We start from the raw sequence: 105,679 nt of genomic DNA on the forward strand, positions 1-105,679 counted from the left end.
AGTCTGTGTCGTCTCGTACAGTCTGTGTCGTCTCGTCTCGTACAGTCTGTCGTCTCGTACAGTCTGTGTCGTCTCGTCTCGTACAGTCTGTGTCGTCTCGTCTCGTACAGTCTGTGTCGTCTCGTCTCGTACAGTCTGTGTCTTCTCGCCTCGTACAGTCTGTGTCGTCTCGTCCAGTCTGTGTCGTCTCGTACAGTCTGTGTCGTCTCGTCTCGTACAGTCTGTGTCGTCTCGTACAGTCTGTCGTCTCGTACAGTCTGTTTCGTCTCGTCTCATACAGTCTGTGTTGTCTTGTGCAGTCTGTGTTGTCTTGTATAGTATAGTGTTATTTATATCTGTACTTTTGAGAGTCACAAACCAAAATTCCACAATTTCCAAATAAACCTGATTCTGACATATACATACATACACATACACACACATACACACACTATATATATATATATATATATACATACATATATATATATATACACACACACACACACACACACACACACACACATACATATACATACATATATATAGACACATACATATATACTATACAGGGTTACTCTGATGTTTTTATTAACACACTTTGACTAACCACATTATCACTTGTATAAGATTGTTATAAACGAAGCTATAAACTTATCTTAGCACAGAGACCTAGCAGGTCACCGGATGTCTTTACCTTTGAAGTTTTTAATCACCAGTTTCTTCGAGGTGCCTGATTTAGAGGTCGGTGTTTTAGTGACTCCGTTGCTGTTTTCCACCAGAGCTGAGAAACTCGCGCTCTTGTTGTGTCGAGACTCTTCTGCCATCATTTACAACTTGTTTTTTAAACTCGCACCGTTGTGTTTTATCGCTGAAAACGACGCCTTCTTCGGTTCAAACACCTCGACGTGTGTATAACGTGAAACGCGTTTGCTGACAAAGTTGAACCCGAGAGGAACTACAGCTGAAGTTAGCCGGCTAGCCGAGTTAGCACGGCTGCTAATGCGTAAAAACAAACATGTAAACAGTGTAAATAACAAAAAACAGTCGCCCGACACATACGTTTACACCTTATGTAGCGTTTTGGCTTAATATCTGATAGAGAGACCACACAGTGTCTAGTAAACAGGGCACAATGTTCATCGTTAACTGGCTAATTTCCCCTCAAACACTACAACAAAATGGCCCTTATATCAGGGTTGCCAGGTCTGCACAAAAGATGTGTGTGTGTGTGTGTGTTCACAAATATTCTCTCCATCGTGCAACTTGTACTGTAATGTTTTAAGTTTCAAAGAAATAAAAAAAAAATTTGTCTGATTTCAATTATAATGTACATTTATGTACATTATGTACATAATGTACATATAAATGTACATTTATAATGTACATTACTGATTGTAGATCTTGTCTCTAAGGAAAAATTAAGATTATTTGTACTTTTTTTTTTTTTTACATATCTATCTATCTATCTATCTATCTATCTATCTATCTATCTATCTATCTATCTACGGTCAAGCCCGAAATTACCCCTGGCAAATTATGACTTAGTTACTTTTATTCAACCAGCAAGTTTTTTCTTGATTAGAAATGACACAGGCATCTCCCAGAAGATAATAAGACGATATACAAGAGGCATCATTGTGAAAAAAATTATTACTCATTTTTTATTTACATTTGAACAAAAAGTGGCATGTCCAAAATTATTCATACCCTTTGCAAACTGTCACAGTCTATGGGAAAATCCAAAGATCTATACCATTCCAAACAGTCCAAGCTGTTCTAAAGCATCCTAATTACCCTGATTCATTGGGAACAGCTGTTTTATTCAACTCAACAGGTGAAAAACAGAATCTCTCTGCTGTTGGTTGGTGGACAGTCATGGCTAAGACAGGAGCTCACTGAGGACCCACTAAGGTCTTATAGCCCTTATCTAAATGTTTTGAAGTTCCAGTGGCTACAGTGCAAAGTATTATTAAAAAATTCAAGACGTTCCGCACTGTGAAAAATCTCTGAGGACGTGGTCGGAAGCCAAAAGTGACACCTGTGCTGGCCATGAGGATAGTGAGAGAGGTAAAAAAGAATCCAAGGATCACCACCAAGGCCATCCTGATGAATCTGGGCTCTGCTGGTGGCAACATCTCAAGGCAGACAGTCCAACGGACACTGCACACCGCTGGGTTCAACGGACGCAGACCAAGGAGGACACCACTTCTCCTGATAAGGCACACAAAAGCCTGCTTGGCGTTTGCAAATGCTCATCTGGACAAAGAAGAAGACTTCTGGTCTTCTGTTTTATGGTCAGATGAAACAAAAATTTAATTGTTTGGCCACAATGATGTAGCTTTCATTTGGCATAAAAAAGGAGAAGCCTTTTTTAGAAGAAGAGAAAAATTAGGTTTCCACCACCATGTTTGAAACCTAATTTTTTTTGGTGTTTTTCAGCTGGTGGACCAGGGAACTTAATCATAGTAAACGGCACCATGAAAAAGGAGCAATACATCAAAATTCTCAAGAACATCAGGCAGTCTGCAGAGTAACTTGGCCTTGGGCACCAGTGGACATTTCAGCATGACCATGACCCAAAGCACACAGCAAAAGTGGTGAAGAAATGGTTAGCAGACAAAAACATTAACGTTTTTCAGTGGCCCAGCCAGAGTCCTGACTTAAATCCGATTGAGCTAAAGGGAGCTAAAGATCAGGGTGATGACAAGGAGACCCTCCAACCTGAAAGAGTTGGAGCTCATCGCTAAAGGATGAATAGGCAAAAATACCAGTAGAGACATGCAAAAAGCTGGTCAGCAATTATAGCAAGCGTTTGATTGCTGTAATAGCCAATAAAGGCTATTTATTCTATTGACTATTGAGAAGGGTATGAATAATTTTGGACATGCCACTTTTTGTTCAAATGTAAATAAAAGATGAGTAATAATTTGTTCCACAATGATGCTGTATGTTGTAATTATCGACCGTCTCTACAATAATAAAAAAAGACTTTTCTGTTCAATAAAATACTCCGTAGTATCTGGTGTCCTTTACCAATTACAATTAGTCATTAATTAATGACTTGACATTTTTAAGACTGTAGTTCATTTAATGTTGAACTTTTGAGAAACAAGTTAGTTTCTGTTCTCACTTACATTGTAGCTGAAATAAACAGAAAAAAATGTCTATGATACTTTACTGATTCGGTTATATATTTATTTCCCAATAACCCCGATTCCGATTCTGATTCTGATTCTGAAAAAGCAGCCTAATGCGGTAATAAAATGGAGCTGGCAACCTGCGCATTTTCTTCTGAGAGTGGTGCATGCTGGGAAATGTCCTCGATGTGCTTTGTTTACTGAGGGACACTGTTATTAACTGCAAAGAACATCAATATAATAAACAGTTATTTAGTAATGATACAACAGTTTAGTAAATCTGTTAATGTGACTAAAGTAACAACAACCATAATAATAATAATAATATTCATCATCATCATAATAATAATAAGAACAAAAATCATCATCATAATATTAATAATAAGAATAATCATCATCATCATCATCATCACCATCATAATAATATTAATAATAATAATCATCAACTATTTCTTTTTTATGCAGAATTTTGCAGTCGCACATACACAATACAGCCATATGTATAAAGGCTATTAGACTATTAATGTAAATACCACAACAGTACTTAAAATATTTTTATATTAACAGCGTTTTGTATGTTTATTAATGGCAATACCTTCAGATATATATATAAATACTGTATATATATATATATTGCTATATTACATATAATATATATGTTACATATATTACATATATATTACATATAATATATTCTATCACCATTATATATATATATATATATATATATATATATATATATATATATATATATATATATATATAATGGTGATAAAAAGGTTAAATTAACTTCTCGGTTTAATTAGAAATATATATATATAATTTTTTTAGTTGTTTATTTATTTGTCTGTTTGACTACCTATGTAATTTTTAATTAATTCTATTATTTATTGGAATATTTATGTATGTATTGTATTCTTTTCTTTATGTTTGTTTGTTTGTCTGTTTATTTGTATGTGTCTATCTGTTTGTTTGTCTGTCTGTTTGTATGTCTGTTTATTTGTCTGTCTGTTTGTCTGTCTGTTTATTTGTCTGTCTGTTTGTCTGTCTGTTTATTTGTCTGTCTGTTTGTCTGTTTGTCTGTTTATTTGTCTGTCTGTCTGTTTGTTTGTCTGTCTGTCTGTCTGTTTGTCTGTCTGTTTATTTGTCTGCCTGTCTGTCTGTCTGTTTATTTGTCTGTCTGTTTGTTTGTCTGTCTGTCTGTTTGTCTGTTTATTTGTCTGCCTGTCTGTCTGTTTGTCTGTCTGTTTATTTGTCTGCCTGTTTGTTTGTCTGTCTGTCTGTTTGTTTGTCTGTCTGTCTGTTTGTCTGTCTGTTTGTTTGTCTGTCTGTTTGTTTGTCTGTCTGTCTGTTTGTTTGTCTGTCTGTCTGTTTGTCTGTCTGTCTGTTTGTTTGTCTGTCTGTTTGTTTGTCTGTCTGTCTGTTTGTCTGTCTGTCTGTTTGTTTGTCTGTCTGTCTGTTTGTCTGTCTGTCTGTTTGTTTGTCTGTCTGTTTGTCTGTCTGTCTGTCTGTCTGTTTGTCTGTCTGTCTGTTTGTTTGTTGCGAATCTGCATTAGCAGAATTTTCAGATCGTTCGCGCGCGATGTGTAAACAGGAAGTGCTTCTGACAGTATCCGGTGTTTTGAACGCTCGCTCTTAGTTTAGGGGCAGATGTGACAGTGTGCAGGTGATTATTCTACAGTATCTGGGAATTAATAATAACAACAACAACAACAACAACAACAACATACACACAAACACAAACAATCCTAGTCCTTTTCATTATAGCGAGTTTGTGTGACGGCGTCAGAATTAGCCTGTTAGCCTGTAGGCTAAGTCTGCTAGCTAGCTGATCTCTTTAGCCTGGCCAGTGCTGTTAGCCTGTTAGCCTGTAGGCTAAGTCTGCTAGCTAGCTAGCTGATCTCTTTAGCCGGATCAGTGCTGAAGTTTATTTACACTGAGCTTCGAGTTAATGAAGTTTTAAAAAAAATCATTTCTCGTGCACATTTACAGATTGTGCTTCATCTGCTATGTGTAAACAGTCGGTTTTGCTCCATCACTGCTCTTTTACTGTTGTTTAGTGATTTGGTAGGAATAAAAAAATACAGTACACTTCTTTTCCTCTAAAGATTTTATTTTATTTCAGATTCCATCCCAACACCCGAATGGCTCATATCACGATCAATCAGTATCTCCAGCAGGTGGGTTTGGTTGTTGGTTTGTTCTGAGTAACAGTATTGAAATAAATCATTTAAAACTGAAAGACTGTATATATATTCTATAACATCCTTTAGGTCCTGGAGGCCATTGACAACAAGGAAGGGAGTTTCTGTGCAGAGCTTCTCTCTTTTAAACACCCACATGTAGCCAATCCTCGACTGCAGGTTAGAAATACGCTCTTGTCTGGTTTATTTTTTCCTTGTTATTCTAGTTAACGTGTGTGTGTGTGTGTGTGTGATCAACAATAAAAGTCAAGTTATATTATTCTGAATTGTTCTAAAGAATTGACTCGAAAATCACTTCTAATAGAAGTTAAATGGTAGTTAGAATTTTTTCAATAAGTGTGACAAGTTGTGTAATTTATAACACGTTTACTGAATAATTACCGTAAGCACTTAGAATGAGACAGACATGAGAGAAAGTTTGACCAAAGCAGTTTCACCTCTGATTGCATGAAATATATAAAGAATGACACACTGGAGCATGTAAGAGGGAAATAATCTAAGACGGGGTGTTGTGAGATGACCGCGCATGTACACGAGTGTGTTTGTTTGTGTCAGAAACACAAACCAAAGTGTTTAAGTAAGAAATAACACACTCCAGAATGGGTTGTTAGAGAAAATAATTAATTTGTGTTTCATTTAATTTTCATCTAACGGCACAGTCTGAACACAGTGTGTTATTCTTTACTGTTTGTACCACAGTAATGTACCATTATAACGTTTAATTTAGTAATGAATGACGTCACTCATTTTAACAGTTTATAATTAGGTTTAATGTTGTGGAACATCCGAGAGACAAGAACAGTTTTTGTCTGTTTCTAACGTTATGTGATTCTTTCGGTTTGTTGTGTGTTTTTCTGTTTTTAATGACCTAATGGAAAGACATTGGTCGACGGAAGTTGTAATTAATTGTGCTATATAAATAAATTGTCATTGTCATTCTGTCATTTTTGTTCGGTTAATACATAAAAAAAGTAACTTCTCATGTTAAACATGAGTTGGAAAAATTAAGGTTACATATCTGATTTTTACAAAGCGTTGATGCTGGAGATTTCAATCATAAACACTGAGTAAACATCCCATAAAACTTTGGCATATTTACAAAAAGACTTTCAAATCAGTTTATGTGGTGCTGTGCTGTATCCTGAAGATGTTTGGGTTTAATGAGAATGAGACCACATCAGAATTTATGGTTAATATCTTGTGGTTTGGTCTCTATATTTCTGCTCACAAAGTCTTTCCCAGAATATGTATAGTGGTACCTTCACCCTGCCCTGTGGAGGTTGTTGGAAACATTACTCACTGTTGTTTTGGTGTTTTTCTTCCCAGCAGTTTGATGCTGTTTGTTGTATTGGCTGTACCCAGTGCTGTACAATGTCTTTTCTCTGGTTCAAAATGACTAGCTTTTCGTCCATAGTCTTCTCGCTGGTCTTCATTTAGGTTTGTCTTTTTAAACGGCAAATGCAGTATTTTAAGGAGAAACTCAGAGCTCAAACCAAGAGTAAACATTCAGATCTGTTAACTGTTTAAATAACAATATGTAACGGTACAAACAAGAGCTACCAGAAACTTGTCAGTCACTTGTTCCCAAAGTATTGATCACCTACAAACAGTTGTCATGTTCTAAGTTGTTTAACACGTCTAGATGTAAACATCAGGGAATAAAAGCTGTAATCCTGTTAAAACCTAAATGTCCTCACTGTAGAGCAAAAGCAACAGAACTGGCCTTGCTGTTCCAGTACTTTCAGAGAGGACCGTTTATATAAACCTGTGATTTGCCTTTGTTTCTAGAAAATGAATCGCTGGCTTCTGACTAGCGCTGTGGTATAAACAGACATCAGAGTTTATTTTACCCGAAACACTGTGACTGAAGAATTTCTTTAAACAAATTGCGCAAAATTCTCAGATCTGTTTTAGAGAAAGTTTTAACAGCAGAAAGAGCCAAACCTTAGACTTGTATTCGAACAATTCTAGTTTAAAGTAAGCGTGAGCTTGTTCTACAGGGATTAACATTAACTTTGTGTGACTGAGCCTTGTTTTGTGTCGACAGCTGTCCAGTCCGGAGGACAAATGTCAGCAGGTGCTGGAACCTCCTTATGATGAGATGGTTGCTGCACATCTGAGGTACGCTCAGGCTTTTTACACTTGAAATTGTTCACCTTGGGTGACTGGAAACTTTGGGGCAAACAGAATCCTGGGTTTTTTTTATTTGATGTTTCACACTGCTCACACTTTACCCACGATTAACAGTTAATCCTGTTTATTTATAATCTGCCGTTTCACACTGTACATCCCCAAACGCTCTTATTTGCATATTTGCGACATCAATAACCACGATCCGATAAATACGTCATGTTGATCGCTTTGAATAACGGCTTGTCTCACGCTTTCACGTCAGTGAGGACAAAACAGTTCAGGTCTGCTGTTCTGTGTTCAGGCGTTTCTTATTATCCTTCAAAGCTTTCTAATATTTTTAGCTTTCTAAGACTTTTTTTGATATCTAACTTAAGCTAATTTTTCAGTCAGTTTATTAAATACTCTCAGTATTATTTCTGCCACCTATTTTTTACTGAATAGTTTTTTTGTTTTTTTTTTAAATCAGACAAAATAAAACCTTCACTTCGCTCCTATTGACACTTTTTTTTTTCTCACCATTTGACGTTATTTATTTATTGCTTTATTTATTTATTATTTAAAAAAAAAAAGGTTTTTGTGTCTGTACAAATCATGTGATATAGATTTGAGTTACATTCTGTTCTGTTTCTGATTTTCTGGGTTTCTGAGGCTAAGCATATAGTCATAACAATTTAACATCACATTATTATTTTACACTGTACACGTTTGTTGGCGCAGTGTTGGGCTAAAACTGCAAAAGCTGTATAAATTCCAGGTTTTATAACCTCGGATAAAAAACAGTGTTGAAGCAGTTTCTAAATTACAATCTATCTCTCTCTCTCTCTCTCTCTCTCTCTCTCTTTCTCTCTCTTTCTCTCTCTTCCCCTCAGATGTACATATGCTGTGGCAAACCATGACTTTGTGGAGGCGTACAAATGCCAGACAGTAGTGGTGCAATATCCTTTGCTGGAAGTAAATAAGCTCTTTTTTGTAGCAGATGTAAGTGGATGTGTGAAATGTTCAGAGGTCATATCTGTGTTTCTATAATCACAAGAACAGCTGTTAAACTTAACCTTTTCATACATCGTTTCTGAAAGCGTTTCAAGCTCACAAAGAAGAAAACTGGTAAGATTTCACTGGCATCCGTTCACGCGTGCGAAACATCATCAAACAGCGTTATCTAGGTATCGATCTAGTGTCTGGATGTGTGGTTTTGATTATAACGCTTATCTCTTGTTTTGTCTTTTAGGGCTTTATCTATGATGTTTGCTGTTACACTTGATCTACGAATATTTGCCAACAATGTAAGTGAATTAATCCACAAGAACTGAGACAGGGTTATTTGATTATTTATCGGAGGTTGTTACCAGGGTTACGGGCGTTCTAGGCTAGACGAGATGAGAGCTGATGCTGGTCCTGTCCCAAACCCTGAACTCATCATCCACATGAAGTGAAATTTATGAAGTGAAAATGTCTCTTTCACAAAGACCTAAAGCTGAATAAAGATCATTTGGGGCACAGTGTCATTTACCGGAATATACAGTTCACTACATCACCAACAGTTTCAATTTCTACTAATTTGTGAACACAGTGGCAGCCCATTGGTTAAGGCACCGGGTTACGTTTTCGGCTTTATCTAGAGCGACTAAGGGCCTTTTTACACCTGGTCACTTCATGTGTTTTCTCTGATCCCATAGCTATCTGATTTGTTAAAACTGTTCCATTTACATTAGGACACATAAACGCATCTCGGCGAATCGGAGATCAATCCGATCTTTCTACTCCCGCCCAAAATGCAAATATATTTGACCTCATTTCTGGGGTAATTGAAATGGAACACACTTTGGTGTATGCGGTTTTCAGAATGCAATCAAAAAGAATATGAAAAAACTTGCTACGACGGTGATGCTACAAAAAACAGCATTTACTGTTTGCTGAATTTTCGCTGGCAGCAGCAGTGCATTTTAAGACCCAATGAGACACCTGAGTGTAAGATCACCTGCGAGTGACGTACTTCCGTTTGGGAGGAGTATAGCCCTGATGTATGTGGCTTGAACAACCACATTCATTTACACATGTCCAGTTTCATCTGAAACGCGTCCCAGACCACCTCCTGAAGTGGTGTGAACCATCGGATTTATATCCGTCTCGAAAACGTTTCGGAGGGCATTTAGACCTGGTCTTTTTACCATCGGATAGCTATCTGATCACAGGAAACACATGAAGTGACCAGGTGTAAAAAGGCCCTTACATTTATCTCATGCAGTGGCAATTTGTGCTCTTGGGATTTGAATTCACAACCTTCCAATCAGTAGATCAACACCTTAACCACTGAGCTACCTCTTCCATGATCAGAGGGTTGGGGATTTACAGTAAAACAATACTTCAGAGACTATTGAAATCAACCACTGAATAAATCTTGGTATAAAAAGGTCAGGGTTTTGAGGTTCACAGGTCGGTGTGGTTTATGTGATATGGCTAAGAGTTGTTTCTTGCTTGTGTGCGAAGGCGGAGCAACAGCTACAGAAGAAGGGGAAGGGAAAAGTCGGAGACATGCTGGAGAAGGCAGCAGAGCAGCTCATGAGCTGCTTCCGAGTGTGTGCTAGCGACAAGTGAGTACACGCTTACACACACACACACACACACACACTACTCATACCTGCATACCGGTGTGTGTGCCATGTCATTGTGTCATTGTGTTCTCTGCCCTATCAGTCGTGCAGGTATCGAAGATTCCAAGAAGTGGGGGATGCTGTTTCTCGTCAATCAGCTGTTCAAGATTTATTTTAAGGTAAAAACATTGGGACGGTGTGTGAGTCTTATTTAAGCTCCCTAGTCCAGTAGTCAGGGCACTGATCAGAGAGTCAGCCATTCTAAGGGCTCTTCCTCTGCTGGGCCTTTGTGTAAGACCCTTAAACCTCAATTGCTCAGTTGTATAAATTGAAATAAAAAAGTTTAGGCACTCTGAATAAGGACGTCTGCTAAAAGGCAGAAATTGAAAGGATAAGCTGGGGGGGTTTGGGGGGGCATGGTGGCTTAGTGGTTAGCACGTTCGCCTCACACCTCCAGGGTGGGGGTTCGATTCCCGCCTCCGCCTTGTGTGTGTGGAGTTTGCATGTTCTCCCCGTGCCTCGGGGTTTCCTCCGGGTACTCCGGTTTCCTCCCCCGGTCCAAAGACATGCATGGTAGGTTGATTGGCATCTCTGGAAAAATGTCCGTAGTGTGTGAGTGCGTGAGTGAATGAGAGAGTGTGTGTGCCCTGTGATGGGTTGGCACTCCGTCCAGGGTGTATCCTTCCCTGATGCCCGATGACGCCTGAGATAGGCACAGGCTCCCCGTGACCTGAGGTAGTTCGGATAATTGGTAGAAGATGAGTGAGATGAGTGAGCTTAGTTGGGGAAAAAGTTTTAATTAAAACGCAGACACTGGAGAAGTTCACACCTTCCACCTTCTCTGAATCATCACAGTTTCTCTTTTGATCATCACTCATCACAATGTGCAGAAGGAAACACATAATCAGGTTGAGAGCAGATGGTGGGTGGAGGAGCTTCAGTGTGTTTTTTAAATTATAGAACACCGCTGTTTTGTTGCTGATCTGTTAACAGAAACGTAACTCTAATGAAATATAGTGTAATAAAAATCTGTTGTGAACCTGATGTTTGTATAAAGACGTATATCCTTCCTGATCGTCTGTCTTTACGTGTTGCTGTTGTGTGTCATCAGATCAATAAGTTGCACCTGTGCAAGCCCCTTATCCGAGCCATCGACAGCTCCAACCTCAAGGACGATTACAGCATGGCGCAGCGAGTTACCTACAAGTACTACGTGGGCCGCAAAGCGATGTTCGACAGCGACTTTAAACTGGGTTAGATCTCAGATATCGCTTTGTTTTTAACGAAGTCTAACAGATCACGTCTTCTGCATACGGATGGCGAATTTTGATCAACTGCATGTTGGTGTCTTGACAGCGGAAGAGTACCTGACATTCTCCTTCCAGCACAGCCATCGCTCCTGCCAGAGAAACAAGCGCCTCATTCTCATCTACCTGCTGCCCGTGAAGATGCTGCTCGTAAGTGTGGTCCGACTCCGGGGGCAGCTTTAGGACCGCTTTTATACCATCACTTACAGAAAAATATTCCGCCTGTGTCGTATTACGTTTCTCACATAAGCATAATTGCATCGTTGTTTAGAATTCACTATTGTTTACTGTAATCAGTGTAGATATTTGTGTCCTTTTCTGTTTTGCGTTCAGTTCTATCGCTAGAAACAGCGTTGATTTTCTCCTTCACGTCACTCAGATTGCTCTGTGTTGGAAACGAGTGGGTGTTTCGGGTCTGTCTTGGTGTTACTGCTCATTAGCATGGGTTTCCAATGCCACAAATGACGTTTTTGGTATACATACTGGTGTAAATCTGGGTTTGAAATGTTATTTTGAAAAATTATTTTCCTTCACAAAAGATCTGAAAGTCTAATCGAAAAATCAAAGCCATTATTTAACATATGATAAGGAAGTGTGATATGAAGTCATGTCCCCAAATCCAAACACAGACAATGCAGCATTTTTTTTTCTTTTTTTCAGAGGAAAGGGTGTAGGAGTGTGTAGCATAGGATACAACCTGTAGTGTAGTGTGTCTATATATGTACACAGATCAGCCATAACATATAAACCACCAGCCTAATATTGTGATGGTCCTCCTCATTCGGTGCATGGACTCCACAAGACCTCCGTAGGTGTGTTGTGGTATCTGGCTTTAAGATGTTAGCAGCAGATCTTTTAAGTTGTGAGGTTGGGTCTGTTCAGCACATCCCACAGATGCTCCATCAGAAACAGATTTGGAAACCAAGTCAACACCTTGGACCAAAGAGATCACTGCGAGTAAGGAATACTGTTTCCATGAAGGTGTGTAATTGGTCTGTAACAATGTTTATGTGCTATGTGGTAAAATAACATCCACATGAATGCCAGGGCCCAAGGTTTCCCAACTCATTACATCACCTCAGACAGCTGTCCTTCTTTCCATAGTGCGTCCGGGTGCCTTTTTTTTTTCCCAGGGAAGTGATATACACTTGTGGTACAGTATGTGTGGGATGTGGTAGCTCAGTGATTAAGGTGATCGACTACTGATCGGAAGCTCATTGGTTTGAATCCCAGGTCCACCAAGTTGCCACTGAGCAAGGCCCTTAACCCTCAATTGCTCAGGTGTATAAACTGAAATAAAAAAAAAAAGTAAGTCACTCTGGATAAGAGTGTCTGCTAAATGCTGTAAATGTAAATATTCACACACTCGGCCATCCAAATTAGATAAAAAGAAAATTGTTATTCAACAGAACCAGGCTGGCTGGTTGGATGGTTTTGGCAGTGGACAAGAGTCAAAATGGCAGCCAGTCTCTGACCAGTCTGCAGCAAGCTGTGATGCCTTGTGTGTTCTGACACCTTTTTTTTAAAATCATAAACAGCACTAACTTTTTCAGCAATGTGTGCTACAGTAGCCCTTCATGGTGATCCGATCAGACAGGGCTTTACTGAGCCTTGGGCATCCATGACCCTTTCACAGGTTTACTGGTTATTCGTGTCTGGACCTCGTTTGGCACGTACTGACCGCTGCACACTGGGAACACCACACATGACCTGCTGTTTTCACTTCAGTCAGTGGTTTTAATATTATGGCTGAACAGTGTTTCGAAAATTTATTTTCTTTTCCATCGCTATGCTGATGTTGAGGTACTGAGACAATAATTTTACTCCTTGTGCTACGCAGTAAATGTAACAAATAAAACATTTGCGTCTTGAAATCTTCTGTTGCTGCCGATACAAAACTCTATGCTGTTCTGTTCTCACAGGGCCACATGCCAACAAACCACCTGCTTAAGAAGTACGATCTCCTGCAGTTTGCCGATGTCACTAAGGCAGTGAGGTCTGCGTTCCTCTCTCTGTTGTTCTTAAGTGCTTTAAAAAGTTTTTAACTCACAAATGAAGTAATTCTATTATAGGTAATCGTGAGCTCTGCCTTTGTTTTTATTCTCTTCTAGTGAGGGCAACCTTTTGTTGTTGAACGAGGCTCTTGCCAAACACGAGACCTTCTTCATCCGCTGCGGGATCTTCCTCATCCTCGAAAAGCTGAAAATAATCACCTTCAGGAACCTTTTCAAGAAAGTGTAAGTTTACTCCGAAATCTTTGGCTGATAGAATCGTGTTTGCCTTCAGTCGGTATTAATAACGTGACTCAGTTAAAGTGGACTACTTTTACATTTCTAGACCTAATTCATTTAAAGATAAAATTCCAAACAATCTTGTATTAATGTCCCTCTTAGCACTTTAGAGGGTGCTTCAAGAGTCCTAAGTGCTTCACATAGCATAACGTCGCTGTCGGGCGGAAACCTCGTATGTCCAAATTTGGTCAATTTCATATTATTTCACATATCGATGCTATTGGTCAGTCCCCACGTGGGTCTGTTATTTTTACAAGTTATTAACCAATCTAAAGTCTTGAAAATAGCTTGAGTGCAAATCTCATAACTCCATTGGACGCTTCAACTGTCCACCTCTTCCTCACTCCGCGGGAGAGCTTCACGTCATATTTCTCCTCAAGAAGAGTCGCAACGAATCAACACGTCTTCTGAGGTAAATGTCTTCAAAACACTGGGCTCAAAGAAAAAAAAATCTTGACCCCCGCTAGTTCTGGTGCTCGTCTGAGGACAGGAATTTAGTGCAAGACAATCCACTGCAACGCGGACTAAACCCTGTGCACTGCAGATAAGGTACGGCGTTTTTTTAATTTCCTGAAAAATAACGGTTTTGGAGATACGAGGATTCCGCCCGACAGCGACGATAAACTCCTTGCAGAAGTAACAGTATTTTATTTGTGTAGTGCTTTTAGCAATCCATTTTGTCACAAAGCATATAACAATTCAGAATAAAAATGATATAGTTTCAAATTGAAATTGAAACTTATAACTAATGAGCAAGCCAGAGGTGATGGTGGTGAGGAAAACCCCCAGAGATGATATGAGAAAGAAACCTTGAGAGGAACCAGACTCAAACGGGAATCTCATCGTCATCTGGGGAACCAGAAAGTTTAGAAGATACAACACCCAAATGTTACAGTACGAATGTTTGTATGCTATATTTATTACACCAGTGCGGGACAGAAATGACCTGCAAGTCGTGCCTGATGTAATGAAACAGATAAGGCTAGAGGGGAGTCAAAAAAATGTCTAAGGGATTATATATTGGTGTGGTGGTTATGAGAACCTGACTCGCAACATGGCAAAAAAAAGAGTCTGATTTAGTTTAATGTAATTAGAAGTGACAAGACCAGGAATGACTCAGGAGCCAAGGTGCCGTCTATCTGTAAATAATGAGCCTCATAGACAGTTCTGCCAGATGTTCAGTCCAAAAAAACGTACACGGTTAATTGGAGCAGTTTCTTGGTTCTCGGTAATGAATATGAACGATCGTAATGTTGTTTGATCATTTGTACATCTAGGTAGCTAGGTAACAAAAATGAATATGTGTAATCTACATTCTCAGGATGGAACAGTTCATAATGCGAGCTTTATTGTAGACAGACTTGCCTTTTATGCCGTGAGAGTGTAATGCCGGAGGATAAGTGAAGAGTCAGTTCAACGTAAGGTATAAAAACGGTAGACTGAGTTTATTATAATATAAGGACAGAAACAGACAATGAGAGCATATACATATACATGAATAGTCTAATTTTCATCACCTCAGTCTAAATCAGAAGAGTGAGTATGTGCGTGCGCACGTGTGTGTGTGTGTTCACAAGGTCTGCCAACATGTTAATTGGATTTTATGTACAGAAGATCAATCTTATATAAGATATAAGCAGAAAATGATTTATTATTAATGATCCTCAAACATTATTGTTTTGAAAGTTTAACTTACCATTTCACAGCCCCACCCAGTGTGACACTGTAATATTCACATACAACCTGAGCGACTCATTCACGTTAGTGGTAAATGGGAAACCGGTCGACGACATGGAACACAAAAACGGTGAATCGCGGCCTTGTGAATGAAACTGGAGCTTGAGTCAGTCGGAGTCAGTCGGAGTCAGTCGGAGTCAGTCGGAGTCAGTCGGAGTCAGTCGGAGTCAGTCGGAGTCTTGAGGAGTCTTGAGGAGTCTTGAGGAGTCTTGAGGAGTCTTGAGGAGTCTTGAGGAGTCTTGAGGAGTCTAGAGAAGTCTTGAGGAGTCTAGAGAAGTCTTGACTATTCAAGTAATTCTGTGTAGAGTGACACCTCACATTTAGCAGACACTTTTACCTCGCCATTATTTCTTTTCTCAATACTGACCAGTTCAAGCACCAGTTTAAGAGCTTTTTAAATGAACAGAGGTCCTCTGTTTGATCACTCTGTGATGGAACTTTAATTTCCAGTTTTCTGGTTTCTGGTCACTTCTCAATATTCGTAAATAGGTGAGTTATTGAGTCTAAATTGCCCCTTTGTATGACTGAGTGTGCCCCAACTGGTGTGTAACCCTGCGTTGTTCCTGATATTCTTGGTGTAAATATATGAAGCAGTTACTGGAGCTGAATGAAATTTGTATTAATTAAAGAGTGTTTTGCTGCCACAGAAACTTCTCCTCAGTGTGATTTACCATAACACACCAGGGTTTCCCGCAGAAAATTTGTTAGTTAAGGCGGTAGGGTTGGGGGTGGGGGGTGGGGGGTGTTCTTTGTGAGATAGACCACAGACTCTGTACTACATTTAACAATTATTTATTTAACACTACATATACAATTTAAATAATATATAATAATAAATAAGAGTGCAAAACAACATTCAAAATTTGCCTTAACAACAACTATACAAGTGCAAAACAACATTGTCAAAATGTGCAAGGTGATCAGTCACTGCTTATGGCAGAGCTGACATATAGCATTGCTACAGCCTATCCTTCTTGGTTTTAAAAAAAGCGTGAAGATTGTAAAAACTGATTATTTCCCTCTATTAATTACATTATCTTAATGGAGTGTAACTACTGTAACATGTAAATAATGCACATCAATAACTTGAGCAAGAGCGCTCAACAATTATATCGAATTAACAGGCACGTGCAACCTAGCTAACAGGTGAAGAACACAAACAACAAAATCACCAGCTAACTTACCTTAAATTTGCAAGAACTATAGACTAATACAATAACAGGCTTAAATAAACCCAAAACATAAGTCCACTTACAGTTCTCACGGACACTTGTTTTATCGACTGGCTAGTTATCCTCCAGACAGTGACGGACCACGTCTTTCTCAAATTTCGCCCGTGTGGCGCTTGCGCCCGCTCGCGGTGTGAAGCGCGTCCACGCTATTCTCCGAGATGCACTTGACGGCCTTTTGTGCAGCGTATTTATTATTTTTTTTGGACGACCTAGTTAAGGCGGTAGGGTTTCCCAGCTTAGGTGGGCCGCCCGAACTGCAAAGTGCTGCGGGAAACCCTGCACACTGTGTGGGATGTGGTAGCTCAGTGGTTAAAGTGTTGGACCACTGACCGGAAGGTTGAGAGTTTGAGTCCCAGGGCCACCATGCTGACACCCCTGGGCTGCTGAACAAGGCTGTTAACCCTCAGTTGCTCAGCTGTATAAATTAGATAAATGTAGGTCGCTTTGGATAAGAGCGTCTGCTAAATGCCATAAATGAAAATGCTGATTTTTTAGACTATTGGCCCTGTTCCCATGGGTAGGCTATGAAGGTAATAGACTGATATTTCATAGAACAAACTTTGGAATAGAAGTCATTCCAATTTTCTCCCTCTTTCTAGGTATCATTTGTTAAAGACTCACCAACTTCCATTAGATGCTTTCCTGGTCGCACTGAAGATGATGCAGATGGAGGACATGGACATTGATGAAGTTCAGTGCATCCTGGCCAATCTCATATACATGGTAAGATAGTCATGCATAACACAGTAATGACTGGAGCCTTGGCTTTTATGAGAACTTTTACAAATTGAGTATTTTTAATGGTTCTAGAGCTCAATGTTTTATGTATTTGTTTAGGCAAATGGTTCTATTTCATCCTTTCCGTCGGTCGGGGGCAGTGTATAAAACCTCCGGATACCCTTGTGCATGTATAAAAGACTCTGTTCTGTCTGTAAACTCCAGTATACTGTGGTAGACGGATAAAAGAATTAACTCAGCCAGTTCCATAAATATTTAGACACTTGACAATGTGCTTACTGCTTTTGTTGCACTGGCCGTCTCACGGAAGCTGTATCTGACACTGATTTGATACCCTGTTCTGACCGAGTGGCTCATTTGGAAGATTTAAGCCCTGGCTCACCGCTGGAACTTATCCATTCTCCCTTGTATGATTAAACAACTTGGAAGCAGCATGGCTTAATAAGCTTATATAAACAATCCGTTGCAGCTGATGTATACAATACCTAATTTGGACCAGCTGAGAAAAGCCGTAGACAACAAAGTGTTGGTTTTGGAATCACGAAGGCTTTGCTTGAAAGGTTTGCTTAAGGAACTACCTTTCTACTAGCAATCCTAGCATATTAGCTTAAAAAGTGATGGACATGCTTAGTGGCCAGATGAGTCGGGAGTGAGCTTGAATCCAGTTTTTCCACCAAAGATAATAATAACTCATGTTTATGAAACAGTCTATCGAGCCTTTACTAAGGAAAAGTCTACAGTATGCTTCTTTCTCAACTCCTGAACAGCTGTGGGGTTAAGAGTAGCCCACTTTTTTCACCATTAACAGGATGGACAACCCAGCTACTATGTCTACTATGACATGGACTTTGAGTAGCATTGCTGCTAGCAGTATACCACCATGCACTCTATCCTGAGACGTATTGCGAGTGCATTGGGTATCACTGAGCACTTTTCATGGCCGCTCTGCTCATCATCCAAGTTTTATACACTGCCTCTAGTGGTTAGGAGGAGTGAAAGAAAATACATGTTGCTTATGTACTGTATGTATATGAAGAAATTTGTTGACTTTGTACATGATCATTAAAACATTGGGGCAGATTGTTATTTCTGTGCATTGTTAACAGGAATGCTCAGTGTCTTGTGTAATTGTGTCTCACACAGGGTCACATCAAAGGGTATATATCACACCAGCACCAGAAGTTGGTTGTCAGTAAGCAAAACCCTTTCCCACCCTTGTCCTCTGTATCTTAAACTACAGCTGCCCTAAAGGGTTTGGAACCCCTCGTCTAAGCTGAATCCTGTTGCATTCACACCAATTTGGGATTAGTTCTACAGAAGTTCCAGGTTGGAAAACATCTCCCAGAAGTGTAATTCTTGGCCGGTGACAAAGTAAATTGAATATTTGGAACGTTAAAACACCACATTTAAATGTGATTTTCAGTAGTTTATTTTGAACTTGATAGGAAACCTGTTTTTGATGAAACAGAAGTGCTGTGATTTCCTAATTAAACAGGAACTGCATTGAAATATACAAGTGAAATACCCAGCCTTCTCTGGCGCTCTAGGACTCTAGGATTTTTCATATTTTGTGTTATTTTTGCTGTTTTTTATTCTCTGTGTAAAATAAACTGTTTTGTACAATTTTCCATGATTACGGTGTATTTTACCATTTTACTATGCATGATCAGAGGAAGTCTTTAAAATGTGCATCTTAATACAGAATGAATCCACAGCTTTATTCTGAAAGTAGGTTCATTGCTGTAATCTTGTTAAAACATTTATATCCTGTAGACTAAACTTCTGCCAGAATGTGTCATGTGTGCACTGCCTCGGTGCTCACTAGAAGTCTGCGGATCCACGGCAGATATCTGGAAACTTTGGTGAACACGAGTCCCTGACTGCAGTCACTTTGGGACAGGAACAATCCAGTTAGGAAAGCTGTATTTCCTTCCACTGTAGCCACCGGAGACCCAGACGGAAGATCACACTCTTTCTTTTCTTGTTTCAATCGTCCCTGTACAGAACCTTCAGCCTTCCTCTCCTCCATACAGAACATCTTATTGGTCAAGGGAAAGCTCAGATTGAGTTTGGAATTGCAGACGTCTAGTGAAAGGTATAAAGGTTTGTTTTCTCCACCCATTACCACGCCCTCTTTATCACTTTTCATCAAGATGTTTTCACTGAAATCCTTTTCCGGGAGGCAGAGATGGATGGCGACCAAACCCAAAGTGATTGGCTCCTTAAGCTCCAAAAATGCCAAGTCATCGTCAGGTCTGCTAGTCAAGTACCTGTCATGAAGAGTCCTTTTGGTCACTTGAGAAGCATTTATTTTTTCAACTGAGTGGCCTACAGAAAAAACAACAACATATTTAAGTGTTATTAGCCTGTTAACCACAGCTAAGGCTTCAGAGGTAACAGGTTGTATAACAAATCGTTACATATCGAGGCTGACGCTCACCAATGACCAAGGAAAGCTCTTTGCCTGTTGTCATGCATGTAGCTGTTGTAAGTATAGACCTCTTTCCAAGGATCACACCCTGGCAGATTACATCACCACCAACATCCACAAATGTCACCTACCCAACAGCGAGGTGCATCTATTTATACCTGGTTCATGATCAGCAATACATACTCTTTTATACAGAAATTACTTTTACTGTGCTCAAGGAGATTCAACTCGTGGTATAATCTTGAAGACGTCGTTTCAGTCCTTCAACGGGTATCATGATAACATCTTCAAGATTATCTCTCAAGAATTCATTGATCAACAGGAATTACTCAAACCTCAATGTGCTTACCTGCCATGGACATTTTCCTTGTGGGCAGATGCGGTCATTTTGATTCGTATTCTTTTTGGTAGAGTCCTCAGATAAGACCCTGAGATACCCACATGTGTCCTGAGCTAAGAGAATTGTGAAAATTATATAATTGGGAAACAATGACATCTCTGTCTCTGACAAACACCACCATCTTTGATGTTAAGCTGTTCTTATTTGATGAATAAAAGACGCCTACAAATGATGTCAGCTTGTTGTGACCTGAAACCCAGAAGAGAATATGTGTCGCAAACCCTGAGGGGTGCAGCTCCTGCCATCGGTGTGAAGTTTGTAGCCTCTGGCGCAGAAGCATCGGTATGATTCATGTAAGGGTCTGCAGTAGTGTTCACAAACCAGAGGGCCTCCAGAAGGGCATTCAGAAACATCTGCATAAAGACGATGTTTCACTTACGCCAAAACACCAAACTAATCATAAACGCTGTGCTAAGAATAAACACGAGGGTTATGAACTTGGAAGGCACTACGCTGTAGTTAAACACATGTAGAATCATTAAACAAAATACTTTTACAAACTCCAGCAGAAACAAACGTTACCATTTTCACAGTTATGGCCTGTGTACATGTCGGTGCACTTGCAGATGTATCCTCCTCTCTTCTCTTTACAGATACCACCATGTTGACAAGGATTGCTTTTACACTGATCTTGAACTGCGTTAAAGCAAATAATGTCACTATGATGATAAAAAAAAAACAAAAAAACACCATTTATTAAATCCTACAGTCAGGATGAAGGAGAGATGCTCACCGTTGTATTTGGTCCAGAATTCTTCCTATGAAGGCAAAATTTACAGTACTGTACATTAGTGGACAAAATATGGTATTTTAAAAAAATATATATATTTTATATAAAAATGTATTTCAGTACATATTAATCATTTATTAAAATACTCTCAGATTTAGAGTTATTAAGAAACTCTGTTAGTTATTATAGTTTAAGTGGTTGTAAGTTCAGTTGACTTGAATAGTGATGCTGTTGGTGAAATGCGTAATAATGAACGTAACAAGAATCATCATTCTCTCTATATGCCAATTTCTGAAAAGGTGAGTCTCTAGTTTATTGGCTTACTGTTTTCTTATCGTCCTCAAAGACCTCTCTGGCTTCCTCCTTGTTGCATCTTTCCTCATAACACTCTCTTTCCAAATTGCCCTTTAGAATTTCCTCCACAAAGAAACTATTGGCACGTTTAGGTCGCATAAATATGGCCTTGGCTTGCGGAGAAGATTGGAAAACTTAGGAAAGATGTAAAGTAGAAAATAAGTGTTAGTTAGCAACGAGATGTCCCTATTACAGTAAATGTTGAAGATTAGTATACCACCATCATTAAAAATCGTTAAAAAAAATATTTTAACTTATTTTTACTTGTTGCTGAATACGTCACAATAGTATGAAATCAATACTACGTATTAATGTATAATCATTTTAATATCGAGTTTATTGTGCATCTGTGTATGTTACTTGTGAAATGTTTTCAAACTAATCTTGAAAACATTTGCTTATTCTCATAAAAAAAAAATATTTTTTTACCACTTTGGTCAGCGTTGGTTATCAGGTAGCAGCTGTGCAGTGTGAAATAGAAGAAACTCCATAACTGCAACTCCATTACAATTGGATAAATCCTCAACTGCTTTATTACTGAGAGATTTTCTCTTTTGCCTTGATCTCTGTTCTGTTGGCTATGTTTGCTCTAAATCTCGAACCCCCAAGCGTTCTTGGTATATTTTCCCGTTACAACAACACAAGGTTTACACAAGCATGTTCTTGTATGAACTGACACACGATTAAGGTTCAAGAGTCATTTCATGGTTGCTGTCAAGATGGTGGTTTAGTCGCAGAGATCAGTCGGAATTTCACAAGTTGTAGTAATATAAAGATGAATTTTTCAGACGTTGATCTCTAGAAATTTAAATCTGACCTTAATGAAATGAAGTAGTGAAGAAATGTGCTGTAAACAGGGTTAATTTTTCCTCATAGGAAGGTTTTAAAGGACAAACAGTAAAAGGACTCTAATCTGTAAACAACTGAGCAAACAGAATGTCCAAAAGTAGCCCAAAGGTTAGGTTTGGACCTTAAAACCTAAAGTTTTTCCTCTCTCGAGTGCTGTTCATGGCACGTTGTAGCATTTTCAAGCCCTAACACACCTACTTAAGCTCAGAAATGGCTGTTATTTTTATTTTTTATGTAATTCAGGGAAATATATTAACATCAACTTGAAAAGTTCTTTGACAGTGGAAAAAAAAAATGAAGAATAAGAAATTAGGACTTAAAAATGACAAATGACAAAGGCAACATGATGAGGTGACCTTTATTTAAATGTGGTTTAGTTCCAGTCGATTTTTGTTGCATTTTGCATCTATCTTATACATAATTTATCATAATTGATGTTCATTTACACCCGAATCACAGGCTGGTGCCCCGGTGCCCACCTCCTCTACCTGTTGGTTACACTCTCGGATGCGACCTGCTCCATGACGTTCTCGATCCACCTGAGGTACTTGGACACCTGTGTGTATATGCCATACTTGCCTTTGCGAGCACATCCCTCACCCCAGCTAACCACACCTGTCACAAACCACGTGTTTTTGTATCTGGTGACGTGCGGGCCACCGCTGTCACCCTGACACGCATCCTTTTCCTCCCTGCCGTATCCGGCACAGAACATGCGTGGGCTGATGTTGAACTTGGTGGACTCCTTGCAGATGGAGCGGTCTACGTAGGGCACAGAGAGCCTCTGCAGGGTGGTGGCCTGTATGCCGCCCTCTTGGAGACGACCAAATCCACTCACCAAGCCCTCGTTTTGTTGCATGAGCACACGCTCTGCGAAGTCGCGCTCAGGGATGCATGCAGGGATGATGTACTTGGAGAATTGAATTGGCTTGACGAGCTTGATGAGGGCAATGTCATTGTGGTAGGTATCGGGCTGATAGTTTGTATGCACAAGCACCTGATCAACTTCATGCACTGCTTCTCGCCCTTCCCAGAACCTCGTGTAAGTTTCACCTGTTGAAAGAAAACATTTCATTTATTAATAGAAGTCAAAATTTGTGAACACTTGGATAATAGAAGTCTTTAGTATGATTGCGTTCCATAAAATTTAGATTTTATACTAAAGCCAGAAACGACAGTAAAAATATTGTTTTGAAAAGTTTTTGCGCTGATGTTCGATTATGTTCGGACCATTTTGAGTTTAAAAGTTGCAGCATCATTTCAGCACCTTCTATACGATGGTATATCAACGTGTCGTGTCGGGTCAAACGGCAAGTTCATTTTTATTTTTACCTAGAATAACTGTGATGGAGCGAGACAGCTTCATGCAGTGAGCTGCAGACAGAATGAAGTATTCATTCAGAATGGTCCCTCCACAGAAGCCAATCTTGTCTTCGTTTACGAGCAGAGCCTAAAAACAGACGGCCACACAATCTTTGAGAACTTTTTTTAAAGACAATTAAATAGTTGTGCTGTACTACGAAAAACAACTAAGACCAGCTTGGAGCATCTGCACTTGAAGTGACTTTCTTGCTCACGCCGTTGCTTCAGAAGATAATCTCATCAGGATGCTGTACACTCGTACCTAAGAACTCTATATATACTGTAGAAGTGTACCAGTTTAGCAGTTAATCACTCCCTGCTGCCAACCAGAAGAGTTTGGCTTCCCTTTTGAGTCTGGTTTCTCTCATGGATTCCTGCTCATGCAAGATTTTCCTTGCCAGATGTCTATCGTTAAAACCGTTATACAAAACGTATTGAATTGAACTGAACAGATTAAGGAGAGCCAGAAGAGCTCTTAAAATGCAATCATGCATGTGTCTATATAATTAATTTAAGGCTGATTGATTGTAAAATGATGGGGGGCACGGTGGCTTAGTGGTTAGCATGTTCGCCTCACACCTCCAGGGTTGGGGGTTTGATTCCCGCCTCCGCCTTGTGTGTGTGGAGTTTGCATGTTCTCCCCGTGCCTCGGGGGTTTCCTCCGGGTACTCCGGTTTCCTCCCCCGGTCCAAAGACATGCATGCTAGGTTGATTGGCATCTCTGGAAAAATTGTCCGTAGTGTGTGATTGCATGAGTGAATGAGAGTGTGTGTGTGTGCCCTGCGATGGGTTGGCACTCCGTCCAGGGTGTATCCTGCCTTGATGCCCGATGACGCCTGAGACGCCACAGGCTCCCCGTGACCCGAGGTAGTTAAGGTGTGTAAAGGTGTGCTTTTTAAAAACAACACCTAGCATAACTAATTCATTAAAATGGACTACTAAAATATTTTAGATCCAAAATACCTTTGATGTATTTGTCTTTGTGAGTTAGTGTGTACCTGCCACGGACATTCTCCAGGAGGACAGTCTTCGCCGTTGACTATCCTAAATTCTCCATCAGACTCTGGTAGCTCGATGACAGTGGGACTGGGTTCTATCAGTCCAAACAGACTGTTGGATTTTGCTCGGCTCTGAGTGTAATTTGTGACGGTCATGTTTGCAGAGGTGGTCACTAGATTTCCTTTCTTCACATTGGTAAGGCGTGTGTCATTGGCAGTATTAGTGACATTTTGTATCGGCTCAAATGCTATAAGGCTTCGGGTTGCCTTAGGAAACACATAGCCACATTTGAAGGGCTCTGGAATTTAAAAAAAACAAAAAAAACAAGCATTGATTTTGATGTAAACAAGATATAGTGGATAAATTGTGTGTAAATTCAGTATAATTCTTGTCTTTCTCTTACTGTCAGATGTACATGCTTTCCTGTCTTCTGCCAGGTTGTAACCTTTGGCACAAGAGCAGACTGTCGTCCCTTTCTTCTGGTCCAGTTTGCAGAAGTGCTCACAACCACCGTTATTAACTTCACACAGCTGTTGTATGGCTGAATTTAAAAATGTAGTTAAAACAAGGCTCTTGTGTACATGTATGTATATGTAATGATGTTGGAGAGTCTTACCAATCTCACAGTTATATCCCTGAAACACATCAGGGCAGTAACAAGTGTATCGCCCTATACCATCTTTACACACACCCTTGTTCAGACAAGGCTGAGATATGCACGCGTCTCCATCTGTGAACCAATTTGTAAGAAATAGACTTAGTTTTTTTGTTTTTTTCCCCACAACTATTAAATCTTCATATAGGATACCGTTCCTTACCATGGTATACATTCCAGAACTCACTCTAGGGAAAGAAGAAGACTGTTTTAGTTACAACACTGTGTACGTTTCTTAAAATGTGATGAGGCTAACAGTTGTTTGAAGGAAAAATAGTGAAGGAGAGAGACATGCCGTCTTTTTGTCATCCTCAAAGATCTCTCGGGCCTCCTCGTAACTGCACCGCTCTTCTCTGCACTCGCGCTCCATGTCACCCTTTTTTAATTCCTCAAATATCGTGTTTGCTCGCCTGTTGCGTGTGAGGACCTGGTTGGCATCCTTGTTGTGGAGGAAAACTATGCACACAGCCACAGCACAGCTTATCAGTAAACTTGCATTGTCCGTGTTCTCATATTTTATTTAAATTCAGCATATTAATATAACCACTGTGCTGAATTGTTCAGGAAGTATTACACTGTCAAGGTCCAAAAGGTTTTTGTAGCTGAAAACATTTGGGATTGAGAGCAAATGATGAATATGAGATTTCAGTTTTCATTTCCTGATTATTATATCTTTACTTGGTTTAAGTTCAGGGTTTCTTCTGTGACAGCTGTAGATTGCTGTGACAGATGTTTGTTATTAAAAAGGATAAACCATCGTGAAGACCAGAGAGCTGTCTATGGGACAGAAGGGAAAATCTATCAGAAGCATTGCAAAAACAATGGGCATAGCCTATAAAACTGTCCTGAGAAAAGACCGGAACTACCGGTGTACTGAAAACCAGACACTGAACAAGTCAGCCAAGAAAAACAGCTGCAGTTGTACATAAACACTGTGAGAGCAAACAGCCAATAACATCAACAACAACCTCCACAGACTTTGAGAGCAAAAATATAGAGACAACAATATATAATTGTAGATGCCAGTAATCAAAGGACAGATTGGAAATCACTAAGAAATACAGAGATAAATCACAAGTTGTGGCACCAAGATGAACCTCTTCCAAAATAATGGAAAGACCAAAGCATGGAGGAAGGAATCATCCAGTTTAAATGGGAATCAATTAATCAATATCATGCAGCAAAATAACAATCTAACACACTGCCAACTATACAATGGATTACATTGAGGGAAACAGTGGAAGGTTTCACACTGACTAAGTCAATCACCACACAATAAAATAATTGAGCATTTCACATCCAAAAGAGCAAACTGAAGGTTTTAGCTACAGCTAAATTGGAAAAAGCAACAGAAATGAAAAAGCAACAGTTTTGACTTGATGCAGTTATCGCAAGCAAGGATTATGGAAAGCTATTGAGTGTTACTTCACTACTGTCTGTTCCTATAATTTTGCTCACCCAAATATTGGGTGGTCTGCCATCAAACACTTTTAGTTATATGAAAGCTGATCTATCATCTCATATTCATCTTTGGATCCCAAACCCAAATGTTTAAACAAAAGAATTGGCCTTGCATTTCCATTACTTTACAAAAGTGAACATATACATACATATTTTCTTTCTCTCTCTCTTTCTCTTTCTCTCTCTCTCTCTCTCTCTCTCTCTCTCTCTCTCTCTCTCTCTATCTCTCTCTATATATATATATATATATATATATATATATATATATATACACACACACACACCAATCATTTGTCAAACCAACATCATCAAACAACAAATATACGTTATGTTAAACATTGCAAACTCAACCCTGTCTTTTCAAATGAACCGTGTACTTACCCTCAGGAGTGACACAGCGAGCAATAAGTAGACAAAGAAAGGTCCTGAAGACCCAAAACATGCCGAGGTTTTATCGTAAGACACTTCTCTATAAGAGAGCACTGAATTCTGAAAGACAAGCACAGGAGGTCAGTAACCTGAGTGATAACAGGGAGGGGAGGAAGACAGAGACCGAAAGAAAGAAAACGCTAAACAAAATGATCTTATGTTATGTGTAACTTAATAATGCTATTTAAAATATTTTGTTATTTAACTTTTACATCTAGAACACTTCTGGTGTCAAACCGAACTGATAATGAGTTTGTTGAGAAAGCGTCAACCCGAATGTTTTCTGGACTGTTTGCTAATATTGACACAGTGTGTCCATAGTTCTCCTGATTTCAGTCAAGCCTGCTTGTTTGAAAGTGAATAATTCTCTTGGTGCGCATGAGAAAAATCTTGTTTAATTGGTTTTCTAACTCAATGTGTGAGTCATTATTGCCAAAAAAAGGGTGCTGAATCATGCTATTATATATTATAGTTAGTCATGTTATGATGAACAGAACAAACCCACATTTAGAATGAACTGTACACAACGACAGATGAAAAAAGAAACAGAAAACAAGTCCTGCAAAATTGATAATGAATTTATCTTTATTTCAGTAAATGATATCAGCAACTGATTACATTTACGCTTATCTTCAACAAACTAAGCTCAGGTCTGTATGAACTGCTCAGCAATCGGTGCTGCCTTGATGGAAACATGAGAAGTGTTGAGGGAATCTGGTTTGGCGATTTGTGTAGCCATGCCACGATGAATCCAATCCAGGAAGTTGGAAACCTTGGTGTATATGGCATAGTAGCCTGGATGGTCACATCCTTTGCCCCATGACACTATCCCTGTCAGGAAATGAGTGTCCTTGTACTGAGTAATCAGCGGACTGCCGTCATCTCCTCGACAAGACACCTGGGTGCCCTCAAAGTAACCGGCGCAGAACATGTTATCTGTGATATTAACCCCACTCTTAACAGAGCACTCTGATCTAGGCAAGAATGGAACAGCGAGCTTACGGAGTACAGGGGATATGATTTTTAAGGGCAGAGAGCTATGAATGTTGCCTCCTCCAGTGTGCTGGCTCCATCCGCTAACGATGTGGAAGCGAACGGCATCCAGTTCCATTTTGGCAAACTCCGGAGTTGGTAAACAGATAGGAACGGTGTAATTTGAAAGTGTCGCTGGCTTGCTGAGCCGCAAAAGAGCCAAGTCACTGTCTGCTGATGCTGGGTCATAGCTCTCGTGGATAATTACTTGTGATACAGAAAACTCTTGCTCTGTGCCGTCCACCATATCAATATTATGATCCCCTGGAAAAACATAGTTACAGTTAGAAACATAGATTTAGTTGTAAAACAGTGATTAGATCAATTAAACAATATTGCACAAGCAAGAGTGCTGCATTAGTGAATGTTAGCACGGCTGTTATTTGGGTGTGGACATGAGGCTGTAGGCAAAGTGCTGCAGGTAATCACAGAGATGATGATGTTCAGGGCAACAGCATGATTGTGGGTATGATATTGCTTTTATACAAGATACCAATATTGAGAAACTTACATTTCATACATAATATGGCAAAATATTTTGTCTGTTTGCTCTGTCAGCTAAAATTCACAGCAATATTTACCTGCTACAACCTTCATATATTTTACATCTGTCTTATTGACACAGTGACCAGCTGTAAGAATCCAGTTAGTGTCCACTAAAACTCCTCCACAGTGACTCTCTCCTTTATATTTCAAAAGGACCTGTATGGTGTGAGACAAAAAGTAACTGTGAATATCATTAATATTTGAGAAGATGCTATTTTACAGTATTTTTTTTAAGTATTTTACAGGTTTTGCAAATATTCTCAAGAAATTATTTCATATATTCTGCTCTATTTCTTATTTTTCTTTCTATTCTGTGAGCTACTCGGTACTGAATCATATTTATTTTAAAATCAGTGTTTGTTAACATGTTTCCCAAGATTCTGGAGTAAACAGCACAAAAATGCCTTCAAACTATCTAGTGTGATTTATTTGCGTATTGGCAATAAATAGGAGTCCTGTCCTTGGAATCGGTTTACTCAGTACATCAGGCTATGGAGTACAGTTTATAATGGCTGAAAAATGCACATATGGTACACGTATTAGTTACCTGCCAAGGGCAGTGGCCTTTCGGGCACTGATTTCCACCCACAGCCCGCAGTAAACCTGTCTGTGTATTCTGCAGTGGGGCCTTACCACATGGATACTGAACTAAAAACAGAAACAGTATAGAATTTTAAACAAGATTTAGTAAAATGATGGTGTGAAGACAAATAGTCCAACAAATCCTTTTTAAAATGTTTTGAAACTGTAAGAACAAACGATGTTAATAATGGCAGAACATACGGATCTCTGTCTGCTATGTCTACTTCTAGAACCTTAACTAAATTTTTATATGACTATTTATGATAAATGGTTTATTTATGTTTAAAGCATTTAGCAGATGCTCTTATCCAGAGCTACCTATAAAAGCCTTTTGTCATCTCTGTCAAAAAAAGAGACTAAATATTCCACAGAAAAACGTTTGTTTTCTAGTTTTCTAGTTTTATATTATTGACATTAATTAGGGAATATGACAAATAAAGAAAGTTAGCCAACACAAACCTGTAAAATAAAATAAATAAAGCTAATCTTTTAACAAAAGAAATGAAGTAGTATAAATGCAAGACAGGTTGGTCTGCCATAAGCTGTAAACAAATGCTGCAACTGACAAGTGCTAGAACCTGATTATTATTATTATTATTGTTATTATTATTATTTTATTTATTTAGTTTAACGGGGTGTAAAAGTGAGTCCTCATAAATTGCACTTCTGGCATTCTGTTCATTCAGGTCCCATGATTATTTGATTACAATGAGAGATTTTTACACCTTGAGCAATGCAGGACTTCCTGTCTTCTCCAAGATCATAACCTGGGGCACATCTGCACCTTCTCTTGCGACCTGAACCGTCACAGAACTGCTCACAGCCACCATTCATATAAAGACACTTCAGAGTATCCTCAATCGCTGAAAAGATGAAATGATGTTTTTTTATGCAAATCTTGGTTTATTTGATCATTTTACATTGTTAAAGGTTTGCATATGGCTAAGCTTAGAGAATCGTTAATGCTATTGGATGAATGTGAATGTGAGTACTGAAAATAAAAAATTCTAATAATGATAATAATAATGTACAGTCATGTGAAAAAAATAGGACACCCCATTAAATATTCAGTTCTTTATTAAGAAATAATAAAGTTATAAAAATTTTATAAAGTTAATAAATTAGTTTTATCTCATTTTAATTTGTACCTGTAGATGAAACTGATGTATGTAATTGCATGTAAACAACATAAAATAAAATTTTCACTTATTAAATAAAAGAAATCAACAAAAATTTGTATTTCAACTGATGAAAAAGTTAGGACACCCTGTGCCCTAATAGCTACGTAGTGTTTCCCCCTTCAGCTGAAATAACCTCAATGAGAGGTTTGTACCAGTTTCTGACATCAACTGGAAGAAAGTTTCCCACACTCCTGAATGCAGAATTCTTTCAGCTGTGTGATGTTTGAAGGGCTCCTTGCATGCATATTAACTCGTAATTTTTTATTTTTCAGTAAGTGCTTTGTAGATTTACTGGTATATTTTAGGTCATTGACATGTTGCAAGGTCCAGTTCAGCTTCACAGATGGTCTCACATGTTGCTCAAGCACCTTCTGATACAATGTAGAGCTCATAGTGGATTCTATGATGATGAACTGGCCAGGTCCTGCTGTAGCAAAGCATCCACAAACCATAACACTTCCACTGCCATGCTTCACAGTCGGTATGAGGTTCTTTTGCTGAAATGCTGTATTTGGTTTATGCCAAACATGCCCTCTGTTAAACTCTCCAAATAATTCAATTTTGGATCTGTCCAAAGCACATTATTCCAGAACTCTTGGCCTTTGTCTCTGTGTTCTTTCACAAACTTCAGTCTTGCCTTTGTGTTTTTCTTAGACAGCAAAATTTTCCTCCTTACACACCTCCTATGATAAGTAAAGTTGTGCAGTATCTTTCTGATTGTAGATTCATGCACTTTGACATCAACTGTAGCAAGAGCTTTCTGTAGGTCCCGTGATGATATTTTAGAGTTTTTGGAGACTTATTTAAGCATCCTACTGTACGGTGTGCTCTTGGACTGAATTTGCTTGGACATTCTGACCTGGCCATGTTGGCAGTTGTTTTTAAATCTTCTCCACTTGACTAAATGATTTTCGGACAGTGGAATGGCAGAATGATGACAAATTCTTTTGAGATCTTTTTATATCCCTAACCAGACTCATAAGCATCAACACTCTTCTTTCTGAAAAGCTCAGATACAGTAGCTCTTTGGATCTCACCATGGTGAGCCTCCTTCAAAATTCTCTGTAACAATGTTCTAATAATTTGTAGTTGATGTGATGCACCTGTAGGTAATTTTATCCAATTAAAATACAAACAAATGTGGTGGTGTCTTTACTTTTTTCTCAGAAGAAATTCTTTTTTTATTACAATTTATAGATCATTTAAAAAAGACATTTCTTTGGTTTTATTTGTTTATTTATATCACTTGAATCATCCAATATTGTTAAAATGAAGATCAAATGCCCATATGTTTAACTATTAAAAAAACTTTCATAGGTTGTCGTAATTTTTTCACATGACTGTAGCTGTAAATATGTTTTACGCAAGTTGCATTTTACCATCTTGGCAGTATTTGCCCTCAAAGCCTTCATGGCACTGGCAGATGTAGGAATGTCCCAAATATAGGCAAATCCCATTGTTTTTGCATGGATTTATCAAGCAGTGCTCATTAGCTGGTGTCAAAACACATATCAAAGACAAGATTTTTATACATACTTGATTACATTTTAGAATTACGGATGCTTATATCAGCTAAGAAGCTGGACAACATATATAGTTGTAGTTGTATTAGATAAAATAACTATATACATTTATTATCTGCTTTGCAACACAATAGGACAAGAATAGTAATATTTCACTAGCTCTTATACTGTAGTATACTGATTTACAGGATGTTTACACATATGTGATCTTAAAAAATGGTGGATCAGGTATCGGATCTTGTAACAAATAGAAAAAAATTGGATTTGGAATAGAAATGTGCTTTTGGGATGGGAAATGCTCATTTTTGATAATAAATGCTTGATTATTATATTGTATTGTGTTATATTTAGATATTATAGTGTCTAAAATGTGATAAAATTACACTGTAATTTCATATATACCTTATAATAGTGTTTTTTTTATCCTTAATAAACTTACCATTATATGATATCCAGAATTGTTTCTAAAAAAAAAAAAGAAAATGAGAAGTTATTGCCAGTCATTGTCACAAGAGATTTCTGTGTTGTTGTTTTTTTGTGTTTAATATTTTGTAGTATTAGGGTTGAAAATGAATTGCCTTTGTGATTGATGTAATCTTAATTAGTTAGTATGTGTTTTTTAAACAATATCTACATTGACATATTTACAATGACTATTTTCTTTAAAACCTAAGCATTTCACATTACTGGCTGTGATAACTTCTTGTTACACAGACCATCTTCTATATTTCATGACCTAGTCATATTTTCATTGAAACATTGGAACCATACTCTAAACTTTTCACTTCTCATTACATTAATGTACTTTACAGTATGCAATAATGCAGATATTACTATCAAGGAAAAGTCTCTAGATTTTCTGCATTGGAAGTGAATAATACAGTCCCCGCTGAAACTACTGCAAAGCCCAAGGCAGATTTATTTGTCTGTGCCTTAAACCAAAGGCAATTGGGTTTGAGATCAAAATATGGATGAGTTAAGGATTTCAGCTTTTATTTCATGGTATTTACCTCTAAATGTGTTAAATAACATGAGACACAGAACCATTTGGATCAGGGGGGTATAAGTATAAGTAGCCTACAGATAGACTTGAAATAAATTAAAGTAAATAACCCTTAATATTTTGCTGCATATCATAAAAAATTCACCAAGCCTGCAACTCATTGTTACTGACTGTTGTTTCTTTCCACCATAGCTCTCACAATGTTTCTGTCATCAGCGGTTGTTTTCCTTGGCCAAGCTGTTCGGTGTCTGTATCTCAGTACACCGGTGAATTTCTTTTATCAGGACATTCACTAAGGACAGATTGTTGTATTGGCTTTGTCCAATGATTGTGCAATGCCTCTGATTGATTTTCTCTCTTTTATTTTCTCCGGTCTTCGTGTTGGTTTTTCCATTTTAACAATGAATGCAGTCATCACTGCTGAAACAGAAGGCTAAAACCAAAAGTAGATGTTCAGAACGTGTTCAAGTGTTTAAACAATCCATCTAACAGGAAACACCTCGGTAACACAAAAAACACTAGTCAGTCGCATGCTTCAGTATTTTACTCAAATAAAAATGGAGAGGCCTGATACAAAATGTGCTGTGTTCTATTTCAGTTAGCAAATATACATATTTACAGCAGAAAATAAACTATTATTTTTATCTCAAACCCAGAAGTCTACAGCAAAAACAAATATAGAATATGTTGTTATATATATAACACGCATAATAATATGTTATAGATCTATCTGACATAAAGTAACTTTGGCTGTGTATGATGTCCTTATCTTGGTGTTATAAATGCATTTCTGACAGGAGTTTTCCAAGGAATGGCAAAAGTAAAATGCCAAGGAAATGCGTTGGAAAATATTGAATATGTATACGTGTTGATTTAACCTTTCTAAATATATAGATAATGATTTAGATGTGAGTTTTCAGTCAATTTTTTTTCAGGTTGCAAATAAATTATAGCGGGATTTGTATAGGTTATTTAAGATTATATAAAGATTATAGATTATATAAAATAATAATAAATAATTTAATAAAAATTATGTCTATTATTTCACCCTGAGGATATTTGTTATCCTGTAATAAACGTCCAACATTTTGGGAAAACAAAACACCCATAAACATAAATGGAAAGCAGATTCAAACCAAATCCAAAATTTTCTTTTGGAAGTTGATTTGCTCTTAAAATGGTATAATAATAATAAAAAAAAAAGCTTATTATTGATTGGAACATAAAATATTTAGGGTGTACCAACCTTATTATTATTATTATTATCATTATGTATTATTATTATTATTATTATTATTATATTATTGTCATCTTAAATAAAATTAAAAACTTAAATGCTGAGATTTTAATGTAATATTTATATTATTACATTTTTCTATTGTTTTTTTTGTAACCCAGTTTTTGTAACTTTTTTGTAATTTTTATATATATATATATATATATATATATATATATATATATATATATATATATATATATATATATATATATATATATATATATGTTAATGTTATATGAATAAAAACAAACTCAAACTTTGGTTATTTTTTTGTTTATATATTCAAAGCCGTTCCTGAGGTAAATGTTGGGGCACCAAGGCAACGTGACGTCACTGGCAGCCACGTGATCAAATAGAATTCAAATAAACGGTCATCCTAGTTTGTTTTTCTGGTTGCTAAGCGCTTTAACTGACCGTTTGCACGTCGTCCTCGAACACCTCGCGCGCCTCTTCGTAGTCACAGATCTCCTCGATACACTCGCGCTCCAGGTTTCCCGCCTTCACCTCCTCGAGGTAGCCTGAGTTCGCGCGCCTGAAGCGCCTCAGCACAGAGTTAGCATCGTCTCTCCTCAAGAACACTGACGGAGACCAAAATGTCCATATAAACAAAGATATAAAATGTCCATGAGAGTTTAGAACGTGTAATAATGTGCTCGGGGATTTACCTGCCCCGGATACAGCGGGATAAAAAAGCAATAACACCAGAAGAGCTTCGTTCTTCATGTTGTTTCCCTCAGAGACTCCACACTGACGGTCATCCAGAGAAAATAAAGTCTCTGCGCTCGATACGAGGGTCAAAAGATCGAGTTTTTTTTTTGGCTTTGTATAAAGAAATGACTATCAACACACAAACCTGTGTGACAGGACGAGTTCGAGCAAATATCACGATACCGGGAGATAAAGTCACTATACACTGAATATACATATATGAATATAGTCACTATACACTACTATATACACTGTATTATATTTTATGTATATACATAAAATATATAACCTATATAAACTATGTTATGTATATATTATATCATATATAAACAATATGTGTATATACACTAACACACACACACACACTGTACATAATGTACTGTACATTATTATATACAGGTCTCACAAACACTCACACACACACACACTATATATATGTGTGTATGTGTGTGAGTGTGTGTGTGTTTGTGTGTGTGTATAAGGCACCACTGTACTGCACTTTATCAGACCGATTAATATCGTGACCTGTACGTAATAATGTACAATATGTATACATACACACACACACACACACACACACACACACACACACACACACACACACACATATATATATATATATATATATATATATATATATATACATCTATATCCTACATCTATATGTACAGAAGAGAAAGGAAAAATTAAAATACAAATACAAATTTTAAAACAGACACTCACACACCACACACACACACACACACACACACACACACACACACACAAACAGACACACACACACACACACACACACACACAATAATGTACAATATATATACATACACATTACATACACACACACACACACACACACACACACACACACACACACACATATATATATATATATATCCTACATCTATATGTACAGAAGAGAAAGGAAAAAGGAAAAATTAAAATACAAATACAAATTTTAAAACAGACACTCACACACCACACACACACACACACAAACAGACACACAAGCAGACACACACACACACACACACAGACCCCCCCACAGACAATGTAATTGATCACAATATCACCCACTGTGTAAATCAGTTATTACTAATTACACACTACAATGTTAAATTAACAGTGTTTCTCTAAGCATTGTAAAAATTTTAACATTTAAAGTTCCTCTAGAGTTGATTTAAACACATAGGTGTTTATTTAACCCTATAAGACTGAATTAAACATTGTTACGAAACATATGTATGATAATATAGAAAATATTAATCACCTACAAACGTACCTGTCTGATGCAGTCAGTGGAACAAACTGTACGGTATTGAGGAGTAGAGTAGGGTTTGGTATGGTTCACTGTGAGCAAATCAGTAATATGTGTTTGTTCTCATCCAGCATAGAACATTCTAAGAAACCTCCCCTGAACATTAGTCACTGACGAATGAAAAGAATCTGAAAAACTGATAACGTTTTCTGGACATCAGCAATATATCAGCAACTTCACAAGATGCATCCACATACACAAAAATTTGGCACTTTGGTTAAATTACCTCTCATTTATTTCTGAATATTTCAAGCTTACAGACAGAGCAGATATGAAAAAAAAAACTGAATCATATATTATACAAAAATAAAGATCAAGTACAATTGCTGCAAGTTGGAATAAGTGACAAAGTGAAAATTATTGTGTAATTCACCATTTTGTTGTGAGTGACCTACTTTGCACATCTGTTTAACTCCTCTCTGTCAAGTTTACTGTAAACAATAATAAATCAAGGTCACGTGACATGAGCTGTGTCAGGCACCAGGCAGCACTAGATAGTGTAAGAATTCATGTTTTCTTGGTGCACCTTGCTTATAATCCATGCTGGCAAGCTACCATGTGAAATAAATTTAAGATTAGTGAATTAATAATAAAAACACACAGTAGGCTGGAAAATCTTTCCCACTGACACACTTTTAGTTGTTGACTTGAGCTGCTGTGCGTGTCTGGATCCACCCCAGGTAATTGGACACACGTGTATAAATGCCGTATTGACCTGGGCGAGCACATCCTTTGCCCCAGCTCACAATGCCCAGGAGAAACGTGGTATTCCCGTAAGAGGTGACAAGCGGTCCACCGCTGTCCCCTTTACACGAGTCCTCTTTTCCCTGGAAGTAGCCAGCACAGAACATGTTCAAAGATAGCGAGATGTTGCTTTCCCTAAGACAGTCCGCTGTGTGTATACGGGGCACCTTGAGCCTCCGGAGAAATCGTGATGTTGGACCGTCCTCTGCACGTCGTCCCCATCCACTCACGGTGTGTAAGCGGACTCTCCACAGCTCGCGTTCTGACATTATTTTGCGAGGTAGGCACACAGGTACTGCATACATACCGTAGACGATGGGACGGCGGAGACGGAGGAGAGCGATGTCATTATCTGCTGTTGCTGAGGCGTAATTGGGGTGCATAATCATCTCCTCCACTTCTATAGTTTGTTCTGACCCTTCATTCATATCAATGTCATGCTCACCTGGATAACAAAAAATGTCAACTGCTGTCTTGATAACAGATGCACATACATGCTTTCATGTACAAAACTCACCTGCAACTATCTTGAGAAACTTGACTGCAAGCTTTTCTAAACAATGAGAGGCTGTGATGATCCATGTAGGCTTATAGATCACTCCACCACAGAACCCCTTTTCACCATACTTTAGCAAGACCTGATAAAGACACTTGTTTCAATATCAGTCTTAACAATGTTCCATAGTCCCTATTAATGGCTTGGTATTCCACTGAGGTGGCCATATTCCTGGAACAAGCTCCAGATTCCCCATGCCCATAACATTATACAGTACGTTGCTTAAAATGAACGAATGAATGAATGATCACAATATATATGGAAACAAGCATACGATCACGTTTTTACTTCTAGCAAAACCCAAACAGCATAGATAGGGTTTAATAGAGTGGTGACAATAAGAAAAACCCCCAATATAAATTGGCTTAGTAAGGTGTTGCAAATGCTACTAAGCATAGATTCTATACATCTCAAAAACTGTACTAGACGTTTTAACATTATTAACATAATTTTTTATAATTTATATTTTATAATTATTAACATTATTAACATTAAAGGGGTTGAGGTAAAAATAGTGCACAGCATTCACTGAAGAAATGTTATAGAATAGTATAATAGATTATTTACTCTGACTGTTACTTCTCTACACAAAAGTCTTCAGGAGATTACATGTAGTGACTCTCTGCCACAGTTTCATATTTATTTTAAAGTGTGTTGTCTCATAGGATAAATCCCAAGTCACATACTAGAGCTTTCTAGTTGAAAATGATTTAATTTCTACTTGCTCAGTTTTAGTATTTCCTATCGTGTGTCTATTAACTCCTTCTACTTTCACAGATAGACTTTATGTGAATGGAAAACAACATATGTACCTCATAGCCATGGGTCTGCATACTGTACACTTGTCTGGAAGCATCCGCAGATTTTGCTTTAACTTGTCACTTACATATCTCTATATACATACAGTACATGAATATATTTTGCATGAAAACTTTATCCTACCTGCCATGGACAGTGTCCTCTAGGACATTCAGACCCTCCTACTATTCGAGCTCTTCGGTCATGTAAATGATTTTTAGTGATGTGCGCATTGAGAAGTGGCACTTTACCACAAGGAAATGTCTCTGAAGAAAAGAAATGTAATTTTATTTCATTTGAATTTCATTTCAATTGTTAAGCAAAAACTTGCACATTTTAGTTTTCTTACCGTGTGTCAGACAGCTTTGTCCATCTGTCCCAAGGAAGTACCCATCTGCACAGGAACAGTTGCGTCTCCCCAGTTCGTCCTCACAAAAATGTTCACATCCGCCATTCTTATCGAGGCAAGAGTCAGGAATATTTTTAATTACTGGAGGAAAAATTTGGAAAAAAAATCCAAGAGCTTAATGTGTAATAAATAGTATCTAATTTCAAACTCATTGGTTTAGCTTCAAATGCATTACCATAAATTGAAATGAATACAGCCATTGAACAATAAAACTAAAATTAAAAATCTTACTTATAGAATATAGTAAAAATAGGTTAGTGTGAAATATCTAGCCAAATTCTTATTAACATTTATTTGTCTCACAACAGGCTTGCAACTATATTTTTTTAAGGAAAACATATAAAAGTTGGATAGGTTGAAAATCATACCATGTTCACAGTTACGCCCGTGAAAACCTGCTGGACACATACATGCATAGGAGTCTTTCATCGGTGTGCAGGTTCCATTGTTATTGCATGGGGATGTCAGACAGTGGTTTTTAACTGTAAAAAATAAACAAATAAAAAAAAATACCAAATGAAAACATGCACTAATATTAAAGTAATAAGATACTTGTTACTGAACATCTTACCGTTGTAGTTGTTCCAGAATTCATTCTGTGGTGACAGAAATAAATTGTAAATAAATTCCAGTTACATGTGCATTTACCATGAATGTTCAGCTTGTACAACCAGATTACTGTATGAAAGCAACATTTGGTTCAAAAGATTTTGGTTTCAATTATTTAATGTTTTAATTGTATATGATTTAAATACCTAAAATAGCAGGAAATATCACTGGATTAGAAAAATAAAAAACTGCTACATGCTTTTAAGTAATTTCCTGTATGGGTTTATAATACTGACTGTTGCTTCGGTGTGTTCAAACACCTCTCTGGCCTCCTCATAAGAGCATTTCTCCTCTATGCACTCTCTCTCCAGGTCGCCCATCTTCAGCTCCTCAAACCAACCAGAGTTTGCCCGCTTCGCTCGACTGAGGACTCCATGAGCCACTTTCCTCCTTATAAACACTACAAGGAAAAAAAATCCATAAAATGGACGTACACGTGCACATAAAAAGCACTATAATTGTACTGACCTACATGAACTTATAGATAAAAGAAAGATCTCACTTAGCTCAGAGAAACTTGTCTAATCTAACGAGTTTCTGTCAAGTTATTTTACCTGAAGCAGGATGGCAGCTACATAAGCTCATTACCAGAGAGAGCAGAAATAAGAGCCGCATGTTGGATAATGGCTGAAGTTCTGTAAGACTTTTCGTTCCAAAAGTTGAAGAGTCCAAAGTCTGGAGACTGTCCACACGAATGCGTAAAAGCCTGCATCCAATAGTAAAACTTTGAAGCTGAAGAGCAGAATTGATCAAGCGAACAACAACTTAAACACCAAAGTCCATTGAATCTAATAATAGCATTTATTTTATTAGAGGTTGTACAAATTGAATGTTACAGTAAACTCAATGGTTAACAATATATGTAGAAATACATATGTGATTTTGTATAGTTAAGCTAAGTACCAGCACATGCAACCAAACACCAAGTAATCTGTTATTAAGTTGCAATAAGATTGTATTAAAAAAAAAATTAAGATTGTATTGTAATAGTTTTAATTTAAACATCCATAGTTTATTCTGTAGCCACTGTGTTCATGATCCACTCTACAAAAACTGCTACACGGGTGTAGATCCCGTACACGTCTGAGCGGGCACAGCCTTTTCCCCAGCTCACTATGCCGCTCAGAAACCATGTGCTGTTGTAGTTGGTGACCAGAGGCCCACCGCTGTCCCCTTGACAGGCGTCACGTCCTCCTTCCTTAAAGCCGGCACACAGCATGTTGTCGGTCAGGCTCAGACCCGAGTGGGCTCGGCACTTCTCAAGTGGCACCCGGGGCACTTCTAGCCGCTGGAGCACGTTGGACAGGTGACCATGCTGAGAAAGCCGGCCCCATCCGCTCACGACGGAGTTGCGCACCGACCCCAGCGTACGAGCAAATGAGCGTTCTGCTGAAGGAAGGCATACAGGCATGACATAGGGGCCTAGTGATATGTTCCTGCGCAGATGTAAAAGTGCAATGTCAGCATCGTTGGATGTGTGGTTGTACAGAGGATGGATTATTATTTTGGACACCCTTCTAGTCTGCTCTGTGCCCTCGTTTACAGAAATGATGTGTTCACCTAAAGGGAATGGCAAGTAAAGGAAATAAGAGCAAAAGAAAGTGTGAGTCTCTGATACAGTATATAGTCTAAAAAAGGAAAGTACATTTTATGGGATATCGGTTAATTTCCGTTCTTACCTACTGTCACTGCTAGTTGGGATGGGCTTGTTTGCCAGACACAGTGAGCTGCTGTAAGAATCCACTCACTGTTTAGAATAACTCCTCCACATTTATACACACTCCCAAACCTAAGTAATGCCTTATGAGATAAACATAAAAGAGCAGAAAATGACCATACTTAAGGTATGAATTGAAAGTCCTTATTCTAAAGATGCCTCTTGATATAATGCATCAAAATAATGTATCCAGATGCTTTTTCTTTTTGTCTACCTGCCAAGGACACTGTCCTTTAGGACACACTTGTCCTTTAACAATCCTGGGACCTACAGGAATCGCCACCGGTTTACCACAAGGAAAAGGTACTAAAGGAAAACAAATTCAAGCCGGTTAATTTTAAAATGTCACTGAAGAAAATTCTTATTTTACAGGAAGTATATTTTATCCGTAGGCATGGGGTCAGAATGTATATAGAACTTCATATACATCATATACTCTTTATGAAGAGGATGCTAAAACCCACCTTGTGACACACAGCTTCTGTTGTTGGCCGCCAGGCTGTAGCCAGTAGCACATTGACAGCGAGGGACTAAATCTGCACCCTCTGTACAGAAGTGCTCACATCCGCCGTTCTTATAGAGACAGTTATAATAAGTCTGCGGATCTGTTTCTGTTGAGTCACCAGTGGTACAGTTAAGATTTTTGCTCTAAAGTATGTAGCCTTCAGTACAGCTCTTCTATGTAGTTGCTTGTATTACCTTTGTCACAATTCCGTCCCTGGAATTTAGTTGGACATATACAGATATAATTGTTGTCCTGACTGACACAAGTGGCCCCATTTGCACATGGGTCAGACTGGCATTGATCCAGTTCTGCAGAAATAATCACAGAAACAGAGACGGTCAAAATCAAACCAAACAAAAACACTGGTAGATTTCATTTTGTTTAATTTACTGGTATGTATATGATACCTGTGTACGCCTTCCAGAACACACGCTGAAAAACAGACAAATGAATAAAAAACACAGCAAGTTTATTTCTTAGTTCCTTAATGCTACACATGACCTCTTAAATTCTTAAGCTTGGTCTGGCTAGCTGACAGCTGTGATAACACAGGCTTGAGCTGGTCAAGCTGTGAGCTGGTCAAGCCAAGCTACATATTTCCGCAGGTTGCTTTTTTAAGCTTAGCCCACCAATTGATCAGGCCCGGAAAAAATCTCCTTGGCCTCTTCATACGAGCATTTCTCCTCTATACACTCCCTCTCCAGATTTCCTAGTTTCATCTCCTCCAGGAACGAGTTAGCACGTGGATAGCGATACAGAAGCATCTGGTTAGCTTCAGGCCTATTTAGGAACACTGGAGGGGAAAAAAAAAATGAATTCAGTTCATTGCAGTGAGAAATACTTTCACAATGAAGTTGATCATTTTTAAGAGTGGTTTTGTCCAGACATGAGGAAAAAACTATTCTACAAAAGTTACATGATAAATCAACAGCACCATCAAAATGTCCAAATGAAAAAGTAGATAGATTTGTTGCATTTCACTGATTTGATTGGGTTTTTGTTTTTCACAAATATAGAAAATAATGTTACATTTTTTTATTTATATATTTTAAACATTGAGAGGCAAAAAAGTGATTCAAGCAATTATTTAAAAAAAATACATTTATCATAGAATTTTAAAAATCTTTACATTTACTGTTTGATTGTAACATGTCAAGAAATAAACATTACTAATAGACATAGATTCAATCCCCAAAAATCCCCTCCAGCATTGAAACAGCAAGGCCGGTTCTTATTTGGGTTTCAGTTACATTTTATTCGTATAGCGCATTTAACAATGGACATTGTCTCAAATCAGCTTTACAGAAATATAAAAATATAGAATAAAATTAAAGTTAAAAATTAAATTATGTTTCAGATCAAACTATGAATACGGGATCAGTATTTCAGTTTCCATTTCTTGACATTTATATCTAGATGTGTTAAACAGTTTAGAATCAGACAACTCTTCATTGAATCCACCCAGATCCAAAAATATTGGTACATGTAAATGACAGGTTTTTCTTACTGCTCAGGTTTATCCTGTTAGATTGACTGGTTAAAGAAATTAGTAGAATTGAACGTCTATCGTTGGTTTGAGCTCTGGGTTTCACCTGTGAAGACATTTCCATGTGTTTTTAAAAAGATATAAAGCTGAGGGCAGAAACATAGAAGCCAAACCTTAAGATACAAACCACTCATCGGCAGTACAAATAAGAAGGACGGATTGGAAATCACAAAGAAATACAGAAATCTACAAAGGTTCCAGACCAACATGAAGCTCTAAAATGGCAAAGTGTGGAAAAAGAAAGGACCTCATCATGGAGGAAAAACAATGACCCAAAACACGCTGCCCAACTCAACAAGTTACTTGACCAGAGGAGAAAGATGGAATGTTTTTGACTGGTCAAGTCAAACTCCAGACCTGAATTCAGCTAGATAGATAGTTTATTTTTCCCCGTGGTAAATTCACAACTCTGAGCAACTCCTGAAGAGAAAAACGAAGGGAGAAACCCAACAAAACCAACAAACTAAAAGAAGCTGCAGGTACAAAGCTGGATAAATATCATGAATGAAGAATTTAAAATGTGCAGATACTATAAACAAGAGATGAGCAAATATTAAGTCTTATGTACTTTAATGTATTTTAATATGTCGTGATACTTTTGTTCCCCACCTAAGTATTGTGTGGTCTGCCATCAAAAGTGCCATGTTCTAAGTTATTTAACATAGTGATATGTAAATATCAGAAAAATAACGCTGAAAATCTGTCATCTCATATGAATCTTTAGATCTCATTATGACAAAAGAATTGGCTTTGAAATTTCAGTATATTTGGAGGGCACTGGAAGTAAAGGATTGTACGTGAGAAACACTGATAGCATGACTATGACTATAACGTGTACTCTTCCTACCTTTGTCTGGAGAAAGAAGCAGCACCTTACCTGATGGAGCTCCAAAGCAAGCGTGAATACACAACTGTGAGATAAAGAGAAAGAGACTCATTCTGCTTGAACTCGACTCCATTTTAGCTCTAACAGTTTTGTTCAAAGTCCAGCCTGAAAACTCAGTGTTCAAACAATTCGAATAACCACAGAAATAAATTTTAACTCTAGGATAAAATAAAAATCCTTTCCACACAGCAGCAGGTGGTGCTGTTATTAAACACAATGTGCTGTGGTTGTTAACACTGTAAAACCTTGATCACTTGTATTTCAGGTATAAAATAAGGATAACCTTTAATACTGAGAGATATTTTCTATAAAATATGAATTATTGTGCACAATGAGATTCATCCGTATTTTTGAATGGCTCTACTTAAATATATTCAGATGTCAAGACATGTCAAGTCAAGTTTTTTTATTTTCATTTCAACCATAAACAGTTGTTGTAGTACATACTGAAATGAGACAATATTCCTCCAGGACCCTGGTGCTACATAAATGCATAAAGCTACATAAAACAACAAGGAACTAGGGATTAGAACAATTGCACAGGTTTACATAAAGTGCATGTGTGTAAGGACAGTGCAAAGACTAGAGACAGACTAAAACAAACAGTACAGTATACAGAGTGTACAATATACTGTCCTAAGTATATAGTGCCTCCTAGTGTCAGGGTGTCTTTACAGGAACACTGACACAAACAAAAACAGCAAACCAAAGAAACTTAAATTTTTTATATACAGTATTATAGCAACAACTAGACTAAAAATTATATTTAGATTATATTTATAGGTTTTGGTATTTATTTGCTGGAAGACATTGTCTCCTCCCACCACCTCAGTAGGGCCAAAAACATCATCAAGGACATTTCCCGCAGGCTGTTTAATCTCCTACACTCTGGACAATTATAGGGTAGTGCCTTAAGTGCAAGGACCACTCGTCTGCAGGACAATTTCTTCCAAACTGCCATCATGATAATAAACAATTTCTGCTACTTTTATTTAAAACTCCCACTTGTCTGTCTCACATTCTGTTTGTTACCTGTAGTCACTTCTGTTTTGGTCAGGACATAAGCAGAGAATGTGCAATATTTGTAGTGTACCATTTGAACTCTACCATTTGGATTCTTGATATTATTATGTGTCCGCTACTCAACACCGACAGAAACAGTGCTCAAAATTGTATTATTTCTCAGTAAACACTTTTTTGTTTCTTCTAATGTTGTAGTATTTGGTATACTCCCCTTTTGCACCATTTGCACTAGAGCTGGCAAGTTTGTATAGTGATCTAAACTGATTACATCAAATCCACCAACTTGCTGTCTGAACCCAATCTTGAATTATCTCACTTTTTACAAAGACAAATACATTAACAAGCAATAAGCACATGTAAACAGTGATTATAAAATAATGCACACTCCTGAATAGTGATAACTTCCTTTCTTTGTTTTAATTTAATGTTTATTTTCAGTGACTTCTGGGCCCCACTGTAGGTTTAAAATATATGTTTTTATATCTACTGTAATGTACTTAACAATACACTTTTTATGCTGCATCAGTCAGCTGAAATGTGAGCCTATTTAAATAATGGACTATAGTATACAACAGTCTGCCTGTTATACACGCTTATACATAAATTCTATGTATTTGGAACTCACGTTACAGCAGTATATTCTGTAATAGGAAAAACCATTGGTGTAACAAAAGGACAACACAAACAGCTTCAAATCACAAGTGGAATCATTAGACTCCTGAACAACACTTACAGTAACACCACTACCTCACACTCTATATCCCCCTCTGTATATATACTGTAGTTTTCCATACATTTCATCTCTATTATTAATTTTTATTCTTTTGTAAGGAGACATGCAAAGTAGGAATTTCATTGTGTTTTCACTGTGCACAATTACAACAAACCTCTTGAATCTTGAACCGCAATTTGAACTGAGCATTTCCAGTAGATAGATAGATAGATAGATAGATAGATAGATAGATAGATAGATAGATAGATAGATAGATAGATAGATAGATAGATCTTTAATGTCATTGCATAGTACAGGTACACAGCAACGAAATACAGTTTGGCATCTCCCAGAAGCTCAAAGTGTATTATCAAATAGACAAGTGCAGATAAATATGTAGCTGTACATATAAACATATGTACAGAATGTATTATATATATGTATATATATATTTGTTTATATATATATATATATATATATATATATATATATATATATGTATATATATATATATATATATATATATATATATATATATATATATATATATATATATACACACACACACACACACACACACACACACACACACACATATATATATATATATATATATATATATATATATATATATATATATATATATATATATATATATATATATATATATATATATATATATATATATAGAGAGAGAGAGAGAGAGAGAGAGAGAGATTTGTGGATATTGTTGAAAAGCACAAGTAAATGGTTTTAAGGCTATGGTATTGAAAAAATGTGCACTAAGGTTATGTCATTAAAAAAATGCGCAAGCTGAATAAACAAGTCCACTAAATATATATATATGTATATATACATGAATGTGAAATATAAGACAGAATGTACAGTAAGGTATATATAGATACACATAAATAAAGTGCAGATATGATTCACAATATCTGTAGAGAATGAGGAGTATAAAAAATACAATATGTAATATGTAAATTGTACAGACGTTATATACAGTATTTTGTTTACAGTGCTCTAACGGTGTAGTGTAGAGTTCAGTAGTGTGATGGTGGATGGAAAGAAGCTGTCCCTGAACCTGCTGGTTCTGGAGCGTATATTCCCCTATCTCCTTCTTGATGAAAGGAGGTTAAACTTTAGGAACACACTTTTGCACACAAGACGGCTTGAGAATATATTGCATTCTTAAACCAAGTTGCTGTGAAAGAAAGGTGCCCCAGTGGAGGTTGCAAACCGCACATCTTTGTGGCCACAGTTTCCTGTGTAATCAGTATGAAAGTAAAAGAACATGAGGGCACATGCGCAGACAGGTCAAACACGTGAACTGAAAGACGTTAAAAAACAAAAGAATATGAATTGAATATTATCCTATTATTACTATAGTTATTTTAATAGAACTTCCGTAGTTTCAATAGCAATAAAATATTTTCTAATTATACTTATTTTTATACTCTCTCCTCAAAACTATACAACTTCAAAATATTGAGATTTTACTTCTTTGGACTACTCAGTCTTTATTCTATTCCTGAGTAAAAGCTTCATTAACATATGCATCCTGTTAGACTTCATGCATATGGAGTAAAGAAGAGACGAGACACAAACAAGCTCACTGATGTCTGTATGAGACAAACCGAAACACACAAACAGAGTCATTACATCTGGACAGTTTTCCCCTGTTCACATCACAGTGAGCGGTCTGGACCTTACAGAAAAGACTTCTAAAGAGCAGCTACAGGGCAAATAAGGACTGATCATTAATAATATTTGTGTTTTGTGTAAAGAATTTTATTTTAAAACATGATGAAAAGAAACAGACAGAAACCTCTTCCTTCTACAACATTAGAACAGATTTGTGCATGCCTTGTCGCTTTCTTTCTTTCTTTCTTTCTTTCTTTCTTTTTAGTAGCTACAGTCTTGAAACCACAAGAGAGGATCACTCGTCTTCCTCAGCGCTCCTCACACTTCAGAGACCTAGGAGATGCACAAACACAGAAAATCAAAAAGCTAAACAGTCTGCAAGGATTTCCATTAAAATGTTTTAAAAATTGTTTGCTATTTTGTCTTCATAGATTTAATCTTAATTTATTATTTTTTTTTATTTAAGATTAAAATAAAAATCAAAGGTTTAGAAACCAACAGGTTGTTGATGTCACGGGGTGCAGTCAAGGGATATGTAACAGGAATAACACATTTCTTTTAGTTTACACTAAGACATATACATTTGCTTGCTTATAAAGTAGGTAAAGTAAGTCTGATACAAAAGGTTCTGTTTTATAATGTTTAACAGATCTAGCAGTTAATACCAAGAAATGAAAGTTGAAATCCTAAACTTTCATCTCATCTCCATCTCAAACTCATGTCTTTGGTGTACAGCACAAACAAATAAACTTGTCTTGCTGTTTGGTTTAATAACAAAATTGTATTCCTTTCTATCTTGTTTGGCACGAAAGGTTCCGTCTTCCTTTACGTAACGTGTTAGTATTCCCAAGTGGTTGCAGATTCTTTGGTTATGTTTTTAGGTATTTACTTTTTTTCTGCACAAAAAGATTGCATACACGTACATACTGTACACGTATTGGGATACAAGACAGGGACGCCGTCATGCTGTAACATGTTTGGGCCTAAAGGTATGAAGATAAAAAACAAAACAGTTGAGTAAAAAAACAATCTTCTACACTTGTGGGCTTCCAGGTTTGTATGAACATTTATTTGGGGAAGAACCACACATGGGTGTGATGGTCAGGTGTCCATAAAATAATAAAATATTTCACTTACTTAAAACATCATATGCTTATATTGTATGTATTTATTTATTTATTTATTATACAGTATTCAAATTGCTTTAGTTTCCACCAAAAGATATCATACGAAACAAGGTTAAAGTTCTGTTTTTAGATGTAGCTCATGTTGACTGCATCCATTGCTCGGTACTCGGTAGCTGTCTCGGTGGTCGATTGCTCAGGTCTGACGTCACATTGGGACCAAAATGAAAAGAGTAGCATTGAGGGAGAGATTTCCGATTAAAATTGTGCTGCTAGCTGCAAAAATGAGAGATATTTTATAAAAGCGTTTTGTTTTTATTCGTTCTAACTGGATAGAGAGCAAGCAGCTGCGGTTTTGAACTGATTTTATAGTATTTTTAAGGCACCACACTGATTTGTTTTGTTATGTAGCAGCGTTTAAAGTTAGCATAAGCTAACACAGGTGTTTATATTTACATTTCAGTGTAAAGTTTGTGCTGGTTAACTGCTTTGTGCTGGTTAACTGCTTTGTGCTGGTTAACTGTTTTGTGCTGGTTAACTGCTTTGTGCTGGTTAACTGCTTTGTGCTGGTTAACTGTTTTGTGCTGGTTAACTGCTTTGTGCTGGTTAACTGCTTTGTGCTGGTTAACTGTTGGTAGCTGAAACAGAAACTAGCTCTTTATATGTTTATATTTAGGCAAGTTGCTATAAGATCAGGGTTTTCACTGACAGCACTGAATCTTTCAGAATGGAGCTGCAGGTTGTTGGTAAAGTCTTTGTTATTCATTCAGTCTGCCTTTTGTCTTTAAAAGGTTTTGTGTTCCTGTACATTTACAGTGCTTTATAGAGTTGTGGTAAAAGTTGCCTTTAATTGCTTTACAGAGAGAGCAAAGCTTTTTTGGTCTCAAGTGGACGTGGACTTGGCTTTTGAAGAGCTGTTGGACTTCCTGCTGTGTTTAAGAGAAGCTATTAAAAGTAAAACTGCCTCGGATAAAGGTAAACACTGACTCACAGGCTGACTTTCTTATTCACAGGCTGACTCTCTGACTTACAGGCTGACTCTCTGACTTACAGGCTGACTCTCTGACACACTGGCTGACTCTCTGACTTACAGGCTGACTCTCTGACTTACAGGCTGACTCTCTGACTTACAGGCTGACTCTCTGACTTACAGGCTGACTCTCTGACTTACAGGCTGACTCTCTGACTTACAGGCTGACTCTCTGACTTACAGGCTGACTCTCTGACTTACAGGCTGACTCTCTGACACACTGGCTCACTCTCTGACTCACAGTCTGACTCTCTGACTCACAGTCTGACTCTCTGACTCACAGGCTAACTCTCTGACACACAGTCTGACTCTTACTCACAGGCTGACTCTCTGACTTACAGGCTGACTCTCTTACTCACAGGCTGACTCTCTGACACACTGGTTGACTCTCTTACTCACAGGCTGACTCTCTGACTTACAGGCTGACTCTCTGACACACTGGCTGACTCTCTGACACACTGGCTGACTCTCTGACTTACAGGCTGACTCTCTTACTCACAGGCTGACTCTCTTACTCACAGGCTGACTCTCTTACTCACAGGCTGAACTCTCTTACTCACAGGCTGACTCTCTGACTCACAGGCTGACTCTCTGACTCACAGGCTGACTCTCTGACTCACAGTCTGACTCTCTGACTCACAGTCTGACTCTCTGACTTACAGTCTGACTCTCTGACTTACAGGCTGACTCTCTGACTTACAGGCTGACTCTCTGACTTACAGGCTGACTCTCTGACTTACAGGCTGACTCTCTGACACACTGGCTGACTCTCTGACTCACAGGCTGACTCTCTTACTTACAGTCTGACTCCCTGACTCACTTTCTGATTAAAAATAACAGACCCACGTAGGGACTGACCAATAGTATCGATATGTGAAAAAATATGAAATTGACAAAATTTGGACATACAAGGTTTCCGCCCGACAGCGACGATATGAAGAACGCATGCATTGTAAATCATTATAATTGCATTTATCACCCTAGCATTACAGCGAAAGCACTCGTAAGTGTCATTACCTTTCTGTATCATCCTGTCATTGTTATAATTTGTGCCCCTACCCTGTTTATGCTCAGGCTACATCCAGGGCATGAATATTATTATGGAGTCTGAGGTGTCGCTGACTGCAGCTTTGAGGAATGACTCCTTTGAGGAGGTGTTGATCGGTGAAGGTATTATCCAAGTGAATTCATATAGTTCCTCAAGCCTCTTTGTTGTCTTAGTCTTGAGAAACAAACTCTTTGTTGGAGACTTTAGATAAAGGATTTTAACTAACGAAGCTTCGGATAGTTTTTAAGGCAACACGCACCCTATTCATGCAGAGAAGTACATAGTTTCTAAGTCCACTGAGAAGATCTTGGTGTAACTGCTGAGACAGTAATTTTTGGAGTTTGCTGTAATTTAGACAATTAATTATTTTTTATTTCTAAATAATAGTCAGAAATTTTGCTTCCTTAGTTAGATTACATAATTAACACTGCTGAGATTAGCTATAATTAAATACTGTTGATGTTTTATATTACGTATCATTTTAAAGATGAACACACCGTGTAAGTAAGGAACTGTACTAATTTTATTGTAAGTTTGCCACATTATCCACTCTAAACATTAATGAATTTTTGACATGTAAGAAACGTAGGCTTATAGTTTAAAAGGAAATGATAGTCATTATACTGCAACCTTCTGCTAATTCAGATTGTAATTCTTAGTCTAAATGTCTTTCTGAATAAGTGGGTACATGAACATGGCTGCATTCTAACGTAGCTCCGACCGCACTACCATGTTTTTTTTACAGACATACTGACAGTGTCTGTATCAGACTCGCATTGCACTGTACTGAAAATGAAGGATCTTCCTGTGCCAGAAGACACCTTGCTTGATGATGCATCAAGGTTTTTGTCTTACATTATTCTGTTTTGTTGTCTTTGGCTTTTCCAGACAGTTTCACCTTAATTTACCCAGATACTTCTTTTGTGTACTTTTTTAAGGAACCCAGAGTCTGATAACAGTCAGATGTCTTCATCGGGCAGAAACGATGCTAAGTTAACAGGGAGGTTAGACGCGTATGACTATATGATGCTGCTGTCCCCGACAAATCTTTTTTCTGATGACCAGTTGGCCCCTGTTTCACCTGTCCAGCTTTCCTATCAACAGCACGACTGCAGCCCAGCCTGTCTCCCTCACCTCCCAGCTCACTCGGACCACTTTCTTGGCCACAACCCCTTGCGAGTGCCTCTTATCTGCCGGTTCCAGCGGCACTGTGCCAAACCACTCATGTTGTCCGTACAAGAGGACTTGGACTCAGATGTGGTCTACAAAGCCCCGTGTGGGCGGAGCTTGTGCTGCATGGATGATGTGTATCAGTTCTTACAGCAGACTAAAAGCCTTGGGGTCCTGCAGCAGACCAATTTCAGCTTCAATCCATTTGTCCTGCCAGAGCGTCAGGCCCAGCCAAGGCCACTCGCCCCCGCTTCTCCTCATCCAACAACCAGTATTTTTGAGCGGGATATAAGCCGTGGGATGGAAGCTGTTCCGGTCACTCTGTGTAATGACTTGGATGGTGTACGACCAAAAGAGTTTCGTTATCGTAAGGATCGCTGGCCTCACGGCTGCTTCTTAAGCAAGGCGCCATATTTCCTGACCTGCTGTGACTGCACGGACGGATGCGCAGACAGTTCCAGCTGTTTATGTCTTCAGCTGTCTCTAAACACTGGAGCAAAGCCAGACGAGCTTTACAGACACCATCGGCTAAATGAGCCTGTGGCCACTGGGTAAGAATAGGAACAGTTGATCTTTTAGAAAGCGAACTTTGCCTACTTATTTATCGTAGTTTACTGTGACCTGAGGTGACACTTCAGACAAAAGCACAACCACTAACTAGAGAACTAAGGCTTACACATAACACACTGATGTTTAATCATCAAAAAAATAGACTAAACAGAAATCACTATAATTAGATGACAATACAATTCATTCCATTCATTCATTATACCAAACAGAGCTTTGTCACACTGTACTAGGTACCGAAGAGGAAGTGATATTTACTGTCATTAGTATTTACAAGACGAGCATTTTCCGTACGTGGTTTTATAACCTCAACGCGCAGGTATGAGCATTACATAAAACGTACATTTCCAGTCGCAATCTTTGACACAGAATCTGTGAAAAGGTTTCCAAAGACCTTATCAGCAGATTGCACTTCTGCTTTATTCTTTGTTCATGTATTTTCAAATCATCTAAAGACAGTCAGATGCTTTGGCGCCAAGCTGCTCTGCTCTTCACGTAGACTCCTTTATTTAGCCACCCATTAAACAACACTGTGCTGCTGTGATGTAAACTAGAGATGATAAAATACAACACAAAGTGTTTACAATATGTTTATCGAGTTTGAGTTTGCCAGCTAACGTTAGTAGTCCTGTTATGTGCATCTGCTGGATCAGTTGCTGCTAATATTAGCAGCTATTCTAATCACCCTGTGACTAATGACACAATTGGAGTTAACATATGGCGCCTCCTTTGACGTGGTGGTCTCTTGAGTGCTAACCTTTTTGGACAATTTATTTTAGGAGAATCGCTTAGGATGGAACAACGAAGGGAAAGGCTGTATTTTAACAGCTTTATCCAACTTACTATACTTTTAAAAGAAAACCTAAACATAAAAGTGCTTAAGTTTTATAACCAGGATCTGGTCTGATCCTAAGTCTATCCCCAGGCTGAATGACATTTTATTAAATGGATATATTACCGTAAAGAACGAGATAGCTGTAGTAATATCTCTGTGTATAGTGACAGAAGTGGACGGAAGAACTGACGTGATATTGGCAATAAAACGCTGCCCTTGACTTTACTGGTCCAGTGAGGTAAATATTGTTACAGCAACATAGGAGATACAGAACTACACAAAACACACTGAATATTTAAGAAAGATACGTACAACATTCAAAGAGTGTAGAAAAAAGGAGCAAGATTATATAGGAGCACAGCGTTGTACAACGTTGTCTATGGCAGAGGAGTTATATGACTTTAAGTAGATGTTTCAGCGATGAAACACTGTGGCCTCTTGAGTCCTTCTCCTTTTGTACCATTGGGAGGAAACCTGGAAGAGAGGGTCTGTATTTGTCTGTTCTCCAACTGACTATATCTTTAAGAAGACCTGTCTGGCTGTGAGATAAAATAAAAGTGTTTAAGTAATATAAGCGGGATCTGATCAAGCCAATCCCCAAACTAAGTTTTCACCACTACCCCAGATGCGCTATTCATGCTGTATATTTTGTATAGTCCTGATTGGTGTCTGTCACCCCAATCCCAAAAAAAAAAAAAAAAACCCTGATTTAAATGGTCGCATTACATTCTGTAATCCGTTCTTAATCCTGTCTTCACAGGCTGTACGAATGTGGTCCGTGGTGCGGGTGTCAAAAAAGCATCTGTCAGAATCGTGTGGTCCAGCATGGACTCCGTGTCCGCTTGCAGGTGTTTCGCACCAGTGACAAAGGATGGGGCGTGCGTTGCTGTGACGACCTCGACACAGGCACCTTCATCTGTACCTACGCAGGTAACTACAGTACGATGTCCTTAAATCAGTGGTCTTCACTATTTTTTTCATGCGAGCCACACTGATAGGACAAAGTCAATAGGAGAGCCACTTTCACCGCAAAGTATGCCAAGTTATTCAGTCTTAAATAGCTTATCTGCTTAAATACAATGTACAATATTGCAATACAATAATTACTTAAAAATCATTCTTTATTATGCACCTGTCAAGGGTTCGATCCGTGAAGGACAAATAAAAATTCATCTGTCCACTTTTCTTGAAATTCTCTATGCTCATCTTGTATGACTCGCACCTTTCCTCTTTTTAGCAGGCGCGGACTCTCCACAACCTCCGTCTCCGTCTTCCTCTCGAGTTGCGGATGATGCCATGCTCCCCATCAGTTACCTCTTTTGTCACTGTCACATTGCTTTGTTGCTGTTCATTTTGTGCGCGGGATTGTTTGATAAGAAATCGATCCATTTTTTAGTCCGTGTGTACAGTAAACACAAGTTGTTAACTAGCATGAAACACAAACTAGCTTCTGGCAGGCCGCCAAAAACTGGCTATTGCGCAGAACGCAGAGAGTCAGTGACGAGTCAAATAATATATATAAATATATATTATTATTTGTAATAGAACACATTCGTTTTTCTATGCTTCCCTGATTGTTTTTAATGTTATTTAAATGAAAAATAAATTTTAACCACATGATCATATCATCATATTATTTACTGCCATGCGAGCCGCATATTAAAGCTTGGCGAGCCGCAGGAGGCTCACGAGCCGCGCAATGAGTAACACTGCCTTAAATGGTTACATACGTGTCGCTTTAAGACGTCCGTTCGTGTGCGTGTGCTTTTTCCATGTATGAAATTTGAATATTGGATAACAAACATTATCGTATTTTATATCCTAGGTGTTGTCCTCCGACTAGGGAAGAACTTAGAGGAACCCTTTCTCCCTAAAGCCCAGAAGGAGGAGCAGCTGTCGGATGATGAGGTGGAAGTGGTGGAGGAGTGGACGCTTCCCTCAGGGCAGAAGAAAACAGGAACATTGACTACTGAGACACTGGATACTTCTCCAGCACTTTACGTTCCTGTGATTCAGAGGTCTGCAGACCAGCCCTCTACACCGCACGATGGGAGAGAACAGCCGGAGCACACGGTTAGCTACCATGTCTCATGCTTTTCATATTAAAACATGACTGGAATTTGAATTTTGGATTAAACATTGGTTGAACCAGCAGTGTTTTAAGTGCGTATCTACAAGAATTATGATGATGTTGCCTCTGTATTTTTATGTGGCTTGACTGACAGTGGAAAAAAAAAACTAATAGCACTGTATTATCTGATTGTTTCTTCCTGTTTGTGAATTGTTGCTGTGAGGCAATGAGCCAGTGATGAATATTCTATCGTATAGCATGTCTTTAAAAAAAAAAAAAAAAAATTGTTATTTATTTATATTTTTAACATTTTCTTCGGTTTCTTACTTTCTCTGGAAGGCCATAATAATAAGAGTTTCATAAAATTCAGGGTAAGGACCATATATAACGTACATGGACCATGTAGCTATATAAAAAAATTATTCTTATTCTAAATCAAATATCTCTTTGATTTTTCAGGTCGACCAGGAGGAAATGAACAGCTGTTCATCACCTAATCCCAATCACACAGGTAATACTTGTGTCCCTTCTGTTCGTTCATAAAGAATGATAAAAGGTTCATTCATAAATCGAGTCATTTTATGTTTCTGAATATTTATATGTGTAGAAATCAAAGAGCAACGTAACAAAGAAGGCGTGAGGAAGAGACTTCGGTTGGATGACAAGAAAAACGGCGGTATAGTACATCGAGATCAGATGGTGCGTAAAGTAGGCAAACCCGACTTTCAGGAAAGGACGTATTATCTTGATGGTTCAAAAGAAGGAAATGTGGGAAGGTTTATTAATGTAAGTATAGCTTTGGAAAACACCATTACACTATCAGTTTAAACGGACAGGTGTTTGTGTTGTTCTAACATTATTTTTATGTTTGACATCACAGCACAGCTGCAATCCCAACCTGTTTGTCCAGAACGTCTTTGTCGATACCCACGATCCCAATTTCCCAGTAATTGCTTTCTTTACAAGCCAGTAAGTTTCTCAGGAGCACCGCAATCAAACTAAATGCAAGTGGCTGCAACAGTGAAGCGCTGCTTGTTAGTTTTTCTGTCCTCATTCAGTGTTGTATTATTAAGATACCTTAGATTAGATTAGATTCAACTTTATTGTCATTACACATGTACAAGTACAAATGCAACGAAATGCAGTTTAGGTCTAAGCAGAGTGCAATAGTGCAGGATATACAGTGTTTACATGAGTTAAATAAATTAAATAAAATGGTAATATAGGAGTACTTTACAGATGTGTATGTACTGTGAACATAATATACAGACGAATATATATGTACTATGAACATAATATACAGACAAATGTATATACTATGAACATCATATACAGATGGCTATTACTATAGATAGATGAGCAAAGCTGTGCATATTCAGATCATTCATTTTACCTGCATGATAGCCAGGAACGTGACCTTGTTTTTGTTTTACAGGTCAATCACAGCAGGGACTGAGCTGACCTGGAATTATTTCTATAAAAAAGGAAGTGATCCTGAGCATGAGGTACCGTGTCTGTGTGGTTCAACTGACTGCCAAGCAGTTATAATCTGACCATCATGACCAGCTATGTGAAAGGTTAGCTCAGGACTAAGGGTAAGCATAAGACCTAAGGCTCAGAAACATGTGGATATAAAATCTGTGCAATGTGCTTTGTTTTGAAGCAGTAAATGCTCAGCATCGGCGTATTCCTGAACAATGCTTTCAATAATAAAAGCTGAATAAAGTCAGACGGTGTTTGATGGTTCTACACTGTTCATCTATTAAAAATAGTAGAAACAGTCATTCTTTAATGGTTTATGACACTGTTTTTTTTTTTTGTACAATGTTCAAAATAAAATGTTTCAGGAAATAAAATCTGCATCTTTCACAGTCTTTGATATGGCTGTGCTCTTGGATGATGTGGAATTTACTGATCAAATCATCTGTTATTGCACTGTGTAAAGTAATAGTTTTATGGATTAAAGATGTATTGTGTTACCCGATCTTGGCTTGGACTGGTTCCTGCTGTAGTGTTTGCCTTCTGAACAAATAATACAATATATTATCTGAACATCTACATACATATGTTTTATATTTCTATGGTATATAAACACAGTGTGGCCTTTTCCTCAGCACTGATGCAGGTTTTATTCCAAATTGGCCTGGTTAATAAATACTCTAGTTGCCCTGGTGCTTTCTAGCACTTATTCAGAATGAAATGCTGAAACGTTTCTGTAAACAAAAGGTAGTGTAAGAGAAACTGTTTATGTACAGATTCACCTCTATGCAGAAATCCAGATATATAGACCAGGTCACTACACAGATTCATGGATGGGGTGAGGAATTTCTTCTTACCGAGCAACACCAGGAAAATCCCCGAGTTTTTGGGTTTATACAAAAGCCACAGGCTTTCTGTTCATACACCAAAACATGTTAATCTGTCACATGTTGCATCATCAGGGGTTTAAAAAGTATGACAAAGTCAAATAAACTATGCCCTAATTTGTCTGACTTTTTAATGATGAAAAAAGCAAAAGTAGGCCACACCCCAGTTCTGAAGAAACCCCATAAAATGTCACAGGTGCAATGGAAATGAAGTGAAACTATAAATTTAGAGCATTGGCCAGCGTGCTGCAGGTTTATGTCAATTAGGAACCTGGGGTTATTTTGGTTGGACTGAAATATTGCAACACCAACCCTAGCAGATAGTGTGATAAACTTAAAAACCCTTAATCCTGAATATTCAGTTTGGAAGTTTTCACCTTGTCTTTAAAAGAAGGATATAAATCTCAAATGGCTTCAAGTCAATTCATATAGCACTTAAACAATAATGCAATGCAACTTTACAGGAATGTATAGAATTCAAATGAGCAAGCTAAAGACACTCCACCCCATGAACCTGCTTTTGGGTCCTGACTTTCAAACCTGACAATCACATGCCTATGTCTAAGCTTCCTAACCAGCACAGTCTCTGCACCCAGCAGCACTCAGTCATGGAGTCAGATTGCTTAAGGAAAGAAACCACTTTCACAAAAAAAAAAAAAAAAAAAAAAAACACCCCCTGGACTGGTGGTCAACCCAGGACTAGGGATTGGAACCTGTGACGACACCTTTGGATGTGACATGAGTTTGAACAGGACAAGATAAATTAATACATCAAATTTATTGATTTAAAAACATTAATAAATCACAAGTGCACATATTTGTGAAGTCTTTAAAATTCCTGGGACTGAACGTCCTTGCTGGTGTTGGCCTCTCGGGGTGCCTTGGTCTTCTTGGGCAGGAGCTGGGCCTGGATGTTGGGCAGCACACCTCCTTCACTGATGGTGACGCCACCCAGCAGTGTGTTCAGCTCCTCGTCGTTCCTCACAGCCAGCTGAATGTGGCGTGGAGCGATGCGCATCTTCTTGTTATCTCTGCTGGCGTTTCCGGCTAGTTCCAGTACCTCCGCAGACAGATACTCCAGAACAGCAGTGAGGTAAACAGCAGCACCGGCACCGACCCTGTGCGCGTAGTTGCCCTTCTTCAGGAGACGTGCGATGCGGCCAACCGGAAACTGAAGCCCAGCACGTGTGGAGCGGGACACAGAGGGCTTGGACTTAGCAGCAGCTACAACCTTCTTTCCACGACCAGACATGATGCGTTGAGCTGCTGAGTGAATTAATAAACTATTTTTAAAGAAAGACACGTGCAAAAACTTACCAAACTGTTGCAGTGACAAATTTAACCAACTCCAATTTAAAAAACAAAAAACCTATAATTAAAAAGTACAACTATACTGGGGGGAGAAAAACCCCATATGACCCACAGAGAGACAGAGACAGAGACAGACAGAGACCCACAGAGAAAGAGAGAGGTTTAATTCTGAAGAAAAAAATAAATAAATAATATATATAGGTTATATTTATATATAATATTTGTGTGCATGTAGCACACTCACATATATAAATATAGATTAAAATCAGTTTAAAGCCACTTACTGTTTTAACACCCCCAATAAACCAAGCTTGTATCAACAAAAAGAACCAGCGTTGACCTGCTTATATATCAGTCATGTAACAAGCTTCACCTGGTCTACAGCACATCAACCAATCAGGTAACAGTCACAATTAAGATACAACCAGACTCTGTACTGCAGGTGACTGAACCGGTGGTCTGTCAAGCATTTTATACCTAAACATTTTTCTCTACCTGAAGTTTTTTTATTTTATACTTACACATTATTTAATGTCATGTTTTTTCATGAAGTAGGTCAATGAATAACAGACAAGATTCTTCACATAAAATAAAATCACATTTTATTGATGTGCTGTAAAAAAAGAAGGACAAATCATAAAATCTATATGTTACATGGCTAAAAGGTTGTGGATATTTGCCCATTTATGTACAAGAGCATTAGTGAGGCCAGACAAGTGAGTGTATCCCAAAGGTGCTCAGAAGGTCATTGTAATGCTGGAACAGATTTAGGCCTCTTTGTTCCAGTGGAGGAAAATTTTAAAACTACAACCTACATAGACGTTCAATACAATTGTCAATCCTTTGTGGATGATGCACATATTGGTGATATTTTGGTGTCTTTTTTTTGTTGTTGTGGCAATGAACACCATCTCATGCAGCAAGACAGTGACCTAATTCTCACTGCCAACACTACAAACAAATTCATTGACCATGGAATAAGTTTAAGACAGTATTTCACCCCCAGAAGACAAGAATGAATAGAGAAACCCTTCAAAACAAATAACACCTGAAAGAAGCTGTGGTACAAACCTGGAACCACAACCATTTGGTGAGGTCAGTGCGTTATTGTGTTTTTGTCACGTGACTGACTTTAATTTAATTTTACCACTGACTTTAATTTACTTTAAAACTACCTGTTCTTATACATGACTTTTGTGAATAACAAAAACTAAATAATTTGCATTGCTCTTCCAATACTTTCAGAGGGGTATCTATCTATCTATCTATCTATCTATCTGTCAGCCTGTCTGTCTATCTATTGCTATGTCTCTATCTATCTGTCTGCCTGCATCTGCTTGTCTGTCTGCCTATCTATCTATCTATCTATCTATCTATCTATCTATCTATCTATCTATCTGTCTGCCTGCGTCTGCTTGTCTGTCTATCTATCTATCTATCTATCTATCTATCTATCTATCTATCTATCTATCTGTCTGCCTGGGTCTGCTTGTCTGTCTGCCTATCTATCTATCTATCTATCTATCTATCTATCTATCTATCTATCTATCTATCTATCTATCTATCTGTCTGCCTGCGTCTGCTTGTCTGTCTGCCTATCTATCTATCTATCTATCTATCTATCTATCTATCTATCTATCTATCTATCTATCTATCTATCTATCTATCTGTCTGCCTGCGTCTGCTTGTCTGTCTGCCTATCTATCTATCTATCTATCTATCTATCTATCTATCTATCTATCTATCTATCTGTCTGCCTGCATCTGCTTGTCTGTCTGCCTATCTATCTATCTATCTATCTATCTATCTATCTGCCTGCATCTGCTTGTCTGTCTGCCTATCTATCTATCTATCTATCTATCTATCTATCTATCTATCTATCTATCTATCTATCTATCTGTCAGCCTGTCTGTCTATCTATCGCTATGTCTCTATCTATCTGTCTGCCTGCATCTGCTTGTCTGTCTGCCTATCTATCTATCTATCTATCTGTCTGCCTGCGTCTGCTTGTCTGTCTGCCTATCTATCTGCCTGCGTCTACTTGTCTGTCTGTCTATCTATCTATCTATCTATCTATCTATCTATCTGTCTGCCTGTCTGTCTATCTATCTCTATGTCTGTCTGTCTGCCTATCTATCTATCTAACTATCTGCCTGCGTCTACTTGTCTGTCTGTCTATCTATCTATCTATCTATCTATCTATCTATCTATCTGTCTGCCTGTCTGCCTGTCTGTCTATCTATCTCTATGTCTGTCTGTCTGTCTATCTATCTATCTATCTATCTATCTATCTATCTATCTATGTATCTATCTATAATAGTTGCTTTAAAATGTTAGTTGTATAGAATGGATGTCATGACATGCACTGAAATGTATTTCTACAACTAGAAATAGTTATATCTGATCAATCTCAATATGGATTGGTGGCAGAACAACTGTGAGTAAAGTTTAGTGTATAAGATAAGATAAACCTTCCATTAATCCCATTTCCGCGATACTAAAACTATTGATGAACTATCGATCCGTTCTATTACTCACACTATTTATAAGGCAGTGTATTCGCGCATGCGCTCTACTGCACCGCGAACACGTTGGATTTAAAGTCACGTGTCCGCATTAGTGGTCATATGACCACTCTGTACAAAACACTGCAGTTTGTTGACATGACTAGAACGACTTGAATATGACCGCAGTGATGCTGTTAATGATATCTTTGGCCTTTATGGCCGTATCGACGAATCAGGTGAAAATCCCTCCACATGAAGAAGTAGCACGAATGGCGCGGTTCGTCGTTAACCAGTGCGACTGGACCTCCATGGCCACCATCTCCAGTCACGAGCCCGTGAAAGCACAGCCGTTCTCCAACACCTTCTCCATTAGCGACGGACAGCTGGGTCACGGCACCGGGATCCCCTACATGTATCTCACACACATGGAGATCTCTGTGCAGGACCTGCAGGTGAGAAAACACCTGGAGACTTCAGCTAAAGCTTATTAGACATTCAGATACAGGACCTCAGGGTTCAGGACTTCTCAAAGCTTCAACTTAAAAGCTATTTATTTGTACAGCAATAATAATAGAGTGTCACAATAAAATCCAGGTGTAAATTTTAATTTTTAATAAGAAATGCAGAGGTGAACGAGGCAAGGAAATGGTCACTGAGATCAAATAAGGAAGAAACACTAAGAGAAACCAGACTCAAAAGGGAACTGGACACAACAACAGATATATTACATTAACAGCCACTCCTTATATCCAGAGTGACTTTCATTACATTATGTTTATACAACTGAGCAATTTAAGGACTTCAACAGTGGTGACTTAGTAGACCTGGGATTGAACTCACAACCTTGCGACAAACCTGGAAACGCAACCATTTGGTGAGGTCAGTGGGTTATTGTGTTTTTGTTACGTGACTGACTTTAATTTAATTTTACATATACCAGCTTTGGAGGTTGGGGTCAGAGCACAGGGTCAGCCATTATACATCCCGGTACCTTAACCGCTTGAGCTACCACATGATGACCAGGCGTCTTCACCTTGGTCTCATCAGGCCAAAGGATAATGTTTCATAACTTGTAGTTTGTTCAGGTGCAAGTTTGCAATCCATAGTCATGCTTCTACTTTGCTTAGAGAGAGAGAAGGGTCTGTTTCTCAATCAACCTTCCATAAATGCCATAAGTGTTCAACCCTTTTCTGATTGTGCTGTCAGAGAAACAAAACTTTTACTAATGTGCTTGCAAAGACCTCTAGGTCACATGATGTATCTTCTGACCACAAAACGCTCAAAAGTTCTGCTGTAGTTACATTTCTTGATGATTAGTTAACCTTGTGCAATTCATTATTAACACCCGACTAATTATTTTCCTAATGATATATTGATATCTTGATATAATGATATCTCTTAATGATTTAGGAGGTGTGTGTTCTGAATGTTGGATTGCTTTTCAAAAAAAAAAAGACTCAATATTGAAATCTATTGTGTTTTTAGTTGTTAACTGAACTTGAAATCTGTTTTTCTGTAGAATTTATTTTAATTGTTATTTAGTCCCTGATAAATAAAACGCAGAAAAGTTGGGTGTGCTTGATTTTTTTTTTTTCCATGAGTTTCTCTAATAGGGATATGAGAATATTTACTCAGCAAAAATAACTGCACACATTCAAGTCATAAAATGTCCAGTCATCCAAGTACGTGATTCAGCCAGTAGCTGTGACTTGGCAGTTTTTGACAAACCCGCTGGATGTTAGTGATCTTTGTTATCTTCCCAAAACTGAGACTGCTGGCAGCACGAGACATCGTCATTTTAAGTGTTTGTCGCGTAACACTTATGAATTATAGTTAACATCAAATGTCCCTCTTTATTAATCATCTGTGAATGAAAGTAACTTTTTTTTGTTTTTGGCATAATCACCAAATGACAGTGAACTAAAACCTGACCATGGTTGTGATTGACAGCTGTTTATGTGTTTATGTTTTTATTTTACAGGTGAATCCACAGGCCTCTCTCTCTGTATCTCTCGCTCAGACACATTTCTGTAAGCACAAAGGTTACGACCCCCAGAGCCCCCTGTGTGCTCGCGTTATCCTCTCTGGCTCCGTACTGGAGGTAAGAAAACACAACACAGAGGCACAATTAGAAAGCAACATTGACCGTAACCTTATTATTTAGGCAAAGCTTCACCCTGATGGACTAGGCTATGCTATCTGAAGTCACAATAATTCCTTACAAACTTATTAAATTGAAAATAATATTAAAAAAGCATTTATCGCATATATTATATTCATTCATTCATTCATTCATTTTCTACCGCTTATCCGAACTACCTCGGGTCACGGGGAGCCTGTGCCTATCTCAGGCGTCATCGGGCATCAAGGCAGGATACACCCTGGACGGAGTGCCAACCCATCACAGGGCACACACACACACACACACTCATTCACTCACTCACGCAATCACACACTAGGGACAATTTTCCAGAGATGCCAATCAACCTACCATGCATGTCTTTGGACCGGGGGAGGAAACCGGAGTACCCGGAGGAAACCCCCGAGGCACGGGGAGAACATGCAAACTCCACACACACAAGGTGGAGGCGGGAATCGAACCCCGACCCTGGAGGTGTGAGGCGAACGTGCTAACCACTAAGCCACCGTGCCCCCCCATATATTATATTATAATGTATTAATGTTTATGGAGATATTTAAGTTTTTATTTACTTTTGCAGTTCTTACATACACCATTTCCCTGCATTTGGGCTTGACTGCAAAAAGAAAACCTAGCTCTTGTAGTAGGCTTGTAGAACTCTACCTCACAGAACACGCTGTAATGATCTGTAATGCCGACTGCACCCAGACTTCCTCACCCAATGTCATTAACACTCTTGTGGTTAAATGAACACAAATCCCAACAGCCACAATACAAAGTCTAATGCCTTCACAGAAGAGTGGAGGTTCATATAACAGGGGACTAAAGCTGGAATAGAAAGAGCAGACATCTTCAAAAAGCACACACAAATGTGATGGTCTGGTGTGCATAAACTTTTAGCTACATATATCGTGCACTTCTGAGACAGTTATGTTGTACCCTCATAAAACAGGGCGTGGATGGGAGGGATGGCACACTCAAACAAAACTAAACTAGCCAATCACAGACATCTGTGAGCTCATAAATGTGGAAGAGGGCAAATAACTGGATGTGGCTGGTGGCTTCATATGTCACAGAGGGACCATGTGTTCACCTTTACCTTCACAGACGATTGGAAGCTGAAGCAAAATGTAGAAAAATCTAACAGAGAGCATCAGGATTTTTTTACTCAGGCATAAACAGGAAACCAAGCTGCGGTGCGGCTGACGTGAAACAGTAACACTGAAATGGATGATGTTTGTGTGATGATGGGTGTGTGACTGTGTGCGTCTGCTGTAGTGTAGGACCCAGGGCTTTCCTTGTTCAGTGCACAAGGAGCAATTAACCATGTCCAGTGCACATGCCTGGTTCAACTAAACCCCTTGTAGAAGTGTATAAACCTACATCACACTAACTATCTATCATGTAAACATAACTGGGGGAGTTGTTATAGATTTTGTTGCTTACAGCAAGGCGACACAGGCTAAGTACATTTATTTAAAATAAAGATTTGGCTCATCCTTGTGGGGAGAACAAGGTGTTGGAATGAGAAATGGATCATCACTTGGTTTACTTTCTCCAATGCAAATTTACTTTATTCTCTTTTCTAGGTCTTTTAGCCACACATACATTTCAAGTAGAAACGGGAGACTGTAATGTTATATTCCAACAACCTACGAGTCGAATAGTGACACGTCTTAACTGATGCTCACGCTGTAGTATGTTACATTTCCTAAACAGGCTGTGATAAAGAAATCAAAAATGATGAATTTTTAAGGCATCACAGAATAGAATGCACACTTCCTCAGAATATCTTTTAATGATGTATTCATATTGATATATTAAACAAATTAAACCATTTTACCCTTTCAGTTTAGTTTTGCGCAACAGTATCTTCACTTCAATGTGACTGAAGTTTATCTTCCTTGACCTTTTTAACTGGGCTTTTTATAGGCAAGTTGTTTACAATATAGAGTGAAGAGAAAAAGAAAGAACATCCTCCCTCAATTTTGTGTTTTTTAATTTATCAAGGGCTCAAATAACCAAATACCAAATTCTATGAACAAAAAAAATGAATAAATAAATATCTTGAGGTGACAAAAATCCCCAACAGATTTCAGTGTGTAGTATTTATTTTTTTATTTTCCAAATATAAACCAACCTTCAGAAAAAGATGGGGGGAAAAAATAAGTATACCCGATAATTCACCTTTAGCAGCAATAACCTGAAGTAAATTCAATGCTTCAGTTGGTGAAATTGCAAACAAATGATTCTGCTTTTTAAACTCCTACCAGTGAAGACACATGTAATTACTTTCTATTAGAGCTGTACTGATGCTCAACACATGTGAATGGAAGTGGGCTTTGACTGAATGCATGTTCTGATGATGCCACACGTCTTGGGCCAAATCTGCAGTTATTTAATGAAAAATTGCAAGCTCCGCTGAATTTAGGCAGTTTTGGCTCAAGTGGTTGATCGCGGTTCAGCAAGTCCCTTAACCCTCTTTACTCCAGGGACGCTGTATCATAGCTGCCCCTGCGCTCTTACTCCAACCTCCTCAGTTTGGATATACGAAGAAATGTATACCACTGTGCTGTAATCTGTATGTGGCGATAATAAAGGCTTCCATGTCCCCAATTCATATCACAGAGTTTGATTTTGTGTTCATTTCTGTGATCGTAAGTTCGTGTAATCCAGGAGGGACTGATTCATTCATGTTTGAGGGCATCTGTTTATGCAAAGCTCATTTAAAGATCTCAGCATCTCGGTGGGGTTGACATCTGGCCTTCATGACATAGTGATAAGATCTGTGAATAAATTTTCCATTCTTCTGTGTTGATTTTAGGTGAATGATACAGAAGCTGACTTTGCAAAGAAGGCGCTGTTCAGCAGGCATCCTGAAATGATCGACTGGCCCGTTGACCATAACTGGTTCTTTGCTAAAATGGAAATAAGCCAGGTTTGGGTGTTGGACTACTTCGGAGGGGTGAAGATGGTGTCACCTGAAGACTACTACAAAGCTACACCGTTCTGAAGAGCACCTGTGTGTGGAGTGATGTGTGTCGTGCTCTGCTTTTTCAGACTAGCTAAAAACTAAATCGCTTCTGAGTTAAAGGGACAGCCACGATTTTTATACTTAACATAATCACTATACTTAGTTGATTCTGTGTCACTTTGTAAAGACACTATTTTTGATAAGAGATTTTTAATCAATACTTTTAAATCATGCTGTTTAGCAGCTTTTTACTACAAAGAAGTCTATAATTCTGACAGTTGAATCGGCATACAGGCGAGTGAGCTTTTGTTTCAAATGATTCACCTTTCTTTGGCACAGTCTTCATTACATGGTGTGAAGAATGAGCCTTGATTTCTTTTCATTAATATAGTTTCCTTCAGTGGCATGTCTTCTTGCTGATGTTGTTATGTTGTAAAAGTGTGAAAGCATGACCTGTAATAAAGGCTCGAGTGAAATAAAGTTTAACTGCTTTCACCAAGCCACAATGAGTGTGGTTTTGATTTAACATCTTCCCCCCTGTCATTTTGGCCTCCATTCTGGTTTTTTTTATATAACAATTTTGCCATTTTGTCTGCTAAACATCTCTGTTTCACTCGACTTGTGTGCTAAGGCACTTTGTAAAGTGTGCATAAGCAAATTCATGAACAAACGTGTGAACAGACTCCTGCCCTAATATGCTCCTTAAGGTCGGTCTCGTGACCCTCGTTTCCCCTCCTGAACACAGGAGCCATCCTCCTAACCCTCACATCCCCACACAACTTCAGATAACAGCAGAGGAAGTCTCAGAAAGTAGGCCACAAGGTATCAGTCTTCTGCAGCAGCCGTGTTCAAAGGGGAGGTGAGACGTCAGCATCACCAGGTGGAGCTCAGAGGAGCCACTTCCTTTTGAGCCCGGAGCTTCAAAGAAGAAGTGGTATCTACGGGAAAGCTGTGTTTAGAGGTCTCTCAGCAACTCTGTGTGCCTAGGCACCAAAACCTCTGGACCAGACCGAGTGTCGTAGTGTTTGTGGCTAAAAATACTGACGGAAATCCAGTGACCAGTGAAGAAGAGCTGGGACTCTGTGATCAGCTGTTATTATGGGGCTTCAGAAGACTGGTGCTTTGGTGCTACTGATCTTCATCGTCTCTCCTGCAGGTAGAACTTAAACCTTTTCTGTGCTTTCTTTATCTCCTGAGGTGTTTTTAACTTGGAGAATGTTGGGATTATTAAAAAGTAGCGCGAGAAACAATGGGGTTCTGTTCATTCAGGAACACGAGATACGTGCATGGAACTGAACATCCGCTGAAAAGCAGGGCCTGGTTTCAGGTCGAGTCTGCCATCTTTGTTGTTACCAAGTATGATGGGTTTCTTTTTTTTTTCTGCACCAGCATCCATTCTGGTCAAGAAGGTCTACAAATTTCCTTTTAATTTTGGCAGCTAGGACATTGTTCATACAAGTGCACAACTGTGTGTGTGTATGCGCGTATATCACCAGAGCAGTAAACACATTTCAGGTTCTGTGTGAGAGCCATAAATCGCTGTGTATCCGTAATAAACGTTATTATATTGTTTGGCATCTTCTAGCAGTCTTTGTTTTGATGAACATTAGTTAATGCTACATTTAGTAGTTTATATAAAAAATTTTTTTTAATAAATAACTTTTTTTTTTAACGTAAATCCTTCTGTGAAAAAACGGCTGAAAACATGACGACTTCAACCTTTGATTGGAAAGAGAATCAGATTTTCTATGATCCCAAAAGTTTGATAGGACAATTTATTTCGAGGCCATGATTTGTTTGGCCTTGTGTTTAAATGTATGTTTTGTTCTTTTTTTTATTATACTTACTTTGAATTTGCGTTAGTGTTAACGCAAATGTGTTTGTGTTAAATGCGTACTTAGCACACTGATCGAACAAATAATTCTTGATAAACATAAAAACCCTCAAAACTATAGCTAACAGTTTTAATATTCTGTTTGCAGCAGCACACTAAGAAATACGTAAGAGTTACGTATTTTCAATAAGTGTATTAAAATATGTTCGTACTCTGAAATTAAATTCTGAGCGACACACAGATTCATGGATTTACATACCTACTTTACATGATCTTTGTACTTCAAAAAACAATACACAAGTTTCTATACCTCAATAATTCAGATATCACTGAGACGATACGTTTCAGTGTTTTAAATTGTACTTGACTGCACAAATGATTCAGGATTCATTCCATAAACTTCATTTGAATCCTACGTATAACGAGATAGAACCGTTTGCACTGTTAACATTAACACTAAATGCACTTCCTCGAAAATAATCCAGTGTGAGACGTGTCTGAGTTTCTAAAATGCAGTTTGTGGAAATGAAGACAGCAGATATGAAGAAGTGTTGACTGCTTCAAAAGTATTCGAAATAAAGATTAGTAGAAAATATATAATAGAACATAAGTCATTTTTTGTTCAGATTTATGTGTAGCAGACATTTACGTCAGTCTCCGAAGATTTATTCTTATAGATGGGTTTAACCAAATGCATTATAATTTGTAATGTTTATACGTTGAATCAAATAGTTAATAAAACCCCTCAGAGTGGGTTTCGGTGGGTTCGTAGGTTGACGAGAAATGAACAGTGTTTTTATCAAAAGATTGCAATCCTATGTAGCTTTTATCCAAAGTGACGTAGAAGTGAGACAGAAGCGTATTCTCCAGTGCAAAGCTGTGAAATAAGACAACGGCTTTACTGGCCTACAAAGCTACTGTGTCCATTGGAACGTCCAATGAGAGACAAAATAGTCACAAAGCGTCCTAATGTGACTAGAATACAAGTAATTCTTCTTTAAATTTCTGTCAAAAGCTGACTTTTTTATTCCTTTCATTTCAGTGACATTTATTTGCTTTTTATTTTTAATTTTTTACATCAATTAAAGAATTCTACATGATTTAAAAACTATCCCTTGATAACGATCCCTTCGTCTCTTTATGGACCTGACATCCGATCATAAGTTACTTAAAAAGATCCAGCTCTTGCAAATTACACAGAAAACCATGAAGACATGGTCCAACATTGTTTAATTTCACTCAGACGTAAGAAGAGTCGTAAGAAAATGTCCGAACACTTGTCCTTAATGTTAACATTATTTGTCGTAACTTTTTATATAAATTGGGTGCGGGGTGAAAGCTGTGAAATGGCGAGCATTAGGTATTCGGCCATGCTGTGGGGGAAAACATAGGGTCCTAACTTCTGCATTACACATTTTAAGTTTTATAGTACATTTGTCTTTCCCTCTACTATCATTTCGTCTAATCTGTTTAGGCTTTTAGTCGATTACGACACAATACCTACCAATATATATTTAATAAAATAGACATTTTGCTACTTTTTCCAGGAGATAATGAACCTATAATGTTTTAACTGCCTTCAAGTGCTTTCCCCAGAGCAGTCTGTTCAGCTATTTTTTTTAGCAGAATAACAAGTGACTGATTGGGAAATCCTTTGTTTTGTCTGACCAAAATAGATTCCCGGTAATGATGCAGTGTTTTTGTGTGAGATGGAAAATCTCAGACATATAATCACAACAGAAAATATGCTGAGTAGCCCTGTTAGTAAACTTGGGGGGGAAAAAAAAAAAAAATATATATATATATATATTTTTTCTTTTATGCTGATCTAAGGTCAGTTTTGCTGTTTTTCATGAGTTACGGTTTGTTTTATGGGGAAAAAATCTGTTCCCAGATCAGCCTTCGCTTGTGAACATCTGCATGGCCTCGGCTGTAATTGCTCAGAGAGGAACCTCTGTGTAGGAGGGCAATTTCCGTCTACAAGCCTGAATAAAGCAGGCCATTGCGCTGACAGTATTACTCAACTTAAAAGTACGAATCTCACTTAGGGGTAAACACGCTAAGTTTCAAGAAGGTCTGCACCTCTCCCGCTTTGACGTGTGACATTGAGAAACTCTGGAAAGTTGTATTTTCTTGCCGTGTCTCTGTTCTGGGGGATGTTCCTACAGTGTTGGTTGATGTACATTTGCATTTTGGGGAAACAGGGTTCAGGTTTTTATTCTGGCCTCTCGCTTCATGAACAGAACATGGTGTTGAAATCATGTACGATATTATACACATTCAAAAGTGTACAACTAAATAAATCCACAGTGAAAGGAAATGTGGTGATGCTGTATACATAACTGGTGGATTTATTTCTGTCTGCACATGAAGGTTTTTTTGTTATTTAAATTATGTTTTGCCTGCATAGCAAGAGACTTGATGAGAATGGACTAGAGAAGCCAAATACTTCAAAGGTTTTGGTGATTTGTTCCAGTCATTTTTTTTAAAATAATAGTGTGAATTTAGCTGCAGGTAATGTTTTTTCGGGCAGACAAAATAATAAATGCATAACACAAAAGAACAGACAAAGCAAAAATGACAAGCCATTAACGGCCGCAAGGCAGAATGCAGTCAGCGAGACAGTGAGTTTTTAATCAGGAATACAGTGCACTGGATTTTATCATCTTGATTGGTTCCTAAAGCTATAATAAATGTAGTGAAATTGTAAAATTGGATATGCTGCCAGGTTCAGCCATTAGGTATTTCCTTCCTAAGTGGCGACAATGTGGGAACAGCAGTTCATTTCAATTCAGAAAAGCAGCTGAACAATTTATAGCAATCTGAACATTTAATTTTCCATTTAATTTAAATCCAGTTAAATTAAATGGACTATTTTCACAGTTTTTATCTGTAGCTGATTCCATGGAAATGTTTAAGTGTTTACAGCTGTGAAACCAACAAAATATGAAATATTTTGTTTGCTTTAATTTTTCCAGCAATAAGATATTGATTTAACGATCAAAAACATATAGACTTATTCTATCTATCTATCTATCTATCTATCTATCTATCTATCTATCTATCTATCTATCTATCTATCTATAAAAAACAGTGTAAACGTGTGATCCACAGCTATGAAAACCTTTAAAACTATATGACAGACACTTGCTGTTGATTTAAACTAAACGCCGTAGCTCAGCTCTTCGTCTTTGTTTAGCCGCTGACTGCAGGTGTCTTAAAGTGAGGTGGAAATAAAACTCTTACATTTAGCCACAGAGGCAATTTCAACTCTTCTGACTAATACTATATTTGATTTGGACCATTCACTGTAAAGCAGCTACATACCTGGTTGTTAGAAATAAGCTGAAGGTAAATTTAACCAACCAAAAACAAACAAACAAAATAAATGTGATGAAACCCAATAAGTAGATGAATGTAAGCAAAAGTTATATGTTCTTTTCTTCTTCGACACCTGGAGGTATTTTTCATTTAAGGATGTGAATAGATGTTTTAACCGTCTGTTTTATTCCTGCTGCTTCCATCTGCACAGTCTGATTGTAGGCCCATTTATGAGAATTAGTAAAATTTCTAATGAGATTTGCGTAACAGATTTTTAAATAACCGCAGCAAACAGTATAACATGCGACATGTAGACATGCGAAAGTCCTAATGCAAACTAAATAACGTTTTCAAAACATACTATAATAACGGCTTCATAACCCAGTGTTCACACGGCACTTTTAAGTTTCCTACAATTAATTTTTCACAATTTTATTGAATTTGATTTCATTTCTATTTATGTTTGTTAGTTTTTGTTTGTTTTCTGGTTGCAGATTTTGCAACCAATAGAATCTTCTAACTCGTGCTAAAGCAAACCTGCAACCTCCTTATTTCACCATTTTCAATTTATTAATATTAATAAGTCACAGATTCTGAATAAATTAAAATTGTAAAAAATTGAATATACGGTTTTGCTTTAACACTAGCTGTAAACGTCTCTTGGTTGCAAAATCTAATTTCTAACATATGACTGTTATCATACAAAAAATGTATTAAAGCACCACAACATACACAGAGATACAATATATATGTGCTTTTCTATTAATAGGCTTCACTGATCTACTAATCTACTGCTGTTTTGGAAAATGTCATCTTCAAACAGTAGGCGTTGTAGTGTCATGTTACAGTCAATGATATCACTTGAATTTTTTTATTTGAACCAAAAAACACCTCCAGTCTATGACGAAATTCAACAGAATGATAAAACAAGCCATATCTGAATATCAGACGACTGAAAGGAAAAAGTTCTATGACCTCTTTCTCAGCAAAAATGGAGAAAACTGATATATATATGTATATATATGTATATATTTCATGTTTACGTATAATTGCGTATGATTTGGTGCCATTGGTCAAGCGAGGATTCTAGATAGTGAACGTAAAATCAGTCTATTCTGAAATAAACTCTTTATGTGTCACAGCTAAACTGCACATAACATTTTTCTGTGTGGTTTGGCTACTTACATGAACATCAGCTAGAATGTGTCTGTGTTTCCTGTGTCTGATATAAGAGCTATCTGGTAGTGTCGCTTCAGATGAAGGCCGACTAAAAAATGATGGTGGTTTCTTCATATATATACACCACCTTCCATCCCTTCGTATCTGTACCCCAACATCTAATCAAGACAAGAGTAACGGAAGCTCTTTAAGCGTGTAGTTCACCTAACCACTTTAAATGGGTCATTTTTAAAGTAAAAATGACAAAAAAAACCTCCATTTTTTAGTTACATCCATGTAGCTTATGATAGCGGCCTTTTCCTCTCAAAGTACCAAAACATATAATAAATAAATATATTTATGAGACTTTGTGAAGTACTGTAATATAATATTTAATTTAATATAATATTTTATTCTGACTTTATAATATTTTATTTTGACTTTATATTCCTGTAAAGCTGCTTTGAAATTTAGATTTATCACCAACGAGCAAGCGGGAGGTGATGGAGGTGAGGAAAAACTCCCTGAGATGATATAAAGAAAAAAACGTTGAGAGGAACCAGATTCAAAAGGAAACCTCATCCTCAAACTCAACCTCAATTTGGGTGACACCAGAGAGTGTAACAGTGTATTGTATAGTGAAGCGCTATTGTGTAACCAGAAATGTTTTGGGTAAGTTTGGCTTATTTTTGTTTTTAATCATTTCAACATGGATTAAAACGGCTTCCTGCTGAAGCCATCAAACCTTCGATAACGAAGACTCAAGCACAAAACTGAAATTCAAATCCACTTAAATGGTCTCTTAGTGGCACGAACCACAGCAGTCACATGTATATACAGAAATACCAAAGCACCTCGGCCAGCGCTTGTTTTGAAGAACATGTTTTATAAAAAGTAAAACATAGCTACAGTATAATAGAGATAAATATCTTAAAGCAACTAACAAAAAAAAAAAAACTAATAACAGCTTCTAATAACAGCTTGCATCAGGACCCGTATGATGGACAAGTCACACAAAGAGATTTTAAAACTGTATGGTATTGTGGAGACATCTAGATTTCTACAGCGTGTCTACAGTGTGTCCATTTTCAACACTCAGTGGTAAAGCTGATAACCCTTAGATAGTTTTCTTTCATTAATCATAAACCAAGCATAATTCATAATTCTAACACAAGCCAAGAAATAATACTCAAAAGATCATTAGAATATATAATGAAAAAAAAAGAAATCTTCAGTATTATATGTGCAGATATTTTTTACCCCCCAGACTCTTTTTATGGGTCATCCCTTGTCTTAAGACACTGTGATAGAGGTGAAGCTTAACCACAGCATTGCACCATTGTGGTGCACTGAAAAGGAAGTTAAGACTTGACCACAGACTACCTGAAAAACCTAAACTTCACTCAAAGCCAGAGCTGATACTAACTACAGTGATCAGAAGGTGATCATTTCTACAGTGTTATAGATCTCAGCAAACATACTGTAGGTTCCTGTGCTGCTGTATGTACCTATAAGTGTGTTTTTTTAAAATCAGATATTAAAAAAAGATCTGAAACAGGATCAGTTCTTCACAGGACACAGCAGAGAAACAAGAACATCCATGTGGATGTATATGGCAGTCATCTATGGACTGAACTGGGTATGAGTGGGTCCAAAAGTCTCAGTCCACTAGTAAATTTCAGTTTTTCATTATAAATGATGATATCAGCAATAACTTGAGTGAAAAGAAGAATTTTAGAAATATTTACATGACCTTCAGAGTTTATTAGTATTTGGTACGTCTCTATTTCTTTCTCTTTTTTTTGCTTTAATGACACTGAGCACTCGAGCTGCAGGGACTCCACATGTTTGTATAAATCCATCCGCTTGTTGTCTAAACACTTGCTTGAAGAAAAGAAATTAGACATGAGGACAATAAGACGTTTGGTACAAAGCATTTGCTCAATATAACACATTTGTTTACATTTAAATAGGGACCTATAAATATATTCAATTCAATTCAATTCAAATTTATTTGTATAGCGCTTTTAACAATGGACATTGTCTCAAAGCAGCTTTGCAGAACATAAGAAACATAATACAAGAAATCGAATACTATACAACGATTAATATAAAACCAAAATTAATATTAGACATATTTAAATATAAGCAAGCCCGAGGTGACTGAGGTGATTGTGGCAAGGAAAAACTCCCTTAGATGGAAGAGGAAGAAACCTTGAGAGGAACCAGTATGTTCCAATGTTTGTAATAATGTACAGTGAAGATGTTGTGTTTCCTTATTTGTTTTACAATTTTAAAAATTTCCAGTTTTTAATCCTATATTTAGTGTGGTCTCAGACTTTTGGACCCTTGTATGCATTAGTCTATTACGTATAGAGATAAATTTCAAAATGAAGGAAATCCTAAAGGTCACTATCTCTGAACAATAATAAAGCCAAAAATCAAACAACCTTTAAGAATAAATAATCTGATGTAGACCTACAATATGGTCAAATGACAATATGGTCCATCACACCCACATGTAGTTCTTCCTCAAACGTTTGCCACAGAGTTTGAAGCATCGTTTTTTGTACAGAATGTCCTTTTCTGCTGTACAGTTTACTTTCACTGGGACTAAAAGGCTCAAGCGTTGTTCCAGCATGACGATGCCCCTGTGCATCAAGACATGGTGTGTTAAGGTTGGTGTAGAAGAACTTGAGTGCCTTGCACAGGGCCCTGACTCTAACTTAACCCCACTGAACACCTTTGGTATGAACTGGAACTCTGACTGAACCCCAGACCTCCTCACCTGGATATCAGTGTCTGATCTTACCCTCTGATCCAACGTCTAGTCATCCCAGAAAAGTAGATGTTATTTTGACATCGAAGGGGGAACACCTCCATGGTCGTGGACTGTTCAGTGCTCATGTGTCCACATATTTTTTTGTCCTTAAAGTTTAAGATCATGTTCGGTAAGGATTTAATTTAACAAACTGAGTTGTAAAATTATTCAGTCTGTCTAAAGATGTCTAACACTAAGATGGCTAATTAAGTGCAATGTCCTCGGTGTACGTGTAGGTCCGAGTATGTCAGAGTTTAAAACCGTTGCCGAGAAGTAAGTATAAGCCTACAATCATTTTGGTTTCTGATTAAATGAAAGCTGTTGAAAAATCTGCAGCATTATATGAGTTAAACAGAGAGTAGTACATACACGATCTGCACTAATGACAGTGGAAAAATTTTTTAAAAACATGCCCAACAGTATAGAACTCAAAGCGATCACACACTTGCCCTTTCCCAAGCTTCATATCTAATTTCACATCTAATTTATAATATTCAACAGAAACGCTTGTTTTTAGACAGCGTGTGTCAGCGTCTTTGGAATGGACTTGTTTAAACAATTCTACACACTGAATGTCCATTTCATTAGGAAAACCTGAACACCTAATGTTTCATTCAGGCAGTTTGGAAATCAGCCAATCACGTGGCAGCAGCACAAGAGCAAGAGCTTCAGTTAATCAAAATCAGTGGTTTTAGAATTGTTTTGTATTTCTTGTTTTTTCTTTTGTAACTTAAGACTTATAAGAAATGACGCGGTAATAAACACAACTTCAAACGAAACCAAGTATAAGTTCATTTGTAAACTGAAGATTAAGCGAGCACACCAGGATGGCTACGAATTTAGTTTTTCCGAAAAATGCGTTTAACATGAGCGAATTGTTTGCATGGAAAATTTAGTTTTACGTAAAACATGATTTTTATAAAACAATGATTTACGGAATGTAGGTTTGTATGTAATATGGAGGAAGAACAGCAATAAAATAATATGAATCGATAAAAAAAATTGATTCATTTGCAGTTGTATTATCAGTAGTGTTCATTCATTACACTATATTTTATATATACTATATTATTGATCCTAATTCGTAACACGTTCTTCATTAAAAATTATTTGAAAACATTATAGTAGTAGAAAATCTGTAGATCTTTTTTTTGTTTTATAGATCATTTTTGTGTATATATACATACATATATATATATATGTATGTATATATACAGTATATTACACTTTAGCAACTACTACATGGTGTTTTATAACCTTATCACTTCAAAAATCAGTCAGCATATTTCTGAGTAGGTGTATGTTGTAAATATGTCCCACATCAACCTACCTCCTACTCTCTCTCTCTCTGTCTCTGTCTCTGTCTCTCTCTCTCTCTCTCATATGTCTCTTTCACTCACTCAAACGTGCACACATACACACTCACACACATGCATGAGCAGTCAGTTACACCACCTTAGCTCGTGGGCTCAGAGAGAGCGCTGCAGCTGAGGAAACCACTGAACTAGAAACTCGAAACTGTGCATGTGACACAGACCGCAAAAGGCTCACACACCATGTTTGCACCTTGCCTGACTATATGTCTGTGTGTGTGTGTGTGTGGTGTGTTTCATGGGTCTGAATCTGCATGTGTGTCGTGCTCATGTTTATGTGGAATAGCTATTAGTGTACTTTACTACTTGATATGAGGAAAAGAAGCTACATGAAACAGGACAATATAAAAATTCATTGCTTATAAATAAGTCTGCTTTATCAGGTCTATGGTACTGACAGTGGGGCTGAGTAATAGATAAATTGTAAAATAGACGTACATTTTCCTTTTTTACCCAGAAACCACAAAGGATGGAATCTTTAGAACTGATATCTTTTTTTTTTTTACTATTATTATCTTAACATACGCTAATTTTGTGATCCGTTACATGTTTCTTCCACAACTGTGTAATAAACTAAGACAATTAAGAGCAATTTACTCCTCGTGGTTGTCTCATAACTTCACTAAAAATATAATATATCAAATGACTATAATATGGGCAATTCCACACTTTTCATCTAATTCCGAGAGCAAATGTGCATTAGGTTGTAGCTGAGAGCTGAGTTTACTTGTAGAACTATATAAGTAACCATGTCACCTAAAGAAATTTCTTTTCTCTATAACTGATAATGCCACAAATACGCTATATAGAAATGTAAGACAGAATGTTTTGTCTCTCTCAAACAGAGGCATCAGGACTGTATGATCCGAGGTTCTGCTACGCCCTGGATGTGCTCCTGTTGATCTACGGCATTGTAATCACTGCACTGTTCCTGCGGCAGAAAGTAAGAATGATTCAATCAATCAGCTTCACTCATAACATCAACTATATAGAACAGACGCAGAAAAGCCAAAACATTTTCACGGATTAAAAACAATTAGATTTTCCCTCTGTCATAAATATACATCTTATCCCAAGTCCACCAGGCTGCCACTGCTGGGCACCTGAGCAAGGCCCTTAACCCTCAATTGCTCATTTGTATAAATTGAAATAAAAATGTAAGTCACTATGGATAAAGGTGTCTGTACATCCTAAATAAAAAGGATAAATGTAAATGTACATCCTCCACCTCGTTAAGGTTAACACCATAGGGTGGCACATTTACACCTTCACTGTTTGTTATCATCCAGAATTTATTATTTTCTGTCAACCATCTTTTATACCAGAGAAATATATCAACAATTAAGTTTTTTTCATGCACATTTACACTTAAAAATGGAATATCCATGAAAACAACTTCCTGTTATCATTCATATTTAAGCAGCTACACATTACTTTATTACTTCATCGTGTTCTCGTTTTTCTCTGAGTTATTAATAAGAGCAGCTCGTCTCGGTGAAAACCACAAATCACTCTGTTAAAGGAGACATTTACTTAGATGTAAGAAACCGCAGATTTTTTTTTAAACCTTTAAAAATTAAAAAATAAAAATAAATATATATACATATTGGTGAACTTTATATAGAAACACAAAATCTCTTTTCAGAATATTGATTTGTTGTCACATTAAACTCTACTTGCGCAACCAGTTGACAAATTTTGTTGCTATAGAAACCAGTAATCGACGACCTGAGCCACGCCTAAAAAGAAAATTAATCAGCACCTTCCGACCAATCAGAATCATGAATTCACCAGCGCTATGAATACGACGCTGTGATATATATTTATTATAAAATATTTATAAGGCCATCCTTAAAAACATTTACCTGTTTGCCGTAACCCGACCGACCCTGTCAATTTAGGACCGACTCAAATTTTTTTTTTTCACCATCACTAAAATTGTACTTTTTTTACATTGAAACTTGAAAAATAAAAAAATATTGACCTACCTACCGATCATTTTTATTTTTTTTACTGTTACTGCAAACCAAAATATTTTTAAGGATGGCCTAACATTGAATTATTTACTATGTGTTTATCTTTATTTGATTTAATCTTTATCTTTAATCTTTTTTTGACTATTCTTTTTATTATGTTTAGCTATACACAATATCTAATTATGCAAAAAACTATAACAGATTTTTAAGTCTACCTTGTGGAATCCTTGTTTAAATTAGATAGATAACTTGATTAGATAAATGTTTGTACTAATAATAGTGAATATTACAAATGATATTTAGTTTTATATTTATTTTTTTTATATTTTGATATTTGTCCTTGGAAACTATGGATTTAAACTACTGTAGGTTGTTTTAAAAAAACAAAAAAAAAACAAAAAAAAAAACAGATTTTTCTTTTTTCTTTCTTAATTAGCGCCAAAAACCTGCAGATAAAATGCAGAAAGACCCGACCTATGCTGTGAGTATTATTTACTGCTGTTATTACAGGGTAATAATCATTTTTATAGCATTGAGTAATTAAACAATCTTGTGTGTAATGTGACTTCTTTTGAAAAAGCCTTTAAGCGGAAATCAGTCCGTTTACCACGAGTTGGGAAGAGATGCTGAAGCTGGTCGTGCACGTGGGGTGAGTCAAAAGCTTAGACGCTATTTATAGCTTTAATCCAGTGTCCAGATACGCTGTTAATAATGTATATGACAATTAAATCAAATGACAAGCCTTAATAAAGCCTTCGTGAAATGTGTGCAGGTTCGCAAGAAGGGGGATGATGACACGTATACGGTAAGGCTCCTCTCAGCACCAGCACATTACCCCTTTTAAGTGGCAGATGATTGAGATCAGACAAACAAGGGTGAAAAACAAGATGTTTCTTGATATTAGACACCAGAAAAAAGCGTTCAGTTAAACTGGTGGGCTAAAAAATCTGAAATTTACTATGTAGGTGAGAACATTATGCACATTCAAAGTCTTTAATAGCACAATTATTCATCTACAAAGAACATTCATGTAAAGGGTGAAGTAACTCACATTACAGTAGACTAAACAGTGTGAAAGTAAATGTACGAGTAAGAGTCACACGGACACACTGTCACATACATTGACCTTACAACATGGTGACTCCGTTATAATGCCATTATAAAGCGTACACAGCAATAGACTTGTCTTCTTGTCTTCATGTCCTTTAGGTCTTGAAAAATAAACTCGTATCGGGTACTAATTTGAATTTTTATCAGATTTTAGAGTCATTGCTATAAGACTCCTTATAGAGTCATACTGAACAAGACATAAATATCCTAAACTATGTAAATATATATCCTATATAATCTAACATCTGAAATTATTAATGATTTAATGAATGAATGATGCAATTAATTAATGGTTTCATTATTTAATTAATTAATTAATTAATGTATTAATTGTGTTCAGTGAATTTAATTATTCATTGAACACAAAGCTTGAAACATTTCCATACTGATCTGAATGGTAATATAATAAATCTGAATATGGATCCCATTAAAAATTCTGTAGAGCGGTCCAACATGATATTTATGTCTATGCCAAAATCTGATAGCAATTCAACCGAAACTCCAGTACAAGTTGTACATCCTGTAGGGCAATGGCAGCACCAAAGTTAAGACTGCTGCTCACACAGGCATGAGTTCAAATCCCAGCTCCGCTAAGCTGCAACTGCTGGGTTCTTAACCCTTAACTGCTCAGTGGTATAAAAGTTAGTGACTCTGGAAAAGAAATATACTGTAGGTTTCTCATTTTGACATGGATGTGAGTCCAATGAGAAACCTGCATTGTTTATTTTGCAGATGCAAGTAATATTAAAAATAGGATAAAATACTAAATACTAAAAATGTGTAAATACTTACTATATTAACAAATAGATATTAACAAAGTTTTCAATAACTTTCCAAAAACAAGCCATGATTTCAGATTAAATAGAAGTAGATTTACAATAAGAATTTAAAAGTCAAATAATGTCCTACAGGATAAACTGAAATTCCTGTAGGGGTCTGATAACATTAGGTTTTGTTCAGAACCTAAAACATGGTACAACAACAATAATAATATGAATAATAATATGAATAATAATACAATTATTATTAGAGTACTTGTTTTTGTTGTTGATTTTTACATACACCATTTTATTCACAGCCTCTGAGGGATAAAACCGAGGACACGTACAAAGAGATCCAAGTGAAGAAAGACGTAAGTGTAGTTCGATTTGATGTTTTCATGTTTGACTTTATTTTCTTGTTTAAGTTTATTCGAGTCGAGTTCTTCGAAGATAAACACACTTATGTTTGAACATATACATAAAAAGTTCAATAACAAGTGAAACGTTTTTTTCTTTTCACAGCGTCGGCCCAACGATCAGGTTTACCAGGTGGGTAAATGGCACAGTTTTTTTTTTTTTTTCATACTTACACATATTCTCATTGTGGTATAATATAACTAGTAAACATTATCACAGAAGAAAATCTAATCATAAGAACACATTGATCTAGATAATCACACACTAACATTTTGCTATGCTACTCTAAAATAAGGTGTAAAATATTACTGAATGCTGTGATGTTTACAATTCAATGAATTCTCTCTAATCAGTTAACTGAACTTAGGCACGAAGTTAAAGATATACAACAAACTCTCCAGAATTTATATTAGGGTGTGTTATATCAAAACATGATTCAAATTTTAGTTGATCTAACTTTGTGTGTGTGTGTGTTTGTGTGTGTGTCAGGGACTGAGTTCTGCGACTAAGGACACCTACGACTCATTGCACATGCAACCTCTGCCTCCTCGTCGCTAAAGCTCCGGTGTAATCAACATATTAACCCTTACATTGTCAGCTAGCTTTCACATAACCACATGGCTTCAACTCTTCACTATAGACCATGTTGACTTGGCAGTCTTGATAACATTTGCTCTCAAGTGTGTGTGTGTGTGTGTGTGTGTGTGTGTGTGTGTGTGTAGGGAAAATGTCGACAGCTTTCTTCACTTCAGTGTTTTTAGTTCGAACAGCTCATCTTTTCTTATAAGTGGATCGTATTAATCATGACATCAGAAATTTTACATCCGACTCATTTTCCTGTTTGAAACGAGTGCGTTTATTCCGTCAGTCACTGATCAGATGACATTTATCTTCATCTCCTCTCGTTTTACACATTTCCTCCTAATTATCAGGGTCTAATCTTTTTGATCATTAATGAAAGGATAGATAATGATATCCTAAAGATCACTAGATTTCTAGCTTCACACTATTTGGAGGCTCAGTCATGACTTTATTCGGATTATTCTGATGCTAAAAAACTAGCTGAACTGATGCAAACTATGAAATCATGCTAAAAGTGCACATAGTACCTGGTACATTACAGCAACTTTAGACGTTAGCTTACATACATTAGCTTTCATTCCTGCTCGTGTTTGCTAAAGTGTAGATTTGCTAAGAAATCAGTGCCGTAGAGATGCTAAAATCTATGTTTGTTTTTGTTTTGTTTTTTTTACCTTAACTTTCTTCCGGCAATTCTTTGCAGAAGTATATTTGTAGAAAGTTTTCTTTTTTTTTGTAAATTAAACATGTTTCTGTGACTTTTTCTGCATCACTGCCACAGAGAATTCAGCTATTTTTGTGTCTTGTATCATACAAAAATGCAGTACATTTAGATATTCACTGAATCAAGAACAAAAAAAAAGAAGAAACTTATTTCCAGGTTGGGAAGGTTGGGAATAAAATATACATTTTATATTAAATGTACATAGAAGCAGAATAAAGTAAGTACAATATGATTTTCTTGCATATATGTGTGTGTGTGTGCACAAACAGAGACTCGTTAATAAACACGTAAAGCGGCAGTTTATTTCTGAACACTTCATGTGCTACTGTGTAAACTTGTGTTTCATGTGGGGTTGGGTTTTCTATATGACTTGGATTTCAAGCAAAAGCAACATGAATGGAAGAAGAAAAGTTTCCATCCACACAAAGTCGAAGTCTGTCAGCTTTTTGTAGAATTCAGATTTCAAGTGATACTGAGAATAATGTATTTTCTGTGAAATTCTATTTCTCTCTCTCTCTGTATGACTTTCTCTCAGTCTGTCTGTCTGTCTTCTCTGTGCCTGGTCGGTCTGTCTGTCTGTCTGTCTGTCTGTCTTCTCTGTGCCTGGTCGGTCTGTCTGTCTGTCTGTCTGTCTGTCTTCTCTGTGCCTGGTCGGTCTGTCTGTCTGTCTGTCGGTCTGTCTGTCTGTCTGTCTTCTCTGTGCCTGGTCGGTCTGTCTGTCTGTCTGTCTTCTCTGTGCCTGGTCGGTCTGTCTGTCTGTCTGTCTTCTCTGTGCCTGGTCGGTCTGTCTGTCTGTCTGTCTTCTCTGTGCCTGGTCGGTCTGTCTGTCTGTCTGTCTTCTCTGTGCCTGGTCGGTCTGTCTGTCTGTCTGTCTTCTCTGTGCCTGGTCGGTCTGTCTGTCTGTCTTCTCTGTGCCTGGTCGGTCTGTCTGTCTGTCTGTCTTCTCTGTGCCTGGTCTGTCTGTCTTCTGTGCCTGGTCTGTCTGTCTTCTGTGCCTGGTCTGTCTGTCTTCTGTGCCTGGTCTGTCTGTCTTCTGTGCCTGGTCTGTCTGTCTTCTCTGTGCCTGGTCTGTCTGTCTTCTCTGTGCCTGGTCTGTCTGTCTGCCTGTCTTCTCTGTGCCTGGTCGGTCTGTCTGCCTGTCTTCTCTGTGCCTGGTCGGTCTGTCTGCCTGTCTTCTCTGTGCCTGGTCGGTCTGTCTGTCTCTCTGTCTTCTCTGTGCCTGGTCTGTCTGTCTTCTCTGTGCCTGGTCGGTCTGTCTTCTCTGTGCCTGGTCGGTCTGTCTTCTCTGTGCCTGGTCTGTCTGTCTTCTGTGCCTGGTCTGTCTGTCTTCTCTGTGCCTGGTCGGTCTGTCTGCCTGTCTTCTCTGTGCCTGGTCGGTCTGTCTGCCTGTCTTCTCTGTGCCTGGTCGGTCTGTCTGTCTCTCTGTGCCTGGTCGGTCTGTCTGTCTGTCTTCTCTGTGCCTGGTCTGTCTGTCTGTCTGTCTTCTCTGTGCCTGGTCTGTCTGTCTGTCTTCTCTGTGCCTGGTCTGTCTGTCTGTCTTCTCTGTGCCTGGTCTGTCTGTCTGTCTTCTCTGTGCCTGGTCTGTCTGTCTGTCTCTCTGTGCCTGGTCTGTCTGTCTGTCTCTCTGTGCCTGGTCGGTCTGTCTGTCTGTCTGTCTGTCTCTCTGTGCCTGGTCGGTCTGTCTGTCTCTCTGTGCCTGGTCGGTCTGTCTGTCTTCTCTGTGCCTGGTCGGTCTGTCTGTCTGTCTTCTCTGTGCCTGGTCGGTCTGTCTGTCTGTCTGTCTTCTCTGTGCCTGGTCGGTCTGTCTGTCTGTCTGTCTTCTCTGTGCCTGGTCGGTCTGTCTGTCTGTCTGTCTTCTCTGTGCCTGGTCGGTCTGTCTGTCTGTCTGTCTTCTCTGTGCCTGGTCGGTCGGTCTGTCTGTCTGTCTTCTCTGTGCCTGGTCGGTCTGTCTGTCTGTCTTCTCTGTGCCTGGTCGGTCTGTCTGTCTGTCTGTCTTCTCTGTGCCTGGTCGGTCTGTCTGTCTGTCTGTCTTCTCTGTGCCTGGTCGGTCTGTCTGTCTGTCTGTCGGTCTGTCTGTCTGTCTGTCTTCTCTGTGCCTGGTCGGTCTGTCTGTCTGTCTGTCTTCTCTGTGCCTGGTCGGTCTGTCTGTCTGTCTGTCTTCTCTGTGCCTGGTCGGTCTGTCTGTCTGTCTGTCTTCTCTGTGCCTGGTCGGTCTGTCTGTCTGTCTGTCTTCTCTGTGCCTGGTCGGTCTGTCTGTCTGTCTGTCTTCTCTGTGCCTGGTCGGTCTGTCTGTCTGTCTTCTCTGTGCCTGGTCGGTCTGTCTGTCTGTCTGTCTTCTCTGTGCCTGGTCTGTCTGTCTTCTCTGTGCCTGGTCTGTCTGTCTTCTCTGTGCCTGGTCTGTCTGTCTTCTCTGTGCCTGGTCTGTCTGTCTTCTCTGTGCCTGGTCTGTCTGTCTTCTCTGTGCCTGGTCTGTCTGTCTGCCTGTCTTCTCTGTGCCTGGTCGGTCTGTCTGCCTGTCTTCTCTGTGCCTGGTCGGTCTGTCTGCCTGTCTTCTCTGTGCCTGGTCGGTCTGTCTGTCTCTCTGTCTTCTCTGTGCCTGGTCTGTCTGTCTTCTCTGTGCCTGGTCGGTCTGTCTTCTCTGTGCCTGGTCGGTCTGTCTTCTGTGCCTGGTCTGTCTGTCTTCTGTGCCTGGTCTGTCTGTCTTCTGTGCCTGGTCTGTCTGTCTTCTCTGTGCCTGGTCGGTCTGTCTGCCTGTCTTCTCTGTGCCTGGTCGGTCTGTCTGTCTCTCTGTGCCTGGTCGGTCTGTCTGTCTGTCTTCTCTGTGCCTGGTCTGTCTGTCTGTCTGTCTTCTCTGTGCCTGGTCTGTCTGTCTGTCTTCTCTGTGCCTGGTCTGTCTGTCTGTCTTCTCTGTGCCTGGTCTGTCTGTCTGTCTTCTCTGTGCCTGGTCTGTCTGTCTGTCTCTCTGTGCCTGGTCTGTCTGTCTGTCTCTCTGTGCCTGGTCGGTCTGTCTGTCTGTCTGTCTGTCTTCTCTGTGCCTGGTCGGTCTGTCTGTCTCTCTGTGCCTGGTCGGTCTGTCGGTCTGTCTGTCTGTCTTCTCTGTGCCTGGTCGGTCTGTCTGTCTGTCTTCTCTGTGCCTGGTCGGTCTGTCTGTCTGTCTGTCTGTCTTCTCTGTGCCTGGTCGGTCTGTCTGTCTGTCTGTCTTCTCTGTGCCTGGTCGGTCTGTCTGTCTGTCTGTCTTCTCTGTGCCTGGTCGGTCTGTCTGTCTGTCTGTCTTCTCTGTGCCTGGTCGGTCGGTCTGTCTGTCTGTCTTCTCTGTGCCTGGTCGGTCTGTCTGTCTGTCTTCTCTGTGCCTGGTCGGTCTGTCTGTCTGTCTGTCTTCTCTGTGCCTGGTCGGTCTGTCTGTCTGTCTGTCTTCTCTGTGCCTGGTCGGTCTGTCTGTCTTCTCTGTGCCTGGTCTGTCTGTCTGTCTGTCTGTCTTCTCTGTGCCTGGTCTGTCTGTCTGTCTCTCTGTCTTCTCTGTGCCTGGTCGGTCTGTCTGTCTCTCTGTCTTCTCTGTGCCTGGTCGGTCTCTCTGTCTTCTCTGTGCCTGGTCGGTCTGTCTGTCTTCTCTGTGCCTGGTCGGTCTGTCTGTCTTCTCTGTGCCTGGTCGGTCTGTCTGTCTTCTCTGTGCCTGGTCGGTCTGTCTGTCTTCTCTGTGCCTGGTCGGTCTGTCTGTCTTCTCTGTGCCTGGTCGGGCTGTCTGTCTTCTCTGTGCCTGGTCGGGCTGTCTGTCTTCTCTGTGCCTGGTCGGGCTGTCTGTCTTCTCTGTGCCTGGTCGGGCTGTCTGTCTTCTCTGTGCCTGGTCGGGCTGTCTGTCTGTCTGTCTTCTCTGTGCCTGGTCGGTCTGTCTGTCTGTCTGTCTTCTCTGTGCCTGGTCGGTCTGTCTGTCTGTCTGTCTTCTCTGTGCCTGGTCTGTGTGTATATTGATTTAGCAGCGATTACATTTTAAACACTGAGACATGACACTGTGGTAACAAAAAAAAGTTTAATGATATATACACAACTACAATATTTCCAATATTAACAGAAACCAAGACTACACAAGACACACACAGTAGACTACAACATTAATGCCTAATAACCTAAATGCAAGTTAAAATACTTTTTTCCATCCACATCAAAAGTTAAAACAGTAAATGATGTGAACACCCCTTTTTTTTTTTGCTTTTTTAAATGTTATTTTTTTTAAAATCAGCCCTTTCTGTACGATAAAACCGAGGAACATAAATCATGCCCTAGATAGTGAAATGTTTCGATCCTTAAAACGCGTCAACAGAAATTCTTGCTGTAGAAAAAAGTACAGATAAAAGCTGTTGATTAAAAGATTAGAAAAACAGGACTCGTAAGCAAAGCATTAAAGAAGAAGAAAAAGAAAGAGAAAGAGAGAGAGAGAGAGATATCTTTGGTTTTGTATCCATAACACATTGAAACACTTCCTTTTGGAAAAAAGCTCATGAGAATCAGTGTTGAGAACAATGCCAAGTGTCAGCATGAGACTAATCTTTATGTGTCCTGATGTGATCAAAACACAGTGTATGGATGATGTTTCCTAAGGAAAGCCAGAGGCGGCTGTGCTACATCACACACCATGAGGAAAGTCTTTGGTACTTTTTTTTTGGGCTATATTTTTATTCCCCCCAAGAGGATGTGAACACAAACTAGAATGAATTGAACCTGAAGCATGTGTAAATACTAATAAGAAATGACTAATAAGGCAAAACTCCTCCTTTGTGAGAAATATTGCGTCCTAGTTTGAGTTTCTCACCCAAACAAGGCAGTGCACCTGTTATTTAAACTAGGTTTACAGTAGATTGGTACGAGGCTACGTGCTGGAATACAGAAGCTGACATTACGTTACGCTCTATGAAAACTTCCATCGACCACAGAAGTCGAATTTTCTACCTGTAGTGCTTAGAAACACTCTATAGGCAAGCTTACTTAAGATACAAACGATCTGTTTAACGAGTTTTTTTGTCTAATAAATTATTTTCACACTTCTTCCGTCGCTGAAGTGTCGTGTCGTCTTAGTAAACGTAGCAAAAGTTGTAAGCAGATGTGTCATCACAATAAGCAGGATATCTGTCAAGTATCTATTTATACAGTTAATCCTCTGGTTTATAGCATAGCAAGCAGATTATGCTGTATAGCTGTATATAGTAACAACTAAAGATAAAGATTAAAACTATTGCCAGGAAACCTGACGAGAAGCGAGAGAGATCCATGTGCTAGCATCTGGTTAACATCATCCACAATGATAATCAAAGGAATGCAGGAAGAATTTGCTTTGGCATGTTAGAAATGAACCTTAAAGGTGCCCTTCCACACAAAACCGTTTTTACTTGTATTTTTTGATATGTATCAGGTCCATATGTGTTTGTGTTGTGTCGTGAATTTGATAACGCACTGTTACCTCCCCGGTCAGTTCTAGCCACTTAAAAGAAATAAGGGGAGAAATCAGATCAGTTTGAAAAGCTGCTCAGTCTGACGTCAGAGTGACTGAGCTCATTACTATTCATGAGCTCTCCCACTTGAGGCCGCGCCCCCAGAATTCGTGCAGCTCAGTGAGTTTCCTATACAGCAAGGATGGCTGAACGTCAACGGGCTTGTGAAGAAGCCATTCTGCCTCAATTCAAGGTGATTGTAAACAAATTTCCTCTAGACTAGGTTACTTATTGCGCTGGGTGAATGAATAGTCATGCTCTCATATCCTAGCGGTTAGCCAATCGGAGCCAAGCAGCATAGCTCATTTGAATATTCATGAGAACTGGTGCAAATCGAGCCGAGTCTTCCTGCAGGCTTTCTATACCACATTAGAATGGCTTGAAACAAGGTAACCAAGGCATTATTTCCACAAAAAAAGTTACAGAGTCCATGGTAAACTTCAGACATTACCACAAAAGTAATGAAATACGTGTGGCAGGGCACCTTTAATAGTAGTACTTACAGTGCAGTAGTTTTTTTTTGTTTTTTTTTAAATGTATTAATTACCAAAATGAGCATTAGGAAAGGTCTGTTTAATGCCAAAAAAAAAACCCCAAATACTTTTAGTATTATTAAATGAAAACCTGATTATTTTGCAGCATTCTGAGCATTTAAATAAACTGCATAGTGCTGGATAACTTTGGTGCCAAGTTTTTATGAAACGACAAATGACGACTAAACCTGTCTCTGAGCTTCTAGTGAAGAATTTATTTAAGTAGTTTGGATGTTTTTTGAAGCACAAAACCTTATTAATCATCTACTGATAATGAGAATTAGCTCCAAGTCCCCCGTTGTGCCTCAGTCAGTATTATACTTTAATACTAAACGCTGATGTATTACTAATAAACTGTGTTAGCTACGAAAGCAGAGGTCCAGCTTGTGTCATGCCTCTAGACACAGATGATTAACTGATGCTCGAGCGACGATGGCGAACGGAGAACATGTACAAAGTGGATCTGCTCGGCCTTTTCAGTGACCTGTACGTGTAGTCGTTTATATCTATGTCCACTTTGGTCGAAGCTTTTCATATCAGATCTACACACCCTCAGTGCCTCAGTCCACAGAGATCATGTCTGAGAGAATAAAGCCATGTATATTAGTTTAGCAGTTACTCAATTCTTAGGCAAATATACAAAGTGTTACAGTGTGCAAAGCTACATTGTTGACTTCTCTCAATAAACTGATCAGACATTTGGTTTAGCGGTTATGAAAATCACTAAGATAAAAGGCTGGCGTCAGCATCCCTATAAAACAGACCTTCAGAATTGACGAACTGCAGTTCAACTGAATCGGATAAGTTATCGTGTATGAAGGGATGCGTCATCTGTGGTTCAAAGCCTCATCTATTCAGAACCTGAATCTAATTAACTTCTCCCTCCTACATGAACCTTAACATCAGTGCTGTTTGTAGACATCATCTGCCCTCAAGTGACTGCCACATTGGGGCACTAAAGTAAGATCAGTGTTTGCAGACAAGAGTTGGACAGAACAAAGACTCCTTGCACTGCTCGTAAAGAGACCCAGCTTTGAATCAGAGCCTCGGATTTATTACTAGTTTTAAAGCCTTCTAACCGTGTTCATAAATTGATACATTAGTTAGAACAATATATATTTATTTATATATATATATTTATTTTAAAAGACTTCTAAAAACATCTACTGAGACAACGTGAAGTAACATGTCCGACTCAAACCGTAAAATATATGCAAGGATCTTGGTTATAAATCTGGAATACGGACCTGCACGACAGACCCAGAAATAAAAAGAACCTTGCACAAAGTGAACATAAGCTCGTCTATGCCCAGTAATCTCGTTTAAGGATGATTAACGTGATCTCAAAATCTCACTTTTTTTTTTTGGTTCGATCAAAAGGTTATTTTTTTTTTCCTTTTTAAAAAGAGATTGATTTCAGGAAAAGCATCCCACAACCCATGCAAAAAGATGTCTACAAAGATTCCACCTGCTTCTTCAGCATCACTATACCATCAAATAATTTCCATGAAGGCTCCAAAACAGCTGCTAGGACAGACAGTTGGTTTGTCCATAAACAGGTAACAAATTCTCCTGGGGCAAGGATAAAAATTTGCAGTTATAATAAAATGTTTCAGTATTTGGTAGTAGCAAAGGGATTAAATAAATGTCTAAAAAGAGAGTGAGGGAAGAAGCAAAATGTTCATTGAGCCTTGGAGGCCACAGTGATGCTTTTAACTGGCAGAGCACTCTGGTGCACATCACCAGTAACCTGTAGGTTAAGAGCGCCGCCACCAGCTCCGCCTGCTGAAAGCACACCGGTGGGGAGCAGAGACAGGGGTGAGTTGAAAAGAACAGGAGTGGTCATCAGATTGGGCGTGGGACCTCCTGAACTGGTATTGGCAAAGAGCACATTGCCGTTTCCATCGATAGAGGTTATGGGTAGCGCCCCTCCAGATGCAAGGGCTTGGGTGACAAAAACAAATAAAACACAGATAGAAGCATTAACTGATATAAAACGAGATGGTTAAAATGTAGTCAAATGTACACAAGAGAGAAGATTCACTAACCCTGAATAGTGGCCAGTGTAGTGTTGTTCATCAGTGCTGTTGGAGTCAGAGCATTGCCAAGCGAGGCTGGTGCTAAGCTTAGTAACGCCCCCCTGAAATAGCAGATTTAACTATTAACCAAACACTCGAGCTGACAATGTTAAAATTTAACATTAAAAACGCTTCTGATCATGTACAGTGCATACCCCTGGGTTAGCTGTGAAGGTGATATAATCCCTGGGTTAAATCCTGCTGCCGCTGCCATGGCTGCCAGGTTTGCGCCACCCAGCCCTGCTGGAGACACGAGAAACTGTCCAGTTGACGTTGCTATGGTGGACCCAGTCTCTGTTGTCCTGACCAGTTCCTGTTTTGCACTGGACAGAGTTGCTGTAGCAGAAGGAGTAAGTGACAAGGATGTCACGGGCGGAGCTGGAGTGGCGACAGCAGGTGCCAAAGAGATGACTGTTGCAGTGTTTGAGGTGACTGGTCCTAGAGTTGTACCTGAGGTCAACAGAAAATCAAGCACTGGAAGAAACACCCAAAAAATTTCAGTACTTATTTTGTTTACAAAACAATGTATAGAGGCTCCAACAGGAATACCCCAGAGCTTAATGCTGGGTCATCAGTTATTCAGAAAGTAGCTTCCATTTCATTTTTAATGTGTTCAGGTCCTCTTTTCTGAGAATGTTAGGACTTTTGATCATTTCTAATTTTTGGAGAATTTACTTAATCCAAGATTTTCACTACAAATCAACATGTATAATGTGTTTTCCTGGATTAGAACTGAGTCACATTTTCCCTATGCATCCTTGACAACCTAACTAAATTTGTACATCTAATGGACATTAAAAAAAAAAGAGCAGATAAAATGGGACGTTTTGGTGCCAGTCATTCATGAAAAAACCCTCTAAATGAGGACTATGTTTAATAACAAAACAACAACATACCAGCAAGTGTGAGGTTGGGAACAGAGGCAGTGCTGAGAGAGAGCCCTGAACTGGCATTCAGTGTGTTTGACGCACTAGAGATCTGTCAACATTAATGATAACACAAAAGGACAATTATCAAAAGCTACGGACACATTTTCTAGGTCACAAATGGATTTATGTGACTAAAAAGCAACTATAAATTTAACCAAATAACCCACCACTGACGGCGAGTTGGTGAAGACCGTTTTGATGGGGGTGTTGATTGTGCTGCTGCTCGGAGGGTTGATCCTCTTCTCCTTCTGCCGACGGTTACAGAACCACACTCTCACCACCTCCTTTTCCATGTTGAGCTGATCTGCGATCAGTGTTATCTCCTCAGAAGTAGGCTTCTGACTTTGCTGTAAAAGGGATTGCAACACAGAATACTGGTTTATCTGAATTGACTTCCACTTTCTGAAATGCACAGCAACATTTTCAGCTCATCTACCCTGGATAACGTTACCCTCATTAAATCAGCACTAATATGCAATGTATACAGCAAGAGAAGAAAACAAATAGCGTGTCATATTTGGCTTGTAATCAACATGTTTGACTTGTTATAAGCATGGTAACTCTGACCCCTAGTGTTTATAAGTCTGTTCTCCAACCTCAAGAAAGCTTTTCTCCAAGGCAATACGAATGTTGGTATCAATGCTGGTTCTTTTCTTACGGCGTCGATTTAGACCCTCACAAATTCCTGGGGACATGTCACTGGGACTGGAAACGGCAGATTCTGATGTCATATTTTCTATAAACAGAAAGTTAAAAAAAAAGTAAAAAATAGTTAGCATTTAAAATGGTTACTGAAACCAATATACAAAGTTTGGTGAAAGAGAGGTAAGACAGACCAGCATCATTCAGCCACTTCTCCAGCAATGGTTTGAGCTTGCACATGTTCTTGAAGCTCAAGTTCAAGGCCTCAAAACGGGAGATGGTGGTCTGGCTAAAGTCATTCCCATACAGCTTTCCCATGGCCAAGCCAACATCTCCCTGGTGATTAAATGTAAAGAAATTACTGAAGTTATCAAAAAAAAAAGTTTATATCAGTCTAGAACAACCAGCACAATATTGTGCACTTGAGGTACCTGAGTAAAGCCCAGTTTAATCCTTCTCTGTTTAAAGGCCTTGGCAAACTGCTCTAGTTCCTCCAGTTCACTGGCCTCTTCCACTAGAGAAGCATCCACCCGCTTCGTTGTGAGTGGTGCAGCAGATGGCATAGCAGCGATCTTTCGTGAAGGTGTTGCTGCCTATGGAGAACAAAACATGCAGCTTTGACGTGCAAGGAAAAGAAAAAACAGCTAAGATAATTAAAATCAGTGAGTTGGTTCTGATATCATGGTCTGAAAAGCTTCTAAAGAAAACATGGAGACTGAATATTAGAGTCAGCTGAGATTATTGATCGGACCTGTGTAGTCAGAGCAATGCTTGGCTGAGGCTGCAGGATCTGGGCTTGACTTTGAGGTAGTTGTGTCAGAAGATTCTGGGCTTGAAGGCCTTGTAGAAGTCCTAAAAAAAGAAAGAAGTCTGAATGAGCCATTGCTTGGCTCGTGTGTGTGAGAAAGACGACTTTCCTCATACACTGCCTGTGAAACTGCACGAGTGGTTGGCTGGATTCATGCATCTTGGAGGAAGCATGTGATAGCTTTCACCGTTTGGTGTTTACAGCAGTCATATATAAATAAGAACTTGCTGGTGGTTGGGAATTCATCATGACTAAATTCGGAAAGGGGAAAAAGGTCATCCGTTCAGGTAAGAGATGAATCGTGCAGGCTGTTTTCAAATTTCAGGAGAACTTGACTGCATATGTAAAGACTCTTCCTTCAGAGACACACAAAATGAAACATGCTGGGCTTCACTGTGCTTTGAATGTTGTTGTAAGAGTTCATACCAGTCTGGCCTTGAGGTGAGGGGGAGATGATAAACTGAGCAGGCTGAAGCTGTCCTGGCTGCACCAACACAAACTGCTGCAGGTTAAGACCCGTCGGTTGCAGCTGCTAAAGGTAAACAAACACACCAATTGATGCAAAGGGAACCACAATATGACAAATATCATGTTACTCAGTCAAAAGCCTTAACAGTGAAAGAAAAAAAAAAAATAAATAATAAAGCCTCACAAGAAAGGGCCCTCTTGGATTTTTTCCAGTGCAGCAATGCCAGACTTAAAATACTCCACTATTAGCGGTGAAGACATCATTATAAACTGCAACAGGTCTACTTTTATTTGTATCCGTTTTTATTTCGTAAACAACAACAAAAATAAATAAATAAATACTAACAGGATCTGCTTTCCGCTGCATCCAGCTCTGTGAATTTTTATCTGGAGTGCGTCAAACGTTGCGCAGATGAGAGAAATATATCAGTATATATTCTCAGTTTGTGTAATATGCACAAAAACCTACAATGTGTATAGTTTAGTCTTAGCTCATTAGCGCTAATCCAGACACACTCGTTCACATCGTATGCTATTTATGTTGTAATAGTCAGCGTGAACTATTCAAACGTAGGGTTGCAAAATTCCAGGAATTTTCAAGGCTGGAAACTTTCCATGGGAATTAACGGGAATATATGGAAATAAACTGGGAATTAAAAAAAAAATGCAGAGTTGCCTATAACAAGGAACTTAAATGTGCTTAAATTGCAGCATAATTTTGTTTAAAACAACAAGATTTAATGCAGTTTAAGTTGACTTGTACCCTACCCTAATTTACCGGAAACTTTCCGCCCCTTTGCAACCCTATTCAAACGTGTTAAATCCCCACCTCTGCCTCCACCTTTCCATTCCACCTTGATAGACCCATTGGAGGTGGCACATCGTCTCCCCAGGTGTGACAATACATCAATATTCATGGTGGTGACACTCCCTCACATACAGTGTCACACACCATCACACTGATTAACGTGTGTATGTGAATAAATGAACAGAACGGTTTTTGGAACAATGTAAACAAAGATCTACAAAACTCAGGGCACAAAAGTTAAAGAAAATAAACTTAAAGCTACTAAACACGTTTCAACTTGATTTTCTCACACATCTAAACATACGCATGCTTGATGCTTACATATATTGTAGCAGAACACGTGTTTAATCAAGTGTAATGAGTTTTTTTTTAATTAATATGCTATAAGCTTACTGAAATAAGATCAATAATCATGGTAAGTCAACTTAGTATAGCGGTGATTGTGGGATGTATTAGCCTAGTGCTTAAGGTGTTGCAAGTTTGATTCCTACATCCACCAAGCTGCCACTGCTGGGCCCCTGAGCAAGGCCCTTAACCCGCAATTGCTCAGTTGTATAAAAAATGAGATAAAATGTAAATCGTTCCAGATAAGAGCGTCTGCTAAATGCTGTACATGTAATGTAAATGATTACTCAGATTTGTTCAGTAGAACCACAGTAAAGGAAACAAAGATAAACCTATCAACACTGATAACATTTCGAGAGCACAAACGTTACGTATTTGTTGTACTTACCGGTGCTATCTGGATAGGCTGAGAGAGAGGGATCTGAGTGATGGGTGTAGCAGCAGAAGCAGAGAGGTTGGCTCCAGTGGTGCTGCTCTGCTGCCCGGCGGATTGCTGCTGCACGGCGGCTGCCAGGATCTGCTGAGCCTGCTGCAGAAACAACTGCTGCTGCTGTGCTGAAGTCAGACTCAACTACACACACACACACACACACACACACACAAACTTTAGGATAAACACGTATGATAAAAACAGACAACCATCACTCTACTGAATCAAGGATCATTACTGCATCATGCTATGGGAGCACTGAAGATTTAAAATAAATAAATAAATAAATAAAAACAAGACAACAAGCCTCACTAAATGAGATGGTTATCAAGCATGATTACAAACCCATTATGCTGGTTACTGCTAGCAGTCACGCTAACTGTAATCTGTTATTTAAAGGTGCCCTTCCACACAAAATTTTTTGATATGTGTTAGGTCCATATGTGTTTGTGTTGTGTCGTGAATGTGAAAACAAACTGTTACCTCCCCGGTCAGTTCTAGCCACTTAAAAGAAATAAGGGGAGAAATCAGGTCAGTTAGAAAAGCTGCTCAGTCTGACGTCAGAGTGACTGAGCTCATTACTATTCATGAGCTCTCCCACTTGAGACCGCGCCCCCAGAATTCGTGCAGCTCAGTGAGTTTCCTATACAGCAAGGATGGCTGAACGTCAACGGGCTTGTGAAGAAGCCATTCTGCCTCAATTCAAGGTGATTGTAAACAAATTTCCTCTAGACTAGGTTACTTATTGCGCTGGGTGAATGAATAGTCATGCTCTCATATCCTAGCGGTTAGCCAATCGGAGCCAAGCAACATAGCTCATTTGAATATTCATGAGAACTGGTGCAAATCGAGCCGAGTCTTCCTGCAGGCTTTCTATACCACATTAGAATGGCTTGAAACAAGGTAACCAAGGCATTATTTCCACAAAAAAAAGTTACAGAGTCCATGGTAAACTTCAGACATTACCACAAAAGTAATGAAATACGTGTGGCAGGGCACCTTTAACTCTGACTGTGGCATTTCTCAAACAAGCACCACAGGAGAAATCGCTTATGAAACATACGCACGTGTCTACGTTCTTGTGTCTATTTAAAAAGCTATTCACCGAACACACAATATTCGTTGGGTGAGGACGACAGAGAGGGTTTAAGGCCAGCGTCAATGTCTATGGACTTATATGAAGACTGAATATTAGGATTACTGTTATTATTATACTTATTTTGTACGATTTAACATTGGCATCGAATTAAATTCAATGAAACCTGACAAACTCTTTACGATCCTAGACGGAATCTTTTTTGATTCAACTTCCCACTCGCCAATAAATTCGACTCTGAAGCATTCACCATCTACAATGGCGAGATTATTAAGCGCCTCCGTCGTCAGTGACGTTTGCATTTTTATTTCTGCACAGCAAAAGTCAATGAAATCAGATTAACACGAGAGGCAAAGACCATCAATATCAAGTAAAGCTACCGATAAGGGTAGAAATAAAAAGCCGCCGTGATGATTGTGAGAGAATTAGTTGAGGAAGCTAAATCTTGGATGAAAGTTTGGACGGCAAAAACTCATTGGGGGAATCAAATTGCCTGTAGTCGCATTATGTAAATGAGGGTATTATGCAGTGTAAATACATTCTGCATAGATTTGCATATTCTTCTCCACCTGTTTTGGAATGACTGCAGCGGCGTTTAATTAACATACCACTCTGATCTCTCGAGCTCATTTCTAACAGATAATGAGTGGCCATGGTACTTTCTTAATAAATTACACTGACTTGTCTCCATGCGGAATGAATTTTTACTATAAGAACCCAGAGAGGTTAATATCCCCTTAGTCTGCATCCTCATTCTAAACCAATAGAACACTGAAAGCATCTAGAAGGTGACTGCAACCCTATTAAGTGTGTGTGTGTGTGTGTGTGTGTGTGTGTGTATATTAATGAGAACATCCACTACCTGTTGGAGCAAGGCTTGTGCCTGCATGTTGCTGATTGCACTTGTTGCTTGTCCATTTGGTTTTTGCTGCAAGTCCAGGCCGTTTGTTTGAGCAGCTACAAAGGAAAGGGAGACAGTTTACTCACATGCTTCACAGAAAACAAATCACACACTAACACAAAGGCAGGAGAGGATTTACCTTGGACTCTGTGTATTCCATTCTCCATGGCAGTTTTACTTGATTCTGTTGCTGTGCTTGTAGAATCTGCCGAGCAGGACGAGAGAAGAAAGAAAGAAAAAGACCAGAGTTATCCATATTAGTGATGAGGTCTTGACCTAAGTGACTGAGATTCATCTCTTACTCCGACTGGATTAACTGTGAAAGCTTAATGACCTCTAAAATTGCACTCATCCTTTGTGCTGCCTGACTCACAGCTTTTCAAATCCTACGTTCGATATTAGAAGCACTTTATTACGAGCCTTAAAAAAAAAAAAAAAAAAAAATCTCAGCAAAATTAGCTAGTGGCTACTTACAAAGATAAAGTACGCCATGGTTCACAAAGCAAGCATGCACGACCAGCGCAAACTTTTAAAAGCAAAATGCTTTTTTTTTTTTTTTTTACTTAAAATCCAACACTTTCATGGCTTTCCCCAGACGGATTAAACTACAGTCTTATTCTCAAAACAATCTGACAAAAAACAACAACAAAAAAAAAAATGAAGGTGAAAGATTGCGACCAGAGTAAATCACGTCCATAACTCAGAGCGCTCCCACACTCGGATACCTCAACGTTCGCCGATACAAAAATAATAGAAACCAGTGCACATAAGTGAAAGACACTCACCAGACACTCTCAAATCCATGAGCTCTAGCATGAAACATCTTCACACAAATGCAAGATTTAAGCATGGGATAGAAGCCGCGTGCTGAACAAAAAGCAAAACTACAAGATCACCTATGATATTGTTCAAATGAAACAAAGGTAAAAAGCCTGCAGATATCTACAGCTCCTCTGACCCACACAGACGCAATACTGAAAATTGCAGCTAGGAGCATGAGTTCCCTCACCCTCGCCAGAGCGAAACAAAGAATGCAACTGGAACACTAGCATCCATAATGAAGCTTAATCAGTATTCAGCTGATTAAAGCTATATGCAAATAGAGCGCCCGATCCTCGTTAGCCAAGAGCAGCTTTGAAGTCCTGCAAGTAATTCATTTCAGAGAGAGTGAGAGAGAGAGAGAGAGAGACCTCAGAAAGATTTCTGCATAATTCAAAAACGCTCATAAATATTTATCATTTCATTAGCATATTAATTGGATAGCTTCTTGGGTATGGCAGGCATGGCAGCTAGGGAGAAGTAAAAGCCCAATTACTGCCAGCGTGTGACTGTTTTAATTAAAGGGAAAGTGAGAAACACCCCCCACGATGCAATATCAGCCATCACAACAGAGAAATTTATTTGTCAGCTAGTCCACTGTGGCAAGGCTCAAAAGCAACACGGGAATAAACAGAATTAAACAATTTACAAACTCGGAAACTATGAAAAGCTTTAAGCACCAGGATGCATATTAAACAGGATTACCTTTACAGAAAACGCTCCGATTGTAAATGATTCACTAACACGAGAGATATTGTTTATTTCTAATAATTGAGCCTAAGCCTAACCCTGCTTACAGCCCACAACATGAAACAGCTGAGATGGTTTTGTAATTGTTTACATATTTTACTATATGCACCATTACTGCTGTGTTGTGTGCCAAGTATCCAACTCGGTGCAAAAGGTATATGTGGATTTCAGAGGCATCATCTAGCTACAGGCTTCGGTTTCATACTCAACGCAAACCGTTGGCCATTAAACACTATACAGCCATAAAAGACACTACCGACTCATCCTTATGCCTAGAGAACAAGATCTCCAAATCCCTCTTTTTCAGGAAAGCGTGACTGCGACTTTGGCTCCGTTCACACCTGGCATTAACATGCCTCCTGGGTGATGGAATCGTTTTCGTCGTTTTCTGTCAAGGCATACAAAGGCCACTCATTTATTTCCTAGATAAAAATGTCACACGAATCCTCTCTGAAATGTTTTAATTGTGTTGTCTGCAACTTACGGTTTAAAAACCAGCTCCTTTTGTCTCTGTTCTTACAGCATGGTCTTTCTTTATTACCCAAGCAGCAGAGAGCTACCATGAAGTGTGAGTTCCCAACACTCGAGACCATGCTCACACCTGTACATTTAGCACTTACAATCACCCAAACCACATGTTAAAGCCAGCTGTGAACGAGGTCTTTGTCAACATTAAAGCCTGAGTAACTGGCTGTAGTAGTGGTTTCTGTACTATTTTGAAAAAGAAACAAGATATATATTAGAAAACAAAAACAGGAAGAACCAACTGGTGAACTTGAGGTACAGTGTAGTGTGAAGAAATTGGGCTATTTCTATACTGTGTACAAGCAGGATTTTTTTTTTTTAGCTGTTTTTAACATTCGGTTATGGCACGCCATATAACTTCTGTTCTTATAAAAGTTTCTTTTGACAGTTAGAGGCTGCTGTTCATCTCTCTTCTTGCGACCAGTTGTATGGTTCCTTACAGCTGCTGAAACGCTCACAATACACAAACGTTCGCCTGCAGCGAGCCGGGCTGCTGAACACAGGCAGTTTTGCCTTGAGGAAAAAAAATGTTTTTGATGCTGCATCAAAGTACTTTGACACTTTTGTGCAAGCGCGTTCAAAGCAAGGTCGTGATCGGAGCTCGCCACAAAAAACAATCCTGTTCTTATTAATTCAACAAATTTAACAAAATAAAATTAACTATACACAACTTAATTGGTCGAGTACTTTCTGGCCCACTTAAGAAGATGAGGTACATCCAAAGGTAAAGAGAAAGCTGAAAAATTAATCATCATAAACGTTAAGTGGACTCATCGTTGATTACTGTGACAGCAAAAATGGTGTTTGAGCGACTGCGGTTACATTGCACAAGACTAATCAATAACTTTCACGTCGACCATCACGCCTCCGTCAGCAAACACTGTTAATTATCTGCTGGAAGCCTGAATAAAGTGCATTTTCTTCCTGTGTTCCCTTTGAAAAATGAATGCTTTAATAAGCTCATTAAAAAAGACCCAGAACAGCTCTGAATAGGATCAGGAGAATGAGTGAGTTTTATCACATTCGCAGGCTGAGGATGTAGATGAATTGCCATTCATGGTTAAACATAGTCCTAGTGAGAAATTTGCTAACACTGACGTGCTACAGAACCAGCAACAGATGAACTTTCTGAGAATATTCTATTCAGTCATGGACTAGAAATAGACTTCAGCTCCAAATATAATTCTCAATTAGGAAAAACGTCCCACGCAGATTCAAGTGCCTCGATTTATTTAAAGACAAAATGACGTACAGCGTGTTTAAGCAAAACCTAAACACAAACAGAAAAACAAGGAGATAGATCCAGACTCTAGCATCTAGTATTCTAAAGCAGGGAATGCGTGTTCATTTGTAATGACTGAATTTATTTAAAAAGGAGTACAGAAGGAAAGTGATTTTGGCTCTGAAACACCATGTTTAGACGACCGAGTTCCTCTTAGCTGTGATAGAAAACAAAAACCAACTAAACAACACTTTAGGATGGAGAGAACAGCGCTGGTGACTCCAATGTCAAGAGCCAAAAGTTCTCAACACTCACCTAAAGAACATGTTGCCTTTTCACCCTACAGCAGCTGGGTGTGAAAGAGGGGATGTGAAAAGGGACATAAGCCGACAGGCTATTCAATTTTTCCTCTCCTGCAGTACAGCGATGTGGTCAGAAACGGGAAACTCTTTCTTTACTACAAACAAAATGCTAGTGTTGTTCAGGATTTTTGAATTGAAACGCTAACTCTTGCTTGGCTCTTCAACACCCACTGTTTTGTGTTTATGTGTGATGCGGCAGAGCAGTTTCTGTGAATCTGACTGGTTTCTGACGTCGTAAAACCTGTGCTCTTTGTTAAATGATGTAAAGGGAGGAAATTTGGGCACAGTGATGTCGGGCATGTCTGAACCAGCAAACAACGATTCTGAATCAGTGAATTCTCACAATCTATTTGAAACCCTCAGGATCTACAAAGTCGAATACAAACGTGTTCATTTAAGATGCTCTCCGGCTAGGTACAACCAAAATTCATGGCAGAAAATTTTAAGAGTTATGCAAGAGCTTCGTACGTTGTCGTTTTAGTCAAAAAGTTGTACGAAGGGGAAAGATCCAGCTTACACATACATTTAATTATATGCATGGGTTGCAGTGAAAAAATCAAATTCACCACACACACTTCTCTCTGCTCCCTCACTGGCTTTTTATTTCAATACTATTAGGAGCTTCAGCTAATAGAACTTCTGAGAGTCAACTTATGAATATGAATAAACAGTTTGAATCTGCTTATGAATATTCATGAGCAGTGGGTGGTAGAGAGGCAGAAAAGCTACTTTATAACAACTTATTAGTCATGCACAGGCAGGACTTTCTGAACAAGAACCACTTGATTTGCATTTCATATACTCGAAAAATGATGCAAAACTCCAAAAATCAGCAACAACTTCTAAGTTTTATTTTTCAATTGCGAATCTGAATTTTACTGGAAATAAAAGCTGCTATATTCCTAATAATCAAACAGGGCTACAGATGTCACCGATCACATTTAAAGTACCTCCAACTGAATCTGAATCATCTAAAATAATATTTTAAAAAAAATTACTCAAACATCTCTGTACGTGTAGATGCCGATAAATAGCGATGAATATGCATGATAGGCAAATTGGATGAGTTTTTCTGTCACATGTAGCTCTGAATGTATTTTCACCATAACCAACATCTAGGGTTGATTTATAATTCTGAGAACGTACAAAAAGTACAGAAGTCAAGATGTAGCAAATTTTTTGCAGGATGAAAACTGTTGGGGAACAAAGAAACATTCATGGAGACAGCGGTGTTCAAAGTCACAAACGTAAACTGGTGCTTATGAATGTGATTGAATGTGCATGACATTCTCTGTTAATGCAAGCTACAGAACAACAAACTGCTAGAAATGGAATGTCATGTGTAAGGGAGTATTCTGTACATCACATGTGTGGAACTGTTTCAAATCACCTGTTCACACCTAAAGGAATTCTGATCCGATCCAAGCCACTTCCACTGAAAGTCTCGACCGATCTCCGCACTAGTCTGTTTCATTAACAGGATAAAACTGAACACTGACGTATGAAGTAATAAATGCCACACGCGGTGCCAGTTGAGCACCAAATATATTCTCTTGCGTTAATAAATGAGGCCTTTCTTCCTCCCACCAGCTCTGTACCCAAACTTTTATTCAGATAGTAGAGTATAAAGCAAAGACTCCTGTGACTTTCTCTGTTGGCTCCTGTGGGATTGGTTTCATAATTTGCACCATCACCTTCTCAGCTAGTCAAACCTTTGACGATGTTATTTTAATAGTCATTAAAATCATCACAAACACTAGCAACAATCACAACATTAACAGGATTACTGTAGCCAAATATCGGGTTGAATCGTCTTCTAACTAACTACATTTGAGATTTACATCTAGTATAGAAACAGAATATGAACAGAATCAGACATTTTAACTGACGTAGCAGGGAAGGCTTTCTTTAAAGAGCAGTGTTCAAAACAGGACACTGTTTATACTAGTAATATTAAGCCACAAAAGCCGTATGCTTGTATTGTTACGTCACAACACGGAGACTCATTTGCATGAAGTGATCAGAATTTGCATAATTTCTCTGCCATCCCGTTCCACCTTGCCGACATAACCTGTTCACCAAAATACATCAAGTTCCTTTAAAAAAAAAAAAAAAAACACGTTTACCTCGTTAAACAAACGAAAACTTTTCACTTGCAGGTATTTTATTGACTTTTTTGAAGAAAAAAACAAACAGTTCTCGTTTTCTGTAAAAGAGCGCGCGCGCGCACATTTACACGGGGGATTAAATCATTCATGAATACGGCGCTTGTACATATGAATATTCATAAACTGGACTGTTCTTCATCAGCGCTGACAAACACCGGCGTTTATAACCTTCCTGGAGTTAAACATAACCAATGAAGCGTTCACAGAATAATCTAGGGTTTATTTATTTATTTAAAACTCGACTGAAGCGTCCACACAGCGCTCGGCTTGTTAAATAAAGACAAGATTACCGACATGTTTATTCGAATATATACATTTATGTAAACTCCTGATAAAGATTAATATTACACTGTTTACAGTAACTCGTTAAGTTAACATTGTGAAAACAAAATGCCGGGGGAAACAAAACAATCAAAAAAAGTGTTAAGAAGCTTTAATAACGATGCGTTATAACTGCAGAACATAACTGAAGTATGACTTGTAGTGCAGAAGTATATCCATGAGATAAACTAGTCGATATGAATATGTAAATTTGTTGTTGAATAACTCGTTTTGTTTGGCTCGGTGCCCTGAGGTAACTCGAGGCATCATTAACATTAGCTTGTTAGCATCTCGGCTAACTCCATCTCCACAGCTTCATAAAGCAGCGTGCTAGCTATCTAGAAACCCACCGGGTTACTTTTATTTCACTCAAATCGCATTCACGACCGTTACAACACCCAGATACACGTTTATCCCTTAAAACCTGACGTAAATAAGCGCGTAAATTCACGCAATTTAAACGGACAAGAGTTTCTTGTTTTGTTTTGTTTGTAGCTAACGACGCTAATCTAACTTGCTAAGCTAAAGTAGCTGATTTCGTTGTTAGAACAAAAAAAAGCCATCAAACGACGATTTAAAAAAAAAAAAAAGCGCACAATTCCTCGCACGGAGAAGAAGATGCTAGGAAAGGGAAAATGATTATGAATATGTAAAATGTAATGATTACCTGCTCTCAAGCGCTCATCTTGACTCGCTGAGCCTCTGTCCGCCATTTTGAATATTTAGTACAAGTCACAACCCATCCCTGATAAACACAGGGAGAAAATGCATAGGCCAAACCCCCGAATCAGGAAAAGTTCCTCCTTACTAACTGGGGACAAACCTAAGTGTTTAAAAACATCAGTAATAAATCCTTATTTTATAATAAGCCGACACTTTTAATCAGAAATAGGTCATTTGTTTACCATTTACATTACATTTACTATGTATAAAAGTTAAAGTGAAAGCCATTTTTAGGCATTGTGTCCACAATTTTTTTCTGATAAATTACTTAAAGTATTAATATATCTACAACCACAACATTTGGTATTAAAATATTATATTCAAATTCAAATTTATTTGTACGGTGCTTTTTTTTACCATCGATGTTGTCTCAAAGCGGCTTTACGGAACATAAACATAGAACAAAATGCTATTATAAAGAATAATATAAAGATTAATATAATGCAAAAGTTCAAGATTAACATGAGATATATTTAAATGTGTTTTTATTTATCCCCAATGAGCGAGTCTGAGGTGACTCAGGTGACTGTGGTGAGGAAAAACTCCCTTAGCTGGAAGAGTAAGAAACCTTGAGAGGAACCAGACACAAAGGGGAACCTCATCCTCATGTGGGTGACACTGGAGGGTGTGATTATAAATATACAGTCTGATAAATGTTGTGTTGATGCAAAAGACTACATGCAGTTGGCATCTTCTCTTTAGCATCGCAGTCCAACTGGAGCTGGAACATCTCTAGATGCCTCAGGATTCTCACAGAGTCGGCCTCATATCTGTGGAGGTCCAAAATCTTCATCGCACGGAAGACAATCGGAGCTGGTACAATGTCTGCATGCCTCAGGATGGTTAGAAAAAGAAAAGCAGTGGAGAGGGAATAACGTAGCTGGTTTTCATATTAGCAAATACTAGATGATAATGTGCATTTGGTCTGATGTAATAGAGCACAATATTATGGGATGTATTATGTGTACGCCTGACTAAAGAGATGAAAAAAATAAGTTTTTAATCTACATTTAAACTGGGGAAGTGTGTCTGAGCCCCGAACACTATCAGGAAGACTATTCCAAAGTTTGGGAGCTGAATACGAAAAGGCTCTACTGCCTTTTGTAGACTTAGTTATTCTGGGAACTACAAGAAGTCCTGAGTTTTGTGATCTCAGAGAGCGTGAAGGATTGTAGCGTGTTAGAGGACTTGTTATTATATGTATAATTAGTTCATTATTATATATAATGTAGGTTCATTACCCTTTACCTTGATATAGGATCTCGCATTCACTCAACCGTGTTACCTGTAAACATATTTAGCCTTACAAGTCATATGTATGTACAATGTGTTTCTTCATTATAGTGATATTGACTGATGAAGTCACTTTGGGTAATAACCCGGGTACCCAAATTATAGAATCAAAATAAATTATTAATTTTAAAAAAAGAATTTTAAAGAAGTCATTAAAACTCCTTGTGCTATGTACGTATGTTTTGTGTACTTGCTAATTCAGTGTCCATAGTCTTTTTACTCGAATTTATTATTTTTTATATTTGTCACATATGTTCATTGGCTAATGCATACAACAGCTAGAAATCGATAGTACGAATACTTACTGCTGTGAAATCGATATTGAAAATGTTTGAAAAATTGTATTTAAATAAGGCAGGCGATAATTTTGCAGACTAGCTTTAAATTAGCATAACAAATAAAACATAAACAGCTAAAGCAA

At 38.3% G+C, this 105,679-nt stretch overlaps 12 protein-coding genes across 16 annotated transcripts in view; 4 read left to right on the plus strand and 8 right to left on the minus strand.

The window, feature by feature from the left end:
* cul4a (cullin 4A) overlaps nt 1-1,180 on the minus strand; it is a 22,718-nt gene extending 21,538 nt beyond the window's left edge. The window contains exon 1 of the mRNA XM_060860062.1: nt 677-1,180. Coding sequence (XP_060716045.1) covers nt 677-809 — 133 coding nt within the window. The 5' untranslated portion in view covers nt 810-1,180. The remainder of the gene's footprint in view (nt 1-676) is intronic.
* Nucleotides 1,181-4,700: 3,520 nt separating this feature from the next.
* Nucleotides 4,701-18,977, plus strand: pcid2 (PCI domain containing 2). Its single transcript, XM_060860238.1, has 15 exons — nt 4,701-4,785; nt 5,245-5,299; nt 5,393-5,482; nt 7,371-7,444; nt 8,326-8,391; nt 8,519-8,560; nt 8,685-8,739; nt 9,944-10,047; nt 10,151-10,226; nt 11,159-11,300; nt 11,404-11,504; nt 13,277-13,350; nt 13,466-13,591; nt 17,214-17,337; nt 18,496-18,977. The coding sequence occupies exons 2-15, from the start codon at nt 5,264-5,266 to the stop codon at nt 18,583-18,585; spliced, it is 1,200 nt and encodes a 399-aa protein (XP_060716221.1). The 5' UTR covers nt 4,701-4,785; nt 5,245-5,263; the 3' UTR covers nt 18,586-18,977.
* On the minus strand, nt 18,764-22,121 carry prozb (protein Z, vitamin K-dependent plasma glycoprotein b). Of its 2 annotated transcripts, none has more exons than XM_060860237.1 (8): nt 21,697-22,121; nt 21,238-21,401; nt 20,917-20,941; nt 20,706-20,819; nt 20,350-20,536; nt 20,133-20,236; nt 19,793-19,910; nt 18,764-19,680 (listed from the first exon to the last, which is right to left on the minus strand). In XM_060860237.1, the coding sequence occupies exons 2-8, from the start codon at nt 21,294-21,296 to the stop codon at nt 19,148-19,150; spliced, it is 1,140 nt and encodes a 379-aa protein (XP_060716220.1). In that variant the 5' UTR covers nt 21,297-21,401; nt 21,697-22,121; the 3' UTR covers nt 18,764-19,147. The 2 variants fall into 2 exon arrangements, with proteins under 2 accessions (XP_060716220.1, XP_060716219.1); XM_060860236.1 differs by having other exon boundaries at nt 20,405-20,536; nt 21,697-22,120.
* Nucleotides 22,122-22,457: 336 nt separating this feature from the next.
* Nucleotides 22,458-27,196, minus strand: f10 (coagulation factor X). Its single transcript, XM_060860232.1, has 8 exons — nt 26,975-27,196; nt 25,428-25,588; nt 25,296-25,320; nt 25,094-25,207; nt 24,881-25,018; nt 24,477-24,775; nt 23,449-23,566; nt 22,458-23,169 (listed from the first exon to the last, which is right to left on the minus strand). Exons 1-8 carry the CDS (start codon nt 27,033-27,035, stop codon nt 22,601-22,603), a joined length of 1,485 nt encoding a protein of 494 aa, XP_060716215.1. The 5' UTR covers nt 27,036-27,196; the 3' UTR covers nt 22,458-22,600.
* A 393-nt stretch (nt 27,197-27,589) lies between these two features.
* Nucleotides 27,590-36,272, minus strand: f7i (coagulation factor VIIi). Its single transcript, XM_060860233.1, has 9 exons — nt 36,156-36,272; nt 34,834-34,944; nt 34,583-34,746; nt 32,326-32,350; nt 31,743-31,856; nt 29,908-30,045; nt 29,148-29,248; nt 28,636-28,756; nt 27,590-28,318 (listed from the first exon to the last, which is right to left on the minus strand). The coding sequence occupies exons 2-9, from the start codon at nt 34,889-34,891 to the stop codon at nt 27,669-27,671; spliced, it is 1,371 nt and encodes a 456-aa protein (XP_060716216.1). The 5' UTR covers nt 34,892-34,944; nt 36,156-36,272; the 3' UTR covers nt 27,590-27,668.
* A 131-nt stretch (nt 36,273-36,403) lies between these two features.
* f7 (coagulation factor VII) lies at nt 36,404-40,046 on the minus strand. The gene is made up of 8 exons (XM_060860234.1): nt 39,862-40,046; nt 39,544-39,707; nt 39,270-39,294; nt 39,067-39,180; nt 38,639-38,779; nt 38,434-38,555; nt 37,453-37,573; nt 36,404-37,380 (listed from the first exon to the last, which is right to left on the minus strand). Exons 1-8 carry the CDS (start codon nt 39,920-39,922, stop codon nt 36,827-36,829), a joined length of 1,302 nt encoding a protein of 433 aa, XP_060716217.1. The 5' UTR covers nt 39,923-40,046; the 3' UTR covers nt 36,404-36,826.
* A 94-nt stretch (nt 40,047-40,140) lies between these two features.
* f7l (coagulation factor VII, like) lies at nt 40,141-44,110 on the minus strand. The gene is made up of 8 exons (XM_060860235.1): nt 43,953-44,110; nt 42,159-42,322; nt 41,937-41,961; nt 41,724-41,837; nt 41,489-41,635; nt 41,239-41,330; nt 40,987-41,107; nt 40,141-40,867 (listed from the first exon to the last, which is right to left on the minus strand). Exons 1-8 carry the CDS (start codon nt 44,032-44,034, stop codon nt 40,320-40,322), a joined length of 1,293 nt encoding a protein of 430 aa, XP_060716218.1. The 5' UTR covers nt 44,035-44,110; the 3' UTR covers nt 40,141-40,319.
* Nucleotides 44,111-48,670: 4,560 nt separating this feature from the next.
* setdb2 (SET domain bifurcated histone lysine methyltransferase 2) lies at nt 48,671-57,169 on the plus strand. 2 transcript variants are annotated; one of them, XM_060860698.1, is made up of 12 exons: nt 48,671-48,906; nt 49,141-49,210; nt 49,326-49,439; nt 50,569-50,664; nt 51,288-51,384; nt 51,481-52,263; nt 53,875-54,044; nt 54,940-55,187; nt 55,645-55,696; nt 55,793-55,971; nt 56,066-56,154; nt 56,621-57,169. In XM_060860698.1, exons 2-12 carry the CDS (start codon nt 49,192-49,194, stop codon nt 56,736-56,738), a joined length of 1,965 nt encoding a protein of 654 aa, XP_060716681.1. In that variant the 5' UTR covers nt 48,671-48,906; nt 49,141-49,191; the 3' UTR covers nt 56,739-57,169. The 2 variants fall into 2 exon arrangements, with proteins under 2 accessions (XP_060716681.1, XP_060716680.1); XM_060860697.1 differs by having other exon boundaries at nt 48,671-49,210.
* A 1,141-nt stretch (nt 57,170-58,310) lies between these two features.
* Nucleotides 58,311-58,834, minus strand: LOC132839592 (late histone H2A.2.2). The gene has a single exon (XM_060860648.1). It carries the CDS (start codon nt 58,801-58,803, stop codon nt 58,381-58,383), a length of 423 nt encoding a protein of 140 aa, XP_060716631.1. The 5' UTR covers nt 58,804-58,834; the 3' UTR covers nt 58,311-58,380.
* A 2,642-nt stretch (nt 58,835-61,476) lies between these two features.
* creg1 (cellular repressor of E1A-stimulated genes 1) lies at nt 61,477-66,982 on the plus strand. Its single transcript, XM_060860822.1, has 3 exons — nt 61,477-61,821; nt 63,351-63,470; nt 66,334-66,982. The coding sequence occupies exons 1-3, from the start codon at nt 61,546-61,548 to the stop codon at nt 66,520-66,522; spliced, it is 585 nt and encodes a 194-aa protein (XP_060716805.1). The 5' UTR covers nt 61,477-61,545; the 3' UTR covers nt 66,523-66,982.
* A 219-nt stretch (nt 66,983-67,201) lies between these two features.
* cd247 (CD247 molecule) lies at nt 67,202-82,868 on the plus strand. The gene is made up of 8 exons (XM_060860913.1): nt 67,202-67,639; nt 77,836-77,933; nt 79,403-79,447; nt 79,547-79,615; nt 79,739-79,771; nt 81,155-81,208; nt 81,360-81,386; nt 81,744-82,868. The coding sequence occupies exons 1-8, from the start codon at nt 67,582-67,584 to the stop codon at nt 81,810-81,812; spliced, it is 453 nt and encodes a 150-aa protein (XP_060716896.1). The 5' UTR covers nt 67,202-67,581; the 3' UTR covers nt 81,813-82,868.
* A 4,336-nt stretch (nt 82,869-87,204) lies between these two features.
* Nucleotides 87,205-104,031, minus strand: LOC132839204 (POU domain, class 2, transcription factor 1-like). Of its 3 annotated transcripts, none has more exons than XM_060860042.1 (14): nt 103,910-104,031; nt 97,215-97,280; nt 97,037-97,131; nt 95,037-95,219; nt 93,454-93,556; nt 92,971-93,071; nt 92,651-92,812; nt 92,414-92,555; nt 92,174-92,313; nt 91,745-91,924; nt 91,545-91,626; nt 90,804-91,122; nt 90,619-90,710; nt 87,205-90,514 (listed from the first exon to the last, which is right to left on the minus strand). In XM_060860042.1, exons 1-14 carry the CDS (start codon nt 103,953-103,955, stop codon nt 90,252-90,254), a joined length of 1,974 nt encoding a protein of 657 aa, XP_060716025.1. In that variant the 5' UTR covers nt 103,956-104,031; the 3' UTR covers nt 87,205-90,251. The 3 variants fall into 3 exon arrangements, with proteins under 3 accessions (XP_060716025.1, XP_060716024.1, XP_060716026.1); XM_060860041.1 differs by having other exon boundaries at nt 93,454-93,559; nt 103,910-104,030; XM_060860043.1 differs by having other exon boundaries at nt 90,804-91,098; nt 93,454-93,559; nt 103,910-104,028.
* Between the last annotated feature and the right edge of the window lie 1,648 nt (nt 104,032-105,679).

This window comes from Tachysurus vachellii, chromosome 24 (assembly GCF_030014155.1).
Source record: "Tachysurus vachellii isolate PV-2020 chromosome 24, HZAU_Pvac_v1, whole genome shotgun sequence".
Taxonomy (NCBI): Eukaryota; Metazoa; Chordata; class Actinopteri; order Siluriformes; family Bagridae; genus Tachysurus; species Tachysurus vachellii.

Bases quoted from the DNA above. Each gene is read 5' to 3' on its own strand.
- pcid2 (XM_060860238.1), top strand. From the start codon at position 5,264: ATGGCTCATATCACGATCAATCAGTATCTCCAGCAG. The intron at 5,483-7,370 runs GTTAGAAATACG...TTGTGTCGACAG, and splicing joins TAGCCAATCCTCGACTGCAG to CTGTCCAGTCCGGAGGACAA. The intron at 17,338-18,495 runs GTAAGATAGTCA...TGTCTCACACAG, and splicing joins TGGCCAATCTCATATACATG to GGTCACATCAAAGGGTATAT.
- prozb (XM_060860236.1), bottom strand. From the start codon at position 21,772: ATGGAGTTGCAGTTATGGAGTTTCTTCTATTTCACACTGCACAGCTGC. The intron at 21,402-21,696 runs GTAAAAAAATAT...ATCTTTCCTAAG, and splicing joins AACCAACGCTGACCAAAGTG to TTTTCCAATCTTCTCCGCAA. The intron at 19,911-20,132 runs GTAAGCACATTG...GCTGTTGGGTAG, and splicing joins AAGGAAAATGTCCATGGCAG to GTGACATTTGTGGATGTTGG.
- f10 (XM_060860232.1), bottom strand. From the start codon at position 27,035: ATGTTTTGGGTCTTCAGGACCTTTCTTTGTCTACTTATTGCTCGCTGT. The intron at 25,589-26,974 runs GTAAGTACACGG...CTGTGTGCATAG, and splicing joins TCGCTGTGTCACTCCTGAGG to TTTTCCTCCACAACAAGGAT. The intron at 25,208-25,295 runs GTAAGGAACGGT...ATTGGTTCACAG, and splicing joins GTTCTGGAATGTATACCATG to ATGGAGACGCGTGCATATCT.
- f7i (XM_060860233.1), bottom strand. From the start codon at position 34,891: ATGAAGAACGAAGCTCTTCTGGTGTTATTGCTTTTTTATCCCGCTGTA. The intron at 34,747-34,833 runs GTAAATCCCCGA...GGTCTCCGTCAG, and splicing joins TCCCGCTGTATCCGGGGCAG to TGTTCTTGAGGAGAGACGAT. The intron at 28,757-29,147 runs GTAACTAATACG...CACACCATACAG, and splicing joins AAGGCCACTGCCCTTGGCAG to GTCCTTTTGAAATATAAAGG.
- f7 (XM_060860234.1), bottom strand. From the start codon at position 39,922: ATGCGGCTCTTATTTCTGCTCTCTCTGGTAATGAGCTTATGTAGCTGC. The intron at 38,780-39,066 runs GTATGATTTTCA...TTTTTCCTCCAG, and splicing joins CGGGCGTAACTGTGAACATG to TAATTAAAAATATTCCTGAC. The intron at 37,381-37,452 runs GTGAGTTTTGTA...TTTGTTATCCAG, and splicing joins GTTTCTCAAGATAGTTGCAG to GTGAGCATGACATTGATATG.
- f7l (XM_060860235.1), bottom strand. From the start codon at position 44,034: ATGGAGTCGAGTTCAAGCAGAATGAGTCTCTTTCTCTTTATCTCACAG. The intron at 41,962-42,158 runs GTGGGCTAAGCT...TCTGTTTTTCAG, and splicing joins TTTCCGGGCCTGATCAATTG to CGTGTGTTCTGGAAGGCGTA. The intron at 40,868-40,986 runs GTAAGAACGGAA...CATTCCCTTTAG, and splicing joins CCAACTAGCAGTGACAGTAG to GTGAACACATCATTTCTGTA.
- setdb2 (XM_060860697.1), top strand. The intron at 51,385-51,480 runs GTTTTTGTCTTA...TACTTTTTTAAG, and splicing joins TTGCTTGATGATGCATCAAG to GAACCCAGAGTCTGATAACA. The intron at 55,697-55,792 runs GTAATACTTGTG...TTATATGTGTAG, and splicing joins ACCTAATCCCAATCACACAG to AAATCAAAGAGCAACGTAAC.
- LOC132839592 (XM_060860648.1), bottom strand. From the start codon at position 58,803: ATGTCTGGTCGTGGAAAGAAGGTTGTAGCTGCTGCTAAGTCCAAGCCC.
- creg1 (XM_060860822.1), top strand. From the start codon at position 61,546: ATGACCGCAGTGATGCTGTTAATGATATCTTTGGCCTTTATGGCCGTA. The intron at 61,822-63,350 runs GTGAGAAAACAC...TTTATTTTACAG, and splicing joins TCTCTGTGCAGGACCTGCAG to GTGAATCCACAGGCCTCTCT. The intron at 63,471-66,333 runs GTAAGAAAACAC...TGTTGATTTTAG, and splicing joins TCTCTGGCTCCGTACTGGAG to GTGAATGATACAGAAGCTGA.
- cd247 (XM_060860913.1), top strand. From the start codon at position 67,582: ATGGGGCTTCAGAAGACTGGTGCTTTGGTGCTACTGATCTTCATCGTC. The intron at 67,640-77,835 runs GTAGAACTTAAA...TCTCTCAAACAG, and splicing joins CTTCATCGTCTCTCCTGCAG to AGGCATCAGGACTGTATGAT. The intron at 79,616-79,738 runs GTGAGTCAAAAG...AAATGTGTGCAG, and splicing joins AAGCTGGTCGTGCACGTGGG to GTTCGCAAGAAGGGGGATGA.
- LOC132839204 (XM_060860041.1), bottom strand. From the start codon at position 103,955: ATGGCGGACAGAGGCTCAGCGAGTCAAGATGAGCGCTTGAGAGCAG. The intron at 93,560-95,036 runs GTAAGTACAACA...GTTTACCTTTAG, and splicing joins AGCCTATCCAGATAGCACCG to CAGCTGCAACCGACGGGTCT. The intron at 91,123-91,544 runs GTATGTTGTTGT...TGTTTCTTCCAG, and splicing joins TCCCAACCTCACACTTGCTG to TGCTTGATTTTCTGTTGACC.